Source organism: Saccopteryx leptura, chromosome 2, assembly GCF_036850995.1.
Source record: "Saccopteryx leptura isolate mSacLep1 chromosome 2, mSacLep1_pri_phased_curated, whole genome shotgun sequence".
Lineage (NCBI taxonomy): Eukaryota > Metazoa > Chordata > Mammalia > Chiroptera > Emballonuridae > Saccopteryx > Saccopteryx leptura.
In genome coordinates this window covers 328,888,067-328,989,762 of record NC_089504.1, presented here as the reverse complement: position 1 = coordinate 328,989,762, position 101,696 = coordinate 328,888,067, and the positions used below count along the sequence as shown (strand labels likewise).

The 101,696-nt window shown below is 45.4% G+C and overlaps 3 protein-coding genes across 3 annotated transcripts; all 3 read left to right on the top strand.

The window, feature by feature from the left end:
* The first annotated feature begins 8,396 nt into the window (after positions 1–8,396).
* Positions 8,397–87,770, top strand: LOC136391622 (asialoglycoprotein receptor 2-like). Its single transcript, XM_066363379.1, has 8 exons — positions 8,397–8,521; positions 9,065–9,150; positions 52,421–52,540; positions 52,755–52,850; positions 86,963–87,031; positions 87,211–87,297; positions 87,383–87,513; positions 87,609–87,770. The coding sequence occupies exons 2-8, from the start codon at positions 9,090–9,092 to the stop codon at positions 87,726–87,728; spliced, it is 684 nt and encodes a 227-aa protein (XP_066219476.1). The 5' UTR covers positions 8,397–8,521; positions 9,065–9,089; the 3' UTR covers positions 87,729–87,770.
* On the top strand, positions 12,566–97,611 carry LOC136391625 (hepatoma-derived growth factor-related protein 3-like). Its single transcript, XM_066363383.1, has 4 exons — positions 12,566–12,948; positions 14,623–14,708; positions 14,880–14,975; positions 97,537–97,611. Exons 1-3 carry the CDS (start codon positions 12,573–12,575, stop codon positions 14,955–14,957), a joined length of 540 nt encoding a protein of 179 aa, XP_066219480.1. The 5' UTR covers positions 12,566–12,572; the 3' UTR covers positions 14,958–14,975; positions 97,537–97,611.
* LOC136394196 (protein SET-like) lies at positions 69,918–71,726 on the top strand. Its single transcript, XM_066366955.1, is given in 3 exon segments — positions 69,918–70,419; positions 70,493–70,627; positions 70,630–71,726. Coding segments are annotated over 3 exon segments (1,311 nt in total). The 3' UTR covers positions 71,304–71,726.
* Positions 97,612–101,696: the final 4,085 nt, after the last annotated feature.

The window sequence follows — 101,696 nt, the reverse complement described above, 5'->3', positions numbered from 1 at the left end:
TGGAGGGGTGGAACTGGGGAATGGTGCAGAGCTTTTCAAGGAAGCCACAGGGCCTCCACCCCAGGAACTCAGAAGTGCTGGTCCAGTTCTGGCAATCTGAACTCCTCCTCCAAGCTGAAAACTCAGAGACATTCTTCTTCCCCTTGGCCATACTGCTCCAGGTAGCTGGCCTACAAAATGAACACCAGGTGGGGTGGTGGGCAGGCAAAATGTTGCCATTTTCTCAAAATTCTCTGTATCCATGTCTGATTCTTAACTCACCACTCTATCAGATAGGGGCTACCACTGAATCAGTGATGACTCCATAACATTTTTAGATGGGGCTTTGGAGGGTAAGCAATTCATTCTGGAAAAGTGGGTCTGAAATCAAGTGAATAACTACTTTACAACGGTACAGAAAAACGTCCCCCTCCCACCTTGACTCAACATAGTCCTTAATCTAGAAAAGTAACAATGCCACTTTTCATATGTCTACCCCATGTGCACACATGGAAAAAACACTCAGGGTGGAAAACCAGCATGTCACATAATTTTCTTGAAACACTGTAGGTAGCACCCAATTTGCTTCCTTCATAGCCCTTTACACATTCTATTTTATTTTACTCCTGTTTATTGTCTGGCCCAACCTCTAGCATATAAACTCCAAGAAGAGAAGGGGCTGCATCTAATTCCCAGTGTCTAGCCCATAGCAATGGTTTTTAAATGGAATTGAGTCCAGGATTGGCCTCATGTAGGGATGGACCTCTTATTGTATCAACTTTCTGAAACCTTTAGCATCAATACTGAATCCCTTCCTCACATATTTCACAGGAAGATAGACTTCTTAAAGCCCAAGACAACACCAGAGCTTTTGCTTTCTGTAGTCATCAGAGCATCCACATTTCAAAGTTCCAGCTAAGTATTCTCAGAAGTCCCACACAAGGTAAATTCAAGAACTATTCTATTCCAATTCTGATTTAATTTTGTTAAATTAGTAAATGCTTGATTCCAAGGACAGGAATTCTCTTTCATAGACCTTGGACTCTTCCACAGTCCCTAACTTAGGGTCTTGCATGCAGCTGACAATGCATTTTATTGGCATTCAGTCAGTAACTGCCGGGGTCCAGCCCAGGGGGGGATTCAGGGGTCCCACAGGAGGAGACGGCGTTGGCGCGAATTGAGTGAGAGAGCCGGATTCTTTTCTTTCTCTTTTTTCTCTAGTTAGCATTTACTGCCAGGCATCTCTCCTAAATGCTAGTATAGCTTCCTTTTTATACACACATACTGAGTTACAATTACATGGTGTTAATCATTGCTTCTGTTTCACTATGTTTACATGTTTCTGGATAACAGTTAATTTATATTTATAAATTACAAACCAGGTAGCAAATCATTCAAAGTACAAAATAACTTGAATAGTGATAACAACATCGGTAAAAGCTTTTAAAGTATTAGTACTAATAGTTAACTAACTTTACTGCTGTTGTGAGTCAAGAGGCAGAGAGAGATTAGCAGACAAAATCATTAAGGACTAACAATGGACCACCGCTTGCTTAGGTAAATGGCTTTGAGTTTATGCAGTGTCCTACTTTTTCTCACAAGATTCTAAAAGGCTTGCTTATAAAGAAATTGACATAACATTAAGAATAGCTTTCCCTGGCCGGTTGGCTCAGCGGTAGAGCGTCGGCCTAGCGTGTGGAGGACCCGGGTTCGATTCCCGGCCAGGGCACATAGGAGAAGCGCCCATTTGCTTCTCCACCCCTCCGCCGCGCTTTCCTCTCTGTCTCTCTCTTCCCCTCCCGCAGCCAAGGCTCCATTGGAGCAAAGATGGCCCGGGCGCTGGGCATGGCTCTGTGGCCTCTGCCTCAGGCGCTAGAGTGGCTCTGGTCGCAATATGGCGACGCCCAGGATGGGCAGAGCATCACCCCCTGGGGGGCAGAGCACCGCCCCTGGTGGGCGTGCCGGGTGGATCCCGGTCGGGCGCATGCGGGAGTCTGTCTGACTGTCTATCCCCGTTTCCAGCTTCAGAAAAATGAAAAAAAAAAAAAAAAAAAAAAAAAAAAAAAAAAAAAAAAAGAATAGCTTTCACTTAAAGATATACAGAGTGCACTTGCAAGATAGCCTAGTAGCAACATAATTTCAGAAGACATTAACTGTTATTATTTCTATGGATTTTCCTACATTTCTCTCATTATTAAAAAATTTTGGAAAGCATATAAATCTCATGAGAACATCTCATTGAGAAAGCCTAGCAATTGCCTCTAGTCAAAAAACAATTCTCTTAGTAAAACATTCTTTTCTTGCAGACTGCGCTCTCATCCTAGGCCACACAATGGACCATTCTACTATACCTTACCTAAGATACTATTGTCTAGTCAAATATTACTTATTTATTATATTTAAACATAGTTAAGTTTTGACTCTATTCTTCTCAGAGTGTATCACTATCTGCAGATCAAATAAGCAAGAAGAAAGGAATGTTTCTTTACTCTATCACATGAAAAGGCTAGGGAGGAAAAATGTTGAATTAAGTGAAGGCCGAAAGGTGCTCTGTGCACAGCCACTGCCTCCTACCCATTCACAAATCACAATTTATTTTTCTAACATGATTAAGAAGGAATTCTTCTACAAACTTAACTCTTTACGAGGGATATCATAGCCAGCCTCTTATGTTTATGAGCCCAGTTCACGGGGCTTACAGGCTTTTCTGTGGAACTCACACCCTCTGTCTTATTTTCAAAGAAATTACTACAAATCTACAGGGAAAGCACGGTATTATTATTCCTGTGCCATAAATAATAGCACACACCCAGAAAAAGGGGGGATATAAGGCCAGATTAATTCAAAAAGTCAAAGGGGGAAGTATCGTTGTGTCTCTCCTTTGGGTGACTTTGTCAACCCGCAGCCATTGGTCTTCTCTGCTGTGACTTTGTCAATCAGCAGTTTTTGATCTTCTTCTGCTGTGACCTTGTCAGCCAGCAGTTGTTGATGGGCTCCCGACATCTCCCCCTTTTTTATTATTTAAATAAAGCCTTTGTATTTTCACCGCTGTTTTTCTGAGATTGTTGTTTAAGAGTTGGAACATGACTGGAAGGATAAGAGTGATAATTATCACAGCTATTATTATGCCTATATCAGTAGCTAAAGAGGTCAGGCCATGCATAGAAAACATACTTTTAATGTTTTCAACAAATTGATTAGCTACTTCTGAGGCAGAGACTAAAGAGCCTGAATGTCCTAAGTTTTGTATTTGCTGATGTAATTCCTTCAAATCTAAACTAATATCACTATTATTTCATATACCTAACAAATGATTCTGTATATTATTCCATGCTATGATAGACTGATTGTATTGTAAAGGAGTCACACATATTCACCTGAATCCTGCATGGCATTTAAGAGTCATTCTAGCCTTCATAGCTAACAGCTCATTATCTATGTAAATAAAAGCCTCCTCTAAAGCATTCATCTTCATTTCTAACTTCTTATCTAGAGTCTCCTGTACTGCTAATGCAAGAGATATATTATGAGATAAACTATTTACATGATTTGTAGTGTGAACTGATTGAGCTAAAGCAGTGGTGGAAGCAGCTATAGATTCTATAATAGCAATAAGAGCAGTAATTTTCAAAATCAATTCAGCAACAAATCGCTTTTCTCGATGGCGAGCAAGCGCTTCAGAAGCAGCCTGTAGTGCATGCAATCCTGGGTCATCATACCAAGGCTGAGACAGACTAACAGGTAACATTACATAAGGTGGCTGCTGCAGAATAAACATGACTTGAGCTTTGGTGTTATAAGATAGACAGTTTGTTAAAACATAGTGAGAGCAGGAAATGCTAAACATAGAATTATAAGTACTAACGGAAAGATTGCTGTTTTTTGTAGCAATTAAGAGTACATAAGGAGCCTGTACACAAGCCTGAACAAAAATATTTTGAACAGGATAAGGGTGAGGTCTAATCAAATATGCTGGTGCAGCAGCTGCAATTAGCTGCCAAAGCTTTGTTTGATACCTGGTGGTTGATTCATTCTGACAAGTTAGCTGTGTAGGTATTCATCTAGTAGACTGCCAACGTGTGATGATTTTATTTAAGGGATTATATTTATCTGACCAACTGTAAACGTCTTTTATTTTCTGTACTAATTTTTTATAATCATATTCAAAATAAGGACTAGACCAATCTTGTATAGTGAAATTAACAGCATATGCAGTATAATTCATATAATTGTAATATGCACATTCTTGCCATGGGGGAAAACCAAATCTATTCTCCACAGACCACCAGTAAGGCTCTTGAGTTGCCTTTTTTGGAGGATAAAGTTTACATGGGTGAAATTTTTTAGGAGGCAATGTAACAGGATTATACTCATGAGTGTCAGGGCCTCCAGGCATTAAAATTGTGAGAGACCATAAGTCTCTTGTAATGTGTCCAGGTTTATTACTTTTAGGAGAGTCGGTCAAAATGGTCTTAAATGTAGTAGGAAAACATTCAGAAATTTTGCGAGTATTATTGAATGTAAAACATATAGGTATCTATATAGCAGTTGTGGGTCTTCTCCTGCTGTGACCTTGTCAGCCAGCAGTTGTTGATCGGCTCCCGACAGGTAACCCCTACTAAAAAAACAAAAACAAACAAACAAACAAAAAGACCCTCTTAGAATTAAGAGAAGAAAAATACCTTTCAAAAACCTACATAGCAGCTTTAAGGTCAAGTACAAGGGTGAGATGCCTGTTACTACTGTTACTATTCATCATTGTTGGAGTCCTAATCAATTTAATAAGAAAGAAATTGAATTATTCGAAAGAGACAAAACGTATTTAATTATGAGATGATGCACAATCTAAAAAGCCCAAGAGCACTGACTAAAATTTTATTGCAAGTAGCACAATTTAGTAAGATGGCTAAATCCAAAATCAAGAGCTCAACATTCAAATCTCAATAGCTTTCCTATATATCACAAATAACTAATTAGAAAATGAAAGAAAGAGCCCATTTACAATATCAGTAAAAATCCATAGAGTAACAAAAAATAAACTTTAAAAGAAATGTCTAAGACCTACATGATGGAAACGCCAAAACTCTTCTGAAGGACACTAGGAAGAATACACAACACGAGATACCGCTTTCCTGGAATGTTGTATAGATGTCGATTCTCCTCTAGTTAACCTACTAATGCAATGCAGTCCTATTCAAATTCCAAGACAGTTTGTTAAACAAAAACAGGCCAGCTGATATTTGGTAGACAAATTATTCAAGAAGAGCCATGAAATATATGAAAAAGTAAGATCAAAGAGCAGGAGCTTACCCTGCCAGATTCCAAAATGTGTTATAAAAGAACTGGAATCACCTAGTGATGCTGCTACCTAGTGGTACAGAAACATCTCTGCTCTGCTCATGATGTGTTGATCTTGGTATTTCATTCTTAAAAGACGATTTACCATATTTTTTAATTCTCAAGAGAGTGGCATGCCTTATATTGCCCCCTTCCAAATGCTGACAAATCTGACAGAAAGACTAGGACTAGTGGGGCTGGAGTACTCAGGGAGGCTTTATGAGGAAAGATGACCTTGAGCTGACTTTTCAGAGATACATAGGACTTCCATGTGCAGAGCAAAATAAAGGAATTTTAGATGGCCAAAGGCACAAACAAAAGTAGGAATGGGCATGGTGTGGCTAGATTATGGTGATTCCAGCTGCTTTGGCTGGAATCAAGTGCTGGCTTGACCACTGAAAAGGTAAACAAGGTAAATTAGTAGGGTAGAGTCACGACTGTCAGCTTATTAAATCACTCTTTGAATGGTAGCTCTTACATGCTGAGAAAATAAAACATTATGAAATTGAACAAAAGGGACACAAGTCAACTCCAGAAATATTTATGTATATAAAAAAATAGAACATGCAAACTGTACAACCACATATTTAAGAATATATATTGCTTCAGTTGCCTATTTGAACATAACATAACAAGCCAAAATTTCAATAGATTAAAACAAACAACTACGTATTGTTTCTTGAGAGTCTTTGGGTCAGAAATATGGGCTGAGCTAGGTCAGGTGGACCATGTGGTATTGCCTAGGTTGCATGGTTGGATGTCTTCAGCTGTTGGCTGGGCTTCTAGAAGCTCCCAGAAGGCTTTGTTCACATTTTTGGAGACCTTGTGCTCCTCTGTGTGATCTCTCTCCCTCTCTATCTCCGTATTATTTCTTCACCACCCACTCATAAGTTCCCCCCCTTCCTTCCACCTCTCCATGAGGTCTCTCTCTAGCAGGATATCTGGACTTCCTTTCAGCATGGGTGTCTGGCTTCCAGGAATGAAAACTGAAGCTTCCATGTCCAGAGGCGGATTAAGGTTGGTTTAGGCCGCAGGCACAAAAGGAAATATTGGGCCCCTTATGTTAGAAAAAAAAAGTGTAAAGTTGGGGTTTTGTGGGGCCCTTCAGATGTCAGGGCCCAGGGCACACAGGGTGCACCCACAGTTAAATCCACCTCTGTCCCTGTCTCTTAAAGGCTAGACCCAGAACTGGCATAACTATCACTTGAAGCACTTTCTATTGGTCAAAGCAAATCACTTGGTCATTCTGGATTCTAGGGGAGGGGAATAGACACTTCCTCTGGAAGGGTGTTGTCACGTGCACATACAGTGAAGGGAGAAGTGATGGCTTCCATCTTTGGAGACTGCCACATATAGGAAACACATCATTTTGGCTGCCTGTGAAGAGTAAAGGAATCGGTGTTGGGAAAGTAATAAAACAAGAGAAAGATCTTGTCAGACCTCAGAGGAAGACTGGGTGTCATAAACCCAGAAATGGACTAACCTAACTTTCTGTGCCTGAGGTACACCACCACCCCAAACCAAAATCAACCAAATAAAGCAGGATTTTGTAAGCAAATCAGAAAAACCCCAGCAAAAAGGTAAGGAGACAATATGGAAACTAAAGAAATAGCCCATGTGTATGTCAAATTTTGGTTAATTAAAATGTTGACTTTTGAATAGTTAGAAAGAATAGGATGCAGAGGATGTCTCTTGTTTTCTGTGCTATCTCACCGTGCCAGGAGCGAGGGGTTGTACACAGAAATTTGGGATTACTTCAGTCGAGGTGGGTGGCCAGTGAAACTCATTCCCTGGATGGCAGTCAGTGAACCGTGACAAGCAGTTGGTAATCTAGTTACTAGGCTCCTGTCCATATCTTGGCACACTAAAACCACATCCTTGCCAAGATTGGGGCTCCGTGACTGTTTTCAAACTTTGATTTGTGGCCCATTCATGATCAGGAAACTCAATGGAATGCAAGTAGCAAGGAAGGTAAACATTGTTTTATGAAACTTTCATGGCAATAGTATATCTACAAATTCACTCATCCATTCATTCATTCAATCACTCGTTTATTTAATAAATACCTGTTGAGCACCTTTTATGTGCCAGGCACTGGGGATTCAGGAGAAAGTAAAGCATACAAATGTGTGTGTGCGCGCAGCTGCTCGCATGTGCATTCTGGGCCACACTGTAGAATGTATCTCTCATGTGCGACTGTGGGTCGCAGTCAAATAGCAAAGCAACCACCACTGCCCTAGTGGCTTCATAGGAACATCAGGATATCGAATTGTGTGCCTACTTCCTGTGTATGTCAGAGTGTCATCACAAGAAAAGCACATGCTTGAAACTAATATAACATTGTATCTCAATTATACTCCATTAAAAAAAATCCCAGTACAAGGGGTCTAAAAATCAAGGACAAAAAATGTGTTTTCTTCTCCCAAGCTATTGTTACTGTGAGTATAGATAGTTACAAATGTTCCTCAGTTCATGAACCCCAACTTCCCTTGAAGACCTCTCTTTTATGGTATGACTTTTTTCCTCTTTATCTTGTTTTGTTTCCCATTTCCCTCCCCTCTGACCCGTCCCCCTGGGAAAGTCACGTAAATCTCCCTGAGGTTCCAAGTTCTCCTCTGTAAAATGGGAACAGCCACCTCCTGGGGTGTTGTGTTGTGGGAGTTACAGGGGACACTGGCTGAGTGAGGACAAAGGTTTGTGTTGCCAGGGCCCCGCAAGGGGCTTATTGGAGTTGAGCTCCTCCTGCCCCAGGATGGCTGCCCTCTGCCACTGTCCTCTCTTCCCCCTGCACTTCCAGTTCCCCAGGAACCAGGAGGGTGAAGCTTGTTAGCCCAGAGCTGGGAGCCTGTGGCTGAGCCCAGAGGAAGCGGGGGCCTAGGCTCAGATGCCAGATTGAGCAAGACAGAGAGCCGGCCCCTCTGATCCTGGTCAGAGGTATTTAGTGACACTAGCAATTCTGGGAAATTCAGAGGCAGGAAGTGAAAGAGGGGAGAACGAGAGGAAACCCTGAACTGTACCCACACACCCTGGGTCTGGCCTTTCCTTCAAACTGCAGTGAAGAGTGAGGTGACCGTCTTATAGGGGTGAAGGGGACAGAACAGAAGACCCTTTCTCTAGGAAAAACAGTCAGTCCTGTCCCCGTCCCCCACTATGTTTTGCCTGAATTCCAACTCCATTTCTCCTGTTTACTGTCCAAAGTCCTGAGGTGAGCAGATGCCAGGTTAGAACCACTTGGACATTCAGACACAGGGGCTCCAGGCCTTCACCGGGACCAGGCCCCTCCCCTCCTCTTCCCTCCTGTCTAGCGCCACATGCCCCACTTCCCCTGGCTCCAGCTCCTCCTTAGCCTTGGGGCTGGGGAGCCTGAGGAGCTCCAGAGTGAGCCCTCCACATTGTTAACAGGTAACCGAGGGTGGGGAGGACGGGGAGGCTGGCAGGCCTGGGGATGTTTGGGATTAAGGGGACCATAGTTCAGGAACAGTGGGGACTGGATGGAAGATGAGCATGTGAAGGGATGTTCCTCCTTGGCCATGGCACAGCCTAAGCCAACACCTGAGAGGGGAGAGGACCAGGCTGTATTTCACCTCCCGAAACTCACCTCCAACCTCAGACCCAACCCAGGCTGCCGCCTTGACCTACCCTGACCCTACCCCCATCCCAGTGCCAGCCTCCATCTGAACTAGCATCTCAGCACAGCATCAGCCCTGCACTCGGCCCCAGCCCTGATTGCAGCTTCGGCTCCACCCAGGTCCAGCTGCTGCACTGGACCCAGAATGGCCAAGGACTTTCAAGACATCCAGCATCTAGACTCGGAAGAAAATGACCACCTGCTCGGTAGGGGTGAGGGGCCAGGAGCCCGTGGGTACAATCCCAGGAGAGAAGACGCATTTTGGAAAGGCAGGTGCCCAGTGTTGGGGGCTTCACTTCACCTCGGTCTTGCTCCGGATTGCTCTGTCTCTCTGAGGCCGCTGTCACAGTCACTCCATGAGCAGGGCCTGGGCACCCCGTAGGTGTTTAGGTGTGTGGTGCCAACCAACAGCCCTGCTTGCCCCCTGACCTCAGCTTTCTGTCCATGCTTAGGACCCAGGAAAGGGTATGTGCTCAGCGGCAAGGAAATAAGTGGAAGCTGGAGGTGACTTCCTCCCCTCTTCCTTCCACCCTTCCTTCTGACATGTGCTGTGTGTGTGACATGGGCCGTGCCTGTCTGTGCACATTTTGTGTGGGCAAGGACAGCACATTTAGCCAGGAGAGTGGATTTGTATGTGGGAGGGTGTGGGGATGGGTGGGACAATGGACACAGAGATACAGAGATACTGTGGAGAACTCCCTCTCTCCCCAAGCCCCCCACCTGGGTCTTTCTCTAGCAGATCCTGATGGAAGGCCCCGTGTCTGAGAAAAGGTTTTGAGGCAAGAGAGGCCTGAGCCATCCTAGCTGAAGGGCAGGAGCCAGGAGAGGGGAGGGCTGTAGGGTGTGTGAGATGTGGGCGCTGGTGATGGGAGTGGGGCTCTGTGGAGACAGCACAGGCTGCTGCTCAGAGCTCGGCGAGAGGAATTGGCTAGCCTGGGCTGGGCAGAGAAAGCCCCCTTTCTGAGGCCGGCAGACTGCAGAGGCTGGTGCTATTGCGGGTGAGGGTGGGGTCTGGCAGGGCAGGAGCTGCAGGGGGGACAGGCGTTCTCACGAAGGCTTCTCCTTTCCTTGGGGTGATGATGGGCTGGCAGGACTTCCTTCCGGGCAGCAGGCTGCCCAGGGCAGGGGCCACATCTGTCTCACTCCCTTGGTGAGATATATGTGATGTCTGGCATGTAGTGAACACTCAGAAATGCTTTTGGATGATGTTGGATCTTCTGAGGGTGAGAGGGTTCAGAGTTGAAGCAGGAGGGTTGGCGAGAATCCAGAGGTTTTGGGTTTCGTGGGAGAAGCTCACCCCAAAGGCCTGATGGATGACGCCACGGGGCACCTCTGAGGTGCTACCACCGTCAGCGCATTCTCTCCAGCAAGCAGCCTCTGTGGCCTTCGGGTGAGCTGACATCTACCACCTGCCCACCCGCAACCATCTTCCACTCATCCATGCTCCTTATATGCCCATGGTTTTCAGTAAATTTGAAACATTTTGCTCATTATCTGCCTTGCCCTTCTCCTTTTTCCTTCAAGGACTCCGATTCTGCATCTATTAATTGTCCTACAGTTCACTGATGCTATTTCCATTATTTTTTTAATTTTACATTGATTTGAGAAAGAGAGGAAGGGAGAGAAAGAGAGGAAGAGAGAGAGAGAGAGAGAAGCATCAACTTATTGTTCCATTTAGTTGTGCATCCATTGATTGCTTCTCCTACGTGCCTTGACCGGAGGACCGAACCCACGACCTCAGTGTGCCAGTAGGATGTTTTCTCCCCTGAGCCACCAGACCAGGGCCACTATTTCCATTAGAAACATTTTTTTCTCTTGGTTTTTCTTTTTTATATAGTTACTATTGCTATGTCTTTAAGTTTATAACCTTTCCTTATGTATATCTAATCTTCCATTCATTGTACCCAGTATATTTTTTATTTCAGACATTGTAGTTTTCATGTCTAGAAGTTCAATTTGGGACTTTGAAATATCCTCCTTGAGATTCTACTTAACTTTTTGAGCATATGGAATAGTTATAATGGCTGTTTTACTGTCTTATCTGCTAATTCTAAGGTCTGTATCACTTCTGGATCAGTTTTGATAGATTTATTAACCTCCTTGTTATACAATGTGTTTTCTTGCTTCTTTGTACATCTGGTCAATGTTGTTGGATGCCAGGCATTGTGAATTTTACCTTGTGTGCTGGGTGTATTTGTATTCCCCTAAAAATTCTTGAACTTTCTTCTGGTATGTAGTTAAGTTACTTGGAGTCACTTTGGTCCTTTTTGGTGTTGTTTTTATAACCTGTTAGGCAGGTCTGAAGCGCTACTGTGGCAAGGGCTTTTGGTCCCCACACCCATGCTTGGTGGGTTGTGTTGGTAGGAATAGGCACTATTTCTGGCCCTAGACGAGTGTCAAACATGTCCTAATCCTTTCAGATTGTTTTTCTGGGTGTCTGTCATTTTCTTTACCTGCACACACTGCTCAGTGCTGAGTGCTTGAAGGGAACCCTCCACAGATTGCTGGGTTTCTCTGTGCAGCTCTCCTCTGATACTTTATCCTTTGAGGTCCAGTGACCTTGGTCTCCTTAGACCAGGGGTCCCCAAACTTTTTACACAGGGGGCCAGTTCACCGTCCCTCAGACAGCTGGAGGGCCGGACTACAAAAAATACTATGAACACTGCACATATCATATTTTAAAGTAAAAAAACAAAACGGGAAGAAATACAATATTTAAAATAACAAACAAATTTAAATCAACAAACTGACCAGTATTTCAATGGGAACTATGCTCCTCCACTGACCACCTATGAAAGAGGTGCCCCTTCCAGAAGTGCGGCGAGGGCCAGATGAATGGCCTCAGGGGGCCGCAGTTTGGGGACCCGACTTAGACTCTTGGCCCCATCTCCTCAACTGGGAGCATGTGCTAGGCTCTGCTTGAATCGTCCCTCCCTGCCCCATGGCCTGAAGGCTTTCTCCCAGCACTGGGCTGGGACAATCATAGGGCTCATCTTGTTAGTGTCCTGTCTCTCAGAGATCAATTGTCCAATTGTCCTGTTTCCTGAACTCGTGTCTTGAAGATGTTTGTTTCTTATAGGTATCTGTTTTTTGTTTTGGTTGTGTCTGGGAGGAGGGCAAACCTAGTCCTTATTATTCCATGTTGTGCAGACCTTTTACCTACAAGCTTGCCTAAACAGCACTTTACATGTTTTAACTCATTTCATTCTCAGAAAAACCGGATCACACAACTACTATTCTTACCCACATTTTTTCTCTATTGTGGTAAAAACACATAATATAGGATCTAGAGGGGCTCGGAGGAGGCGCAAGGCCCAGCCTGCCGCACCCGGAACCGGGAGGGAGGCCGGCGGCGGCATGAGGCAGGCGGCCTGGCGTCGGTGAGCGCGCAGCGGGCCGAGCTGAGGCCCGGCGCCCCTCCCCGCCGCCAGGCCCTGATTTGTGGCCCGCTGCGCCCCCGCCCACCTGCCGCCCTTGCTGTCCCCGCCACCTTCCGCTTGCCCTAGTAGAGGCAGCAGCCCGCCCGCCCGAGGCTGCGGAGAGCGCAGCGCAGTCCCTTGGCCTGCGAGGGTGCGGCCTGCTGGCGTCTTCGGGCGAGCAAGGATGACCTGGAAGGGGAGCGGCCGGGATGGCACATCCCCAGCCCCGCGAATACAAGGCGGGCGACCTGGTGTTCGCCAAGATGAAGGGCTACCCGCACTGGCCGGCCCGGATTGATGAACTCCCTGAGGGAGCAGTGAAGCCTCCAGCAAACAAATACCCCATCTTCTTTTTTGGCACCCAGGAAAATGCATTTCTAGGTCCTAAAGACTTTTCTCCATATAAGGAATACAAAGACAAGTTTGGAAAGTCAAACAAACGAAAAGGATTTAATGAAGGATTGTGGGAAATAGAAAATAACCCAGGAGTAAAGTTCACTGGACACCAGGCAATTCAGCAACAGAGCTCATCAGAAACTGAGGGAGAAGGCGGGAACACTGCTGATGGGAGCAGCAAGGAGGAAGGTGATCAAGTTGAAGAAGATGGAAAAGGCAGTAGCCGTGGCCACCATCAGAGCCGCCTGGCCCATGCAGGTTTAGGTTTGCATTTAATTCCAGTCGATTGTAGAGAAACAACAGAGCCAAGAACTGGTGGTCCATTTTCCCTTATTCCTGCTCGCAACCCGGCAGTGAGGAAATATGCACAGCGGGAAAACACTTTCCTTTCCATTAAGGGCTCCCAAAGCCAAGGACTTTCTCCAGTTTTTGCTAGAATCAAAGGCTTCACTCAGTCCCTGATGCATGCCTCCATTTTGGCTGGCTCTTCCATGTGGCCTCCCTGCCCTCATACAACATGGGCTCCTCTCCACAAAAATGGGGTATTTCCTCTCCCCAAAATGGCCTCCTAGCTCCTTTTAAAACATTTTCGCAGGACAACCCCCTCCTCCAGTACACATTAGTATAACCAAGCCCCTTCCCAAGCATGAAAGGCAATTAGCTGTATCACCTGAGAGCATCACCACTTGAGCAATGGCCATCTTTAACAATAAGAATGAGAAAAAAACCAGAAAATACAGATATTACAACTAACTTGCCTAATACATAGTAAGGACTCGGTAAATATTACCTGCCACGGACCACTACGACTAGTCACTGTCCAGGCTCTGAGTGAAAACCGTTTGGAAAGAAGAAACAAACTCAGAGTAAAAGGATGGGATCCGGAGAACTCTTTGGAATGCAGGTAGCTTGCAAGAGCGAGTCTCCACCCCAAACTGCTCTATTTATTGGGCAGAGTAAAATCATTAGCAAATTAAAGATATCTCTGAAACAGAGTCACATTTCCAAGGAAACCCAAGAATTCTCCCAAGTGCAGAAAACCCTCTACCCTGCATAACTGAAATCAACCAACATCAAACCAAACAAAGGGTGAGAGGAAGGGCATGTAAATTGCCTCTAGCAACTTAAACAAGTAGGGATGGGACCAGTAGAAACACTCGAGTATCACAGCTAACAGGGAGGAGTGGGGAAAAATTAAACCTTTAGCAACTTAAGCTAGCAAGTGAGGTGGGGGTTGGGCAGACTGTCAGCTTGCTGCCAGTCCCCACACCGCTATCCCCCCAAAATCTAAACTACAAGGACCCTGTCAGCTTGAAGTCTCCAACAGTTACCATTAATCTCTTCTGTTTCCAAAAAACAAAACAAAAATACCCCACCTATTCTAACAGGTTGATTCTTCCCCTTGAACTTCAGTGTTTGGGGTTGTGCTGGTCAGGCAGCAGTGGGCAGGTGAGACCTGGAGGGGCTTTGAGGAACCCAGTACCCATAGCTGGTGGGTCACCGGGGCTCCTGCCCCCTCTGTTCCTTCCTCCCAACTGACTGCCACTCCTGTGGCTAGTACACAACAAGCAGGAGCTCTCAGTGCCTCTACTGCCTTCTCCACCCAGGTCCTGTCTTTTCAAATTCATCCTGTCTTGCATTGTCTTCTGATCTGCTCCTCATCACCTGCTCACCTGGCTCCTGTCCCTTTGCCGAGTCCTGGCCGTAATCTCCCACTTCTTAGGATCAGTGGCTGCTCCATTATGAACCCTGGAGTTCTGCCAGACATCTGCTTCCGGCCTCTCCCGTAGGTTAAAAAAATAAAGCGGGCCTGATCTAGCCCCCGAGTTTGCATTCCAGAGGTTTCCTCCCACCTTCAGGAAGAGTGTGGACTCACCTGCTCCTCTCTGGAGTTGATGACTACCAGAAGCGCGTTCTCCAGCTGGCAGTACTTCTCAGCCTCGGGCCAGGTCAGTCCAGAGCCAGAGAACCAGTAGCAGCTGCCTTCATGCTCCAGCCAGTTAACGGGGTAGCATTCTGTGCCTGTGGGGAGGGGAGTGGGCAGGGGGAGATGAGATCCTGCTGGGGGGGCAGGCACACTGGGAACGGAGACCCCCACTGTCCCTACCATTGCTTCGCAGGAAGGCCATCTGACAAGCCAGGATGCGCAGATCAGCTGGGAAGTGCTTCAGGTGGAAGAGCAAGGTGGCATGATCTAGGGGACAGAGTGACAGACAGTGATGTGGGCAGTGTGGGCACCATACCTACTAAGACCCCGCACCGGACTCCAGCCTTTGGGAAAATTCAACACACATTCACACACCACACATACATTCACACATACCACTCACGCACATACACTCTCACATGTCCACTCATGGGAGGGGCTCAGACCTGCTTTCAGGTCCTCCTGTTTCTCCAGCCTGGCTTCCAGAGATGTCACACTGTCACCTATGCTGCCTCCTGAAAAAGAGAAAAGCTAAACTGTTTTCCTTCCATTCTGCCTCCTAACACCTTCCATCGTCACTCACTGGAGCACCAGTCTAAGCTCAGATCTGTCAGGGTGCTGGAGAAGTTGTTGAAAGCTTCTTTTAGGGTCCAAAACTCCACTTACATCTGTGTTTCTTGTCAGGAGGGAGAGGGCACAGGACGGAGTGGAGGGGTCTGTGCCCATGTGACAGCCCCGTCCCGGTCATGGCATGGTCTCCCTCACCACCCCCTCCCTGCCCCATACTCGCTCAGCACTGCACCTCACTGCCTCCATCTCTTCCGTCAGAGCTCTCACACCCCCAGCACTGCCCATATCTCCACCTCCTCATCAGGGCTTCATCTCCACTGGCCCCTGTGACCCTCACTTTGGGACCCAATCACACAGATTGCCATCAGCAGCAGGAAGCTGAAGCCCAGGACCAGAAGACTGAGCCAGAGCCTGGAGCAGAGACTCTGCTGCCGAAGGGGCTGGGAAGGAGGCGTCCCTGCAAGAGAAGCGGTGACAGGAGGAGGAAGGCCACAGCCAACCTAAGGGAAGCAGGGGAACAGAAGTCTGAGGAAGTACAGTAGCCCAGGGGGTGGAGGGAAGTACTTGGGGAGGGATTGGGGAGTCAATGGGCTGTGACCCCAACATTTAAGCACTGCACACACACTTATTTGCACAAGTGCACCCATGTTTACACATGCAAATATGCACACATGCCTACGCAGGTGTATGCAACGCATCTGCACACGGCATTGCTATTCACATCATCTCTGTGTAAAGTCCCAATCTTAGACCTGGGGGACCTAGAGGACAGGCCCTGTGTTCTTCTTAAAATCCATGACTGGGCCCCTCAGACAAGTCCAAAACTGGACCCCCCACCCCAATTCCACTGGGATATTTAAGTCCTGGGCATTTCAGCCCAGACCACTCCCCAAGGGCTGCCCTCCAAGCCCATCCTCTCATCTCCCACATCTCTCTGCCCTTCCACCTCAGAAACCCTTGTTCCACTATAAACTCTCTCCCCTTAGACCTCAGTCACCTCACAGAGACCTCTCCTGACCCTTGTTCAAGCTGAATCCTGAACACACACACACACACACACACACAATTTTCCATTTCACTCCCACACTCATTAGTACATACACACTCATCTCTGCCAGCACTGCCAGCATCTCCTCTCATCAGGGCTCCACCCCTGCTGGCCCTTGTGACCCCCACATTGGGACTCAATGACAGAGATGGCCAAGAAAAGCAAACAATTTCATTAACACACATCCTCACGCACATATCAACATGCACATTCTCACACACAGTCTCACATCTTATAGCACACATTCACATTATCTCCTCACACAGATACACACATTGACACACACATCCCCACATGCACACATGTGCCCACATCTTCATATGCGCAGCCCCGGCTCCACCCCTCCTGACCTGTCCCTGGGCCTGGAGCAGTGTCTGTCCTCCCAGGCCCAGGCTGCTGCCTTTGCACCATCCTCTTCTAGCAAAACGCTTCCTCCCCTGCGCTTCAGACCCTGCCCTTCCCTCTCTTCTCGCCGCCACCACACCCAGGGGTCCTCACATCTTGGGAATGCTCAGTCAGGGGCCCAGAATCTTTCTCCAGTCCAGTTACCATCAACCTGAGCTGACATTGTCCCTGTGAGTGACCACCCAGAACTCTTGGCCATTTTACACCAATGACTATCACCTTCCTCCACTCCAGCCACACCCAGGACCCCATCTTGACCCAGAAAGGCCATGTTTCTGACACTTCCACCACCCGTTCCCCACTCTGAGCACTGCCTTCCCTCTGCCTCTCCCCACCATGTCGACTGTGATCTCCCGTGCGTCTGTCCATCTAGAAGCTCTCACTAAGCACAGTTCTCCCCACCCGCTGGGACCCTATGGCTGAGCCTGACTGCTCTCTCCAATACTGTCTCTGCTCCTCTGCCCTGAAACCAGACCACCCATGGCTGAGTCTTAACTCTGCCACCCACTAGCTCTGAGATCATAGGCAGGTCATTCAACCCTCTGGTGCCTCAGTTTTCATGTCCCCTTCTACAATCTAAAGTACTCAGTCTCATAGAAACAGAGAGTAGGATGGTGGTTGCCAGAGACTGGGGGACAGGAAATTGGGAGTTGCTTTTCAATGGGTGTAAAGTTACAATTATGCAAGAGATCTAGAGACCCGCTGTACAACACTGTGCTTATAGTTAACCAAGCAGTATTATGCACTTTAGACTTTGTTAAAGTGTAGATCCCATATTATTATTATTATTTTTAAAGGCTAAAATGTCTTTTTTTTCCATTCTCTGAACACAAACAGAAAGGAATGTGGATAATGTACATACAAACTGGGGTTCTGTCAATGACAACAGGGACCATGTTGGTTCATATCAAATCCAAGAGTGTCAGACAACCAAATGCACGACCATTTGTGGTCTCTCTGAATATGCGGCGTTTGCTCAGGTGGTTAGGTCCTTCCCTGGTTTTCTGCAAGTCTGAAGTTGTGTTTCTTGTGTCGTTGCCAGCATCTCCACCCTCTGAGCTGCTTTTGTTTTCCTCTTCTTTGCAGTCCTTGTCATCTTCATCTCCTGGGGATTTTCGGGATTGTTTAGAGGATTACTCTGAAGTGTAGGACTTTTTTCTCTTCGAGGCAGCCTTTTCATTCTTCCTTTTGCCTTTTCCAGCCGCCCGCCACCACCGCCCCACCAGCACCAGCCACCCCGCCGCCGCCCCCCACCAGCACCGGCCGCCCCTCCGCCGCCCCCGTACCAGCACCACCCGCCCCGCCGCAGCCCCCGTACCAGCACCACCCGCCCCGCCGCAGCCCCCCCCCACCACCAGCCCCCCCCTCGCCGCCGCCGCCACAGCACCATCCGCCCCGCCCCCCCCCGCCAGCACCAGCCGCCCCGCCGCCGCCCCCCCCACCAACACCAGCCGCCCCGCCACCGCCGACCCTCCCACCAGCACCGCCCCCCCCCCACAGCACCGGCCGCCCCACCACCGACGCAGCAGCAGCACGAGCACCTGTCGCCTCGCCACCGCCGCCTCGCCAACACCAGCCGCCCCTCCGCCACCGCAGCCGCAACAGCACCAGCCGCCCCGCCGCCGCCCCCCCCACCGGCCGCCCCTCCGCCCCCCCACCAGCACAGGCCGCCCCGCCGCCGCCGCCCCCCCCACCAGCACCAGCCGCCCCGCCACCGACGCAGCAGCAGCACGAGCACCTGTCGCCTCGCCACCGCCGCCTCGCCACCGCCGCCTCACCACCAGCCGCCCCGCCAACACCTGCCGCCCCTCCGCCACCGCAGCCTCAACAGCACCAGCCGCCCCGCCGCCGCCGCTCCCCGACCTGCACCAGCCGCCCCGCCGCAGCCGCCGCCGCCCCCCCCACCAGCAGCGGCCCCCCTCCGCCGCCGCCCTCCCACCAGCACCGGCCGCCCCTCCGCCGCCGCCACCCCCACCAGCACCGGCCGCCCCGCCAACATCGGCCGCCCCTCCGCCGCCGCCGCCCCCCACCAGCACCGGCCGCCCCGCCAACATCGGCCGCCCCTCCGCCGCCGCCGCCCCACCAGCACCAGCCGCCCCGCCGCCGCCGCCCCCCCCACCAGCACCGGCCGCCCCGCCAACACCAGCCGCTCCTCCGCCACTGCCACCGCAACAGCACCAGCCGCCCCGCCGCCGCTCCCCCACCAGCACCAGCCGCCCCGCCGCCGCCGCCCCGCCAACACCAGCCGCTCCTCCGCCACTGCCACCGCAACAGCACCAGCCGCCCCGCCACCGACGCAGCAGCAGCACCGCCGCCGCCTCAACAGCACCAGCCGCCCCGCAAACACCAGCCGCCCCTCCGCCACCGCAGACGCCACAGCACCAGCCGCCCCGCCGCCGCCACAGCACCAGCCCGCCCGCCGCCGCCACAGCACCAGCCGCCCACCCAACACCAGCCGCCCCGCCCGCCGCCACAGCACCAGCCCGCCCGCCGCCGCAACAGCACCAGCCGCCCACCCAACACCAACCGCCCCGCCGCCGCCCCACCAGCACCAGCCGCCCTGCCACCGACGCAGCAGCAGCAGCACGAGCACCTGTCGCCTCGCCACCGCTGCCTCAGCACCAGCCGCCCCGCCGCCGCCTCAACAGCACCAGCCGCCCCGCCGTCGCTGCCCGGAGCCGGCGCGCTGAATGCAGACTAATAGGGATGCCAAAGGAAAAATATGCAGGGGTCTCAAACTCAACTCAGCATGTGGGCCGCAGAGCAAGATGCTAGAGAAATGAAAAATACAAGTAGGCCCCTAGGCTTACTTAGTTTTGTCCAAAATATTTTGAACTTCGTGGATTAGTCTGCCGGCCGAACAAAATTGTTCGGCGGGCCGCGAGTTTGAGACCCCTGCTCCAGATACTCGCAAAATTTATACCATCATGTCAGCTGAGGAGGTAGCCAATGGAAAGACATCTCACTGGGCAGAATTAGAAATCTCGGGCAATCCTTTATCACAGGATATTATGAGTTTATACCAGGACCCAGATGGAACCTGAAAGCTACTGAATTTCATGCTTGACATCCTGCAGTTCATCTACAGCAGCTTCCTCCGAGGCCATGGATTACATTAAAAGAATGAGACCAAATTCTGCCATCAGGTAAGTAGTTTTTTTTTCTTCCTTGACTATTTCCAGAAATACTTGAATGCCATTTGGGTATTGTGATGTAATGAACAGACCTTCCTTTTACCTCCCCTGGATAGGTGGCTGTAAAAATACTAATGGATAGACTTTTTAAAAATCCACACTCATGCTTATGTACAGGACTTGCCCATCTTTCACAATGATGCAACTCTTGGTTTAAAATGATTCTTTGTACTGCAGCCTTCCAGGTATCATCTTCACACAGGGTATTGAGAAATGTAAGAAAAACAATAATGAATTTTCTTCTGAAAAGTTTTAACCTACTTAGGCATTTGCCATATTTTTCGCTCCATAAGACGCACTCCCCCCATCCCAAAAGTGGAGGGAAAATGCCCGTGTGTCTTATGGAGCGAAATATATGGTATTTTATTAAATATTTTAACACATCATTTGGTTCAAAATATTTTTTTTCTTATTTTCCTCCTTAAAACCCTAGGTGTGTCTTATAGTCAGGTAAGTCTTATGGAGCGAAAAATACAGTAATCTTGTTTGAGCAAGTAGACTAATAACACTTGTGAAAGAATAATTTAGACTGAGTTTATATTTGCTATACTGGAAGCAAAATATGATGTCGGACCAGTGGTGTGGAAATTGTAAAGGGTGAGCATTTGAGAAAATTAAGAATATGGTTTAGTACTTCTAGAACTGCATTAATATAGGAAATACAAACTTTTATCTCTGTAGAGATTAATTAGTATTTGACATCATTTATAGGGCCTTCTACTGGATACTAGACATTTTATGATTGGTAATTCTACTTAAAATAAGGTGTTATGAATTGCTATTTCTCCAGTTGCCTTCTTTTTAATCAAAAGAGTAATAGTTTTCATGGCACCTAATTTCATTATAAAATTAACAAAAATTTTACTCTTTTATATGAAGATTAAACCAATAACTGAACACTTACACTTGAATAATTTTTAACAGGTAAATTACAGAGTTTATTTTGTACTTTTTAAGCCCTTCTGTTATTTTTGGTTTGTTTGTTATGAAGTGAGAGGTTTCATAAAAAAATGATTTGCTTTGGTATTGGGAAATATGGGCCGTATAACATCTTCATAGTTCTATTTGCATTTTATTAACACTAAGAAATATTATTATACACAATACATTTCCGTGTTCCAGAATTAATTTTGAAAACACCACACTCTAGATCCACAATATCACCTCTCCTAAGAGGCACTGTGTTAATGTTATCACAAATAACATTTCTATTACCAGGAGATACATTAATGATCTGAAAAAAAGTCCCAAGGTTATCTACACAGCCTTAAGTTAGGCAGATTAATTTTACCTCTAGCTTTCCTTAATGTGCAATTAATTTTTCCTTTTTGGTATTTAAAACACATTTTCTAGTTATGCAAAGCAATCCCTTTTCAAGCACAAGTGAGCATAATCTTGAAGAAAAGCATTCTTAATATTGCATCCCTACATTTCCATTTAAGAAAAGAAACAACAGAAACAAGTTTTCATTAGTTGTTTAGTTCTCAGAGTCATGTGTTTTTGGGTTTTCCTTATTGAAAAACTAGTATGAATTTTGCTTGACATATATGGTGCTTCCCTGAGTAGAATCCGAGTGCTAATAAACAATATACTAAAAATGCCTTTAAAAAAAAAAAGTAATTCGTGGCAGTTAAGTTCGAAAACATGTGCCCATGCAAGAAACTGACCATGCTGGCCTTATATGTTAGTGAGTGAGACAACTGGTCACAATCTGGCACAATCTGGTTCATAATAAAAACAAACTAAGCTTTAACAGTCAGATCAGACTTACTGCCCTAGCTCACACACTGTGAACTGAGAGTTAAAGAGGAGTGAAATCAAATGTAGGGTGGGCCAAACTGAAGAGACTGACAGTATCTTAAAATAGAAGCTGCACATGATTTACACTCTCAGCTCTGCCATTTTTTGTGTGTGTCCTTTGCCAGATCACTCACCCTCTCTATGCCTCATTTTCCCCACCTGGAAAGTAAGCTCAGTGATATTCACATCACAGGGTTGTGGCAATGGCGAAAGGAGAGAATGTTAACGAAAGTACTGGTGCCTCCCACCTATCTCACTTAAACAGTGAGCTCACCTTAGTGCACCTGAGCCTTCAGCTAGTGACTGCACAGCTCCCACAAGCTCCGCATCCCAACCTTGGCTTTCCTCATCTTTCTCTCTGCCTCAAGTATCTTACAGTGTGCACTTCCCTCTCATTCTCAATATTATTAAATGATCTTGTGTTTGCTAAACAGTCATGGGAAGAAAATGAACAAGCATTGCTGGAAAGTGTAAGTGCAGGGAGGGAGCGTGAAATGCCGATTGAGGCTGTGTGATTTACCCATCATCACACTAGGCATATTTTGGTGTCTTATGGCAGCCTCCAAAGAGCTGCACAATTTGGGGAGCCTTGACACCCTACCTCCTTGGCACCCTATCACGAGTTATCAATGAAGAGCCACAGCCTCGGGCTCCCAACCTAGTGTGTGCAGTGTCATAGGAATGCAGGCTGGAATGGCACCTCAGCTAAGTGCCCTTGGCCAGCACAGGACGGGGGACCTTACCAAATCTTACGTCTTGGTCATCTGTATTAATGAAATAGGAACAGGAGAAGTACTTCCTTGATAAGTAACTAATATTAATATCTGTTATGGGCTTGAAGTTTATTGCCCCATCTCCCAAATTCAAATGTTGAAATCCTAACTCCAGTCTGATAGTAATAAGAGGTGGGGCGTTTGGAGGTGATTGATCATGAGGATAGAGCCCTCATGAGTGGGATTAATAACCTTATAAAAGAGACCCCAGGAGAAGATGGCTGTCTATAAAACAGGAAACAGGTCCTCATCAGACACCCAGTTTGCTAGCTCCTTGGTCTTGGACTTCCCTACCTCCAGAACTGTGAGAAAGAACTGTTTGTTGTTTAAGCCTCCCAGTCTATAGTATTTTTATTATAGCAGCCCAAACTAAGACAATATTAATATCAGCACTAGTAGTATCTTAGCTTTCTGGTCTTGGGAAATTCAGACAGATCAGATTCTGCCAGTTACAGACAAGAGAAACCACTCAACCAAGGTCAAGTAAAAGAGAATAGTGAAGAGATAGAACAGAATCTCAAGAAAATGGAGTACAGAAAGTACAGCCAAGCTTCACAGGAACTAGAAAGCCATCTCCCCTCCCCCCCCCTACATGTGTGCACACACACACAGAGAGAGAGAGAGAGAGAGAGAGAGTTTTTCCATCATTGTTTCTCTCTCTCCATTTGCTCCATTCTCTGAGCTTCCTGGCCAGGGCCCAGGCACTGCATTTCTTAGTCATATTCTACAAAAAAGATGACCAGATTTTGGCCAGATTATGGTTGGTTCTTTGGGGGTAATATATGGCACTCCTTGGTCTAATTGTCAAATGTGGGTCACAGGGTACTAGGATCACTCTGTCTATGGCATGTGGGTAATGTCCATTGAGCTAGAAGAAGATCTACCATAAGTAAAAATTTCAGATCACAAATTTTACTTGAAATAAGACTGCTAATTCAATTTTCATAAAAAAATCTTTTTATATTACATTATTTACTTCTCCATGTTTTCTTTTTATTTTTTTAAATTAAATTTAATGCAGTGACATTGATAAATCAGGGTACATATGCTGAGAAAAAACATCTCCAGATTATTTTGACATTTGATTATGCTGTATACCCTTCACTCAAAGTCAAATTGTCTTCCCTCACCACCTATCTGGTTTTCTTTGTGCCCCTCTCCCTTCCCCTACCCCCTCTCTCCTTCCTTGCCCCATCCCTCCTCACTCCCCATGCCCCCACCCCTGTTACCATCACATTCTTGTCAATCTCTCTGAGTCTCATTTTTATGTCTCATCTATGTATGGATTTATATAGTTATTAGTTTTTTCTGATTTAGTTATTTCACTCTGTATAATGTTACCAAGGTCCATCCATGTTATTGTAAATGATTCAATGTCATCATTTCTTATGGCTGAGTAGTATTCCATAATATATATGTACCAAAGCTTTTTTTTTTTTCTTTTGTTTGTATTTTTCTGAAGTTGGAAACAAGGAGGCAGTCAGACAGACTCCCGCATGCACCTGACCAGGATCCACCCGCCATGCCCACCAGGGGGCGATGCTCTGCCCATCTAGGGTGTTGCACTGTCCTGACCAGAGCCATTCTAGCGCCTGAGGCAGAGGCCATGGAGCCATTGTCAGCGCCCAGGCCAACTTTGCTCCAATGGGGCCTCGGCTGCGGGAGGGGAAGAGAGAAACAGAGAGGAAGGAGAGAGGGAGAGGGGAAGGGGTGGAGAAGCAGATGGGCGCATCTCCTGCGTGCCCTGGCCGGGAATCAAACCTGGGACTCCTGCACTCCAGGCCGACGCTTTACCACTGAGCCAAACGGCCAGGGCCTGTACCAAAGCTTTTTAATCCACTCGTCCTCTGACGGACACTTGGGCTGTTTCCGGATCTTCGCTATTGTGAACAATGCTGCCACAAACATGGGGGTGCATTTCTCCTTTTGGAGCAGTTCTATGGTGTTCTTGTGGTATATTCCTAAAAGTGGGATAGCTGGGTCAAAAGGCAGTTCGATTTTCAGTTTTTCGAGGAATCTCCATACTCTTTTCCACAGTGGCTGCACCAGTCTGCATTCCTACCAGCAGTGCAGGAGGGTTCCCTTTTCTCCACATCCTCACCAGCACTTATTCTGTGTTGTTTTGTTGATGAGCGCCATTCTGACTGGTGTGAGGTGATATCTCATTGTGGTTTTAATTTGCATTTCTCTAATGATTAGTGATGTTGAGCATTTTTTCATATGCCTATTGGCCATCTGTATGTCCTCTTTGGAGAAGTGTCTATTCATTTCTTTTTCCCATTTTTAATTGGATTGTTTTTCTTCCTGGTGTTGAAATTTACAAGTTCTTTATAAATTTTGGTTATTAACCCCTTATCAGACGTATTGTCAAATATGTTCTCCCATTGTGTAGTTTGTCTTTTTATTCTGTTCTTATTGTCTTTAGCTGTGCAAAAGCTTTTTAGTTTGATATAGTCCCATTTGTTTATCCTGTCTTTTATTTCACTTCCCTGTGGAGATAAATCAGCAAGTATATTGCTCGGAGAGATGTTGGAGAGCTTCCTGCCTATGTTTTCTTCTAAGATGCTTATGGTTTCACGGCCTACATTTAAGTCTTTTATCCATTTTGAGTTTATTTTTGTGAGTGGTGTAAACTGGTGATCTAGTTTCATTTTTTTGCAGGTAGCTGTCCAATTTTCCCAACACCATTTGGGAAAATTAAAGAGGCTGTCTTTACTCCATTGTATTTCCTTACCTCCTTTGTCAAATATCAGTTGTCCATAGAGATTTGGGTTTATTTCTGGGTTCTCTGTTCTGTTCCATTGATCTATATGCCTGTTCTTATGCCAGTACCCGGCTGTTTTGAGTACAATGGCCTTGTAGTATAACTTGATGTCAGGAAGTGTGATACCTCCCCCTTTATTCTTCTTTTTTAAGATTGCTGAGGCTATTCGTGTTCCTTTTTGGTTCCATATAAATTTTTGGAATATGTGATCTATATCTTTGAAGTATGTCATTGGTATTTTAATTGGTATTGCACTGAATTTATAGATTGCTTTGGGTAATATAGACATTTTAATGATGTTTATTCTTCCTAACCATGAGCACGGTATATGTATGCTTCCACTTGCTTGTATCTTCCTTGATTTCTTTTATCAATGCTTTGTAATTTTCCGAGTACAAGTCTTTAGTCTCCGTGGTTAAGTTTACTCCTAGGTACTTAATTTTTTTGGTTGTAATAGTGAAGGGGATTGTTTCCTTAATTTCTCTTTCTGACTGTTCATTGTTGGCGTATAAAAATGCCTCTGATATCTGAGTATTGATTTTATATCCTGCCACTTTGCTGAATTCATTTATCAGGTCCAGTAGTTTTTTGACTGAGACTTTAGGGTTTTCTATATACCATATCATATCATCTGCAAATAATGATAGTTTTCCTTCTTCTTTTCCAACTTGAATGTCTTTTATTTCTTCTTCTTGTCTGATTGCTGTGGCTAGGACTTCCAGGACTATGTTAAATAAGAGTGGTGAAAGGGGGCACCCCTGCCTTGTTCCTGATCTTAAGGGGATTGCTTTTAATTTTTGCCCATTGAGTATGATGTTGGCTGTGGGTTTTTCATAGATGGCTTTTATCATGTTGAGGTATGTTCCCTGTATTCCCACTTTGCTGAGAGTTTTGATCATGAATGGGTGCTGGATTTTATCAAATGCTTTTTCTGCATCTATTGAAATTATCATATGGTTTTTCTCCTTTTTGTTTATGTGATGAATTATATTGATTGATTTACGAATATTGTACCAGCCTTGCCTCCCCAGAATAAATCCCACTTGATCATGGTGTATGATTTTTTTCATATATTGTTGGATCCAGTTTGCTAATATTTTGTTGAATATTTTAGCATCTATATTCATCAGAGATAATGGCCTATAATTTTCTTTCTTTGTGTTGGTTTGGCCTGGTTTTGGAATCAGAATTATACTTGCCTTATAAAAGGAGCTTGGAAGTCTTCCTTCCTCTTGAATTTTTTGAAATAGTTTGAGAAGGATAGGAGTTAGTTCTTCTTTGAATATTTGGTAGAATTCAGTTGTGAAGCCACCAGGCCGCGGACTTTTCTTTGTTGGGAGTTTTTTGATAACTGTTTCAATTGCATTTGGTGTAATCGGTCTGTTTAGGTTTTCTGATTCTTTCAGACTGATTTTTGGAAGATTGTATGTTTCAAGGAATTTGTCCATTTCATCTAGGTTGTCTAGTTTTTTGGCATACAGTTCCTCATAGTATTTTCTTACAATATTTTGTATTTCTGTTGTGTCAGTTGTTATTTCTCCACTCTCATTTTAATTTTATTTAATTGAGTCCTCTCTCTCTTTTTCTTGGTGATTCTAGTTAAAGGTTCATCAATCTTGTTTACCTTTTCAAAGAACCAGCTCCTAGTTTCATTGATCCTCTGTATTCTTTCTTTAGCCTCTATGTCATTTATTTCTGCTCTGCTCTTTATTATTTCCTTCCTTCTACTACATTTGGGCTTTACTTGCTGTTCTTTTTCTAGTTCTTTTAGATGCAGGGTTATTTGAGCTTTTTCTAGCTTCTAAAAGTGTGCCTGTAGTGCTATGAACTTCCCTCTCAGTACTACTTTTGCTGTGTCCCATACATTTTGAGTGGTTGTATGCTCATTGTCATTTTTTTCTAGGAACTTTTTTGTTTTTTAGTGTGTTTTTTTGTATTTTTCCGAAGCCAGAAACGAGGAGGCAGTCAAACAGACTCCCACATGCGCCCAACCAGGATCCACCCAGCACGCCCACCAGGGGGCAATGCTCTGCCCATCTGGGGCTTTGCTCTGTTGCAACCAGAGCCACTGTAGCGCCTGAGGCAGAGGCCACAGAGCTATCCTCAGCGCCTGGGCAAACTGCTACAGTGGAGCCTTGGCTGCAGGAGGGGAAGAGAGAGACAGAGAGGAGGGGTAGGGGGAGGGATGGAGAAGCAGATGGACGCTTCTCCTATGTGCCCTGGCTGGGAATCGAACCCGGGACTTCCGCATGCCAGGCCGACGCTCTACCACTGAGCAAACCGGCCAGGGCAAAGTTTTTATAATTAATCCAATTGGCACTGTGTTGCACCTAGAGCTTAGTTCTGCTGGAGAATTCTTGGAAACAGTATAGAAAACATCTCAAAATTGGCCCCAAGGAGGGCTGAGAAGTAATTGGTTAGGGCTGGAAGTTTGAACAGTGAGCAATAATTCTCCCAGGATTAGATGGGCCATCCTCTAGCATTGACCTCTAGCATGCTGCCTGGCTTAGGGGAAAACCTCAAGCAGTGTGTTTCATGTGGTCACAGCAAACAGCCTCTCAGTAGCAGAGATCTGCAGAGATGAATGCCAAAGAGTTCTGAAGATGGTGCCCACAGTATCTCCTACAGTGTATATTAAGCCTTTTTTTTTTTTTTTTGCCATTGAATATTCTTTGTGACAACTTTCCATGGTTGCATAGATATTCTGTTGTTTAATTAACATCTCTGTGCATAAAGCTGAGGGATGGGCAAAAAATCATGCCATTACATTTTCTCTTGAGACCACCAAATATCCATCATTTTAATTTTCCTAGATTCACTCATCACTTGCTTTACACCAAACTCTCACCTCTCTCCCCACAATCCCATTTCAATTTGCACCCCTTTGCTTTAGGCAGATAACCTAATCTGTTTCAGTAACAAAACAGAAGAAATCAGATGATCAACCTCAACTTTGTACTTTCTTACCTACCCAGTTTTCTACATCTAATCCCTTTCTCATTCTTTTTCTTCTAGCCTCAAAATGTGAGGAGTTCCTCCATCAGTTTTAGACCAACCCTCTTCCTGCCTTCCTCTGAATCCTTGTCCTGACCCCATCTGAGTTCTTCCTGCCTCCTCCTGGATCTTACCCTGTTACTTCCTCTCTGTACCCTTGATTTTCAACCCCTCACTCACTTTTTCCTCTTCCCTTCCTCCCTATAAACATGTTTAAGGCTTTTCTCATGTTGACATCACATGCCCTTACCCACCTAGCAACTGTAGACTTTCTCTCCTCTCTTCCCATTCGTTCCATACTGCACTGCATTTGGACTTCTGCCTCCTCCAGTCTTCTGAAACTGCGCTGACCGTGGTTACTCATCAACAGCGAATTGCCAACTTTGGAGGATAAGTCCTTGTTCCTGATTCTTAGACCCCTGCTGGTGATGAGTCACTGAGAAGGGAGGAAAGAAGGAAAGAACGAAAGGAAAGAGAGAAAGAGAGAGAGAGAGAAAGAGAAAGAAGGAAAGAAGGAAGGAAGCAAGAAAGGAAGGAAGGAAAAGAAAAGAAAGTAAGGGAGGCAAGGGGAGGAAGGGAGGAAAGGAGGAAAGAAAGGAAGGAAGGAAAGAAAAAAGAAAGAGAAAGAAAGATAGAAAAGAAAGGAAGAAAGAGGGAGGGAGGGAGGGAAGAAGGGAGGAAAGGAGGAAAGAAAGGAAGGAAGGAAGGAAGGAAGGAAAGAAGGAAGAGAAAGAAAGATAGAAAAGAAAGGAAGAAAAAGGGAGGGAGGGAAGAAGGGAGGAAAGGAGGAAAGAAGGAAAGAAAGAAAGGAAAGGAAGAAAGAGAGAGAGAAAGAAAAGAAAGAAAGAAGGAAAGAAAGAAAGAAAGAAAAGAAAGAAAGGGAAGGAGGGAGGGAAGAAGGGAGGAATGGAGGAATGAAGGAAAAGAATAAAGAAAGGAAAGAGAGAAAGAGAAAGAAAGAAAGAAGGAAGGAAGGAAGGAAGGAAGGAAAGAAAACGGGGAGGGAAGAGGAGGAAATGAGGAAAGAAAGAAAGGAAGGAAAGAAAGAAAGGAATGAGAAAGAGAAAGAAGGAAGGAAAGAAGGAAAGAAAGAAAGGAAAGAAGAAAGAAAGAGAGAAAGGAAGAAAGAGGGAAGGAGGGAGGAAAGGAGGAAAGAGAGAAAGAAAAGGAAGGAAGGAAAGAAAAGAGTAAAGGAGAGGAAGAGGAGGAAAGAAAGGAAGGAAAGAAGGAAAGGAAGGAAGGAAAGAAAGAAAAGAAAAAGATAGGAAGGAAGGAAAAAGAGAGAGAGAGAAAAAAAGAGAGAGAGAGAGAGACAGTCATTTACCTGGTCAACAACACTGCTGACCTCCTGGCTCCCAGTTCACTATCCTCTCAACTTATATATTCTGGCTTCTATCTGAGCACATTCTGTTAAATAGGTATTACAACCATCTCTATTCCCAGAAAAGTACATCTTTCTAGGATATTTCAAAAAGGGATAATACTTATTTTAGAATTAGAAAAAATTTTACAGTTTATTTAAATCCTGATGAGCTGTATCAGTCAGTGTGAGGTTAGGATTAACACAGGCAGGAAGCCATTACTGCCCTGACACATTTAGGGAAGGAGGGAGGAGTGGTCACCAGACTTGAAGTGCTACGGTTGTAGGAGAGGCAATGATATTTGGCAGAGAAATGTGGCTGTTGCCATGTACTGCTAACAAGAAAAGGGAAGGTCAAATGAATATGCCTTTCTCTGATTTCTGCTAGTTCCTTCCACTCCCATTGGTTGAACCCACCTAGAAGTTAGAGGACGAAAGAACCCATTGAAGCCATTTATAAAGACCCCAGGATACAGAGCAGAGGTGAAAGGTAGATAATGGATCTACAGGTGACTTCATTAGATCACACTTCATTTTAGAAGCAAAAGCACTCAGACTCCAGAAATGAAATGGCTTGTTAAGGTCTCTCAGTGATAGATATGGGGCGATCATGGTATTTATGACAAAACACTTCTACCCATGCATCAGTAAGAAAAGAAAACATTTGTCTAAAGTTGGAAAATCTGCCACAAACAAAAAAGAAAGAGAGAGAAAGAAAGAAAGAAAGAAAAATAAAATTAGTCACAAGCAGAATAAACATCTAAAGCAGTGGTCCCCAACCCCTGGGCCATTTGGTACCGGTCCACAAAGGAAGAATAAATAACTTACATTATTTCCGTTTTATTTATATTTAAGTCTGAATGATGTTTTATTTTTAAAGAATGACCAGATTCCCTCTGTTAAATCCGTCTAAGGCTCACTCCTGACGCTTGTCTCAGTCACGTGATACATTTATCCGTCCCACCCTAAAGGCCAGTCCTTGAAAATATTTTCTGACATTACACCAGTCTGTGGCCCAAAAAAGGTTGGGGACCACTGATCTAAAGGAAGTTGTTTTAAAAAGAAGGTAGTATGCATAGCTTTCACAGAATTAGCATTCATTAGAAGCTTTGTACTATAGACTTTGCCAGTCTGATTCATCATATATGATAAAGAAAACATTTTAAGATCATGAGTTTTCTCCCTGCTTCTGTCCTAATGATCACCACAGTGTATGGGACATTTAGAAGAAGATGAAGCAGAGTATTATAGATTTTTAGTTAAATAAAATAAGATAGCTAAGTCAAAAAAAACTGTTGAAAAGCTCAGACTTAGATCCTCAAACAAGGATTTTTCATAATTAAAGGACCATGAAACAACTTTTCAGACTCCTAGAAGTTCACAAGATGCTTTCTTTTTAAAAAATGATATGACAAGACTTTGAACATAAAACATTGAAACTTCAGGGAAATAAGACAAGAATAGTGCTCCTTTTTTTCCGTTACAGAAGTAACGCAGCATAGCATAGTAATTAAGAGTCCAAATTCAAGAATCAAAACCTTGGGTTTAAACCTAGGCTCCAATGCTTATTAGCTGCATAACGTTGGGCAAGTGATCTCACCTCTCTTTTGGAACTCTAGTTTTCCCATTTGTGACATAGGAGTAGTTCTACCTACTTCATCAGGTTGTGAGGACTGGATAAAATAATATCCATAGAATACTTGACATGTTGCCTCTCTAGCTCAGTGGTCTCCAACCTTTTTTGGGCCACGGACCGGTTTAATGTCAGAAAATATTTCCACGGACCGGCCTTTAGGGTGGGACGGATAAATGCACAAAATAAAATTATGCGACCAGCATAAAAACTGTGGTATTTTTAAATGTAATTGTGGAACTTATGATATTTATTAGGCTAAGTTAAAGGAGGAGTGAACATGTCCTCATTATCCAGGCTGTATTTAAATTTGTTTTTCTGACAACATTTCATGTCTGACATCAATATGTAATATGATAGGTTCAGGCTTGCTACCAATCATGAACCTACTACAATAAAAATAAACATGAATGCACTGTGTACTCGTATGCAACTTTATTAGAAGCGTCCTCTTAACATCGCACCAACAACATAACATGATAACATCCTCTCTGCCTCCAAACACTCTCCAGTCGCTATGGTAACATTTAAACATGCCTTAAAAATAAGATACAACATAGAAACAAATATGTGCATGAAAAATACAACTCACCATTGTTATGAATATTGTCAGTTAAGGGTTATTTATTATAATATTTATATAGAATGAGAGACAGTAGCCTCTCTGTCAACAACCAGAACGCTAAATCAGTGGGAGCCCTGAGCTTGTTTCTCTGCAACGAGACGATCCCATCTGGGGGTAATGGGAGTCAATGACACCTGAAGTGTGTTGCTTATGTCCAGTCTATTCCGTAATTTTGTTTTGGTTACTGGCACTGCAGAAAATCCCACTTCACACAAATAGGATGTCGGAAATGGCAAAAGGGTTTTTAGTGCTTTTGGGGCGATCTTGGGGTAGTCTGCCATGACTTTAATCCAGAATACCGGCAGAGTTGTAGTCTCGAACATATTTTTAAGGCCGCCGTCATTTGCGATCTCCAGTAGTTGATCCTCTTCTTGCATAGGCACGCTGGATTCACCTGGTTTGTTTACAAATGGATTGCGGATCCATTCCTTGGCAATTCGTGGGTCTTTTGTGGTTGGGAAGTAGCGTTCAAACTCTTTTAAAAACAAATACAGGTGATCGTGCACCAGCTGGGACAACGAGGGCTTGGGCTCAGTCTCTTCCAAAATTGCTGCGAATGTTTGAAACATGTCAAATATACCCCTGTTCACGTGTCGTCCCCACAAATCCAGTTTGGCTTTAAATGCTACTTTATCTGCCAACTTGAAGACAGTTGTCATTTTCCCCTGAAGTGATCGATTGAGTTCATTGAGGGGGTTAAATATGTCACACAAGTAAGCAAGTTTTGTGACCCATTCCGCGTCACTGAACTGTGCTGCTAGCGGTGACTTTCTTTCTGAGAGAAATCTCTGCAGCGGCTCTCATAATTCAAACACTCTGGCCTGGGACCTCCCTCAGGATAACCATCTTATTTCTGTGTATAAGAGAAGGTGACTGTGCTCTGCGTTCATTTTTTCACAAAGCTGATCAAACAGGCACGAGTGAAGGGTGTGTGCTTTGATGTGGTTAATAACTTTAACGACATCATTCAATAGGCTGTTAAGTTCCGGTGGTATTTTTCGGCTAGCCAGCCTTTCCCAGTGAATGACACAATGCGTAAACTCGCATTCAGGTGCAACCTCCTTAATCCGAGTAGTTAAACCAGACATCCTTCCGGTCATGGCAGCAGCTCCATCTGTGCATATGCCGACACAAAAAGATCATTTCAGTTTTCCTGATATATAGTCGTCCAGTGATTTAAATAGTTCTGAGGCTGGGGTTTTGGTTGGCAATGATAGTGCACATAACATATCCTCATGCACATGCTCTTGATAAAGATATCGCACGTAAACAAGTAGCATTGCCTTGTTGTCAATATCTGTAGATTCGTCAACCTGGAGAGCAGAGCACGGTGATTTATTAATCCTTTCCAATTGTGATTCAATGTCCTCTGCTGTTTCCTCAATGCTCCATGTGACGGTGGTAGCCGAAAGAGGCATCTGTGCTATCTTTTCAACCGCAGCCTCTCCTAGAAGTTCACGACAAATGTCTTTAGTGGTTGGAAGGATCAATTCTTCACCAATAGTGATTGGCTTCTTAGCCTTAGCAATACGATTAGCCACCAAGTATGATGCTCTCATTGCACTCGCATTTATTGATGTAGTGGCTACCAGTAATTGTTTCTGTCCTTCTTGTTCATGCTTTTTTCTTTCGAAATACTCAGAAGGTTTGTCTTTTAAAGTAGGGTGCTTGGTCTCCAAGTGGCGAAGCAGTTTTAAAGGCTTCATTTCCTCATTACTTAGCCGGTCGCCACATATTATGCAGAGTGGCCTTGGTGCGCGAGAATCACCAGTTGCGATAAATCCATACTTCAAGTAGGACTCCTGGTATGGTCTGTTAAATGAAGCCTTCTTTTTCTTTGAGGTTGTAGGTTCTTCTGTTTCCTCACTGGCCCTTTTCCACTTCGCAAGAAAAACTTTCGATGGAATTTTGTTTTTCACTCATTTTGCTAGTTTATGGGTTTAATTTTAGTGGCAACATATCACGTGACCAAGATAAGTGTCAGAAGTGAGTCTTAGACAGATGTAACAGAGGGAATCTGGTTATTTTTAAAAAATAAAACATCGTTCAAGCTTAAATATAAATAAAACGAAAATAATGTTATTTATTCTTTCTCTGCGGACCGGTACTGGTCCACGGCCCAGGGGTTGGGGACCACTGCTCTAGCTCATACTACACAGATGCTTAAAAAGTGCCAGCTAGTGGTATTTTAGCATAATATATTCTTTTTTTGAATCAGAGGTGGTTATTTACCCACATTAAGTAACTAATATCACAGTTATTTTTGGCTGGCATTGATCTGTTGATCTGTTAAAACCACTATGAAGTCCAAGTGAATTATAACAGTTATAATTATGAAGATGTACCTTTTTCTGAGTGAAAAACAGTGACTAGTAATGCTGAATTAGATAAGGGAACAGGATGAGAAATGAAAGGAGAAAGAAAAAGAAAAAAGAAGGGGTAGAAAAAAGAGCCCAAAGTATGGTTTTTTTTTTCTTTTGTAGTGAAAGGAGGGGAGGCAGACAGACTCCCCCATGCTCTCCTACTGGAATCCACCCAGTAAGCCCACTAGGGGGTGATGCTCTGCCCATCTCGGTCCATTGCTCCTTTGCTCAGCAACTGAGTCATTTTTTAGTGCCTGCGGCAGAGGCCATGGAGACATCCTCAGCACCTGGAGCCAACTAAGTCAAATTAATCAAGCCATGGCTATGGGAGTGGGAGAGAGAGAGAAGGAGGAGGGGAGTGGTGGAGAAGCAGATGGTCGCTTCTTCTGTGTGCTCTGACTGGGAATCAAACCTGGGACATCCACACACTGGGTGGATGCTCTAGCACTGAGCAAACCGGCCAGGGCCAAAATATGGATTGTTTGAGGGGTGAGGAATAGGGGATGTGTCGGTTTGCCACCATGATTGCTCCAGGGTCTACAGCTAGCTACATATTGGACCAAAGCAGAAAAGGCAACAGAAATCAGTCTAAGTGCTTAATGCATATAGGATATTTCTATACTAAGGATGCCAACATTCTGAAATTATTTCCTTGAAGGCTCCCGTGCAGGAAGGGCCTTCCTCTGACTCTATTTCTTTTCTTTTCTTTTTTTTTTAATTTTTTTTTTTTTTTCCATTTTTCTGAAGCTGGAAACAGGGAGAGACAGTCAGACAGACTCCTGCATGCGCCCGACCGGGATCCACCCGGCACGCCCACCAGGGGCGATGCTCTGCCCACCAGGGGGCGATGCTCTGCCCATCCTGGGCGTCGCCATGTTGCGACCAGAGCCACTCTAGCGCCTGAGGCAGAGGCCACAGAGCCATCCCCAGCGCCCGGGCCATCTTTGCTCCAATGGAGCCTTGGCTGCGGGAGGGGAAGAGAGAGACAGAGAGGAAAGCGCGGCAGAGGGGTGGAGAAGCAAATGGGCGCTTCTCCTGTGTGTCCTGGCCGGGAATCGAACCCGGGTCCTCCGCACGCTAGGCTGACGCTCTACCGCTGAGCCAACCGGCCAGGGCTGACTCTATTTCTTAATTTGCTTCCTTCACTTGGTGGAAACTACTCTGTGTGATCATTAGTTGAGAACTGCCTTAGGCTTTAGGGCAGGGGTCCCCAAACTACAGCCCGCGGGCCGCATGCGGCCCCCTGAGGCCATTTATCCAGCCCCCACCACACTTCCAGAAGGAGCACCTCTTTCTCCTTTTTTTTTTTTTTAATTTTATTTTTTTAATGGGGTGACATCAATAAATCAGGATACATATATTCAAAGATAACAAGTCCAGGTTATCTTGTCATTCAATTATGTTGCATACCCATCACCCAAAGTCAGATTGTCCTCTGTCACTTTCTATCTTGTTTTCTTTGTGCCCCTCCCTCTCCCCCTTTCCCTCTCCCACTCCCCCCTGCCCCCCGTAACCACCACACTCTTATCAATGTCTCTTAGTTTCACTTTTATGTCCCACCTACGTATGGAATAATGCAGTTCCTGGTTTTTTCTGATTTACTTAATTCGCTTCGTATCATGTTATCAAGATCCCACCATTTTGCTGTAAATGTTCCGATGTCATCATTTCTTATGGCTGAGTAGTATTCCATAGTGTATATGTGCCACATCTTCTTTATCCAGTCATCTATTGACGGGCTTTTTGGTTGTTTCCATGTCCTGGCCACTGTGAACAATGCTGCAATAAACATGGGGCTGCATGTATCTTTACGTATCAATGTTTCTGAGTTTTGGGGGTATATACCCAGTAGAGGGATTGCTGGGTCATAAGGTAGTTCTATTTGCAGTTTTTTGAGGAACCACCATACTTTCTTCCATAATGGTTGTACTACTTTACATTCCCACCAACAGTGTATGAGGGTTCCTTTTTCTCCACAGCCTCTCCAACATTTGCTATTACCTGTCTTGCTAATAATAGCTAATCGAACAGGTGTGAGGTGGTATCTCATTGCCGTTTTGATTTGCATTTCTCTAATAGCTAAAGAAGATGAGCATCTTTTCATATATCTGTTGGCCATTTGTATTTCTTCCTGGGAGAAGTGTCTGTTCATATCCTCTTCCCATTTTTTTATTGGATTGTTTGTTTGTTTGTTGTTGAGTTTTATGAGTTCTTTGTATATTTTGGATATTAGGCCCTTATCTGAGCTGTTGTTTGAAAATATCATTTCCCATTTAGTTGGCTTTCTGTTTATTTTGTTATCAGTTTCTCTTGCTGAGCAAAAACTTCTTAGTCTGATGTAGTCCCATTCATTAATTTTTGCCTTCACTTCTCTTGCCTGTGGAGTCAAATTCATAAAATGCTCTTTAAAACCCAGGTCCATGAGTTGAGTACCTATGTCTTCTTCTATGTACTTAATTGTTTCAGGTCTTATGTTTAGATCTTTGATCCATTTTGAGTTAATTTTTGTACAGGGGGAGAGACTGTAGTCCAGTTTCATTCTTTTGCATGTGGCTTTCCAGTTTTCCCAGCACCATTTATTGAAGAGGCTTTCTTTTCTCCATTGTGTGTTGTTGGCCCCTTTATCAAAAATTATTTGACTATATATATGTGGTTTTATTTCTGGACTTTCTATTCTGTTCCATTGGTCTGAGTGTCTATTTTTCTGCCAATACCATGCTGTTTTCGATTGTCGTGGCCCTATAATATAGTTTGAAGTCAGGTATTGTAATGCCCCCAGCTTCATTCTTTTTCTTTAGGATTGCTTTGGCTATTCAGGGTTTTTTATAGTTCCATATAAATCTGATGATTTTTTGCTCTATTTCTTTAAAAAACGTCATTGGAAGTTTGATGGGAATTGCATTCAATTTGTATATTGCTTTGGGTAATATAGCCATCTTGATTATATTTATTCTTCCTAGCCAAGAACAAGGTATATTCTTCCATCTCATTATATCTTTTTCGATTTCCCTTAACAATGGTTTATAGTTTTCATTATATAAGTCCTTTACATTCTTTGTTATGTTTATTCCTAAGTATTTTATTTTTTTTGTTGCAATCGTGAAGGGGATTATTCTTTTGAGTTCCTTCTCAGTTGTTTCATTGTTGGCATATAGAAAGGCTATTGACTTCTGTATGTTAATTTTGTATCCTGCGACCTTACTGTATTGGCTTATTGTTTCTAGTAGTCTTTTTGTGGATTCTTTGGGGTTTTCGATGTATAGGATCATATCATCTGCAAAAAGTGATACCTTTACTTCTTCTTTTCCTATATGGATGCCTTTTATTTCTTTGTCTTGTCTGATTGCTCTGGCTAGAACCTCTAGTACCACATTAAATAAGAGTGGAGAGAGTGGACAACCCTGTCTTGTTCCTGATTTAAGGGGAAAAGCCTTCAGTTTAGTGCCATTTAATGTGATGTTAGCTGATGGTTTATCATATATGGCCTTTATCATGTTGAGATATTTTCCTTCTATACCCATTTTGTTGAGAGTCTTAAACATAAAATTGTGTTGTATTTTATCGAAAGCCTTTTCTGCGTCTATTGATAAGATCATGTGGTTTTTGTTCTTTGTTTTGTTGATATGGTGTATTACGTTAACCGTTTTACGTATGTTGAACCATCCTTGAGATTCTGGGATGAATCCCACTTGATCATGATGTATTATTTTTTAATATGTTGTTGTATTCGATTTGCTAGTATTTTGTTTAGTATTTTAGCATCTGTATTCATTAGAGATATTGGTCTGTAGTTTTCTTTTTTGTGCCATCCTTGCCTGGTTTTGGTATGAGGGTTATGTTGGCCTCATAAAATGTGTTCGGAAGTATTGCTTCTTCTTCAATTTTTTGGAAGACTTTGAGTAGAACAGGAACCAACCAAGTCTTCTTTGAATGTTTGATAAAATTCGCTGGTATAGCCGTCAGGGCCTGGACTTTTATTTTTGGGGAGGTTTTTAATGGTTTTTTCTATTTCTTCTCTACTGACAGGTCTGTTTAGGCTTTCTGCTTCTTCTTGACTCAGTCTAGGAAGGTTGTATTGTTCTAGGAATTTATCCATTTCTTCTAGGTTGTTGAATTTAGTGGCATAAAGTTTTTCATATTATTCTACAATCATTCTTTGTATATCTACGGTGTCCGTGGTGATTTCTCCTCTTTCATTTTGGATTTTGTTTATATGAATTCTTTCTCTTTTTTCCTTGGTAAGTCTTGCCAAGGGTTTGTCAATTTTGTTGATCTTTTCAAAGAACCAGCTCCTTGTTCTATTAATTTTTTCTATAGTTTTTCTGTTCTCTAATTCATTTATTTCTGCTCTGATTTTTATTATCTCCTTTCTTCGGCTGGTTTTGGGTTTTCTTTGTTCTTCTTTTTCTAGTTCCTTAAGGTGGGTAGTTAAGTGGTTCACTTGGGCTCTCTCTTGTTTGTTCACATATGCCTGAAGTGCTATGAACTTCCCTCTTATCACTGCTTTTGCTGCATCCCATAGATTCTGATATGTCGTATTGTCATTTTCATTAGTCTGTATATATCTTTTGATCTCTGCACTTATTTCTTCTTTGACCCATTCATTTTTTAAAAGTATGTTGTTTAGTTTCCACATTTTTGTGGGATTTTTTTCCTCTTTTTTGCAGTTGAATTCTAGTTTCAAGGCTTTATGATCAGAAAATATGCTTGGTACAACTTCAGTTTTTCTGAATTTGCTGATGTTGTTTTTGTGGCCCAACATATGGTCAATTCTTGAGAATGATCCATGTACACTGGAGAAAAATGTATACTCAGTCACTTTGGGATGAAATGTCCTGTAGATGTCTATCATATCCAGGTGAGGAGCACCTCTTTCATTGGTGGTCAGTGAGAGGAGCATAGTTCCCATTGAAATACTGGTCAGTTTGTTGATTTAAATTTACTTGTTCTTTATTTTAAATATTGTATTTGTTCCTGTTTTGTTTTTTTTACTTTAAAATAAGATATGTGCACTGTGCATAGGGATTTGTTCATAGTTTTTTTTTATAGTCTAGCCCTCCAATGGTCTGAGGGACAGTGAACTGGCCCCCTGTGTAAAAAGTTTGGAGACCCCTGCTTTAGGGAGTCCCACCTAATTATTTTTTGCATGTCAGGTTCCCTGGAAACCTCTAGGGACTCAGAAAAATGTGAAAACAGCACCAGAATGGTTCTTACTCTTAAAAACTTGCAGCGTCAAGTTGCATGTTAAATTATTTACATATTTCTCCCTGGTCAAGGGTATCAACACAAACAGTAGAGTTAAAAAAACAAACAGTCGTTTCTGTTATTCTTGCCAAAGAAGAAAATGTACTATTTACATCACTTATGGCAGTAACAGAAAAGCAGAATGAGGAAAACCAAGCATCTGATGTATTTGTTCCAGAATTAAAATTACATAGTCCTAGCTCAGAGTGCCCGTCCTTAGCTACATTTGGAAAGAGCTAGCATTTTGATGGCAGTAAAACTCTGTAAGCATTTTGGTTTCTTATTTGTAAAGCTGGGTGACAGCCTTTCAAGGCCCCTTTTATTTCCCCTTGGGGAGGTAGAAGGAATTTTCCCACTATCTATAGCAGGGGTCCCCAAACTACGGCCCGCGGGCCACATGCGGCCCCCTGAGGCCATTTATCCGGCCCCGCTGCACTTCTGGAATGGGCACCTCTTTCATTGGTGGTCAGTGACAGGAGCATAGTTCCCATTGAAATACTGGTCAGTTTGTTGATTTAAATTTACTTGTTCTTTATTTTAAATATTCTATTTGTTCCCATTTTGTTTTCTTTCTTTAAAATAAGATATGTGCAGTGTGCATAAGGATTTGTTCATAGTTTTTTTATAGTCTGGCCCTCCAGTGGTCTGAGGGACAGTGAACTGGCCCCCTGTGTAAAAAGTTTGGGGACCCCTGGTTTATCTAGTTTACTTTATTTGAGAAATAAACACAGACAAATGTTGCTTGTCCGATCAAGTTTCCGGTTTCCTAATTCCTTTGAGATTTGAAGCAATTCTTTGTTTTTTGTTTATTTTTTGTTTGTTTGTTTTTTGCATTTTTCCAAAGCTGGAAACAGGGAGAGACAGTCAGACAGACTCCCGCTTGCGCCCGACCGGGATCCACCCGGCACGCCCACCAGGGGCTATGCTCTGCCCATCCTGGGCGTTGCCATGTTGCGACCAGAGCCACTCGAGGGCCTGAGGCAGAGGCCACAGAGCCATCCCCAGCGCCTGGACCATCTTTGCTCCAATGGAGCCTTGGCTGTGGGAGGGGAAGAGAGAGACAGAGAGGAAGGAGAGGGGGAGGGATGGAGAAGCAGATGGGCGCTTCTCCTGTGTGCCCTGGCCAGGAATCGAACCCCGGACCCCTGCACGCCAGGCCGACGCTCTACCCCTGAGCCAACCGGACAGGGCCCAATTCTTTGTTTTATTTCCTTCTTTGCCACCTTGTTGTATACCACCAATATTTTTTGTTCCAAGGGTTTGCTAAAATTATGGAAGTTCTGTAATCTTTTCTGGTACGTTTCTTGTGCTGTATGAGAAGCATTCTGCATTAGGGCATAACTTATATATATGGTATGTTCCTTATGTGAAACTACTCAGTAATCTCCTTTTGAAGGATATCGCATTTTGAAACAGAAACCTAAAAATCTGAGATCTAACATGTTCTAGGATAGGTGATCTAAGCAAGAATCCATAAACTGTCAGGACAATATGTGTTTACTTGGTGGGTTTATAAAAATAATCTAGAAGTGTTTTCAAATTGAAAGGTTTAATCATTAACTCATTCAGATGAATACTACATGACATGGACGGATCTAGAGGGTATTATGACTAAGTGAAATAAGTTAGAGAAAGACAAATACCATATAATTTCACTTATATGTAGAATCTAAAGAATACAATAAACAAACAAAATAGAAACAGACTCATAGATACACAGAGCAGACTGATGGTTCCCAGTGGGGAGGAGGGTCACGTGACAGTGAAGAAAAAACGTGAAGGGATTAAGAAGTACAAATTGGTAGTTACAGAATAGTCACAGGGATATAAATTACAGTATAGGGAATAGAGTCAATAATATTGTAATAACTATGCATGGGGCCAGATGGGTTCTGGAAATATCGGGGGAACCATTTTGTAAAGTATACAATTGTCTAACCACCATGCTATACACTGGAAACTAATACAAAATAAGACTGAATGTCAACTGTAATTGAAAAATTTTAAATAATTTTAAGGTTAAATTAAAAAAAATACTACATGAAATGAGCATCTATTATTACATTCTACATTTTAAGTTATAGTCTATGAGCTGTGTAGCCACTAGTTAGTAGCTTAGAATAAGTTCACTACTATTCTGTGAAATGAGTTAAAAATATATGTCCTGAAAACTCAGAAAGACAAGTCTAGTTACATTAGTAATTGACTGTAATAGGGAGATAATAAAGAAGTACTGTCATAATAGAGATGACCTGAACTACATATGTCACATGTTTTACAGGGGGAGGATAAGAGAATAGGGTCAAAATACTATAAGACTTTCATTACCACCTGACAAGTAGTGGCACAGTGGATAAAATGTTCACCCAGAACACTGAGGTTAACAGCGGGGTAACCATCAATCTACTCTCTGTCACCTGTTCGAAGCCCCAAGGTCACTGGCTTTGAATGTGGGCTCACTGGCTTGAGAGTGGGGTAGGGGGAATCGTCCACACAATCCCAGAGCTCACCAGCATGAGCCCAGAAGTCACTGACATAAAAGTCCAAGGTCGTTGGCTTGAGTAAAGGGAGACTAGCGTGCCCTGGTCAAGGCATGTACAAGAAGTTCAATGTACAACTAAAGTGAAAGCAACTGTGCGTTGATGCTTCCCATTTTCTCTCCTCCTGCTCTCAGAAGCATTCAATGTACAACTAAAGTGATAAACTACAAGTTGATGCTTCTCATCTCTCTCCCTTCCTGTCTCACTTTCACTCGCTCTCTCTCTCTCACTTAAAAAAAATTATTACCATGACCTGTTTATAAAAGAGGAAACAGAGAGGTTAAATAATTTGCTCAAGGCCACATGGCTGGGAAGTAATGAAGCTCTAAATTTAGTTTTCTTTATATGACAACTTGCTTTGCACACCTATTAAAATGGTCAAAACCTTAAACACTGACAATACCAAATGCTGGAGAGGATGTGAAGACTAATTCATTACTGTTGGGAATACAAAATAGCAGAACTACTCTGGAAGACACTGGCAGTTTCTTAAAAAATTAAACATACTCTTACCACATGACTTAGCAATTGTATTCCTTAGTATTTACCCAAAGGAGCTGAAAAATGATGTCCAAAAAAACCCGGCATAGACATGTTTATAGCAGCTTTACTCAGAATTGCCAAAACTTGGAAGATACTAAAATGTACTTCAGTAGGTGAATGGATAAATGAACTATAGTACATCCAGATAATTTAATATTATTCAGTACTAGTAAGAAATTCACTGTCAAGTCTTAAAAAGACATAGAGAAATCTTAAATGCATGTTATTAAGTGAAAAAAGCCAATCTGAAAAGGCTACTCCAAGTTCTGGCATCAATTCCAATGTAGAGGCAGAAAGATATTTCCCACACCAACAAGCAACTTTCCTGATACCAGCTGAGTGTCCTCCAATTCAACGTGATTCTGACATAATCTAGTAGAAGGTAGCATTAGATGCCACAGGTTAAGGTCTCGGTACTACAAGACTGCTCCCACCCAGGTTGTCACCTGTGCTTCTGAGCAACTAACTATAGATTGAAGGTTCCGATGATCCCCCCCCCCCCCCGTTTTAGGTATGATTAATTTGCTAGAGTGGTTCACAGAATTCATAGAAACATTTTACTTACTAGATCAGTGGCATTCTTTTAAACTAACCAATCAATTTCTGAATCCTTTAAGTGTTTCTGTTGGGTCCTCCTTCTCCTTCATTTTAAAAGGATATGTCAGGAGCAGCCAAGTGGAAGAAATGCATAGAGCAAAGGAGAAGGGCCTCAGAGCGTGCTATGCTCCCAGCCCCTCCAACGGTTGCCTCACCAACCTGGAAGCTCTCTACACCACATCTTTTTGGGGTTTTATGGAGGCTTCATTACTTAGGCATGATTGATTAAATTATTGGCTATTGATGATTGAACTCAAACTTCATCCCCTCTCCCCTCCCCAGAGGTCAGGGGGTGGGACTCAAAGTTTCAACCTTCTAAACACATGGTTTGTTTGCCCCCATTCCAAACAATCCGGCCCCCTGGCAACCAGCCCCCATTCCAAGGTGCTTTTAAAAGTCACCTTATTAACCTACCAATAGACGCTTTTGTTGCTCTCATTGTTGCCAGTGGAAATGGAGTCCTCGCAGTGTTGTAAGAAAAGTATAGTAATTTAGGAACCATGCATGGGAAGATGATGTATGGTGGTAAGATTTATTGAAGCTGGAGCAAACACAAAGGACTGTCCTGGGTTCAACTCATGCTGTTGTCAAGCCCAGGGAAAGGGCCAATGTCCAGAAATTCTGTGCTATTGGTTTAGTCCAGGTCAATACTTTGTCCAGTTCAGCTTCTGTCCCTATATAACTAGTGTAGTCTCTGTTCCCGGCTGTGCTGTGTCTAGTGATGTTGTACCCAGGCTTGAGCTTGGAGCCTGCAGTCTTTGCACCTGCTAGGGCCACATGGCTGCTATGGAGAGAGACTGTGTGAATAAATGGGGTGAATCTGTGTTACAGGACCAGGGAGAGAGTGGGCAAGCTCACCTTTGTTAGGCTTATTATATTATCTCATGCTTGAAAAGGACCAGGCATTCTTTTAAACTAACCAATCAATTTCTGAATCCTTTAAGTGTTTCTGTTGAGCCCTCCTCCTCCAATCCATTTTCTAGATCTTCTGAGGTTCTGTGTCCCTTATCCAATCTGATCTTTTCCCCAGACTAGACAGACAGGTTTTTATGGTTGCCATCTTGGCTCTTGTTGGGCATAGGCCCAGCAGAGAAATTCCCCTTTTTATTGTTTTCTCTATCCCTCAGTAATCTTGGCTAATGACTGGTGATCCTTCTTACCCACTTTGGGGCAAGGGCAAAAGACTCAGCAGTCCCCTGGGGTGTATGTGAAGCTGTAGCTTCCAACCTAATTAAGCTTAGCCAACGTAATTAAGCTTAACCTAATTTAGCTTCCCTTGTAATAGTATCTAGCTACCTACTCTAATATCATTTAGGTAATTCCAAGGGTTTAGGAGTTCTGTGCCAGAAACTGGTGAAAAGCCAAATATATATCTTATTATAAATCACAATATCACAGCTACATACTCTATCATTCCAACTATATGACATTCTGGGAAAGGTAAAACTATGAAAACAGTAAAAAGATCTTTGGTTGGCAGGAGTTCAGAATGGAGAGGAATGAATAGACAGAGCACAGAGAATACTTGGGACAGTGAAGATACTCTGTATGACACCCTACTGATAGACACATGCCATTACACATTTGCCCAAACCCATAGAGTGTACAACACCAAGAGTGAATCCTAATGTAACTATGGACTTTGCATGATAATAATGTGTCAATGCAAGTTCCTCAATCATAACAAACTTATCATTCTGGTGGAGGTGTTGATAATGGGGGAAGTTATGCGTGTGTAGGGGAAAGGGATTGTTACGCTAAAATTTTTTAACTTCTGCAGCTGAAAGTCTTTTTCAAAGTAAGGTTTTACTGAGCCAAAAAATACTAGCCAAAAGATCAGTCTTGGAGCATGGAGTCTAAACCACCAGCATCTTGGCTAGGGAGAAAAGACAACATGTCCTCTTTCCTAGAGTTTTGCAAATGTTTTGATACATCAGGTAGGGAGAAGGGGAAGAAAAGAGTGATCTAAAAGAATTTACACGAGCTATATGAAAGCGGTGGGAAGTGAAGCTAGGCCAGCTTTGGCATAGCAGAGTCTGCATCAAGAAAGGTCCAGCTCCTGTGGAGTGGCTGGGGCAGCAGTCGCAGTCCAGAAGGCCTTTGTGCAAACAAGTGGTGGCTCCTAGAGTCCATGTTGCCTGGCTAAGATAACCTGCAGGAAAAGCTACCTGAAATGAATCCAAAATTCCCACAGGCAAAATGGGAATATGAGAGAGCTTCTGTTAGCTGGTCAGCAGCCATTAACAGACTAATATTTCTGTCTCTTTCTCTCACTTTCCAGCTGCTTTAATTTAACTTATTTAACATCTCAGATGGCTTCCTTATTAGGATATATGGGAAATCTACCTTTCCCTTAATTTTTCTATGAACCTAAAATGGCTTTTAAAAAATTGTCTTTATTTTAATATGTGTGCACAAGGAATTTACATAAGCATGAAAATTTTAAAGACAGTAAGGCAACATTGGATATGGGTAGGTGTCACCTCAGGGTGCTCTGGAGGAGCTGTAGTCTCATTATGTAGGGCTGTAGGTTGTTCAGCCTCCTCAGTAGGTTTTGGGGTGATGGTGAGCCCCATACCCACAGACTGGTCTGTGACTGAGGAGCGGTTGGCTGCTGAGCCTGAGCAGACTCTCGATGGGGAGGTGTCATCTCAGGGTGCTCTGGAGGAGCTGTAGTCTGCTGCAGGGTGGTAGGTTGTCCAGCCTCCTCGGAAGGTTGTGGGGTGATGGTGGGTCCCAGGTCCATAGACTGGTCTGTCATTTGCGGAGCGGTTGCCTGCTCAGCCTAAGCGGGCTCTTGATGGGGAGGTGTCACCTCAGGGGACTCTGGAGACACTGTAGTCTGCTGCAAAGCGATAGGTTGTCAGCCTCCTCCATAGGATGTGGGGTGGTGGTGAGCCCCCGGCCCACTGGCTGAACCGAGATTTTAGGAGTGGTTGGCTGCTGAGCCTGAGGGGGCTCTGCATGGATAAGAGTCACTTTAGGGATCTCTGGGGGCTGAGTGGGACCCTCTTCATTACCAGAAGAAAACTGTGTACTGCCAAAGTGCCCTTGGGGTATAGCAGAGTCCATCTCTGGAGGCACTTCTAAAGCCTTTTCTTCTGTATAAAGTGCTTTTTCCTCCTCTGGGACTTCTGGTTGCTGAGCAGAGTCTTCTTGGGGGGGGGGTGGTGGAGAAATTTCCACTTCCTCAGGGCCTTCTGTCTGCAGAACTGAGGCTTCCTGTTGGAAGGGAAAAGCAGCCTCTCCGGGAGCATATGAGGGCTCTTTGGCAAGGTTTTGTTGATCCTGAGGCCAGGGTTTGGTGAGCACCAGGGTGGTGGCGGTCAGCAGGTTAGGGTCCAGGGCCAGCTCTGGAAGCGGGTGAGCCTGGACCAGGAGCCACAACAGCTGCCACATAAATAGGAGCCGTGGGGCCCAGAAGTGCATACCGGACATGACGTTCGGGACACAGAGAGCAATTTAAAGAATTGAGACACAGAAAGTGACTCAGACAAGTAGGACACAGTACGTGACCTAAGTAAATGAGGTACCAGTACCATGCACTGAGATAAAGTGACTAATTGACACCGGTGTCACAATTGGTCGCCGTGTCACGCATGTGAACATCACTGCTACCAGAGAAAGAGGTATTGTCACGACTGGGTTTTAGTTAAACACATAGGGATAGAAGTTCTGTTTTCACCTAAAAGAAAATAAAAAACCAATTTTTTAAAGAAACCGGAAATAGAAAAAAATATAAACTAACTATTCTTGGCTGTGTTCTAAAAAATAGCTAAGAATTCTTAACGATTACTCTAAAATACCACTCTTTCAGGTGAATATATAGGTTCTTAAAGAATACACCCAATCTACTGTGTTATGTAATCTCAGCATCAGGATTTTCTTGTACAAGTTATCTTGTATATTAGGTCCTCTTCTTGTCTACCCTAAGAACAGTGGCACCACTCTGTAAATGAGCAGAGTGGGAGGTCACTGTCTTTGCCAAAGACACATAGTCAACACAAGACACAGACTAGGCACCCCTGGTCCTCTGCCACTGCTTTCATGGCCTGTCCCACGCTGATTAAACCTCCAGGTGCCGCGTTTCAGGAGCTGTCCTCACCTCACTTGACTCCTGCTCTTCCCCTTCATCTTGGGCATCTGTCCTCTCATTTTTCAATTGGCCCATTTCCCACTCTGTTTTGGGAACCTTGACTTCTCGCTGCAGTTTGAGAAGCTTCACCAGGAGGCCTGTTTCAGAAATCAGAGTTTCCTCAATTATTTTGGTAACTTGAATTGTAAAATTCAGGTTTAAGAGAAGGGCTCCCTCGAAGAATCAGAAAACTAAAACAGACCAATTACAACAAATGAAATAGAAATAGTTATCAAAAACCTCCCAGCAAACAAAAGTCCTGAACCAGAAGTCTTCACAGGCGAATTTTACCAATTTTTTAAAGAAGAAGTAACTCCTATCCTTCTCAAGCTATTTCAAAATATTCAACAGGAGGGAAGACTTCTAAGCTTTCTTTATGAGGCAAGCATAATCCTCATTCCAAAACCAGGTAAAGACACTACAAAGAAAAAAAACTATATGCCAATATCCCTGATGAATTTAGATGCTAAAATTCTCAACAAAATATTAGCAAACCGGATCCAGCAATAGATGAAAAAAATCATACATTATGATTAAGTGGGATTTATTTTGGAGAGGCAAGGCTGGTACAGTATTTGCAAATCAATAAATGTGATTCATGCCTGGCCTGTGGTGGCAACAGTAAAAAAAGTGTCGGGCCTGGAACACTGATGTTGCGGGATTCAGAGGGATGATAGGGCTGGAGATAGAGATGAGGGGATTCATCAGCCCATGGAGGGCATTTAAAGTCCTGAGCCTGAATAACAACAGAAGGGGAGAAGTGCAGCTAGACCAGAGGAGGGTCTGGGAACAAAGCCTTGGGCTCTGGGCAGCTAGTCCACAATCAGCAATCAAATTGCATGTTCAGGTCTCTCTCCCTCTGCTTCAGGGAAATCTGGTTCAAAGAACAGAGAAGGCTCCTTCCCCTCACAGAGATGCCCACAGGCAAATGGCTTCTCCTCCAGGCAGGCAAGAATGTGGGGGAGTGGTATTCTCTAAGCCTAAAGGTGAATATAGTCATGTTACTTGGAAGAGTGGTTTGTTGCATTAACCAACAAAGGTTTGAGGGTGTAAAACAAATTAAAAGTTGATTTGTGGTCTTAAAAGAGTCAAATTCCGGAGACACAGATTCAGGTAGCAACCCAAACTGTGCTCTGGAGAGAAGAAAAGTATAATTTATAAATGCAAAACCACAAAGTATAATTCTTTTATGCAAATGAAGGATTACTGGTTTGGTCGACAGAGATTGGTTATTTTGAATATGCAAACAAAGGAGGTAAAAATGACAAGGAAGGAAGGAAGGCCCTAGGTGTCCATGTAGCAGTGGTTGTTCCAGGATGTTTATTCTTCTAAGGTGGTTATGGCTCAGACTTGAGTTGAGTTTAGCAACATGTTAAGGAACTCAAAGAACTGCCAGAAGGAGGCAGTAGAATATACAGATTTCTCTGCTGCTCAGGGCAGACTCCCTTATTGGATTCAGTCCACCTGCACCCAGGCACTTGCAATAAATTTTCTTTGCACCTCTTACGCCTTTGCGTTGTTGATGCGACTCCTGCCAGATCTCAGGCCTTTCATTTGGTGCCAAAACCCGAGAGAACCTGCAGTAGTGGATCAGCTGGCTATTGCAGGCCCCAGATTCCTTCTAGATCTCCTCTGGACTGGGCAGGAAGACCTTCAACCTCTGGATAAGGGGACTTTAGTCTCTTGCTCCCTCTCGTCTGCCAGCATCCTATCAACAGTGGTAACTAATTCACGAGGTGAGACTCTCTCTTCCCTACACCTTTCATCCAGGCTACTCTGTTTCTTAACTGGGACCAGGTCCCCCGTCACTAATGGTGACTCTGAAAACCCAGTACTGGTCAGATGAGACGTGAGGGCTGAGAGACACGAGGGCAAGTCCTTCATAGCCAGGCTCCCTCAACTCATTCTGCATTTGGGGACACCCAGGGCAGACGAGTTGCCTCACCCTCCACACCTACTTTAGGAATGGGGATGCCCTTTCCCTGAGTAAGGTGCTCTGTTGGTAGGAATAGGCACTATTTCTGGCCCTGGATGAGTGCCAGGCATGTCCTAATCCTTTCAGATTGTTTCTCCTAGTGCCGCTCATTTTCCTTACCTGCATGCACTGCTCAGTGCTCAGCTGAGTGCTTGAAGGAAATCCTCCACAGATTGCTGGGTTTCTCTGTGCAGCTCTCCTCTGATACTTTGTCCTTTAAGGTCCAATGGCCTTGGTCTCTGTAAAGCCAGTAGCCACGGCCACCATTACAGCTGCCTGGCCAGTGCAGTTTCTCATTAGATTCAGACAGATGGTAATAAAACAACAGAGCCAAGAACTTATGGGCCTTTAGCTTTAATCCTAGCTTGCACCCGGTGGGCAAGAAATACTCACAGTGGAAAAACACTTCCCTTTCCATTCAGGGCTCCCAAAGCCACTGACTTATCCAAGTTTCCTAGAATCAAAGGTTTGTACCTTACCAGCCTTATTCACCTCTACTCCCCATTTCCTTCTCTCTGCACAAACTGGCTTCTCCTTCAGCACTCCACCTTCTTGGCTGCTTCTCCTCTCCTCCATGTGGCCTTTCACTGCTGTCTTTTATAGTGCTAATCTCAGGAACCAAGAGAGAGCAAGCTCCTGGTCTGCCCAATTTTATAGTGTAGAAATCAAAATCTTTAATCCAATATACAAACAAGGAAGTCTCTGATACAAAGTCACTTATCTGAGGCATAATGGGATTTCTCATGAGAGTTCACCACCCCCTATTCTGCAACAGTCTAGGGTGTGGGGAAAAGATTAGTTTTAAAACTAAGCCTTAGGCTATAAGGATCCTGCCTGCTTATAGCCTGTCCCCCATACCTCATGCAAACTATAACCAAGCAAACATATATATCATATTTACCAACTTATTTGACCAACAGTCTCCTTAGACTCTTGGCCCCATCTCCTCAACTGGGAGCATGTGCTGGGCTCTGCTTGGATTGCCCCTCCCTGCCCCATGGCCTGAAGGCTTTCTCCCAGCACTGGGTTGGGACAATCATAGGGCTCATCTCGTTAGTGTCCTGTCTCTCAGGGATCAATTGTCCTGACTCCTGAACTCCAGTGTCTTGAAAATGTTTCTTAAAAGTATCTGCTGCTTGTTTTGGTTGTCTCTGGGAGGAGGGCAAATCTAGTCCTTATTATCTCATGTTTAGCAGACCCTTTCTTTTATTTCCAAACTTGCCTAAGCAGCACTTCACATGTTTTAACTCATTGCATTCTCAAAACAACCCGATCAGGTAACTACTATTCTTACCCACGTATGTTTTTCTATTGTGGTGAAAATACATAATATGGAGTCTTCCCTTTAACAAAGTTTAAAGTGCACAATACTGCATTGTTAACTCTAAGCACAGTGTTGTACAGCGGGTCTCTAGATCTCTTGCATAATTGTAACTTGACACCCATTGAAAAGCAACTCCCAATTTCCTGTCCCCCAGTCCCTGGAAACCACCATCCTACTCTCTGTTTCTACGAGATTGAGTACTTTAGATTGTAGAAGGGGACATGAAAACTGAGGCACCAGAGGGTTGAGTACCTGCCTATGATCTCAGAGCTAGTGGGTGGCAGAGTTAAGACTCAGCCATGGGCGGTCTGGTTTCAGGGCAGAGGCGCAGAGACAGGTTGCTGAGCTGACCCAGAGTTGAGAGTTTATGGGTCATAGGTCAGGCTGAGAAGCAGGACAAAGGCCACTAAGTAGACAGTATTGGAGAGAGCAGTCAGGCTCAGCCATAGGGTCCCAGCGGGTGGGGAGAACTGTGCTTACTTAGTGAGAGCTTCTAGATGGACAGACGCACGGGCGATCACAGTCGACATGGTGGAGAGAGGCAGAGGGGGGAGGCAGTGTTCCGAGTGGGGAACAGGTGGTGGAAGTGTCAGAAACATGGCCTTTCTGGGTCAAGATGGGGTCCTGGGTGTGGCTGGAGTGGAGGAAGGTGATAGTCATTGGTGTAAAATGGCCAAGAGTTCTGGTGGTTACTCACAGGGACAATGTCAGCTCAGGTTGATGGTAACTGATGGACTGGAGAGGAAGATTCTGGGCCCCTGACTGAGCATTCCCAAGATGTGAGGACCCCTGGGTGTGATGGCGGCGAGAAGAGAGGGAAGGGCAGGGTCTGAAGCACAGGGGAGAAAGCGTTTTGCTAGAAGAGGATGGTGCAAAGGCAGCAGCCTGGGCCTGGGAGGACAGACACTGCTCCAGGCCCAGGGACAGGTCAGGAGGGGTGGAGCCATGGCTGCGCATATGAAGATGTGGGCACATGTGTGCATGTGGGGACGTTTGTGTCTATGTGTGTATCTGTGTGAGGAGACTTGTGACTGTGTGCTGTAAGATGTGAGAATGTGCATGTTGATGTGTGTGTGAGGATGTGTGTTAATAAAGTGTTTGCTTGTCTTGGACCTCAATACCCTGCTGCTGGTGGCCATCTGTGTCATTGGGTCCCAAGGCCAGCAGGGGTGGAGCCCTGATGAGAGGAGATGTTGGCAGTGCTGGCGGAGATAAGTGTGTACGAATGAGTGTGGGAGTGAAATGGAAAATTGTGTGTATGTGTGTGTGTTCAGGATTCAGCTTGACCAAGGGGCAGGAGAGGTCTCTGTGAGGTGACTGAGGTCTAAGGGGAGGGAGTTTATAGTGGAACAAGGGTTTCTGAGGTGGAAGGGCAGAGAGATGTGGGAGATGAGAGGATGGGCTTGGAGGGCAGCCCTTGGGGAGTGGTCTGGGCTGAAATGCCCTGAACTTAAATATCCCAGTGGAATCAGGGTGGGGGGGCCCAGTTTTGGACTTGTCTGAGGGGCCCAGGCATAGATTTTAAGAACACAGGGCCTGTCCTCTAGGTCCCCAGGTCTAAGATTGGGACTTTACACACAGATGATGTGAATAGTAATGCCGTGTGGAGATGTGTTGCATACACCTGCGTAGGCATGTGTGCATATTTGCATGTGTAAACATGGGTGCACTTGTGCAAATAAGTGTGTGTGCAGTGCTTAAATGCTGGGGTCACAGCCCATTGACTCCCCAATCCCTCCCCAAGTACTTCCCTCCACCCCTGGGCTGTACTTCCTCAGACTTCTGTTCCCCTGCTTCCCTTAGGTTGGCTGTTGCCAGCCCTCCTCCTGACACCGCTTCTCTTGCAGGGACGCCTCCTTCCCAGCCCCTTCGGCAGCAGAGTCTCTGCTCCAGGCTCTGGCTCAGTCTTCTGGTCCTGGGCTTCAGCATCCTGCTGCTGATGGCCATCTGTGTGATTGGGTCCCAAAGTGAGGGTCACAGGGGCCAGTGGAGATGAAGCCCTGATGGGGAGGCGGAGATATGAGAGCTCGGACGGGAAGAGATGGAGGCATTGAGGTGCAGTGCTGATCGAGTATGGGGCAGGGAGGGGGTGGTGAAGGAGACAGTGCCATGACCGTGACGGGGCTGTCACATGGGCACAGACCCCTCCACTTCGTCCTGTGCCCTCTCCCTCCTGACAAGGAACGCAGATGCAAGTGGAGCTTTGGACCCTAAAAGAAGCTTTCAGCAACTTCTCCTCCAGCACCCTGACGGAGATCCGGGCTCTCGGCTCCCATGGTGAGCAGATGCTCCCCGAGGGGACGTGCCAGGTCTGATTGGGTGGGTGAGGCACCGGTTTACCAGGACAGGTTTGCTGGACTCTGAGGTGGGTGCCCAGGGTCTGGTCTGCAAAAGGATGTGTTTGGGGTGCCATGGACAGATAACCCAGCCTGAGGAGCTGGGCAAGGCTTCAAGGGACACTGATCCCTGGGCTGAGGGACACTGAGGGGGGAATAGGCAGGTGAAGAGGATGGCGGTCAGTGGCAGGTGGAGAGGACAAATCTGGAATGACCAGGAGGTAGAGGAAGACCACTGCACGTTTGGGGACTGCAAACACTTCCAGCATGGCAGGAACTAAGTGGCGAGGGGTGGGCCGGGAGGTGGGTAGGGCCCGCGCCAGGCAAACCACTGTGTTAATAAAGTGAGGCCTTATCTTGAGAAAATGGGGCCAATGCAAGGGATTGAAGCAGGGGAGCAGCCCGAGTAGGTTTGTTCCTCAGAAAGCCAGGGTGGCAGTGTGGGGAGACTGGCAGAGGCGGGGAGGCCGGGGACAAAGCCGGAACCTCCCAGATGAAGGTGACGGTGGCTTGGACTGGTGCTCCAGTGGGTGATGATGGAGGCTGTTAGGAGGCAGAATGGAGGGAAAACAGTTTAGCTTTTCTCTTTTTCAGGAGGCAGCACAGGTGACAGCGTGACATCTCTGGAAGCCAGGCTGGAGAAACAGGAACAGGACCTGAAATCAGATCCGAGCCCCTCCCATGAGTGAGTGACATGTGAGTGTGTGTGTGCACGTTAGAGTGTATGTGTGATGTGTGTGGTGTGAATGAGGTATGTGTTGTGTATGTGAGAGTGTATGTGTGATGTGTGTGGTGTGAGTGAGGTGTGTGTTGTGTACGTGAGAGTGTATGTGTGATGTGTGGTGTGAGTGAGGTGTGTGTGGTATGTGTGAATGTATGTGTGCTGTGTGTGTTGAGTTTTTCCAAAGGCTGGAGTCCTGTGTGGGGTCCTAGTAGGTGCAGTGCCCACACTGCCCACATCACTGTCACTCTGTCCCCTAGATCATGCCAACTTGCTCTTCCACCTGAAGCACTTCCCAGCTGATCTGCGCATCCTGGCTTGTCAGATGGCCTTCCTGCGAAGCAATGGTAGGGACAGTGGGGGTCTCCGTTCCCAGTGTGCCTGCCCCCCCAGCAGGATCTCATCTCCCCTGCCCACTCCCCTCCCCACAGGCACAGAATGCTGCCCCATTAACTGGCTGGAGCATGAAGGCAGCTGCTACTGGTTCTCTCGCTCCGGACTGACCGGCCCGAGGCTGAGAAGTACTGCCAGCTGGAGAACGCGCTTCTGGTCCTCATCAACTCATCATCAACTCCAGAGAGGAGCAGGTGAGTCCACACTCTTCCTGAAGGCCGGAGGAAACCTCTGGAATGCAAACTCGGGGGCTAGATCAGGCCCGCTTTATTTTTTTAACCTACGGGAGAGGCCGGAAGCAGATGTCTGGCAGAACTCCAGGGTTCATAGCGGAGCAGCCACTGATCCTAAGAAGTGGGAGATTACGGCCAGGACTCGGCAAAGGGACAGGAGCCAGGTGAGCAGGTAATGAGGAGGTCAGAAGACAATGCAAGACAGGATGAATTTTAAAATCCAGGACCTGGATGGAGAACACAGTAGAGGCACTGAGAGCTCCTGCTTGTTGTGTGCTGGCCACAGGAATGGCAGTCAGTTGGGAGGAAGGAACAGAGGGGCCAGGAGTCCCAGTGACCTGCCAGCCATGGGTACTGGGTTGAATGAAAGTCGCCTCCTGGAAGACTCAGGTGCAGCTGGGGTTCCTCCATGACCCTCCAGGTCTCACCTGCCCACTGATGCCACCAGACCACAACCCCAAACACTGAAGTTCACGGGGAAGAATCAACCTGTGCCGCGGCCCAGCGCAGCTCCTAATAACGGTGCGAAATTAAGGAAACATACTCATCAAGAAAAAATGGGACCAGGAGGAGTCTTCAAATGCTGATGGCAATATCCGAGTGCCCCATAGCCCCAGTTTGCTTTATTATATAGCCATATGCAAATCAAGAAAGTCCTTGATACAAAGTTACACATCTGTGGCTAAAACAGAAACTCTCCCAAGGCATAAACAGAATGCATTAACATCAACTCAGAGTTGTGGCACCTTAGTTGTTTATTGATTGCTTCTCATATGTGTCCTGACCCGGGGAAGGGGGGGCTCCAGCTGAGCCAGTGCCCATTTGCTCAAGACAGTGACCTTGGGCTTCAAGCCAGTGACCCCGTGCTCAAGCTGGATGAGCCTGCGCTCAAGCCAGCAACCTTGGCGTTTTGAGTCTGGGTCCTCAGCGTCCCAGGTCGACACAATCCACTGAGCCAACGCCTGATCAGGCTAATTAAATGAATTTAAGTATCAAATATAAGGTGCTGCAGAATTAAAGCTTGGTTTTCTTTCTTGCTGATAAAAGAACTATTGGTCTGCTCCTGCAAGATAAGTTTTTTGCCTAGAAAGCAAAAACTTTGTTTTATCAAAATCTTTTGTATTTTATGTTGTCTTGATAATCTCCTCGATTACATAAGAAAATGAAATCTTCCCTAACAATTATGTTACCTTCTGTATTTGTATTTGAATTATTGTCACATTGGTTAAATGAATAATTAAGCATTGTTTCATAATGATCTGTGATCTTTTTAGTAAAATTTCCAAACTTTTTGGTATGTTTGACAAACTTTCCAAGAGACTATTTAGAGTCTTTTCTTGACCTGAAATACCTCAAAATATTTGTTCTCTCTTCTTATAAAAGAGAAATATTAAACTTATTTGGCTTATTTGGCACTATATATTATATAAAAAGCATTGTAAAGTAGGTAGTGATAAGCTTCTAGGGTATATTGTATGGGTAAATATTATTAAGATGAGCATGCCAAAATTGTATAAAGTTCCTAAAATTTTGATGTGTCCTGGTATAATGTTATCACTTGTAATGATGATTATTTTTTTAGATGTTGCATGTTTTTGTCAATTACATTGTACTCAGATCTTTAACCACGTCATTTTAAGTTTTTAAAAATTAATTTGGCCCTGCCTGGTGTCTCAGTGGATAGAATGTCAGCCCAGCATATGGGCGTCATGGGTTTGATTCCTGGTCAGGGCACACAGGAGAAGCGACCATCTGCTTCTCTCCCCCTTCTCTCCGTCTTCCCCTCCTACAGCCAGTGGCTTGAGTGGTTTGAGCCCTGGGCACTGAGGACAACTTTTCTTGATTTTTAAGCTGTCAGCCTCAGGTGCTAAAAATAGTTTGGTACTCAAGCATCGGCCTCAGGTGGGTTTGCCAAGTGGATCCCAGTTGGGACACATGCGGGAGTCTGTCTCACTATCTCCCATTTCTCACTAAAAACAAACAAAACTATTTTCCAGAGTGGTTCAGTAACATGTCAGTGTGAGAAGTTCTCCAGGTGTCTCTGAAGTTACAAGTGGGACAGCTCTAGTTCAACAAAGGATTCCCTGGTCAACCCACTAATACATCTAAGACATTCTCGCATTGAAACATGTGAAGCTAGGCTTATCCAAGGAACAAGGGAAGAGGGAATGTGGGAGGACAAGGACAGACACCAAGGATGCCACCTGCAGTTCCGGGCAGCGCTAGTAGCAGGGGAGGGGGCGGTTTTCAGCACACACCCTCATCTGCAGCCTGGAGGAGCAGCAGAGCAGAATAAACACTTCTGCCTGGGAGGCCAGCACATTCTGTGGCTGAACCCACAGACCAGGGCAGGGAAGACACAGGTGCGACAGTTCTGGTCTCACAGCCGCCATCACCAGGCAGGAAACCAAGCCACAGCCGCCTTGCCGCCTCCCAGGCGCACACTCTGAAAGCCAGCCGAGGGCCCCAGCAGGAGCTGCGGCGGTGGAGGTGTTGGGGTACCGGGTATACTAGCTGAAGTTCTGAGAACTGGAAAGACAAACATTGCTGCCTAAGCAGCAAGCGCTCGCTGCAGCTAAGCCCGGTGACGGGGTGGCCGCCCGAGACCATGAAAGCCGAGGTCTGGCAGCCGCTGTTCCTGGAAGAACAAAGCCGAGAATGCACGGTCCACCCTCACTCAGCACACCTCACCACACCCACCGCAGCAGATCCAGCAGGGGCGCCTGGGAGACCTCAAAGAGCACCTCCTGCATGTGGGGTGCAGTGCTGGACATGGATTGAGGGTGCAGTGCTGGAGTATTGCAGACCTGCAGCCACACCGGCCACCACATCCCCCTCCCCCCGTGGGCGTGGTGTCCTTAGACTGAGGTGATCTGCTCACAGAGGGGATGCCCACAGCCCCAGGGCATTGTCTATGGCCATGGTGACATTGCCTTACAGAGAACCCTGAACCCCAGTGTTAGGTTAGTGTCCAGGGGCCCCTACAAAAAGCCTCACCTAGCCAGGTTGGACGTTAGGTGACCCGGGCTGGGGCAGTTCCCGTAACTCTCCACCTGAGCAACCCTGATTGACAGCTTACCTCTTCCAGACCCTCCAACATTCTGCCAGTTAGTCACCTTCCCATCAGTTCTTGGAACATTCTGTTACTTAGCACCCTTCCTCTCCCCTTGTTGAACAGCCGGGGTAACAGAAGTTTTCCCCCGCTAGCGGGAACCACTACCCAACTCAGTCCTGTGTAGGCTGTGGCTTCTCATCCTCTCGCTGCTGTACCCGCTAGGGTCTCAGCCAGTCTGCACGCAGATGCATAAATAAACTTCTTATCAAACCCATCAGGCCTCATGCATCCCTCCTTTGGGGACCCAACACCCAGCAGTACAAGCAAAAAGAAAATAAAAATGTGTGCATCAGTGCCAGCTACTGAAATACAAATGGTAGATCTCTTCTTATCAACCTACTAAATAGAAAATTCTCATTTAAAAAAAAAGCAGATTTCATTTCCATAATGTTTATTTTCCAATTACAGGTCATACAGGTCACATAAAAAATGTATCTTAGTTTCAGGTTGTAAAGCCAGGAGCCGCCATCGTGGCCATTCACATGCAGCTTCGTATTGGATTCGGACAGTCGGTAAAGAAACAATGGAGCCAAAAACTGGTGGGCCATCATCTTTAATCCTAGCTTGCACCCAGCGGGCAAGTAAATACACTCACTGGGCTCCAGAACCCACTCATTCAGTGCTCACAAAGCTACTGACTTATCCGAGTTTCCTAGAATCAAAGGTTTCTAGCTCAACAGTTTTATTCACCTCTGTTCCCCATCTCCTTCTCTCTACACAAACTCTACACAAACTGGCTTCTCCTTCAGGACTCCACCATCTTGGCTGCCTCTCCTCTCCTCCATGTGGCCTTTCTCTGCTCTCAGCTCTCTGCTCTCTCCTCTCTAATGCTAATCTTAGGAACTGAGAGAGCAAGCTCCTGGTCTGCCCCACTTTATAGTGCAGAAAATCAAAACCTTTAATCCAATATACAAAATAGGGAAGTCTCTGATACAAAGTCCACCCCACATCAAAAAGGGTGGGAAAGGCTTAGTCCTAAAACCAAGCCCCAGGCTACAAGGATCCTGCCTCCCCACAGCCCGCCCCCAACACACATTAATACAACGACGCCCATCCCAAGCAATCACCTGGGCGATGGGCTTCCATGTGGGCAGTGCCATCTTTAACAAAGTGAGCATAATATGTTTTATCTGCCCAACACAGGTGCACAATATAATGATTAGACATTTATATACAATACAAAGTGATCATCCCAGTAAGTCTAGTACTCATCTGACACCATACATAACTATGACAATGCTAACGACTAGATTCCTCATGCTGTACTTTACATCCTAGTGACTATTCACTTTGACTCCAAGTTTTTCTTTTTATCGAGATTATTGGGGTGACACTAGTTAAGAAAACTATATGGGTTTTTGGTGCACAATTCTACAACATGCATTTTCTGTACACTGTATTGCGTGTTCACGCCCCTAGGCTAAGTCTCCGTTCATTGCCATTTATCCCCTGTAGAGAAGTAACAAATGACATCACAGAAATACAAAGGATTTTAAGAAAATAATATGATGACCTATATGCCAAAGAGTTGGACAACCTAGGCGAAATGGATACATTTCTAGAAACAAACAATCTTCCAAAACTTAATCTGAAAGAATCAGAAAACCTAAACAGACTGATTACAACAAATGAAATTGAAACAGTTATCAAAAAACTCCCAGCAAACAAAAGTCCAGGACGGGATGGCTCCACAGGTAAATTTTACCAAACATTGAAAGAACTAACAACTGTCCTTCTCAAGCTATTTCAAAAAAATTCAAGAGGAAGGAAGACTTCCAAGCTCATTTGTTGAGGCAAGCATTATCCTAATTCTAAAACCAGGTAAAGACACTACAAAGAAAGAAAACTATAGGCCAATATACCTGATGAACAAAGATATTAAAATTCTCAATGAAGTATTAGCAAACCAAATCCAGCAGTATATTAAAAAGACCATACACTATGATTAAGTAGGATTTATTCCAGGGAGGCAAGGCTGGTACAACATTCGCAAATCAATAAAGGTGATTCATCACATTAAAAAATGAAGGATAAAAATCACACGATCATATCAATATTTGCAGGAAAAGCATTTGATAAAATCCAGGACCCTTTTATGATCAAACCTGTCAGCAAAGTGGGAATACAAGGAACATACCTCAACATGATAAAGGCCATCTATGACAAACCCACAGCCAACATCATACTCAAAGGGCAAAAATTAAAAGCAATCCCCTTAAGATCAGGAACAAGACAGAGGTCCCCCCTTTCACCACTCTTATTCAACATAGTCCTGGAAGTCCCAACCACAGCAGTTAAAAAAGAAAAACAAATAAAAGGCATCCAAATGGGAAAAGAAGAAGCAGAACTGTCATTTGCTGACAACATGGCATTGTACATAGAAAACCCTAAAGTCTCAGCCAAAACACTACTAGACCTGATCAATGAATCTAATGAACTAAGTAATCTGGTGAACTAAATAGAAATAAAGGCATGGACACAGGGAACAGAGTGACAGCTGTCAGAGCGGATGGTGTTAGAGTGCTGAATAAAAGGTGGTGAAGGTATTGAGTAAAAAAAAACCTATTAGGCCCTGACCGGTTGGCTCAGCGGTAGAGCGTTGGCCTAGCGTGCGGGGGACCTGGGTTCGATTCCCGGCCAGGGCACATAGGAGAAGCGCCCATTTGCTTCTCCACCCCCCCCCCTTTCCTCTCTGTCTCTCTCTTCCCCTCCCGCAGCCAAGGCTCCATTGGAGCAAAGATGGCCTGGGCGCTGGGGAAGGCTCCTTGGCCTCTGCCCCAGGTGCTAGAGTGGCTCTGGTCACGGCAGAGCGACGCCCCAGAGGGGCAGAGCATCGCCCCCTGGTGGGCAGAGCGTTGCCCCTTGTGGGCGTGCCGGGTGGATCCCGGTCAGGTGCATGCGGGAGTCTGTCTGACTGTCTCTCCCCGTTTCCAGCTTCAGAAAAACAAAACAAAACAAAAACCTTTATATATACAAAATATCTACATAGATACAGGCAACAGGGTGGTGACAGCCAGAGGGAAGGGGGGTGCAGTAGGAAGATGTGAGCAAGGGGGGGCTAGGGATAGACAAGACTTTGCTTTGGGTGATGGGCACACAACGCAGTGTGCAGGTGAGGTTTTATTGTGTTATGCACTCAAAACATGTATGGTATCGTGAGCCAGTGCCACTCCAGTAAATTCAATATCAAAATAAATAATGCTAACCCTAACTTAAAAAGAAACGTTCATGGGTAGTGCATGCATTAGGCAGACTTCTTTGTAACCCCACGCGGCTCCGTTTTAGTTCCCTTGACAGAAATGAGTCAACACGGCAACTGGTGATGTGCAGTGAGACTCGTTCCCATTGGTGCAGAGCTCAGAGCCAGGTCTGTCCTCAGCCAATGACAGTGTCCACAAGGTACATAACTTTCCACACTTCCTTTATTTCTCTTTCTCCTTCTTTCTTCCTATCAGTTTAACCATTACACAGGTAAAATACACACAAAGTGAAAAACTAAAACAAACGCACAGACAAAACCAGGACAAGGCATGTCATAAAAAGTCTTATCTCCCCCATTCCTGCTCCTCAGGCAACACCGTTTTTCTCCTCAGAGGCAACATCTCTTCCCAGAGATGTATGGATATTTCAGCATATGTATATATTTTCTTATTTTCTAAGTACCAGAATAGTATACCTATACTTTTACAACTTTATATTTTTAGCTAATTTCATGATATACACCTTTGTTTATTTAGTTAGTTCCTTACTGACAAATGTCCTTTTCATTTTTTAGTATATATAATGCTGCATGAATATTCTCGTAAGTACCTTATTTCATACATATGTGGGTATATTAATAGGAGAAATTCCTAAAGTGGAATTTCTGGGTTAGAAGATACATAGATAAAAAAAATTTTTAAGTTCTATTTTTATCACAAACTTTGAACCACAAACAAATGTATGTATGTAACACATGTAAACTCTAAAGCATAATTGTGTAATAATACATACTCATGGTTTTTACATTTTTATAACAACTTTATTGCATATATACATGGACCTAAACTATATATATTATTCATCTCTGCTTGTATTTATTTCCCTTTAGAACATTTATGTTTTAGGATATAACACAACAGAGTGAATTCACACTACATCTCTAAATTAAGTCACAAAGCAACATACATTAATGCCACCCCATAAAGTGCTTTCAGCAAATACTAAGTTTTCATAGTTAAATTTAGACTCTCCTTATGGCAACATAAGATATCAGAGGGTGTTCTGATGCCTGTTTTCCTGTTGAAAAGCTTCAAGTCATTCATATCAACATTTGAATTGGGCTTCCTTGATTTAAAAAAGTGAACACACTCTGAATTTCAAAGTAGCTTATCTTTGGCTCTTTGTATTTTTGCTTGTTTTTTTTTTTCTTTTAATTTGTTGGTTTTAGCTAGAGAGGAAGGGAGAGAAAGACAGGAATGTCAATCTGCTCCTGTATGTGCCCTGACCGTGGATCGAACCAGCAACGCTAGCGCTTCAGGCCGATGCTCTCACCAGTGGAGCTATCCAACCAGGGCTTTTTTGCTTGTTTTTAAGCGATTAAAAAAATTATCATTTTTTATGTAATCTTCTTGGTCTTGTTTTTTCACTCAGTGGGTTTCTAGCATATTGATTCATAGAATCCATCCATTTTTACTGCTAATGATATTCTATGATTTAATTATGCATTTTTGTATTACTAAAGGATATTTGAGTTCTAGATTGGCAGCTCCATTTTTTTTTTTAAATCTTTTTTGAGAGAGAGACAGTAGGGTAAGAGGAGGGGAGGAGAGAGATGACAAACATCCACTTATAGCTGCATCACTTTAGTTGTTCATTGATTGCTTTCTCATATGTACCTTGACCAGGGGGATCCAGCTGAGCCAGTGACCTCTTGCTCAAGCCAGTGACTTGAGCTTTAAGACAGTGACCTTTAGGCTCAAGCTAGTGACCTTGGGATCAGGTCAATGATCCTCCACTCAAACCTTTCCCTGCACTCTGACGGGCGACCTTGGGGTTTTGTACTGGGGCTCGCAGTGCCCTGAGTCGATGTTCTATCCATTGTGCCACCCCAGGCCAGGCTCCATTTTTAATTTTGATAGCTATTTCAAAATTGTCCTTCGCTGACAGTGGTCAATCCCCCCCCCCCCCCATCAACAATAAATAAGAATTCACAGTAGCATTTTGATGGAAGTTGGTTGACATTTCTGAAGCAATATTCTAGATCTCAGAGCTGTTTTATAAACTCTTTCATGGGCATTATTAAAGACATGGAAAAGGGGACTCTGGTCCAAGGAGGACTCCAGGGGGACAGTGACTAGTACAATATCACCTTATAAGCTAGGGCCAATGGAGAGGTTTGCAGATATCTGAAACATTAGTTTTATAACCTGGGAAGACAGCCATACTACAATATTTGACCAGGGCTGGTTTTCTGGACTTGTTAGAGGGGCAGATGAAAAGAAGTCATTCTGCCTTTGAAACCACCTATTGTGACACACAAGGGGAAAAGTTGTACTGTGGTAAGAAACAGGGAGGAGGTCAGGTCCCAAGAAGAAACCTTATACTTGTGGTGAGCCAAGGGGCAGCGGGATGTCTGGAATAACCCTCATCAGTTTTCGGTTGAGAGGGAATTTCACTAAGGAACAGAGGAGAGAAGAGATAGCGATCAGAGTCCAGACTGGTTGTTTTCATTACTAGAAAGGACACTGTTTCTCAGAATCTAGATCCTCTCTCGGGAGGGAATACCCCCAATTAGGGGATCCCAAGCTTGACCTTGAGGGCATTCTGTGCTGGAAATCCCCAGCTCCCAGTTGGGTGGGTCCTGCCTAAACACGTGGAGCTGCATTGCAGAGATACCCTGAGCACTCCCAGTCCTGGGAGAGCAGTTTTTTTGTTTTTGTTTTTTGTTTTTTGTATTTTTCTGAAGTTGGAAACGGGGAGGCAGTTAGACTCCCACATGCTCCCGACCGGGATCCACCTGGCACACCCACCAGGGGGCGATGCTCTGCCCATCTGGGGTGTTGCTCTGTTGCGACCAGAGCCATTCTAGTGCCCGAGGCAGCGGCCACAGAGCCATCCTCAGCGCCTGGGCCAACTATGCTCCAATGGAGCCTTGGCTGCAGGAGAGGAAAAGAGAGACAGAGAGGAAGGAGAGGTGGAGGGGTGGAGAAGCAGATGGGTGCTTCTCCTGTGTGCCCTGGTCGGGAATTGAACCCGGGACTCCTGCACGCCAGGCCAACGCTCTACCATGGAACCCACCGGCCAGGGCCAAGAGCAGTTCTTATCTACTTTTGCTGAATGTCTTCTTCCCGGCTCTGACCTCTGCATGCGCAGCCTCTTGGTTCACCTCTGCCCAAGTAGAGAAGTAGGGTGTTTCAAGCAGAGTGTGTCACACAGGGATACCCTGTCTTCATATAGATCCCCAAATGCTTCTTTCTCTCACTTGTTCCAAGGCTCCCTGCATCCTTTGTCTTTTTTTTTTTTTTTTTTGTATTATTCCGAAGTTAGAGGCAGGGAGGCAGTCAGACAGACTCCCGCATGCACCTCACCGGGATCCACCCGGCATGCCCACGAGGGGGCGATGCTCTACCCATCTGGGGCGTTGCTCCATTATTACAATAGAAGCCTGAGGTGGAGGCCATGCAGCCATTCTCAGTGCCCGGGCCAACTTTGCTCCCATGGAGCCTTGGCTGTGGGAGGGGAAGAGAGAGACAGAGAGGAAGGAGGGGGGGAGGGGGGGAGAAGCAGGTGGGCACCTCTCCTATGTGCCCTGGCTGGGAATTGAACCCGTGGCTTCCACATGCCAGGCCAACGCTCTACCACTGAGCCAACCAGCCAAGGCCTAGGAATTATTTCTTTTTAAAACATAACCACATGTCATTATGACACCCAACAAAAGTACTGATTTCTTGACCAGGCGGTGGCATGGGTGGGCTTTGAGCCTCGAGCCACTCTCGGAGGGGCAGGGAAATTTTGCTTAGTTTGAAGATGCCCATGTATCCATTCCTTAATGTATATTCACTCCCACACCCCAAGGGCTAATGATTCGGAGGGCAGTGTGAGACCAGGTACACAGGTGGGGGCGGGTTGTCTGAAAAGAATGAGTGCCCTCTTCTGGCCTGAGAGGAAACCCCACAGCCCCGATAAGCACTGGACCGGCCTCTCCAGCACTCACTCTCAGGATCTGTGCGGTCGGGGTGGGAGCTGCAGCCCCTTGAGGGCTCGCGGAAAACCGGGCTTCTGCAGGCGGAGACTTAGTGGGGGTTTTGCCACAGGTCTGCACAGGGTTGGGGAGAGCACTGTGCGCGCAAAATCTCGGGAGCGCACTGAGACTGCAAAGTCCTGGTAGAGTTGGCACTCCCTGGGGTCTCGGTGTCCTGGCCACGAGGTCCCACCAGCTCTGGTCCTTGGCAGCCTGTAGGGACGAGAACTGGCTCACGGTGTGCACTTTGCTCCGGAGGAGACCATACGTGGTGGTGTTGGCGGGCGGGGAGCCGCCCCCGCGCAAAACTCCGAGGCCAAGGACGGTCTGGTCCGGGGCCAGGAGCGGGAGGTTGCCAGGGGGAGAGTCCCCTAACTTCCTTCGCTCCCTCATTCCTATCTCCCTTCCTGGTCTCCTCCTCCAGCCGCTCCGCACCGAATACCGCGCAGCGTGGGGGTCGGGCGGGAGGTCGAAACCCGTGAACGCCACTCTGCACAGTCCCTCCGTCGGCAAGCGCGCTCGGGACCTGAACCAGCCTCTAAGCCCCCACAGCCTGGCCGGTGAACTGAGGGCCTTGAGGGTCCGCGCGGCACCAGGACGGGGACGCAGCACCGCGAATCCACTTGCAAAGCCAGCCGCCAGAGACCCCGCGTCCCAACAGTCGGCTTGAGAAACGATGGTCAAGTAGACGGGGCCGCGGGGTCTTGCTTACCCTCCAGCCCCCGAATCCCCCCAACCCTCGCTCCCGGGGAAATTCAGCTCCACGGGTGTTCGCCGTGAAGACGCGCCACGCTCTCCCCAGTCTGAGCCGCACAGGGCGCAGGGCGGAATCAGCGCCCGCACCCCCGTGCCAAGCAGAAGCGGGCTCTGCGCCCTGTCATTCGCACCTTCAGGATTTAGGAGAACTCAACGACGGCCAAAAAGCGGATTTGAAACCGGGGCGGACGTGGGAGCTGGCTCAGCAGTAGCGGTCGCGGCAGCGGCTCAGGGAGCTGCGGGGCTGGCGGTCCTCCCGGGGGGCCTGGGCGAGAATCCGCCCTCGGTCACGGCAGTCGTGCCTGAGGCTACAGCGGGGGCCGGCCATGGCCTGCCGGGATTGCGGCTGCAGCTGCGGCCCGGGCCACCTGAACGAAGACAACGCGCTCATCGTGCTCTACCTGCTGGGCGGCGCCGCCGTCTTCTCCGCGCTGGAGCTGGCGCACGAGCGCCAGGCCAAGGAGCGCTGGGAGGAGCGCCTGGCCAACTTCAGCCGCCGCCACAACCTGAGCCGCGAGGAGCTGCGCGGCTTCCTCCGACACTGAGGAGGCCACCGAGGCCGGCATCGCGTGGACGACACCCGGTCGCGCTAGGACTTCACCGGCGCTTTCTACTTCGAGGGCACCGTGGTGTCCACCATAGGTACGTGACCCGCACGGGACAGTGGAGGGGCGGCGGGACGACCCAGTCCTAGTAATTTTTACAGAAAGGAGTTAAAAGGAGTTAATTTATTGTCAGGTCTGATTCACAGGGCTTCTAGCACATGCAGCGAATGCTTGGTGGAAGTCTGGCCTAGGCTAGGGAGGGGGTGTAGGTGCCTATGGCAGTGGGCTGAGGTGGCCAGCTGTGCTGGTCAGTTAATCAGTCTCTTGTTCCTGCTTCTTCATCAGAGCCTGGGATGGGGGTATTGGACTGGTGGGGAAGCTCCCACACAGAACTTGACTGAAGAGATGGTTTTGGTTGGCCACTGTTATAACTGATCCTTCTGTCTTAATTTTTAACCTGTACAAATGTGAAGCAGGAAGTTTTGTATATTTCTCGGGAATAATTTTATATGTTGTAACAATGCATATGTTGCATTATAATTTTCTTTTTTAAATTTATTGTGTTTACATAGATTCTAGTGTCGCCCCAATTGATCTCCCTGCCCCCGTATTCCCCTCAACATCTCCTTTGCCCCCTCCTCATAGCGCTATCCCCCCTTCCCTTCAGGTTTATCCCATCCTATCTCCCCTTTCCCTTTGTTCTCTTTTCCTCTGGTCCCTTTGATACCTCCTCTGTCTCAATTCAGTTCCTCAGTTCACATTGTTCATTGGACTCCTCAAATGAGTGAGGTCATATATTTTACTTTTTCTGCCTGGGTTATTTCACTTAACATAAGTTTCCAGGTCCATCCATGTTGTTGTGAAAGGTAAGATTTCCTTCTTCCTCACAGCCACATAGTATTCCACTGTATATATGTACCACAGCTTTTTAATCCCCTCATTCACTGATGGACACTTGGGCTGTTTCCAGAACTACGCTGTGAACAATGCTGCCATAAACATGGGGCTGCATTTCTCCTTTTGGAACAGTTCTATGGTGTTCTTAGTGTATATTCCCCAAAATGGAATAGCTGGGTCAAAAGGCAGTTAGATTATCAATTTTTTGAGGAATCTCCATACTGTTTTCCACAGTGGCTGCACCAGTCTGCATTCCCACCAGCAGTGCAGGAGGGTTTCCCCTTTCTCCACATCTTCACCAGCACTTATTTTGTGTTGTTTTGTTGATGAGCGCCATTCTTACTGGTGTGAGGTATGGGTATCTCATTGTGGTTTTAATTTGCATTTCTCTAATGATTAGTGATGTTGAGCATTTTTTCATATTGGCTATCTGTATGTCCTTTTTGGAGAAATGTCTATTCATCTCTTTTGCCCATTTTTTGATTGGATTGTTTGTCTTCCTGGTGTTGAGATTTACAAGTTCTTTATAAATTTTGGTTGTTAACCCCTTATCAGACATATTGTCGAATATGTTCTCCCATTGTGTGGTTTGTCTTTTTATTCTGTTCTTACTGTCTTTAGCTGTGCAAACGCTTTTTAGTTTGATATAGTCCCATTTGTTTATCCTGTATTTTATTTCACTTGCCCGTGGAGATAAATCAGCAAATATATTGGTGTGAGAGATGTCGGAGAACTTACTGCCTATGTTTTCTTCTAAGATGCTTATGGTTTCACGGCTTACATTTAAGTCTTTTATCAATTTTAAGTTTATTTTTGTGAATGGTGTAAGTTGGTGGTCTAGTTTCATTTTTTTGCAGGTAGCTGTCCAATTTTCCCAACACCATTTGTTGAACAGGTTGTCTCTACTCCATTGTATGCTCTTAGGTTTTTTGTCAAATATCAGTTGTCCTTAAAGCTGTGGTTTATTTCTGGATTCTCTGTTCTGTTCCATTGATCTATATGCCTGTTCTTAGGCCAGTACCAAGCTGTTTTGAATACAGTGGCCTTGTAGTATAACTTGATATCAGGAAGTGTGATGCCTCCCACTTTATTCTTCCTTTTCAAGATTGCTGAGGCTATTCGTGTTCCTTTTTGGTTCCATATAAATTTTTGGAATATGTGTTCTATATCTTTGAAGTACGTCATTGGTACTTTACTTGGTATTGCATTGAATTTATAAATTGCTTTGGGCAATATAGACATTTTAATGATGTTTATTCTTCCTAACCTTGAGCATGGTATATGCTTCCACTTGTTTGTATCTTCCTTGATTTCTTTTATCAATGTTTTATAATTTTCCAAGTACAAGTCTTTAATCTTCTTTGTTAAATTTACTCCTAGGTATTTTATTTTTTTGGTTGCAATAGTGAAGGGAATTGTTTCCTTTATTTCTCTTTCTGACAGTTCATTATTGGTGTATAAAAATGCCTCTGATTTCTGAGTATTAATTTTATATCCTGCCACCTTGCTGAATTCATTTATCAGGTCCAGTAGTTTTTTGACTGAGCCTTAAGGGTTTTCTATATACAGTATCATCTCATCTGCAAATAATGATAGTTTTACTTCTTCTTTTCCAATTTTGGATGCCTTTTATTTCTTCTTCTCTGGCTGCTGTGGCTAGAGCTATGTTGAATAAGAGTGGTGAAAGGGGGCACCCCTGCCTTGTTCCTGATCTTAAGGAGATTGCTTTTAATTTTTGTCCATTGAGTATGATGTTGGCTGTGGGTTTGTCATAGATGGCCTTTATCATGTTGAGGTATATTCCCTGTATTCCCACTTTGCTGAGTGTTTTGATTATGAATGGCTGCTGGATTTTATCAAATGCTTTTTCTGCATCTATTGAAATTATCATGTGGTTTTTCCTCCTTCCTTTTGTTTATGTGATGAATCACATTGATTGATTTGTGAATATTGTACCGGCCTTGCCTCCCCAGAATAAATCCCACTTGATCATAGTGTATGATTTTTTCCATATATTGTTGGATCTGGTTTGCTAATATTTTGTTAAGGATTTTAGCATCTAAATTCATCAGGGATCTTGGCCTATATAATTCTTTTCTTTGTGTTGTCTTTGCCTAGTTTTGGAATCAGAATTATGCTCGCCTCATATAAGGAGCTTGGAAGTCTTCCTTCCTCTTGAATTTTTTGAAATAGCTTGAGAAGGATAGGAGTTAGTTCTTCTTTGAATATTTGGTAGAGTTCACTTGTGAAGCCATCAGGCCCCGGACTTTTCTTTGTTGGGAGCTTTTTGATAACTGTTTAGATCTCACTTGCTCTCCTGTAGCCTCCCCCCCCCCACACACACACACACACACACACACGGCACATGAGAAAGCAATCTGAGCAACTAAGGTGGCGCAAGGAAGAATTGATGCTTCTCATCTCTCTCCCTTCGTGGCTGTCCCTCTCTGTCCCTCTCTCTGTCCCTCTGTCTATGTCACACACACTAAAAAAGTCCAGCGATATGTAGTAACACCTTAAAAATGGTCTATTTTACCAAATAATTTTACTTTTAGAAATAGTTTGCTAAGTAAATAGACTTGAAGATTTATTTGAAAAAATGTCAAATGGTATTCTAAAACAGTAGAATTGTGGACAATTTGTTGTTCACACTCTTCTGTATTTTTCAAACTTTCTTGATAATATTTTTGTAACTAGAGTAAGAGATTTTACAAATAACTTTGTCTTTAGGCCAGGTATATATAGGTAAGTGCCCAGATGGTTTGTCCCGAAAGTGTCTGTCTGCAGGAAGGCCCTCAGGCCGGGAACAGGAGCGGGCGGCGGGGGCGGGGCCGCAGGAGCTGGTGCGGGGACCGTCGGGGGAGGCAGGTGAGTGTGAGGAGCTGGGCGGGACCGGCCCGGCAGCCGCCACTCTGGCTCGGGCTCTGAAGAAGGGTCGTCTGGGCACGTAGGCCGGAGGGAAGGGACGCAGCCTGGGACCCCGACTCCTGTCCTCCAGGCTCAGGGCTCTGTCTGCTAGAACCGGGCGGGGAGCGAGCTCGAGCCCCACTGCGGGGAGGAGAGGCGAGGAGAGGGTGGGGAGAGAGGAGGATGAGGGTCCGCTCGCTGGGGGTGGCACCGGCCTGCATGGAGGAAAGAGGGGACCCCAACGCCACGCCCCTTGCCTTGGCTGGCTCGGAAGCGACCCCACTTCCCTTCCCTGGGCTTGACCCTGGGTGCTGTCAAAAAGGTCTGAAGAGGAAGAGGAAGTGGAGGAGGAGGCGGCTCGGTGAGAACGAGCTGCGAGCTAGAGCGCGGAGCGTGAGTGAAGGAGCCCAGCCGCCCGCCCGCCCGCCGCCGCCGCCTCCTCCTTCTCTCCATAAGCAGGAGCCCGGGCCGGGCCCAGCACGCCGCTGCCCCAGCCCCAGCACGCCGCTCCAGCCCCAGCCCCAGCACGACGCTCCAGCTCCAGCACAACGCCCCAGCCCCAGCCCCAGCACGCCGCCGCTCCTGCTCCAGCCCCAGCACGCCGCCCCAGCCCCTCCCTCGTTCACAGGCCGCGAGGGCAGCGCGCGCAAGCCAGGGGGAGGGAGAGCGAGCGGGCGCTGGGAGGAGGCGGCTGGACCGAGCGAGCGCCTGCGCGTCTGGCGTGAGGGGAAGCCGCTGCCCGCCCCTTCGCCTTCCCTTCTCTCCGCCTCCCCGCTCCCCCGCCCCGACCGCAGAGAAGCACCAGGTCGGCCGGGCAGCCAAAGTCAGTAAAAAGAAGCTCAACTCCAACCACGACGGGGCCGACGAGACCTCAGAAAAAAAACAGCAAGAAGCAATTTAACATATTGATGAAGTACAAAATGAAATAGACTTAATGAGCAAGCCAGTGAGGAGATTTTGAAAGTAGAACAGAAATATAACAAACTCTGCCAACCATTTTTTCAGAAGAGGTCAGAATTGATCGCCAAAATCCCAAATTTTGGGGTAACAACATTTGTCAACCATCCACAAGTGTCTGCACTGCTTGGGGAAGAGGATGAAGAGGTGCTGCATTATTTGACAAGAGTTGAAGTGACAGAATTTGAAGATATTAAATCAGGTTACAGAACAGATTTTTATTTTGATGAAAATCCTTACTTCAAAAATAAAGTTCTCTCCAAAGAATTTCATCTGAATGAGAGTGGTGATGCATTTTCAAAGTCCACTGAAATCAAATGGAAATCTGGAACGGATTTGACGAAACGTTCAAATCAAACGCAGAATAAAGCCAGCAGAAAGAGACAGCATGAGGAACCAGAGAGCTTCTTTACCTGGTTTACTGACCATTCTGATGCTGATGAATTAGGAGAAGTCATCAAAGATGATATTTGGCCAAATCCATTACAGTACTACTTGGTTCCTGACATGGATAATGAAGAAGGGGAAGGAGAAGATGATGAAGAAGAAGGGTTGGAAGATATTGATGAAGAAGGGGATGAGGATGGTGAAGAAGATGAAGATGATGAGGGGGAGGAAGGAGAGGAAGATGAAGGAGAAGATGACTAATGGAACACTGATGGATTCCAACCCCCTTTTTAAATTTTCTCCAGTCCCTGGGAGCAAGTTGCAGTCTTTCCCCCCCCCCCTTGTGCTCAGTCGCCCTGTTTTTGAGGTCTCTTTTCTCCCCTTTATACACCATGGTTCTCACCTTATTTTGGGGGGGGGATGTACCTTAAGCGGAATACAGTGGGAAAAGAATCTCTGCCACTTTCTGTTCCAAATTCATTTTTATCCCTTCCTGTCTCACCAAAAACTTCATAAAATCACCACCACCGTGCTCTGTGGGAAAAAAGAAAAACCTTCTGCTCCCTTAGCTCTGCTGGAAGCTGGAGGGTGCTAGGCCCCTGTGTAGTAGTGCATAGAATTCTAGCTTTTTTCCTCCTTTCTCTGTATATTGGGCTCAGAGATTACACTGTGTCTCTATGTGAATATGGATAGTTAGCATTTACCAACATGTATCTACTTTCTCTTGTTTAAAAAAAGAAAAAAAAAAAACTAAAAAAATGGGGGGGGGGGGTTATAGAAGGTCATCCAAGGATGGGTTTGAGATGTTTGGGTGGGTTAAGTGGGCATTTTGACAACATAGCTTCTCCTTTGGCATGTTTAATTGTGATGTTTAACGGACATCCTTGCAGTTTAAGATGACACTTTTAAAATAAAATTCTCTCCTAATGATGACTTGAGCCCTGCCACTCGATGGGAGAATCAGCAGAACCTGTAGGATCTTATTCAGAATTGACATTGCTTTATTGTAATTTTGTTCCTGTTTATTTTTAAATTTTCTTTTTGTTTCACTGGAAAGGAAAAATGTTCAGTTTTAAACGTTCAAAGTGTACAAGTTGCTTTGTTACAATAAAACTAAATGTGTACACAAAGGGTTTGATGCTTTTCTCTCAGTACAGATTTCAAGTTTGACTTGTGTAACATATTGTCAAACTTGGTTGCCTAACTCCATATTTTTTGATACGCACTTTGCAGGATGACCTCAGGGCTATGTAGACTGAGTAAAGGGATTTCAATCAATGTATTAATGTCTCCATAGCTGGGAAACATCATGAGTACAATTTACTATCAATTTTAAATCATTTGGGATACCAGATTGCTCCAAAACTCAGTTCTGAGTAAGTTGTACCCTTTATTTTGTATTTGAAATTGGCATTTAAAAAAAAATGGGTCTGTATTTACCTGGATAGAACAATAGTGCCTGCCACCACCATCAGACAGACCTGGTGCTCTACTGCCCAGTTACACAATGGGGCTATTGCTGGCGAGTCTCTATTGGCACTATAAAATGGCCGAGAAGACAGACTCAAAGTAAGAAGCTCCTATTGGTGGTTAAGAAACTCAGGAGTACTTTTGTTTCTAAGTACCAGCTATTTAGTGTATTGTTCTCAAATAAGACCCTTCTGTGCGATTCTGAGCGAGATGCGGGATGGTGCTCCATCTGCTCAATGCCACTGTGTAGGGAACATTTTGAGAAGCTACCTAATGCCTAAGCTTTTTAATGCTGTAAAATATAGTAGCTGAAATTAAATGCCACTTAACTTTCTCAGAGATGGATTAATGGACAGCCTGGTCAGATTCAAAGCTCTTTGATGTATAAAACTTTATAAATGGAACTATCCCATCAATAGCAAAGTGTAATGGAAACCTATCTAGATGGATAGTATGTAATTTCTGCACAGGTCTCTGTTTAGTAAATACATCACTGTATACTGGTCAAAAATCTTGCTCCAATAAAGGAACATAAAGATTTAAAAAAAAAAAAAAAAAAAGGTCTGAAGAATCTGGTCCAAAAGCCAAACAGTTGTTTCCGAGATGTGTGCATGGTACGGTTCTTTTCCCTTTTAGGTTAGCCTGTCCTTTGTTTCCTTAACACACGAGAAACCACAGGAAGACCTGAAGACCTTTCAGTGAATAAATAGAGCTCTTGTAGATGTAACTCTTAAGACGTGCCTGTTTACTAAAAAGCAATTGACTGTTAAAGAGCCGTTTATGCAGTTATTAAAACAAAGCTAGACTTTTCACTTAGCCCTTAAATAAATCTGCTCTCTGTCATATTTCAGCTGATAATTGCTTGTGGTTCTCATACCCAGAACTATTAAAGAAAATAAACATTTGCAACTTGATACTTTTATCAGTTTCATAAATAAGCAAAAGTTTATTTAGAAAACCACAGAGGCAGAAGTGAGCCATAGAAGAAATGGGTTCAGGAAACACGTTACAGAAGCAAAAGAAGGAGCTTAAGAGAGAGGGGTAAAGGTAACAAGCCTGGGAGGAAGGGAAGGGGACAGGAGCATGTTTCTGAGACGGAGAGCCCAACAAGTTCATCATTTAGGGAAAAATTTTACTACAGAAAGTTTTACCCTACTTCTGTAAAGACATAGTCTGATTCTGATTCAATAGCAAACGCACACTGCATATGCATTTAGAGATAAGATTAGCTTTTTATCGAAAGCATTCTAAATTATCTTTGAAAACAAAACTTTTTGATATGCAATGTTTTAATTTTGGAGGCATGAACACTAAAAAGTGTACAGTCTTTAAAGTGATCACCTCCTGCAGGTGCTTAATATATATGCTAGAAAAAAAGAGCAGCCGCTGTTCAAGAAACTGCCTGTGTGCAGCCCTATTTTTCATTTGCTCCATGCATCCTTCATTAGATTTAAATTTTTCCTTTCTCTTATTTTCTGATTTTCACAGTTTCACTACAGCAGTTCATGAATACTTGATATAAGTCAGTTTCTGCCTGGAGAAGTCAAATATATAAGAATCTATTTCTCTTGTATATGTATGACACTTTGTAACATGTTCTTGAGTAGCATTAATTTGATCAAGTATTTAATTAATCATGACTTCAAGTTCTGGGAAAATATGAACTTAAAATAATTTGGTATTCCAAGCCTAGTTGTTTTGTTTTATTTTACTTTATTAATTTTTACTTTTTTTAGAGTGAGAAGGATCTTACATAGAGAAAGCTGAGTGGATCTTCACTTGAGTTAACAGTATTTTAATATCATTGGTCCATGAACACAAATTGGTAAAACTTAATATGGCCCAAATTGTGGTAGATGTTAGAATGACTGATTTTAAAATTACTTTCCTCTGTAAAATTTTGTTGTAGTAACATCTGCATTTTAAAACTCCACAGCTTACCAGAGAGAGGAAATTGTTAAAGTGATTGTTACCTTTAATAATATGTGGGAAATGTTAAACACATTAGAAATTTTGTGAGCCTGAGAAGCTGTATGTTCAATGAACAAAGAATATTATAGTCTTTGGGGAGTAGTGAGGGCTGAAGTTATTTTATGAGGAAGCTAACATTATGGTAGCCTAATGATAGTTTAGGGAAAAAGAAAAACCAGCTTTTAACAGGGAAAAATCATGGACTATAATTTACCATAGGCCTGGACTCCTATGAGGATTCCTAATGGTCCTCCCCACCCCCAGTAAGTAGCTCATATAGCACAGGTGAGGTGCATCTTCCTAAAGGACCATTTGGCAACTATCCTAACGTTAAAGCTATGCAATGATTCCCCTTTACATTAAATTTCCTTAAGAAGGCCCTGGCTGGTTGGCTCAGTGGTAAAGCGTCGGCCTGGCGTGCAGGAGTCCCGGGTTTGATTCCCGGCCAGGGCACACAGGAGAAGCACCCATCTGCTTCTCTACCCCTCCTCCTCCCCTTCCTCTCTGTCTCTCTCTTCCCCTCCCGCAGCCAAGGCTCCACTGGAGCAAAGTTTGCCCGGGTGCTGAGGATGGCTCTGTGGCCTCTGCCTCAGGCGCTAGAATGGCTCTGATTGTGGCAGAGTGATGCCCCAAGATGGGCAGAGCATCGCTCCCTGGTGGGCATGCCGGGTGGATCCTGGTCAGGTGCATGCGGGAGTCTGTCTGACTGCCTCCCCGTTTCCAACTTCGGAAAAATACAAAAAAATACAAAAAAAAATTACCAATGACATACTTCAAAGATATATATCACATATTCCAAAAATTTATATGGAACCAAAAAAGAACACGAATAGCCTCAGCAATCTTAAAAAAGAATAATAAAGTGGGAGGTATCACACTTCCTGATATCAAGCTATACTACAAGACCATTGTACTCAAAACAGCCTGGTACTGGCATAAGAACAGGCATACAGATCAATGGAACAGAACAGAGAATCCAGAAATAAACCCACAGCTCTATGGACAACTGATATTTGACAAAGGAGGTAAGGAAATACAATGGAGTAAAGACAGCTTCTTTAACAAATGGTGTTGGGAAAATTGGACAGCTACCTGCAAAAAAATGAAACTAGACCACCAGCTTACACCATTTACAAAAATAAACTCAAAATGGATAAAAGTCTTAAATGTAAGCCGTGAAACCATAAGCATCTTAGAAGAAAACATAGGCAGTAAGTTCTCTCGGAGCAATATATTTGCTGATTTATCTCCACGGGCAAGTGAAATAAAAGACAGGATAAACAAATGGGACTATATCAAACTAAAAAGTTTTTGCACACCTAAAGACAATAAGAACAGTATAAAAACACAAACTACACAATGGGAGAACATATTTTACAATACATTTGATAAGGGGTTAGTAACAAAAATTTATAAAGAACTTGTAAATCTCAACACCAGGAAGACAAACAATCCAAACAAAAAAATGGTAAAAAGAAATGAATGGACACTTCTCCAAAGAGGACATACAGATGGCCAATAGGCATATGAAAAAATGCTCAACATCACTAATCATTAGAGAAATGCAAATTAAAACCACAATGAGATATCACCTCACACCAGTCAGAATGGTGCTCATCAACAAAACAACACAGAATAAGTGCTGGCGAGGATGTAAAGAAAAGGGAACCCTCCTGCACTGATGGTGGGAATGCAGACTGGTGCAGCCACTGTTGAAAACAGTATGAAGATTCCTCAAAAAATTGAAAATCAAACTGCCTTTTGACCCAGCTATCCCACTTTTAGGAATATACCCCAAGAACACCATAGAACTGCTCCAAAAGGAGAAATGCACCCCCATGTTTGTGGCAGCATTGTTCACAATAGCGAAGATGTGGAAACAGCCCAAGTGTCAGTCAGTGGACGAGTGGATTAAAAACCTTTGGTACAGGCCCTGGCCGGTTGGCTCAGTGGTAGAGCGTCGGCCTGGTGTGCAGGAGTCCCGGGTTCGATTCCCAGCCAGGGAACACAGGAGAAGCGACCATCTGCTTCTCCACCCTCCCCCTCTCCTTCTTCTGTCTCTCTCTTCCCCTCTGGCAGCCAAAGCTCCATTGGAGCAAAGTTGCCCTGGGCACTGAGGATGGCTCCATGGCCTCTGCCTCAGGTGCTAGAATGGCTCTGGTTGCAACAGAGCAACGCCCCAGATGGGCAGAGCATTGCCCCCTGGTGGGCATGCCAGGTGGATCAGGCACATACGGGAGTCTGACTGCCTCCCCTTTTCCAACTTCAGGAAAATCAAAAAAAAAAAAAAAAAAGCTTTGGTATATATATACTATGGAATACTACTCAGCCATAAGAAATGATGACATTGGATCGTTTACAATAACATGGATGGACCTTGGTAACATACGGAGTGAAATAAGTAAATCAGAAAAAACTAAGAAGTATATGAATCCATACATAGATGGGACATAAAAATGAGACTCAGAGACATGGACAAGAATGTAATGGTAATGGGGGTGAGGGTGGGGGGTGAGGAGGGATGGGGCAAGGAAGGGGAGAGGGAGTGGGGGAGGAGAGGGGCACAAAGAAAACCAGATAGAAGGTGACGGAAGACTATTTGACTTTGGGTGAAGGGTATACAGCATAATCAAATGTCAAAATAATCTGGAGATGTTTTCTGTCAGCATATGTACCCTGATTTATCAATGTCACTGCATTAAATTTAATAAAAATGAAAACAAAAAAAAACCATGGAGAAGTAAATAATGTAATATAAAAATATTTTCTTTTCTAAAACGAATAAAAAATAAAAAAAAATTTTCTATGAAAATTGAAATTTAGCAGTCTTTTTATTTCAAGTAAAATTTGTGATCTGAAATTTTTACTTATGGTAGATCTTCTAGCTCAATGGAATGCCGGGGTCCAGCCCCGGGGGGGATCCAGGGGTCCCACAGGAGGAGACGGCGTCGGCGAAATCGAGTGAGAGAGCCGAATTCTTTTCTTTCTCTTTATTCTCTTGTTAGCATTTACTGTCAGGCATCTCTCTCAAATGCTAGTACAGCTCCTTTTTTATACACACACACTAAGTTACAATTACATGGTATTAATCATTGCTTCTGTTTCACTATGTTTACATGTTTCCAGATAACAGTTAATTTATATCTGTAAACTACAAATCAGGTGGCAAATCATTCAAAGTACAATTAAAAAATAACTTGAATAGCAATAACATCGGTAAAAGCTTTTAAAGGATTAGTACTAACTAATAACTTAACTTTACTGTTGTTGTGAGTCAAGGGGCAGAGAGAGATTAACAGACAAAATCATTAAGGACTAGCAAAGGACCACCGCTTGCTCAGGCAAATGGCCTTGAGTTTATGCAGTGTCCTAACTTTTCTCACAAGACTTCAAAAGGCTTGCTTATTAAGAAATTGTCATAACATCAAGAGTAACTTTTGCTTAAAGATATATAGAGTGCACCTGCAAGATAGCTAGTAGCAACATAATATCAGAAGGCATTAATTGCTATTGCTTCTATGGATTCTTCCATATTCCTCTTTATTATCTGAACGAAAAACCTTGGGAAAGTATATAAATCTCATGAGAATGTCTCACTGAGAAAGCCCAGCACTGCCTTCAGTCATAAAACAATTCTCTTAGCAAAACATTCTTTTCTTGCTGACTGCATTCCCATCCCAGGCCATGCAACGGGCCATTCCATAACACCTTACCTAAGATTCTATTGTCTAGTCAAACTTTATTTATTTACTATATTCACACACTAGCTAAGTTCTAACTATATTCTTTTTAACATGATTAATAAGAAGAAATTCTCCTACAAACTTAACCCTTTATGAGGGATATCATAGCTAGCCTCTTATGTTTATGAGCCCAGTTCAAGGGGCTTACAGGCTTTTCTGTGGAACTTACACCTTCTGTCTCATTTCAAAAGAAATTACTACAAATCTACAGGGAAAGCACGGTACTATTATCCCTGTGCCACAAATAATAGCACACACCCAGAAAAGGGGGGATATAAGGCCAGATTAATTAAAAAAATCAAAGGGGGAAGTATCATTGTGCCTATCCTTTTGCGGTGACTTTGTCACCCCACAGCCATTGGTCTTCACTGCTGTGACTTTGTCACCCCGCAGCCATTGGTCTTCTCTGCTGTGACTTTGTCAATCAGCAGTTTTTGATCTTCTTCTGCTGTGACCTTGTCAGCCAGCAGTTGTGGGTCTTCTCCTGCTGTGACCTTGTCAGCCAGCAGTCCTTGATCGGCTCCCGACAATGGAACTTAACCCACATGCCATGGGCAGAGTGATCCTAGTACCTTGTGACCCACACTTGACAATTAGACCAAGGAGTGCCATATATTACCCCCAAAGAACCAACTATAATCTGGCCAAAATCTGGTCATCTTTTTTCTAGAATATGACTAAGAAATGCAGTGCCTGGGCCCTGGCCAGGAAGCTCAGAGAATGGAGCAAATGGAGAGAGAGAAACAATGATGGAAAAACTCTCTCTCTCTCTCTCTCTCTCTCTCTCTCTCTCTCTGTGTGTGCACACATGTGGGGGGGAGGGGAGATGGCTTTCTAGTTCCTGTGAAGCTTGGCTGTACTTCCTGTACTCCATTTTCTTGAGATTCTGTTCTATCTCTTCACTATTCTCTTTTACTTGACCTTGGTTGAGTGGCTTCTCTTCTCTGTAACCGGTAGAATCTGATCTGTCTGAATAAGTACATTTCCCAAGACCAGAAAGCTAAAATAATACTAATGCTGATATTAATATTGTCTTAGTTTGGGCTGCTATAATAAAAATACTATAGACTGGGAGGCTTAAACAACAAACAGTTCTCATAGTTCTGGAGGTAGGGAAGTCCAAGACCAAGGAGCTAGCAAACTGGTGTCTGATGAGGACCTGTTTCCTATTTTATAGACAGCCATCTTCTCCTAGGGTCTCTTTTATAAGGTTATTAATCCCACTCATGAGGGCTCTATCCTCATGATCAATCACCTCCAGACGCCCCACACCTCTTATTACTATCAGACTGGAGTTAGGATTTCAACATTTGAATTTGGGAGATGGGGCACTGAACTTCAAGCCCATAACAGATATTAATATTAGTTTCTTACAAAGGAAGTACTTTTCCTATTCCTATTTCATTAATACGGATGACCAAGACGTAAGGTTTGGTAAGGTCCCCCGTCCTGTGCTGGCCAAGGGCACTTAGCTGAGGTGCCATTCCAGCCTTCATTCCTATGACACTGCACACACTAGGTTGGGAGCCCGAGGCTGTGGCTCTTCACTGATAACTCGTGATAGGGTGCTGAGGAGGTAGGGTGTCAAGGCTCCCCAAATTGTGCAGCTCTTTGGAGGCTGCCATAAGACACCAAAATATACCTAGTGTAATGATGGGTAAATCACACAGCCTGAATCAGCATTTCACGCTCCCTCCCTGCACTTACACTTTCCAGCAATGCTTGTTCATTTTCTTCTCATGACTGTTTAGCAAACACAAGATCATTTAATAATATTGAGAATGAGAGGGAAGTGCACACTGTAAGATACTTGAGGCAGAGAGAAAGATGAGGAAAGCCAAGGTTGGGATGCGGAGCTTGTGGGAGCTGTGCAGCCACTAGCTGAAGCCTCAGGTGCACTAAGGTGAGCTCACTGTTTAAGTGAGATAGGTGGGAGGCACCAGTACTTTCGTTAACATTCTCTCCTTTCGCCATTGCCACAACCCTGTGATGTGAATATCACTGAGCTTACTTTCCAGGTGGGGAAAATGAGGCATAGAGAGGGTGAGTGATCTGTCAAAGAACACACACAAGAAATGGCAGAGCTGAGAGTGTAAATCATGTGCAGCTTCCATTTTAAGATACTGTCAGTCTCTTCAGTTTGGCCCACCCTACATTTGATTTCACTCCTCTTTAACTCTCAGTTCACAGTGTGTGAGCTAGGGCAGTAAGTCTGATGTAACTGTGTTAAAACTTTGTTTTTATTATGAACCAAATTGTGCCAGATTGTGACCAGTTGTCTCACTCACTAACATATAAGGCCAGCATGGTCAGTTTCTTGCATGGGCACATATTTTCGGACTTAACTGCCACAAATTATTTTTTTTAAAGGCATTTTTAGTATATTGTTTATTAGCACTCAGATTCTACTCAGGGAAGCACCATATATGTCAAGCAAAATTCATACTAGTTTTTCAATAAGGAAAACCCAAAAACACATGACTCTGAGAACTAAACAACTAATGAAAACTTGTTTCTGTTGTTTCTTTTCTTAAATGGAAATGTAGGGACGCTATATTAAGAATGCTTTTCTTCAAGATTATGCTCACTTGTGCTTGAAAAGGGATTGCTTTGCATAACTAGAAAATGTGTTTTAAATACCAAAAAGGAAAAATTAATTGCACATTAAGGAAGGCTAGAGGTAAAATTAATCTGCCTAACTTAAGGCTGTGTAGATAACCTTGGGACTTTTTTTCAGATCATTAATGTATCTCCTGGTAATAGAAATGTTATTTGTGATAACATTAACACAGTGCCTCTTAGGACAGGTGATATTGTAGCTCTAGAGTGTGGTGTTTTCAAAATTATTAATTCTGGAACACGGAAATGTATTGTGTATAATAATATTTCCTAGTGTTAATAAAATGCAAATAGAACTATGAAGATGTTATACGGCCCATATTTCCCAATACCAAAGCAAATCATTTTTTTATGAAACCTCTCACTTCATAACAAACAAACAAACCAAAAATAACAGAAGGGCTTAAAAAGTACAAAATAAACTCTGTAATTTACCTGTTAAAAATTATTCAAGTGTAAGTGTTCAGTTATTGGTTTAATCTTCATATAAAAGAGTAAAATTTTTGTTAATTTTATAATGAAATTAGGTGCCATGAAAACTATTACTCTTTTGATTAAAAAGAAGGCAACTGGAGAAATAGCAATTCATAACACCTTATTTTAAGTAGAATTACCAATCATAAAATGTCTAGTATCCAGTAGAAGGCCCTATAAATGATGTCAAATACTAATTAATCTCTACAGAGATAAAAGTTTGTATTTCCTATATTAATGCAGTTCTAGAAGTACTAAACCATATTCTTAATTTTCTCAAATGCTCACCCTTTACAATTTCCACACCACTGGTCCGACATCATATTTTGCTTCCAGTATAGCAAATATAAACTCAGTCTAAATTATTCTTTCACAAGTGTTATTAGTCTACTTGCTCAAACAAGATTACTGTATTTTTCGCTCCATAAGACTTACCTGACTATAAGACACACCTAGGGTTTTAAGGAGGAAAATAAGAAAAAAAATATTTTGAACCAAATGATGTGTTAAAATATTTAATAAAATACCATATATTTCGCTCCATAAGACACACGGGCATTTTCCCTCCACTTTTGGGATGGGGGGAGTGCGTCTTATGGAGCGAAAAATATGGCAAATGCCTAAGTAGGTTAAAACTTTTCAGAAGAAAATTCATTATTGTTTTTCTTACATTTCTCAATACCCTGTGTGAAGATGATACCTGGAAGGCTGCAGTACAAAGAATCATTTTAAACCAAGAGTTGCATCATTGTGAAAGATGGGCAAGTCCTGTACATAAGCATGAGTGTGGATTTTTAAAAAGTCTATCCATTAGTATTTTTACAGCCACCTATCCAGGGGAGGTAAAAGGAAGGTCTGTTCATTACATCACAATACCCAAATGGCATTCAAGTATTTCTGGAAATAGTCAAGGAAGAAAAAAAAAACTACTTACCTGATGGCAGAATTTGGTCTCATTCTTTTAATGTAATCCATGGCCTCGGAGGAAGCTGCTGTAGATGAACTGCAGGATGTCAAGCATGAAATTCAGTAGCTTTCAGGTTCCATCTGGGTCCTGGTATAAACTCATAATATCCTGTGATAAAGGATTGCCCGAGATTTCTAATTCTGCCCAGTGAGATGTCTTTCCATTGGCTACCTCCTCTGCTGACATGATGGTATAAATTTTGCGAGTATCTGGAGCAGGGGTCTCAAACTCGCGGCCCGCCGAACAATTTTGTTCGGCCGGCAGACTAATCCACGAAGTTCAAAATATTTTGGATAAAATTAAGTAAGCCTAGGGGCCTACTTGTATTTTTCATTTCTCTAGCATCTTGCTCTGCGGCCCACATGCTGAGTTGAGTTTGAGACCCCTGCATATTTTTCCTTTGGCATCCCTATTAGTCTGCATTCAGCGCGCCGGCTCCGGGCAGCGGCGGCGGGGCGGCTGGTGCTGTTGAGGCGGCGGCGGGGCGGCTGGTGCTGAGGCAGCGGTGGCGAGGCGACAGGTGCTCGTGCTGTTGCTGCTGCGTCGGTGGCAGGGCGGCTGGTGCTGGTGGGGCGGCGGCGGGGCGGTTGGTGTTGGGTGGGCGGCTGGTGCTGTTGCGGCGGCGGGCGGGCTGGTGCTGTGGCGGCGGGCGGGGCGGCTGGTGTTGGGTGGGCGGCTGGTGCTGTGGCGGCGGCGGGCGGGCTGGTGCTGTGGCGGCGGCGGGGCGGCTGGTGCTGTGGCGTCTGCGGTGGCGGAGGGGCGGCTGGTGTTTGCGGGGCGGCTGGTGCTGTTGAGGCGGCGGCGGTGCTGCTGCTGCGTCGGTGGCGGGGCGGCTGGTGCTGTTGCGGTGGCAGTGGCGGAGGAGCGGCTGGTGTTGGCGGGGCGGCGGCGGTGCTGGTGGGGGGGGCGGCGGCGGAGGGGCGGCTGGTGCTCGTGCTGCTGCTGCTGCGTCGGCGGCGGGGCGGCTGGTGTTCGTGCTGCTGCTGCTGCGTCGGCGGCGGGGCGGCTGGTGCTCGTGCTGCTGCTGCTGCGTCGGCGGCGGGGCGGCTGGTGTTGGCGGGGCGGCTGGTGCTGGTGGGGCGGCTGGTGTTGGGTGGGCGGCTGGTGCTGTGGCGGCGGCGGGCGGGCTGGTGCTGTGGCGGCTGCGGTGGCGGATGGGCGGCCGCTGCTGGTGGTGGGGGCGGCGGCGGCGGCTGCGGCGGGGCGGCTGGTGCAGGTCGGGGAGCGGCGGCGGCTGGTGCTGTTGAGGCTGCGGTGGCGGAGGGGCGGCTGGTGGTGAGGCGGCGGTGGCGAGGCGACAGGTGCTCGTGCTGCTGCTGCGTCGGTGGTGGGGCGTCTGGTGCTGGTGGGTGGCAGCGGCGGCGGAGGGGCGGCTGGTGCTGGTGGGGGGGGCGGCGGCGGAGGGGCGGCTGGTGCTGGTGGGGGGGCGGCGGCGGCGGGGCGGCCGGTGCTGGTGGGGGGGCGGCGGCGGAGGGGCGGCCGGTGCTGGTGGGGGGGGGCGGCGGCGGAGGGGCGACTGGTGCTGGGGCGGCGGTGGCGAGGCGACAGGTGCTCGTGCTGCTGCTGCGTCGGTGGTGGGGCGGCCGGTGCTGGTGAGGGGGCAGCGGCGGAGGGGCGACCGGTGCTGGGGGGGGGGGGGCGGCGGCGGAGGGGCGATCGGTGTTGGTGGGGCGGCTGGTGCTGGTGGGAGGGTCGGCGGTGGCGGGGCGGCTGGTGTTGGTGGGGAGGGCGGCGGCGGGGCGGCTGGTGTTGGTGGGGGGGGCGGCGGCGGGGCGGCTGGTGCTGGCGGGGGGGGGGGCGGGGCGGATGGTGCTGTGGCGGCGGCGGCGGGGGGGGGGCTGGTGGTGGGGGGGGGCTGCGGCGGGGCGGGTGGTGCTGGTACGGGGGCGGCGGAGGGGCGGCCGGTGCTGGTGGGGGGCGGCGGCGGGGTGGCTGGTGCTGGTGGGGCGGTGGTGGCGGGCGGCTGGAAAAGGCAAAAGGAAGAATGAAAAGGCTGCCTCGAAGAGAAAAAAGTCCTACACTTCAGAGTAATCCTCTAAACAATCCCGAAAATTCCCAGGAGATGAAGATGACAAGGACTGCAAAGAAGAGGAAAACAAAAGCAGCTCAGAGGGTGGAGATGCTGGCAACGACACAAGAAACACAACTTCAGACTTGCAGAAAACCAGGGAAGGACCTAACCACCTGAACAAACGCCGCATATTCAGAGAGACCACAAATGGTCATGCATTTGGTTGTCTGACACTCTTGGATTTGATATGAACCAACATGGTCCCTGTTGTCATTGACAGAACCCCAGTTTGTATGTACATTATCCACATTCCTTTCTGTTTGTGTTCAGAGAATGGAAAAAAAAGACATTTTAGCCTTTAAAAATAATAATAATAATATGGGATCTACACTTTAACAAAGTCTAAAGTGCATAATACTGCTTGGTTAACTATAAGCACAGTGTTGTACAGCGGGTCTCTAGATCTCTTGCATAATTGTAACTTTACACCCATTGAAAAGCAACTCCCAATTTCCTGTCCCCCAGTCTCTGGCAACCACCATCTTACTCTCTGTTTCTATGAGACTGAGTACTTTAGATTGTAGAAGGGGACATGAAAACTGAGGCACCAGAGGGTTGAATGACCTGCCTATGATCTCAGAGCTAGTGGGTGGCAGAGTTAAGACTCAGCCATGGGTGGTCTGGTTTCAGGGCAGAGGAGCAGAGACAGTATTGGAGAGAGCAGTCAGGCTCAGCCATAGGGTCCCAGCGGGTGGGGAGAACTGTGCTTAGTGAGAGCTTCTAGATGGACAGACGCACGGGAGATCACAGTCGACATGGTGGGGAGAGGCAGAGGGAAGGCAGTGCTCAGAGTGGGGAACGGGTGGTGGAAGTGTCAGAAACATGGCCTTTCTGGGTCAAGATGGGGTCCTGGGTGTGGCTGGAGTGGAGGAAGGTGATAGTCATTGGTGTAAAATGGCCAAGAGTTCTGGGTGGTCACTCACAGGGACAATGTCAGCTCAGGTTGATGGTAACTGGACTGGAGAAAGATTCTGGGCCCCTGACTGAGCATTCCCAAGATGTGAGGACCCCTGGGTGTGGTGGCGGCGAGAAGAGAGGGAAGGGCAGGGTCTGAAGCACAGGGGAGGAAGCGTTTTGCTAGAAGAGGATGGTGCAAAGGCAGCAGCCTGGGCCTGGGAGGACAGACACTGCTCCAGGCCCAGGGACAGGTCAGGAGGGGTGGAGCCGGGGCTGCGCATATGAAGATGTGGGCACATGTGTGCATGTGGGGATGTGTGTGTCAATGTGTGTATCTGTGTGAGGAGATAATGTGAATGTGTGCTATAAGATGTGAGACTGTGTGTGAGAATGTGCATGTTGATATGTGCGTGAGGATGTGTGTTAATGAAATTGTTTGCTTTTCTTGGCCATCTCTGTCATTGAGTCCCAATGTGGGGGTCACAAGGGCCAGCAGGGGTGGAGCCCTGATGAGAGGAGATGCTGGCAGTGCTGGCAGAGATGAGTGTGTATGTACTAATGAGTGTGGGAGTGAAATGGAAAATTGTGTGTGTGTGTGTGTGTGTGTGTGTTCAGGATTCAGCTTGAACAAGGGTCAGGAGAGGTCTCTGTGAGGTGACTGAGGTCTAAGGGGAGAGAGTTTATAGTGGAACAAGGGTTTCTGAGGTGGAAGGGCAGAGAGATGTGGGAGATGAGAGGATGGGCTTGGAGGGCAGCCCTTGGGGAGTGGTCTGGGCTGAAATGCCCAGGACTTAAATATCCCAGTGGAATCGGGGTGGGGGGTCCAGTTTTGGACTTGTCTGAGGGGCCCAGTCATGGATTTTAAGAAGAACACAGGGCCTGTCCTCTAGGTCCCCCAGGTCTAAGATTGGGACTTTACACACAGATGATGTGAATAGCAATGCCGTGTGCAGATGCGTTGCATACACCTGCGTAGGCATGTGTGCATTTTTGCATGTGTAAACATGGGTGCACTTGTGCAAATAAGTGTGTGTGCAGTGCTTAAATGTTGGGGTCACAGCCCATTGACTCCCCAATCCCTCCCCAAGTACTTCCCTCCACCCCCTGGGCTACTGTACTTCCTCAGACTTCTGTTCCCCTGCTTCCCTTAGGTTGGGTGTGGCCTCCCTCCTCCTGTCACCGCTTCTCTTGCAGGGACGCCTCCTTCCCAGCCCCTTCGGCAGCAGAGTCTCTGCTCCAGGCTCTGGCTCAGTCTTCTGGTCCTGGGCTTCAGCTTCCTACTGCTGATGGCAATCTGTGTGATTGGGTCCCAAAGTGAGGGTCACAGGGGCCAGTGGAGATGAAGCCCTGATGAGGAGGTGGAGATATGGGCAGTGCTGGGGGCGTGAGAGCTCTGATGGAAGAGATGGAGGCAGTGAGGTGCAGTGCTGAGCGAGTATGGGGCAGGGAGGGGGTGGTGAGGGAGACCATGCCATGACCAGGACGGGGCTGTCACATGGGCACAGACCCCTCCACTCCGTCCTGTGCCCTCTCCCTCCTGACAAGAAACACAGATGTAAGTGGAGTTTTGGACCCTAAAAGAAGCTTTCAACAACTTCTCCAGCACCCTGACGGAGATCTGAGCTTAGACTGGTGCTCCAGTGAGTGACGATGGAAGGTGTTAGGAGGCAGAATGGAAGGAAAACAGTTTAGCTTTTCTCTTTTTCAGGAGGCAGCATAGGTGACAGTGTGACATCTCTGGAAGCCAGGCTGGAGAAACAGGAGGACCTGAAAGCAGGTCTGAGCCCCTCCCATGAGTGGACATGTGAGAGTGTATGTGCGTGAGTGGTATGTGTGAATGTATGTGTGGTGTGTGAATGTGTGTTGAATTTTCCCAAAGGCTGGAGTCCGGTGCGGGGTCTTAGTAGGTATGGTGCCCACACTGCCCACATCACTGTCTGTCACTCTGTCTCCTAGATCATGCCACCTTGCTCTTCCACCTGAAGCACTTCCCAGCTGATCTGCGCATCCTGGCTTGTCAGATGGCCTTCCTGCGAAGCAATGGTAGGGACAGTGGGGGTCTCCGTTCCCAGTGTGCCTGCCCCCCCAGCAGGATCTCATCTCCCCCTGCCCACTCCCCTCCCCACAGGCACAGAATGCTACCCCGTTAACTGGCTGGAGCATGAAGGCAGCTGCTACTGGTTCTCTGGCTCTGGACTGACCTGGCCCGAGGCTGAGAAGTACTGCCAGCTGGTCGTCATCAACTCCAGAGAGGAGCAGGTGAGTCCACACTCTTCCTGAAGGCGGGAGGAAACCTCTGGAATGCAAACTCGGGGGCTAGATCAGGCCCGCTTTATTTTTTTAACCTATGGGAGAGGCCGGAAGCAGATGTCTGGCAGAACTCCAGGGTTCATAGCGGAGCAGCCACTGATCCTAAGAAGTGGGAGATTACGGCCAGGACTCGGCAAAGGGACAGGAGCCAGGTGAGCAGGTGATGAGGAGCAGATCAGAAGACAATGCAAGACAGGATGAATTTGAAAAGACAGGACCTGGGTGGAGAAGGCAGTAGAGGCACTGAGAGCTCCTGCTTGTTGTGTACTAGCCACAGGAGTGGCAGTCAGTTGGGAGGAAGGAACAGAGGGGGCAGGAGCCCCGGTGACCCACCAGCTATGGGTACTGGGTTCCTCAAAGCCCCTCCAGGTCTCACCTGCCCACTGCTGCCTGACCAGCACAACCCCAAACACTGAAGTTCAAGGGGAAGAATCAACCTGTTAGAATAGGTGGGGTATTTTTGTTTTGTTTTTTGGAAACAGAAGAGATTAATGGTAACTGTTGGAGACTTCAAGCTGACAGGGTCCTTGTAGTTTAGATTTTGGGGGGATAGCGGTGTGGGGACTGGCAGCAAGCTGACAGTCTGCCCAACCCCCACCTCACTTGCTAGCTTAAGTTGCTAAAGGTTTAATTTTTCCCCACTCCTCCCTGTTAGCTGTGATACTCGAGTGTTTCTACTGGTCCCATCCCTACTTGTTTAAGTTGCTAGAGGCAATTTACATGCCCTTCCTCTCACCCTTTGTTTGGTTTGATGTTGGTTGATTTCAGATATGCAGGGTAGAGGGTTTTCTGCACTTGGGAGAATTCTTGGGTTTCCTTGGAAATGTGACTCTGTTTCAGAGATATCTTTAATTTGCTAATGATTTTACTCTGCCCAATAAATAGAGCAGTTTGGGGTGGAGACTCGCTCTTGCAAGCTACCTGCATTCCAAAGAGTTCTCCGGATCCCATCCTTTTACTCTGAGTTTGTTTCTTCTTTCCAAACGGTTTTCACTCAGAGCCTGGACAGTGACTAGTCGTAGTGGTCCGTGGCAGGTAATATTTACCGAGTCCTTACTATGTATTAGGCAAGTTAGTTGTAATATCTGTATTTTCTGGTTTTTTTCTCATTCTTATTGTTAAAGATGGCCATTGCTCAAGTGATGATGCTCTCAGGTGATACAGCTAATTGCCTTTCATGCTTGGGAAGGGGCTTGGTTATACTAATGTGTACTGGAGGAGGGGGTTGTCCTGCGAAAATGTTTTAAAAGGAGCTAGGAGGCCATTTTGGGGAGAGGAAATACTCCATTTTTGTGGAGAGGAGCCCATGTTGTATGAGGGCAGGGAGGCCACATGGAAGAGCCAGCCAAAATGGAGGCATGCATCAGGGACTGAGTGAAGCCTTTGATTCTAGCAAAAACTGGAGAAAGTCCTTGGCTTTGGGAGCCCTTAATGGAAAGGAAAGTGTTTTCCCGCTGTGCATATTTCCTCACTGCCGGGTTGCGAGCAGGAATAAGGGAAAATGGACCACCAGTTCTTGGCTCTGTTGTTTCTCTACAATCGACTGGAATTAAATGCAAACCTAAACCTGCATGGGCCAGGCGGCTCTGATGGTGGCCACGGCTACTGCCTTTTCCATCTTCTTCAACTTGATCACCTTCCTCCTTGCTGCTCCCATCAGCAGTGTTCCGCCTTCTCCCTCAGTTTCTGATGAGCTCTGTTGCTGAATTGCCTGGTGTCCAGTGAACTTTACTCCTGGGTTATTTTCTATTTCCCACAATCCTTCATTAAATCCTTTTCGTTTGTTTGACTTTCCAAACTTGTCTTTGTATTCCTTATATGGAGAAAAGTCTTTAGGACCTAGAAATGCAATTTCCTGGGTGCCAAAAAAGAAGATGGGGTATTTGTTTGCTGGAGGCTTCACTGCTCCCTCAGGGAGTTCATCAATCCGGGCCGGCCAGTGCGGGTAGCCCTTCATCTTGGCGAACACCAGGTCGCCCGCCTTGTATTCGCGGGGCTGGGGATGTGCCATCCCGGCCGCTCCCCTTCCAGGTCATCCTTGCTCGCCCGAAGACGCCAGCAGGCCGCACCCTCGCAGGCCAAGGGACTGTGCTGCGCTCTCCGCAGCCTCGGGCGGGCGGGCTGCTGCCTCTACTAGGGCAAGCGGAAGGTGGCGGGGACAGCAAGGGCGGCAGGTGGGCGGGGGCGCAGCGGGCCACAAATCACGGCCTGGCGGCGGGGAGGGGCGCCGGGCCTCAGCTCGGCCCGCTGCGCGCTCACCGACGCCAGGCCGCCTGCCTCATGCCGCCGCCGGCCTCCCTCCCGGTTCCGGGTGCGGCAGGCTGGGCCTTGCGCCTCCTCCGAGCCCCTCTAGATCCTATATTGTGTTTTTACCACAATAGAGAAAAAATGTGGGTAAGAATAGTAGTTGTGTGATCCGGTTTTTCTGAGAATGAAATGAGTTAAAACATGTAAAGTGCTGTTTAGGCAAGCTTGTAGGTAAAAGGTCTGCACAACATGGAATAATAAGGACTAGGTTTGCCCTCCTCCCAGACACAACCAAAACAAAAAACAGATACCTATAAGAAACAAACATCTTCAAGACACGAGTTCAGGAAACAGGACAATTGGACAATTGATCTCTGAGAGACAGGACACTAACAAGATGAGCCCTATGATTGTCCCAGCCCAGTGCTGGGAGAAAGCCTTCAGGCCATGGGGCAGGGAGGGACGATTCAAGCAGAGCCTAGCACATGCTCCCAGTTGAGGAGATGGGGCCAAGAGTCTAAGTCGGGTCCCCAAACTGCGGCCCCCTGAGGCCATTCATCTGGCCCTCGCCGCACTTCTGGAAGGGGCACCTCTTTCATAGGTGGTCAGTGGAGGAGCATAGTTCCCATTGAAATACTGGTCAGTTTGTTGATTTAAATTTGTTTGTTATTTTAAATATTGTATTTCTTCCCGTTTTGTTTTTTTACTTTAAAATATGATATGTGCAGTGTTCATAGTATTTTTTGTAGTCCGGCCCTCCAGCTGTCTGAGGGACGGTGAACTGGCCCCCTGTGTAAAAAGTTTGGGGACCCCTGGTCTAAGGAGACCAAGGTCACTGGACCTCAAAGGATAAAGTATCAGAGGAGAGCTGCACAGAGAAACCCAGCAATCTGTGGAGGGTTCCCTTCAAGGACTCAGCACTGAGCAGTGTGTGCAGGTAAAGAAAATGACAGACACCCAGAAAAACAATCTGAAAGGATTAGGACATGTTTGACACTCGTCTAGGGCCAGAAATAGTGCCTATTCCTACCAACACAACCCACCAAGCATGGGTGTGGGGACCAAAAGCCCTTGCCACAGTAGCGCTTCAGACCTGCCTAACAGGTTATAAAAACAACACCAAAAAGGACCAAAGTGACTCCAAGTAACTTAACTACATACCAGAAGAAAGTTCAAGAATTTTTAGGGGAATACAAATACACCCAGCACACAAGGTAAAATTCACAATGCCTGGCATCCAACAACATTGACCAGATGTACAAAGAAGCAAGAAAACACATTGTATAACAAGGAGGTTAATAAATCTATCAAAACTGATCCAGAAGTGATACAGACCTTAGAATTAGCAGATAAGACAGTAAAACAGCCATTATAACTATTCCATATGCTCAAAAAGTTAAGTAGAATCTCAAGGAGGATATTTCAAAGTCCCAAATTGAACTTCTAGACATGAAAACTACAATGTCTGAAATAAAAAATATACTGGGTACAATGAATGGAAGATTAGATATACATAAGGAAAGGTTATAAACTTAAAGACATAGCAATAGTAACTATATAAAAAAGAAAAACCAAGAGAAAAAAATGTTTCTAATGGAAATAATGGCCCTGGTCTGGTGGCTCAGGGGAGAAAACATCCTACTGGCACACTGAGGTCGTGGGTTCGGTCCTCCGGTCAAGGCACGTAGGAGAAGCAATCAACGGATGCACAACTAAATGGAACAATAAGTTGATGCTTCTCTCTCTCTCTCTCTCTCTTCCTCTCTTTCTCTCCCTTCCTCTCTCTCTCAAATCAATGTGAAATTAAAAAAATAATGGAAATAGCATCAGTGAACTGTAGGACAACTAATAGATGCAGAATCGGAGTCCTTGAAGGAAAAAGGAGAAGGGCAAGGCAGATAATGAGCAAAATGTTTCAAATTTACTGAAAACCATGGGCATATAAGGGGCATGGATGAGTGGAAGATGGTTGCGGGTGGGCAGGTGGTAGATGTCAGCTCACCCGAAGGCCACAGAGGCTGCTGGAGAGAATGCGCTGACGGTGGTAGCACCTCAGAGGTGCCCCGTGGCGTCATCCATCAGGCCTTTGGGGTGAGCTTCTCCCACGAAACCCAAAACCTCTGGATTCTCGCCAACCTTCCTGCTTCAACTCTGAACCCTCTCACCCTCAGAAGATCCAACATCATCCAAAAGCATTTCTGAGTGTTCACTACATGCCAGACATCACATATATCTCACCAAGGGAGTGAGACAGATGTGGCCCCTGCCCTGGGCAGCCTGCTGCCCGGAAGGAAGTCCTGCCAGCCCATCATCACCCCAAGGAAAGGAGAAGCCTTCGTGAGAACGCCTGTCCCCCCTGCAGCTCCTGCCCTGCCAGACCCCACCCTCACCCGCAATAGCACCAGCCTCTGCAGTCTGCCGGCCTCAGAAAGGGGGCTTTCTCTGCCCAGCCCAGGCTAGCCAATTCCTCTCGCCGAGCTCTGAGCAGCAGCCTGTGCTGTCTCCACAGAGCCCCACTCCCATCACCAGCGCCCACATCTCACACACCCTACAGCCCTCCCCTCTCCTGGCTCCTGCCCTTCAGCTAGGATGGCTCAGGCCTCTCTTGCCTCAAAACCTTTTCTCAGACACGGGGCCTTCCATCAGGATCTGCTAGAGAAAGACCCAGGTGGGGGGCTTGGGGAGAGAGGGAGTTCTCCACAGTATCTCTGTATCTCTGTGTCCATTGTCCCACCCATCCCCACACCCTCCCACATACAAATCCACTCTCCTGGCTAAATGTGCTGTCCTTGCCCACACAAAATGTGCACAGACAGGCACGGCCCATGTCACACACACAGCACATGTCAGAAGGAAGGGTGGAAGGAAGAGGGGAGGAAGTCACCTCCAGCTTCCACTTATTTCCTTGCCGCTGAGCACATACCCTTTCCTGGGTCCTAAGCATGGACAGAAAGCTGAGGTCAGGGGGCAAGCAGGGCTGTTGGTTGGCACCACACACCTAAACACCTATGGGGTGCCCAGGCCCTGCTCATGGAGTGACTGTGACAGCGGCCTCAGAGAGAGCAATCCGGAGCAAGACCGAGGTGAAGTGAAGCCCCCAACACTGGACACCTGCCTTTCCAAAATGCGTCTTCTCTCCTGGGATTGTACCCACGGGCTCCTGGCCCCTCACCCCTACCGAGCAGGTGGTCATTTTCTTCCGAGTCTAGATGCTGGATGTCTTGAAAGTCCTTGGCCATTCTGGGTCCAGTGCAGCAGCTGGACCTGGGTGGAGCCGAAGCTGCAATCAGGGCTGGGGCCGAGTGCAGGGCTGATGCTGTGCTGAGATGCTAGTTCAGATGGAGGCTGGCACTGGGATGGGGGTAGGGTCAGGGTAGGTCAAGGCGGCAGCCTGGGTTGGGTCTGAGGTTGGAGGTGAGTTTCGGGAGGTGAAATACAGCCTGGTCCTCTCCCCTCTCAGGTGTTGGCTTAGGCTGTGCCATGGCCAAGGAGGAACATCCCTTCACATGCTCATCTTCCATCCAGTCCCCACTGTTCCTGAACTATGGTCCCCTTAATCCCAAACATCCCCAGGCCTGCCAGCCTCCCCGTCCTCCCCACCCTCGGTTACCTGTTAACAATGTGGAGGGCTCACTCTGGAGCTCCTCAGGCTCCCCAGCCCCAAGGCTAAGGAGGAGCTGGAGCCAGGGGAAGTGGGGCATGTGGCGCTAGACAGGAGGGAAGAGGAGGGGAGGGGCCTGGTCCCGGTGAAGGCCTGGAGCCCCTGTGTCTGAATGTCCAAGTGGTTCTAACCTGGCATCTGCTCACCTCAGGACTTTGGACAGTAAACAGGAGAAATGGAGTTGGAATTCAGGCAAAACATAGTGGGGGACGGGGACAGGACTGACTGTTTTTCCTAGAGAAAGGGTCTTCTGTTCTGTCCCCTTCACCCCTATAAGACGATCACCTCACTCTTCACTGCAGTTTGAAGGAAAGGCCAGACCCAGGGTGTGTGGGTACAGTTCAGGGTTTCCTCTCGTTCTCCCCTCTTTCACTTCCTGCCTCTGAATTTCCCAGAATTGCTAGTGTCACTAAATACCTCTGACCAGGATCAGAGGGGCCGGCTCTCTGTCTTGCTCAATCTGGCATCTGAGCCTAGGCCCCCGCTTCCTCTGGGCTCAGCCACAGGCTCCCAGCTCTGGGCTAACAAGCTTCACCCTCCTGGTTCCTGGGGAACTGGAAGTGCAGGGGGAAGAGAGGACAGTGGCAGAGGGCAGCCATCCTGGGGCAGGAGGAGCTCAACTCCAATAAGCCCCTTGCGGGGCCCTGGCAACACAAACCTTTGTCCTCACTCAGCCAGTGTCCCCTGTAACTCCCACAACACAACACCCCAGGAGGTGGCTGTTCCCATTTTACAGAGGAGAACTTGGAACCTCAGGGAGATTTACGTGACTTTCCCAGGGGGACGGGTCAGAGGGGAGGGAAATGGGAAACAAAACAAGATAAAGAGGAAAAAAGTCATACCATAAAAGAGAGGTCTTCAAGGGAAGTTGGGGTTCATGAACTGAGGAACATTTGTAACCATCTATACTCACAGTAACAATAGCTTGGGAGAAGAAAACACATTTTTTGTCCTTGATTTTTAGACCCCTTGTACTGGGATTTTTTTTAATGGAGTATAATTGAGATACAATGTTATATTAGTTTCAAGCATGTGCTTTTCTTGTGATGACACTCTGACATACACAGGAAGTAGGCACACAATTTGATATCCTGATGTTCCTATGAAGCCACTAGGGCAGTGGTGGTTGCTTTGCTATTTGACTGCGACCCACAGTCGCACATGAGAGATACATTCTACAGTGTGGCCCAGAATGCACATGCGAGCAGCTGCGCGCACACACACATTTGTATGCTTTACTTTCTCCTGAATCCCCAGTGCCTGGCACATAAAAGGTGCTCAACAGGTATTTATTAAATAAACGAGTGATTGAATGAATGAATGGATGAGTGAATTTGTAGATATACTATTGCCATGAAAGTTTCATAAAACAATGTTTACCTTCCTTGCTACTTGCATTCCATTGAGTTTCCTGATCATGAATGGGCCACAAATCAAAGTTTGAAAACAGTCACGGAGCCCCAATCTTGGCAAGGATGTGGTTTTAGTGTGCCAAGATATGGACAGGAGCCTAGTAACTAGATTACCAACTGCTTGTCACGGTTCACTGACTGCCATCCAGGGAATGAGTTTCACTGGCCACCCACCTCGACTGAAGTAATCCCAAATTTCTGTGTACAACCCCTCGCTCCTGGCACGGTGAGATAGCACAGAAAACAAGAGACATCCTCTGCATCCTATTCTTTCTAACTATTCAAAAGTCAACATTTTAATTAACCAAAATTTGACATACACATGGGCTATTTCTTTAGTTTCCATATTGTCTCCTTACCTTTTTGCTGGGGTTTTTCTGATTTGCTTACAAAATCCTGCTTTATTTGGTTGATTTTGGTTTGGGGTGGTGGTGTACCTCAGGCACAGAAAGTTAGGTTAGTCCATTTCTGGGTTTATGACACCCAGTCTTCCTCTGAGGTCTGACAAGATCTTTCTCTTGTTTTATTACTTTCCCAACACCGATTCCTTTACTCTTCACAGGCAGCCAAAATGATGTGTTTCCTATATGTGGCAGTCTCCAAAGATGGAAGCCATCACTTCTCCCTTCACTGTATGTGCACGTGACAACACCCTTCCAGAGGAAGTGTCTATTCCCCTCCCCTAGAATCCAGAATGACCAAGTGATTTGCTTTGACCAATAGAAAGTGCTTCAAGTGATAGTTATGCCAGTTCTGGGTCTAGCCTTTAAGAGACAGGGACAGAGGTGGATTTAACTGTGGGTGCACCCTGTGTGCCCTGGGCCCTGACATCTGAAGGGCCCCACAAAACCCCAACTTTACACTTTTTTTTTCTAACATAAGGGGCCCAATATTTCCTTTTGTGCCTGGGGCCTAAACCAACCTTAATCCGCCTCTGGACATGGAAGCTTCAGTTTTCATTCCTGGAAGCCAGACACCCATGCTGAAAGGAAGTCCAGATATCCTGCTAGAGAGAGACCTCATGGAGAGGTGGAAGGAAGGGGGGGAACTTATGAGTGGGTGGTGAAGAAATAATACGGAGATAGAGAGGGAGAGAGACCACACAGAGGAGCACAAGGTCTCCAAAAATGTGAACAAAGCCTTCTGGGAGCTTCTAGAAGCCCAGCCAACAGCTGAAGACATCCAAGCATGCAACCTAGGCAATACCACATGGTCCACCTGACCTAGCTCAGCCCATATTTCTGACCCAAAGACTCTCAAGAAACAATACGTAGTTGTTTGTTTTAATCTATTGAAATTTTGGCTTGTTATGTTCAAATAGGCAACTGAAGCAATATATATTCTTAAATATGTGGTTGTACAGTTTGCATGTTCTATTTTTTTATATACATAAATATTTCTGGAGTTGACTTGTGTCCCTTTTGTTCAATTTCATAATGTTTTATTTTCTCAGCATGTAAGAGCTACCATTCAAAGAGTGATTTAATAAGCTGACAGTCGTGACTCTACCCTACTAATTTACCTTGTTTACCTTTTCAGTGGTCAAGCCAGCACTTGATTCCAGCCAAAGCAGCTGGAATCACCATAATCTAGCCACACCATGCCCATTCCTACTTTTGTTTGTGCCTTTGGCCATCTAAAATTCCTTTATTTTGCTCTGCACATGGAAGTCCTATGTATCTCTGAAAAGTCAGCTCAAGGTCATCTTTCCTCATAAAGCCTCCCTGAGTACTCCAGCCCCACTAGTCCTAGTCTTTCTGTCAGATTTGTCAGCATTTGGAAGGGGGCAATATAAGGCATGCCACTCTCTTGAGAATTAAAAAATATGGTAAATCGTCTTTTAAGAATGAAATACCAAGATCAACACATCATGAGCAGAGCAGAGATGTTTCTGTACCACTAGGTGGCAGCATCACTAGGTGATTCCAGTTCTTTTATAACACATTTTGGAATCTGGCAGGGTAAGCTCCTGCTCTTTGATCTTACTTTTTCATACATTTCATGGCTCTTCTTGAATAATTTGTCTACCAAATATCAGCTGGCCTGTTTTTGTTTAACAAACTGTCTTGGAATTTGAATAGGATTGCATTGCATTAGTAGGTTAACTAGAGGAGAATCGACATCTTTACAACATTCCAGGAAAGCGGTATCTCGTGTTGTGTATTCTTCCTAGTGTCCTTCAGAAGAGTTTTGGCGTTTCCATCATGTAGGTCTTAGACATTTCTTTTAAAGTTTATTTTTTGTTACTCTATGGATTTTTACTGATATTGTAAATGGGCTCTTTCTTTCATTTTCTAATTAGTTATTTGTGATATATAGGAAAGCTATTGAGATTTGAATGTTGAGCTCTTGATTTTGGATTTAGCCATCTTACTAAATTGTGCTACTTGCAATAAAATTTTAGTCAGTGCTCTTGGGCTTTTTAGATTGTGCATCATCTCATAATTAAATACGTTTTGTCTCTTTCGAATAATTCAATTTCTTTCTTATTAAATTGATTAGGACTCCAACAATGATGAATAGTAACAGTAGTAACAGGCATCTCACCCTTGTACTTGACCTTAAAGCTGCTATGTAGGTTTTTGAAAGGTATTTTTCTTCTCTTAATTCTAAGAGGGTCTTTTTTTTGTTTGTTTGTTTTTGTTTTTTTAGTAGGGGTTACCTGTCGGGAGCCGATCAACAACTGCTGGCTGACAAGGTCACAGCAGGAGAAGACCCACAACTGCTATATAGATACCTATATGTTTTACATTCAATAATACTCGCAAAATTTCTGAATGTTTTCCTACTACATTTAAGACCATTTTGACCGACTCTCCTAAAAGTAATAAACCTGGACACATTACAAGAGACTTATGGTCTCTCACAATTTTAATGCCTGGAGGCCCTGACACTCATGAGTATAATCCTGTTACATTGCCTCCTAAAAAATTTCACCCATGTAAACTTTATCCTCCAAAAAAGGCAACTCAAGAGCCTTACTGGTGGTCTGTGGAGAATAGATTTGGTTTTCCCCCATGGCAAGAATGTGCATATTACAATTATATGAATTATACTGCATATGCTGTTAATTTCACTATACAAGATTGGTCTAGTCCTTATTTTGAATATGATTATAGAAAATTAGTACAGAAAATGAAAGACATTTACAGTTGGTCAAATAAATATAGTCCTTTAAATAAAATCATCACACGTTGGCAGTCTACTAGATGAATACCTACACAGCTAACTTGTCAGAATGAATCAACCACCAGGTATCAAACAAAGCTTTGGCAGCTAATTGCAGCTGCTGCACCAGCATATTTGATTAGACCTCACCCTTATCCTGTTCAAAATATTTTTGTTCAGGCTTGTGTACAGGCTCCTTATGTACTCTTAATTGCTACAAAAAACAGCAATCTTTCCGTTAGTACTTATAATTCTATGTTTAGCATTTCCTGCTCTCACTATGTTTTAACAAACTGTCTATCTTATAACACCAAAGCTCAAGTCATGTTTATTCTGCAGCAGCCACCTTATGTAATGTTACCTGTTAGTCTGTCTCAGCCTTGGTATGATGACCCAGGATTGCATGCACTACAGGCTGCTTCTGAAGCGCTTGCTCGCCATCGAGAAAAGCGATTTGTTGCTGAATTGATTTTGAAAATTACTGCTCTTATTGCTATTATAGAATCTATAGCTGCTTCCACCACTGCTTTCGCTCAATCAGTTCACACTACAAATCATGTAAATAGTTTATCTCATAATATATCTCTTGCATTAGCAGTACAGGAGACTCTAGATAAGAAGTTAGAAATGAAGATGAATGCTTTAGAGGAGGCTTTTATTTACATAGATAATGAGCTGTTAGCTATGAAGGCTAGAATGACTCTTAAATGCCATGCAGGATTCAGGTGAATATGTGTGACTCCTTTACAATACAATCAGTCTATCATAGCATGGAATAATATACAGAATCATTTGTTAGGTATATGAAATAATAGTGATATTAGTTTAGATTTGAAGGAATTACATCAGCAAATACAAAACTTAGGACATTCAGGCTCTTTAGTCTCTGCCTCAGCAGTAGCTAATCAATTTGTTGAAAACATTAAAAGTATGTTTTCTATGCATGGCCTGACCTCTTTAGCTACTGATATAGGCATAATAATAGCTGTGATAATTATCACTCTTATCCTTCCAGTCATGTTCCAACTCTTAAACAACAATCTCAGAAAAACAGCGGTGAAAATACAAAGGCTTTATTTAAATAATAAAAAAGGGGGAGATGTCGGGAGCCCATCAACAACTGCTGGCTGACAAGGTCACAGCAGAAGAAGATCAAAAACTGCTGATTGACAAAGTCACAGCAGAGAAGACCAATGGCTGCGGGTTGACAAAGTCACCCAAAGGAGAGACACAACGATACTTCCCCCTTTGACTTTTTGAATTAATCTGGCCTTATATCCCCCCTTTTTCTGGGTGTGTGCTATTATTTATGGCACAGGAATAATAATACCGTGCTTTCCCTGTAGATTTGTAGTAATTTCTTTGAAAATAAGACGGAGGGTGTGAGTTCCACAGAAAAGCCTGTAAGCCCCGTGAACTGGGCTCATAAACATAAGAGGCTGGCTATGATATCCCTCGTAAAGAGTTAAGTTTGTAGAAGAATTCCTTCTTAATCATGTTAGAAAAATAAATTGTGATTTGTGAATGGGTAGGAGGCAGTGGCTGTGCACAGAGCACCTTTCGGCCTTCACTTAATTCAACATTTTTCCTCCCTAGCCTTTTCATGTGATAAAGAAACATTCCTTTCTTCTTGCTTATTTGATCTGCAGATAGTGATACACTCTGAGAAGAATAGAGTCAAAACTTAACTATGTTTAAATATAATAAATAAGTAATATTTGACTAGACAATAGTATCTTAGGTAAGGTATAGTAGAATGGTCCATTGTGTAGCCTAGGATGAGAGCGCAGTCGGCAAGAAAAGAATGTTTTACTAAGAGAATTGTTTTTTGACTAAAGGCAATTGCTAGGCTTTCTCAATGAGATGTTCTCATGAGATTTATATGCTTTCCAAAATTTTTTAATAATGAGAGAAATGTAGGAAAATCCATAGCAATAATAACAGTTAATGTCTTCTGAAATTATGTTGCTACTAGGCTATCTTGCAAGTGCACTCTGTATATCTTTAAGTGAAAGCTATTCTTTTTTTTTTTTTTTTTTTTTTTTTTTTTTTTTTTTTTTTTCATTTTTCTGAAGCTGGAAACGGGGATAGACAGTCAGACAGACTCCCGCATGCGCCCGACCGGGATCCACCCGGCACGCCCACCAGGGGCGGTGCTCTGCCCCCCAGGGGGTGATGCTCTGCCCATCCTGGGCGTCGCCATATTGCGACCAGAGCCACTCTAGCGCCTGAGGCAGAGGCCACAGAGCCATGCCCAGCGCCCGGGCCATCTTTGCTCCAATGGAGCCTTGGCTGCGGGAGGGGAAGAGAGAGACAGAGAGGAAAGCGCGGCGGAGGGGTGGAGAAGCAAATGGGCGCTTCTCCTATGTGCCCTGGCCGGGAATCGAACCCGGGTCCTCCACACGCTAGGCCGACGCTCTACCGCTGAGCCAACCGGCCAGGGAAAGCTATTCTTAATGTTATGTCAATTTCTTTATAAGCAAGCCTTTTAGAATCTTGTGAGAAAAAGTAGGACACTGCATAAACTCAAAGCCATTTACCTAAGCAAGCGGTGGTCCATTGTTAGTCCTTAATGATTTCGTCTGCTAATCTCTCTCTGCCTCTTGACTCACAACAGCAGTAAAGTTAGTTAACTATTAGTACTAATACTTTAAAAGCTTTTACCGATGTTGTTATCACTATTCAAGTTATTTTGTACTTTGAATGATTTGCTACCTGGTTTGTAATTTATAAATATAAATTAACTGTTATCCAGAAACATGTAAACATAGTGAAACAGAAGCAATGATTAACACCATGTAATTGTAACTCAGTATGTGTGTATAAAAAGGAAGCTATACTAGCATTTAGGAGAGATGCCTGGCAGTAAATGCTAACTAGAGAAAAAAGGGAAAGAAAAGAATCCGGCTCTCTCACTCAATTCGCGCCAACGCCGTCTCCTCCTGTGGGACCCCTGAATCCCCCCCTGGGCTGGACCCCGGCAGTTACTGACTGAATGCCAATAAAATGCATTGTCAGCTGCATGCAAGACCCTAAGTTAGGGACTGTGGAAGAGTCCAAGGTCTATGAAAGAGAATTCCTGTCCTTGGAATCAAGCATTTACTAATTTAACAAAATTAAATCAGAATTGGAATAGAATAGTTCTTGAATTTACCTTGTGTGGGACTTCTGAGAATACTTAGCTGGAACTTTGAAATGTGGATGCTCTGATGACTACAGAAAGCAAAAGCTCTGGTGTTGTCTTGGGCTTTAAGAAGTCTACCTTCCTGTGAAATATGTGAGGAAGGGATTCAGTATTGATGCTAAAGGTTTCAGAAAGTTGATACAATAAGAGGTCCATCCCTACATGAGGCCAATCCTGGACTCAATTCCATTTAAAAACCATTGCTATGGGCTAGACACTGGGAATTAGATGCAGCCCCTTCTCTTCTTGGAGTTTATATGCTAGAGGTTGGGCCAGACAATAAACAGGAGTAAAATAAAATAGAATGTGTAAAGGGCTATGAAGGAAGCAAATTGGGTGCTACCTACAGTGTTTCAAGAAAATTATGTGACATGCTGGTTTTCCACCCTGAGTGTTTTTTCCATGTGTGCACATGGGGTAGACATATGAAAAGTGGCATTGTTACTTTTCTAGATTAAGG

Excerpts from the sequence above, each read along its gene's own strand:
- LOC136391625 (XM_066363383.1), top strand. The coding sequence starts at position 12,573 with ATGGCACATCCCCAGCCCCGCGAATACAAGGCGGGCGACCTGGTGTTC. Across the intron at positions 12,949-14,622 it reads TGGGAGCAGCAAGGAGGAAG|AGTGTGGACTCACCTGCTCC; the intron begins GTGATCAAGTTG and ends ACCTTCAGGAAG. Across the intron at positions 14,709-14,879 it reads ACTTCTCAGCCTCGGGCCAG|GAAGGCCATCTGACAAGCCA; the intron begins GTCAGTCCAGAG and ends ATTGCTTCGCAG.
- LOC136391622 (XM_066363379.1), top strand. The coding sequence starts at position 9,090 with ATGGCCAAGGACTTTCAAGACATCCAGCATCTAGACTCGGAAGAAAAT. Across the intron at positions 87,032-87,210 it reads ACAGGAGGACCTGAAAGCAG|ATCATGCCACCTTGCTCTTC; the intron begins GTCTGAGCCCCT and ends TCTGTCTCCTAG. Across the intron at positions 87,298-87,382 it reads GGCCTTCCTGCGAAGCAATG|GCACAGAATGCTACCCCGTT; the intron begins GTAGGGACAGTG and ends CCCTCCCCACAG.